Source organism: Acipenser ruthenus, chromosome 15, assembly GCF_902713425.1.
Source record: "Acipenser ruthenus chromosome 15, fAciRut3.2 maternal haplotype, whole genome shotgun sequence".
Taxonomy (NCBI): domain Eukaryota; kingdom Metazoa; phylum Chordata; class Actinopteri; order Acipenseriformes; family Acipenseridae; genus Acipenser; species Acipenser ruthenus.
The window spans coordinates 7,228,375-7,372,553 of NC_081203.1; the positions used below are offsets into that span (position 1 = coordinate 7,228,375).

A 144,179-nucleotide genomic window follows, 5' to 3' on the forward strand; every position below is an offset into this window, starting at 1 on the left:
CTTAAAATCAAACTTACAGTACAGTATCCGACTGGTGGGACCAGAGTAAGGGCGGATATGTAAAAAGTCAGAAGAATATACACAGCTGCAACAATTTCTAAATTCATACAATTATTGTTTTATATTCAGCTTTTATTAGAGAGCTCCCCATGGATGTGTACATTCTCTGCTGAGTAACAGGAAGGTGATTGAGACGGAGGTTGAAGTTGATACAGCCCACAGACGAACAGGATTTATTTACATATCAACACACTGAACAGCTCACGTGACACTACCAGCAATGGGAGCACAATCTCTGAACTAATCTTCTCTGTTCAATAATAAACTAACGTTGCTGAAGAGCTCGATCATGGTGGATAAACGGTTAGGGCGGATATGCGACGGGTGGATACGTGACAGATTACTGTATGTACAACTTGTCAACAAAATATGCATTTACACAATTGTACATGTGTTTGGTCAATAAAGCCTATGCTGTAACAGGAATGGGAATTGATTTTAAAAAGAAAATAGAAAAAATGGCCTCAAACCCTGCTTGTGGCACAGCACCACCTGGTGGGTAAATATACTGCAAAGACCCCTGGGTGGTGTCCGTGTGCTATCTTTCCAGTGGGCCCTTCCTTTTGTGGTGGTTTTCTGACTTGAGTCTGGCTAATTGAAGCTTTCCCAAACTTACCTTAATAACAGAGTTATCGAAACGTATTATGACCACCTTCCTAGAACACTTTCCAGACAGAAAAATCCACATTAATTTAAAATCGTCTGTGTTTAGGATGCATTTGTCTCACAACAGATCAATACTGCTGGGTGAAAGGGTACTACCCTGGTTAGATACATAATTAAAGTAAAATGTAAATAGAAATAAAAAGCTAAATACATTTCATTCAGGGTCAGCCAAGATCTACATCTATTATTAAACACAGATTTATTTTAAATAGCAACATGAACATACTGTACAGTTAATATAAAAATGAATTAAGAAGTGTTTTAACTGCGGTGCAGATAGCAAGTGATTTCTACAACAGATGCTTAAGAGGCTAAAAATAAACTGCTAACAGCTTGAACCGGTAAGAACCAACAGCAGCTGATCTATTTAAGGTAAGCTTTCTATGAGGAGTTATTTACTACCATTGCACATTTTGCAGCTATGTAAAAATCCTAATTACTGAATTAACTTCAGAATGTTCAATACAAGCTTTGATTGATGGTAATTGTATTTATACCTGTGATTTTATGATGCTGAATGCCAGCTGTGTGTTTGTTTTTTGGCATCTGTAAGGAGCAGGGAAAGATGGCCATGAAACGATCCCCTTCAGCAAGTAACAAATCCATTGCGTACATGTAGCCTGGTTCCTGCTGACATTATAGGATTTCTCCTGAGCTCAGCCCGCTAGAAGGTGGAATTGTAGCATCCCAAGTGCGAAATAATAAGTGTTGGCAATTCTAAACCTGATGTGTTTTTCTCACGTATCTAAAAATACCATCATCTCAGCAGGATGTGCAGCGTGCAGGACAAGACAGCTAATGCAATAGTGATAGAATGTGTTGGGATTCAGTTGCAGGCTGCTCGCCACATTAGCAATCTGAGTGGAAGAGACACTGGTTATCAGTGCAGGTGTCCTGATGTCATTGGCCTGCTTGGCTGGCAATGGCGTCACCGTGAAAAAAATCATCTTGTCATCAGCTCCTCTCCGCAGGCTGAAATTAGACTGCTCCAAAATAGCGCAGGACTTACCTTACATTAAAAAATAAAAATATGTTGGCTTATTTACAACATACTGATTGATTGGCACTGGACTGAGTAGTCTTCTCCATTACAGATTTCTTGCTGATGTTACGGTGTGTGTATTTATACATAAAGATATACACTTAGTGACAGGACATATGAAATCATTGCTTATGCGAAGATCTGAAAATAAATGTTTAAATTGTGGTGACCCTCTGCTGCAATACAACATTCCTAGCTGTGTAACACATGATGCAGCACCTGCCCCAATAGTGACAGCCTAAACATTAGTCCTAATATATTGTCCCGTGACTATGCAGTGCATATGTAAGCAGGGAAATTCAGCAGCTTGGAGTAGTCAAAGCAGATGTTGTATTACATTTTCCCAGAACAAGATCTTGGCACCTTTTTTTATTATTGTAAAGAACTCTATCATTAATCAATTACCACTGACAGGATGGTACTGTATATGGAGTCATAGCTGTTGTACATTAAGGTCATTACAGATAAGCAAGTGTTTTGATGTACTGCAATTGTAAAATGTACAGTATATCACTGTGGTACCTGATAACACACACAAACCTCTAAATACTGTACATTTTGAAATGTGCAATTATATATTGTTTTCTTACAAAAACAAGTCAATGTAATTATTACAAAAAAACAAAGTAGGCAGAATGTGCAAAAATTAGAAGAAAAAAATTCTAATTCTAATCACATTAAGTCTAGCTTCTCTAATTGAAATATGAAAAGTCATCTCATTACAGAGAGAAATGTATCCTAATGATCAACATTAATGACACAAATCTGCATATGCTCCTGCTTCTTTTGAAAAGTGTTTTCAGAGAAAACATTTGCTGGTAATCTGTAATCCCTTCTGTCATTGAGTTCTGCAATAGTACTGTATTCAGGATTTCAAGAAGACAACACAAGATTGAAGAACCGACGTGTTTTAATTCATGCACAGCTAGTGTCAGCTTCTGTATGAAAAACACTGCAGAGCCCGAAGGTGTTCTGAGCCACCACACTAATCTGAGGGCTTGACATTTTGTGTTTTGCCTTGGCAACTGGCAGGAAAACCAATGGGAACTGCGGAGCAGAGAATGCGCTTTTGGTAAAAACTTTTTTTTTTTAAAACACAGCAGTAGTTACAAGTTAAACAACTGACCAACCAAATGCACTGTTCCCATCCCACCAAGGCATTGCTGTGTTTGTATGTTTGCACCCTTCCTTATCTCATCCAACAGCTCCCTAACCTTGTTTGTGTGGAGCCTCTGTGTCATCACGTGGCCATGCTTTAAATGCACTTAGAAGATGAAGCATGAAATGCATGGTCTACTTTTCCATAAGTTTGTATCATGTTCATTGCTAGGTAGCACTTTTGTAAGGTGAGGACATATTCACAGCACCTTTAACACTGTTATGAGTACTGTTTAATGCCCATTCTCTTTTAATTCTGTCCTGTCATCTGTTCATGTGTTTTTCAGTGTACTGTGCATTGCTGCTGTAACCCAGTAATACATAAATAAGTATATACAAAAATGTAGACAGCCATGACAGCATTTAGATACATCAGTTCCGTTTAACAAGAAAGGTGCCATTGTTTGTACAGTAAATCCTGCCAGGATGTCCAGTCTGTATGTAGAAACCCTGGCAGCCTAGTGATGTTAGCCTAACTTCTAGCTGGCTGGCTGGCTGGTTTCAGACAGTTAGATGGACACAGACACCTGCATAATTCCAGTTTATTTGGACTTCAATTCCTGCCAAGGAGGGCACAAGGAAGGCAGGATATGCATTGTATGCAGTAATGATTTCTGGATTGGTTGAGTACATAAATAACTTTGACAGACAAGACACCTAAACTAAACCAGTTTTGATAATCATAATCCCCCTCCTGTTTTCAGTCATTGGGGTGTTTTTAGATGTTGAGATAGTTTGAAATGTTAAGAATGGATTAAGCATTCAAATGATTAATAGTATCAAATAACAAGAGCTGTCACTCAAAACTCAAAAATGGATAGAATTATATTAATTGGCAGCTCTGTTGCGTCTGTCCTTTTTCCTTTATATTAATCTGCATCCATCTGTTGATGTGTATCTTAAACTGCATTTTAACATACACTGCGCCCCAAACACTACCTTTTAATTGTATGTGTTACAATAAAAGTCAGAATCTGGTAAATCTTAAATGTCTGGAATTATGAAGAAATACATGGCTTTTTGGACATTTCCCAAAGCTTACTGGTAAAGGAACTTGGTTATTCTTGATTTACCGGTAAATGTCCAAAGTAAAGCGTTATCATGTTTATTTTGGACATTTGCTCTTAATTGTATTAATACTTGTACTGTTATTCTTGAAATGTATTTTTGTTTACGACTGTAAGTCATCCTGGATATGGGCGTCTGCTAAGAAATTAATAAAGGTTAATAATACTAATAATTTACCACTTTACTTGGTAAATGTCAACATTTACCAGTAAATCCTAAATTTGCTAATCTTCACACTTTTATTGTAGCATAAAAAAAAAAAAAAAAAAAACTACCCCACACCCACATCATGGTTTTTAGAACCAAAATATAATCTTTCTGTCCAAAAAAATGTAGTAAGTCAAGTCTGATAGGAATGGGAATGCCTGTGGCTACACAATGAGTCATGTGATCCACTAGACCAGTATATGCTTTGTGAAAGCTGTGTGCAACCATTCTGAAATAATAATGGGAAAGCGGTGACTTTGCACGTGGCCTGATAGTGGAGGCCTGTGCAATCGTTTATCCCTCAACACAGAGGCTGCATTGACCAACGTGGCCATACAGACTAGAATGGCAATGTTTGCAGAGATCTGATGGATGGAGCCTGCAGGTGTGTGCAATGTATTGTGATCAGCAACAGGCATGCTACATTGGACCAAATCACAGAAAAGTTCAACACTGGACACCCCTGTTTCCACTCAAATAAGGCCCTGGGAGCTACAGGTACGGATTGTGGGCTACAGGTTGGCTCCCATCGTTTGGCTAGTATGTAGGTTTTAATAGTGTTGCATTAGTGAGTCAATAACAGACAATATATAAAAACACCAGCACGGCAGGAATTCTTTAACATTCTGCTTTTATTTTCTTGTTTTAAGAAAATGTTGACACTTTCAAGTGAATCAGCACTTTAAATGTTCAAGCATAAATTATGGCAGATAACAGTGACAAAGAGCAGATCGCCATTGTGATTTTCTACTATTAGTTTCATTACATAGAACTAGCAAACATGAATCTATTTAACCACTAAAAACTGCTTTTACTAAAGCGCATTTCAGTCACAAAACTTGCGTACAATCACCATTTCACATTTTCTACTTTTTTTTCAGAGTTAATTCAAGAGGACCCATCCTCTGTATAATTTTATAATAAGAGCAAGCCAGGTAAACCAGATCTGTCTTGTTGGTTTCACCAACATATACGTAAAACGAACTGAAAAATAATATTTACAGCAATAATGAATGCACCACTGCACAATGTATTGAGGTGTGAACATGAAAACTCCACTGTCGCAAACTTCAAAATAAAGTGTAAACACCAACAGGCTCAAAGGCCCAATCAATAATTCATACTTCATAAATACTGTTGTAAAAAGCTTGTTTATATATTTTTTATAAAATGGATGTAGCTCTTTTTTTCTACATTCATACATTCCACTAGTAAAGTGTACATTCAAAACAAGCTATGATCATATGCAAGTTACGCAGCAAGTGCTAAAGGCTTACTTCCGGTTCTTTCAAATAAACATTCCAACTCCAACACGTATCATTTGTATGCCTTTACCAGCCAGCCAGTTTTCTGTGCTGCAAGTCTTGGATAATATTTGAAGTTCAGAACTTAAATTATGAATGCTTAACCTAATCAGGAACAAGATAACATTTTATAACTTTATAATATTTATAAACGGACACAAACAGTACATTTCTGGCCCAAGTCTTTATTTTTAGCGATTAGGTTTTTAAAACTACAAAAAGGTTGAAGTGGAGAAATCCCACACCTCCTGTAATTTAACAGCAGTGCGATTGAAAAAGCACCTGCAGGATCCACAGCTCTTATTAAAACAAATCATCAAAATACCTCGAGATTCACCACCTCAGTCCTTAACTGTAAGGTGTGCAATCAGCAGTCACTGCAAAGCCCTTTGTGGCGTGGCAGACCAGCGTTTAATATATGTTGTAATGCACATATTCATGCATTTCAAATAATGGTTTGTATTGAAAACCTATAGACTAAGTTCAGAATACTGGGGAAGCAATTTGACCTAGCATTAGACAAACTTGCTATTCTTTCAATATCCATTTCCACATCTATGTATGTATGTATCTATCTATCTAGTCACTTCCTAATATATTTCTACTTGTTTGCATGCAAATAAGAACTAAACTGTTGTATACCTCAGCTGCATTACAGGGACACAGAAAAGTTAAACTCCTGGTTAATATCAGTGATCAGCTTTTCCACCTTGAACCCTGAGGGAAATATTGCTAAATCTGGATTTGTGCTTCAGTAGAAGTGATCCAATTCCATCTGGTTTGTTCTGGTGACACAGCACAATTTTAAAAATTGATAAATGTGTTTATTAAGGTGTGTGTTAAACCGTATATCGTTTTTCATATGCAAACAAATTAAACTGATCATATAAGAAAGCAATTGAGTTTCATAACTATCATTTTTTAAAAACCAATGTAATTGTATATATATTTTTTTATTTAACAGAAAGTGTGCACCTTTATTGCTGTTATTACTTATTGTCAAGCATGCTTATCTTATTTACAGTAAATCAAAATAACGTCCCTGGTTAATGCATTGTTTGAATCCTTCTCCACACAACTTAATGAAAATATACAGTCCTTTTATGGGACACCATTTAACACTAAGCAAATTAGATTTAAAAAAAAACAAGGACATCAAAAAAATTCAAATAATAGAAATAGCTTTGAAAAATAAAAGTTTTAAAACCAAACAAATGAGCATTTGTATCAGGGCTTTAGTAAATAAACATTTTATGCAAAATAAAACTGAATTTAGGGTTCATTTTCATATTCTATTTACAGACTAACATTTAAACAATATCAATAAAAAAATATCTATTTATATTTTAGAATGGTATATAATTAGACAATGAACATTTGTATGAAGTCACTTGTTAGCTTTTAAGTTTCCTGCAAAATCATTCTATTGTAAAATGAAGAAATGAAAACGTAACACAAAAACAAATTTGCAATTAATTATTGAATCCTTAAATGGACCAGTGAATAATTCAGCAGTTTTAAATGAAATGGTTTGGTTCCTCCAACAAACACCCCTTTCCCCTAAAACTAAAGCTTTAAGGACAAACTAATTTTATTAGGAAATGCATGTCATATTAGACTTGCATTATTAAATAACCTTGAACACAGATATTTATAACAAACACGGGATAGAATAATTGTATCACTTGAAAAAGCTGAGGCAGGGAGGGGAGTGTAGACCGCCTTGCAAAATGTAATTCAATAGTAAATACACAAATGCGTAGCTTTTAAAACAGTACAATACATGTGTACATCTAACTGTTTGTTTGTTTGTTTTTTGGGAGGGGGTTACGGTATGTATACATCCTTTCACTTCCATTTTAATGAACTAATAGCCGAAACAAAAAGTTAACTGACAGGGCTTGAAACTGATCCAGAAGAGTGGTTTAACACTCCACAATAACAATCTGACGTTATATAAAGAGGGTGCTGCATAACAAAGGATCTTCTATCTATTTTATCTTGCCTCTAATATTTACTTCCATTCCATCAACGTCCATCACTCTAATACAATTAAGAAGCAGTACAGTGTTATTCTTAGACTAAATCCTCACGACATGCTTCAGCTACAGGTCAATGGAAAGGCAGGGGTTTATATAGAGATTGCTTTAAAAGGCAGCATTCCAAACTAGGGGGTGGTCTACATTAATACACTTCTGTTCCTTTAAAATGTCAGGTCTCAAATTTTCTGAGCCATTTGAGCCATTACATGTTTTCCTATGAGCTTTAGTATTAAAGAGCATGTCTAATGAAGTGTGCAGTAAGACCTGGAATGGATCACACAGTCATGAGAACGAGTCTTTATTGTTTACATTCCAAGTCCTGTTTTAAGAAAACCATTCCTTGGTTGGTTAATGGCTTTCAGAGGAGCACAGATAATTGAATGTTGGGGTCCTGAGACGGATTTTAAAAGGAACAATAACATATTAAAACAAGCTGCTCTCGGACAGATCTGGCATTGACCCAGCTCAGTGGTAGAATGCTGCAGGCTTGGTTGACACACAGAAACAGAGCTTAATATCTTAATGTTACCTTTTTGATCCAACATCACCTTGCTGTAATATATTAGGTGAAGCAGTGAAGACTATTGCATCATATATTTGGGTTAAATATTCTCCATTTCAACACTGCTCTTTTTTACACCAATGACCTTTTTTCACGAGTATTGGCTCAAACTCAATGTCATACGTTATGCGTTTTTAATAAATGTGACTAATTTGGTCCAAATAGTGTGTGCTTAGTACTATAGTCATTTCAAGCTGGTCAGGAAAAGACATGGTATTGGCTAACCAATATCTACCATTATTATATCTAAATCCAATGTGTCTGTTTATATATTTTAAAAGCAGTGCTTTAATAAAACCAATTTTCAATTCCTATTGTTGAATGAGGAGATGTAGAAATTTGAATATCTTTCGTTGCCGAGGTATTATTAGCCAACATTGTACATGATCATACACTGTTCAAGTAAAAAACAAAGCATTTGGTAATTATAGTTGTTCATGGTACAAAGCTACATGTTTTAAACACTTGTTTTCAGCAGTTTGCAGTGTTCCAATTTAATAAATGTATTTTAAAACCGAAAACAAATGAATACTTTTGTCAGAATGAATCACTTCAGCATTTGTTTGGAAAAGCAGTTAAAAACAAGGTATCTGTTTGGCGTGTCAATAGATGGAAGACTCAAATAGAATGCATTAATAGGACAATAAGCAAACTGTAAAACCATTTTCAGAAAATAAGATTGTTTAAATCTAGGTTGAACTGCTAACATAAGGTATTAAGAAAATAAGACAACTTGAACAACGTTCTTTATTCAGAATCCTCGTCTCTGCAAAATACCAATGGCTTGAATTAAAAGAATCTTTGTCTGAGGATATTGCAGTAATGGATTTTGCATATTAAGTTGGGTGTAACGTTATGCTTCAAAATGACTTGTTTCCTCAAACAGTATTAGCAATAAATCTAATTCTACCCAAAAGCAGCTTCCATGTCATAAATTAGGTTTTCCGGTGTATTGGGGAGGGGGGAGCTAGATAAAATATATCTTTGTAATACATTTGTGTGTCAATTCAAGTCTTGTATACTACTGTGTATAACTGCAGCAGCACTGCACTGTAATGAAGAATTGCACATTTATGAGGAAAGATTACAATGATGTATTCAGAGTCTGCACAGTTGGTAACATTACACATTTGTCACCAAGCTTGTCAGGATGCTACTATTTTGTATTCTATCATAAGGGTACAAACTCATAATGCTCAAGATCCAAGAACTACAACTCTATGAAACTGGCTTATTTAAGGATACATGTATTTTGGGAAGCATAGGTATCTAATACTGTATATAAAAGCATGTCATGTAGCCAATTTATTTTGTACAAAACACTGAAACAAGCCTGCATTTATAAAATATTAAACCTAGATGAATGTGTCGTGCAAGCGTCACATATAAATCCAAAGAGGTGCTTACTGATGGTATATGTGCTTTTTCGTGGTGGAGGAACTCAATGTTCTGGCAAAATGTTCCCTTAATTGTGCATTTACATAGCCCCCGTGTACCAATAAAATACAGCAAGTACAACCTGGGGGTGTTGTGCTCAATACATTTTTAAAAAGAGCTACAGTATGAATTTCAAGGCTCAGTGTAGCAGAGAAATAAAATACATTCATAAATAAAAAAACAACCATTGATTTATGAGAAAATGGTTTCAAATGTATTTGTTTTTTAATCTCTGCATTTTTTTAATGAAAAAAGTAATGTCCCTTGTGTTGATGTAATATTAATAATCTCTTCAGCTAGAGTAGAAACTGAACATTCTGTATTATACATTTCTTGTACAGTGTATATGGGTTATTGCATTCATTTATTTGTTTCATGGCGTATTAAAATGGTTTTAAAAGTCTGCAGCAAAAGCGATCCCCTTAATGTATGGGTACATATAGATTGCGGCACTGAAGTGGTTAATCCGGACAAAAAATATATTTCTATATACACATACTAGGCAACATACAATCCAAGTTAAATAGTGCTCTATCAGACTTTGAATTCAAAACATTCACATGGTTTCAAGTAAGCTTTAGCTAAAATTCAAGAGTATTGCTATATAACAAAGAGAGTTCAGCATTAAGTTAAGCTGGAAGTCAAATTAAGTATTGCTTTACCTTTTTGTATGGGAGATATACATTATGGAAATGCTAAAATATAGCTGTTGTCTACATTTGTGCCAGTTTAATGACCTGAAGGAGTTATGTTTGTTTGTGTTTCGTTTAGGTCAGGACTGGTAAGACAAGTGAATAAAGACTTGGTTCTGAGACACACAACCTGATGGTTCTAGAAGTCAGAGAAGAAATCTTGAGGACCCAAGTGAATAATAAAAGGTGCGATGGTCCGAGGCTGGTAAAAGGGATTGTCAATGAAAAAACCACCTACAGTGAGGAAAAGAGCAGAGAAGCAGAAACTGGGGGTTAATGTTTAGACTTTGGTGAGGCTCATACTCCATTTATATATCTCTGCTCTTTCAGCTGTATGTGGAATTTTCATTGCAAAGGGGCATCTCTGGTTAATAAAGACATCAAAAAAACTGAAGTTGCACAGTTACCACTGCTGACAAACTTTGAGCTCATTCGAAATAAAGCAGAGAAATGTAAAAAAAAAAAAAAAATGCAGCAACTCGGAAAGTTTATAGACAATGTGGTTAGTAACTCTGAACAGACACAAATTAAAAGTGACTTTGGAGAAATCGTATTATACAATGGCTGCCATCATGCTGTGAAAAGACTGTGCTGATTTACTGTGGTTCAGTTTATAAGAAAATGGGGCCATATCAGAAGAAAGACTATGCTGTCGGCTCTCCTTCAGGGCAAACTAAAGAAAATGTTCATCCTGCAAAATCACGGCAAGCTTTCTCCCAAAATGGTACAGATAAAAAAACAGAATAAATCTGTATGGAACCATAGTGCAAAGCTGTATGATAAATATTTAATAAATTACACAAATAGCTAAATCAGCAGTGCTTTTTCACATCACTGATGGCTCTGCTTCAGCTACGGGCCAGCAACAGCATGTCCTAATGATAAATGAATTGAAGAGCAAGCCCCTTCCCTGGTCTGTAATAGGAATACAGTACCTGTATTTACAACCACTTTACAAGGATTCCGACTATGGCAGGTTCACCTTTATATAAAGGGCACCCATGAAAACAAGATAGTCCATCTCAAGGGATCTGTTTCCAGTCAAACACTCCTGACAATCCAAACAATAGTTCATGAAGCCACTTAAAATAGCAATCAGTATATTCACTACAGGATTGTAAACCCCCAAAATGATTTACTGTGCTTTTAAACTACATTTAGAAAATTGGTAAATTATTCAGGCAGACCAGAATAAAATGCCATTAACTGGTGTTGGTGAATTATTCAATATGGGCAGCACAAAATGTAGCAGTATTCTATAGTTTTTTGCATTATACTTTTTCGCTGTAAAACATAAACCTATGCTGGCCCGTGGATGAGAAGGGAGGTCACATTTCACAGTAGCACTCAACAAAAAATTGGGACAATTAGGTTGCAACTATCCATGGGGACCTTGTTGCTGCTTTAGATTTTCCATTTTGTAGATGTAGAAAAATCACTATTTGTTCAAAGCTAGTATTACTGACACCCTATATATATATATATATATATATATATATATATATATATATATATATATATATATATATATATATATATATATATATATATATATATATACACACACATCAGCAAAGTGTCTTTTGTTGAGAAAATACACAGGAAGGCCACAAGAACCAAGTGTACGATCAGTACCAGAACCTCGAACTGGAAGTGGTGCAACCACAATGCTATTTTATCTCGCAGGGAGCCTTTACCCTTTTTGCTAATGATATTTAAAAATAGTGCAGTGGGAAAGCCTGTGCTTACACAAAGGCTAACATATGTACTGTTGTCCAAATGTTTCATTCACTTAAAATTTAGATCATTGGATTTGTTTTATAATTTCCTATGATTCCAGTTACTTCTCCAAAGGAAAAGTGTTGATGTTTCACAATTAGAAGCAAACCATCTGAATGATGCATTTTGCACCCACGTTGTTTACTAGTTGTGCAACATGAACATGTCCAAATAATATTGGATCTGGATGGATCCTAATCAGATTATAAAACAGGCAAAAACATACTCTGGTTCTTTAAGATAAAACATTTTATTGGTAAATCAGTGGTTTATACTCTGTACATTCTTCACATACCCTTTGATTCGTTTTACAGAAGTTGTAATATTTTGAGGCTTCCGTTTAATTCTCCTCTATAACAAAAGGTTGGTATACGTTATATTGTGAGAATAAGGTAACATTTCACAGTACGTATCCTTCAAGTTTTAATAGAACTTAACCTGCAGTTTCTTCTGTTAAAATTAATAGAAGCAAGAAGAAAAAAAAATAAAGATGTACTTTACGAATGGTTTTGCTAATGTACATGTTCAAGAATTTTTTTTTTTTTTTTTTTTTTAACTTTTTGAAAGATAGTAGTTTTTTTTTTTTTTTTTTTTTACAGTGTTGTTAACTTGGATAAAACTTTTTTTGGAGACTGTACTAAAAGAATGAGTAGTGTGGTACAGGATATGTTGGGAATTTCATAACTGGTAACAGAAGCATTCTCTTGGGTAAACCTACAGAGAGAAGAAACGAAAAGGACTCCAAATAAGTTCAGCGGTCCAATAAAATCGGGTCCAAAACCTACAGGTTTGTTACCATTCATCTTTCCAGCTAAGTCAATCAATACTGTTTTCAAGAACAGTACATCACCCAAGAGACAGAGTCGACATACTATGAATATAAAACAGAGCCGCCATCACAGCTAGTCACTGCCTTCCAGCTTTGAAGACATACTCAGCGTTTTACCTAAAAATGAAACTTGAGGTAAACGTATGTTGTATTTTAATATTAGTTTAAGGATCACAGTGTATTCAAATTGATACATACTGTATGTATAAGAACCAAGTCGGAATTATCCAATGTAAAAGGAAAGATATTTATTTGCCAAAAGACAATAAAGGCAATTGTACTACTTTCTATTCTTAGGCTTTTCATAAGAATCTTTTTTCACATTACTAAGGAAATGTGCCCTTTAAAATCGTATCAGTATTCTTGAAGGAATAAGGAGGCACTGGACAGTACGGTGTATTTGAAAGACACACCTGGAAAGATGGATTTTAAAGTTTCCTGTTTTGTTTTGTTGTTCAGTCTGTCTAAGTTCTTGTGGCCTCTAGATTATACCTGTTCTTCCGTTCTGTTTTTCTTACATTCCCATTTAGAAATCACAAAGCAGCAACAGTAGGTATTATTATTTAACAGCATTAGATGACTGTAGTGGGAATTACTAGCATGCAACAGCTTTTAGAAGCAATGCTCTTACAGCCAAATACTAGACTTTGCACCACATTAAGACACTGAATAAAGTCTTTATGTGAGAAATGGTGACATTATTGTGAAGGCCTCTTTCAAATTGCTTTCCACAGATTAATTATGAATGAAAAGTGGCTCAATAAAAATGATCCACTTGCACATTCATTCAACACCCTCATGCCCCACACAAGAATCATTTTAACAAGAACCACATCTCTATATTGCTATACTGTGGCTCAACTCCGTCACCACTTGCACATGAGGCTCATTCAAAGCAACCAAAATACAAAACGGGTAGTCATTCGTTTTCCTATGCCACAGAAAAATAGGGGAACGTTTTGTAAATGTTGGGACAAAAATGTAAGCCGTTAATGACAACTGAAGTGTTCAGCATCCTCGTACTGTAAAGCGAGCATATGTGCTAATTTTATTATATAGATATAGATATCATGGCAGAGTAGGGGGAGATGTGGGCAGGGCAGAGGCACACTCATAAATGTTTGTGGCTGCCCATGCACAGCCACAGGTGAATGTAACTGTTTAATTGAACTGTGATTGTTTTATTGAAAAGTGTGGAATGTGGCCAGGTGGTAATTTAATGGTTGATTGTCAATTACCTCTGGTCACACCCGATAAAAAGAACAAAGGATGAATGTTTGGTGTGGGCTATGTAAGACTAGGTGGAACTGAGAAGGAGTGTAACAGTGAGAAGGGTACTGCGAGAGCTGTGCTTGGGTGCTGTTTGTTTGAAGAGTTGTGTGTGTAGTGTTTTTGTTCAAGCTGTTATGTTCCTGTGTGTTTGGATTTAATTTGTAAATAATACAAGTGCGCAAAAGTGCAAAAAGTTATTGTGTCTAATTATATATATATATATATATACACACACACACACACACTATATATATATATATATATATATATATATATATACACACACACACACACACATTATATATATATATATATATATATATATATATATATATATATATATATATATATATATTATATATACACACACACACACACACACAGACACACACACACACCTCTGTTTTGTTTTAAATCAAGATTTAAGTGTTATATAAAGCAGGTATAAGGAGGCAGCAAATGTACTGATTGTGTGACGAGCACGGTTACATACCTTTATTTGAAAGTTACCGTTCTATTAAATACATGGCATTGGCTTCATACCCCTGAGTCTGTCTGATACATAGGTTTGCTTTGAATAGAGCCCATATTGGCTGTAAGCGCTTAGACTACATTTAAGAAAATGTCCAGAATCATAATGGAAGGGAACAGACAGTTTAACGAGCAGTCCTCTGACAGTCAGGCAAAGCTTAGCAAGGCTTGCTCCAACCACCGGAAGAACCAAAAGGTCATGGTTTATTGTTTTCAAATTCTAAAATTTGGCTTTTTTTCTTTATTTTTGAAAATGGACTGCCATTTGTATTACTGTTTTAGGGAACTTTGCATACTACACCTTTTAATAAAAGAACTGTGCATATTCACGTCTGCTATAATATCAAGTGATGCACATACCGTAAGCAGGAGCGGCAGCTGCTGCACTGTATCCATAGGGTGTCCCGTAACCTACAAAGAAGGGTTATTAATATTAAACAGAAGAAACTTACAACGCCACAAGAACATGTGCTTTTCTCTACTAGATTTACAGTGTGACAATTATGCAAAACACCATTTTGTTGGCATTTATATCAAGCTTCAGTATGGAATTCTGAATTTCACATTAGAATACCTGGGGTCACATATCCCGGAGCAGCAGCAGCACTGACAAAGGCTCCCCTGGGCAGAGCCACTCTCCCTCTCCCCCTTGCAACCTGAGCAGCTACAGATGCTGCTGTGGCTACAGCCCCTTTAGTCTAGCAATGATAAAAGAATACAATTACCATTTACAACTACTGTGACAGCACAAAAAAAGAAATCATGTTAATATTTGATATCCGAAATGCCTTGCAAATATTCTGTTAAACCTCCTTATTTAGTTATAATATTCATAATCAATTCCCATGCTGATCTTCATTACCATTCTAAGCCTTTATGGGTTAGGGTTCTACTATATAGGGCTGTTACAGTATAAAATATCCTCCTGATAAAAGTGTACATGCCAGTGAATTAGCAGGTTTCTTTCAGATCAATGTTTTTTTTTCCCCCTTTTTAAAGAACACAGAACAAGCTTTGATATGAATTAACAAATTGGTTATCTTTATAAATAATGCGCAAAGGCTGCAGTTCACATTGAAAGTAACAGAAGGTATGACCTGTGGAATAATCTTCTTTTTCTTAATGCCTGCTGCATTCGGTCCGGAAAAGAGTTTGTCAAGGGCAGCCAGAGCCGCGCTGGCCTTCGCAACTTTCTTGTTAGGCCCTGCTCCTTTGAATTTCTGTCCATCAACTTCCACCTTTACAAAACAGGGGGGGAAATATTATGCATAAAACTTACACTTGCGAGTTCTTATGAGTGACTGGACATAATAAACATGAGTTGTTACTTTGAGCTGCTGATCTCCACGGCTTCACTTTCTGATGAGACCCCTGAAATTTGTCTAAGTTTTAAAACAGAAAAGAAGCCAAAAGAGCTTTCTCAACAAGCGTCCTCCAACAGCTTTACATTGCTTATAGGGTTGGGGGCGCTACAATTTTCACTTTTTCTACAATATTCCCAGGGCACAGAAAAGTCAGATGTAGAAATGTATGCATTACTTTGATTTAAAATATATTACATACCTCCATTACAAACCGTTTGTCGTGACTCCCACCGGACTCTGATATAAGCTCATATTTTAAACCCCTTCTTTTTTCATTCAGTTCCATGACTGGGTTTTTGCCACTGGCAGTAAGGATAGGACCCTGAGTTCGTACCTGTCCAAAAAACATTTGTTAAACAGAAGAGCCATGAAGCTTCTCAGTTGAGAAAGTAAGACTATAATAGGCATACCCCTGCATTACTGCATATGAAGAAATTAGCAAGCCAGACAAAGATTAATTCAGTTGGGAAACATAAGTGGATAAACCCTTTTCATTCACACTGCAGAGACAGGTTATTAAATCAGCTGACATCTGCAGAACTCTGAGTTTGCTAACTAATACAGTTTTAACACAATATATGTGACAGGCGAAATTATAAAGCGGGTCGAAAGTGGAGAATTTTGTATACGCTATCCACATTTTAAAACAGACCTTGAAGCAGCATGTATGTATTTTTAATGAGAATTAATCATTTATGCCAAAAGGAAAGTAATTTCAGACCTTTCAAACCACAGCAGCACAAAATGTCTACGTACTACTGTGAAACGTGTAAAATGGAAGGGGGTGTTTTGATAGAAGCCAACTACAGTACTTGTTAAATGTTTGCGTAACCAAGTTCAACAACACAAAGATCAGTCATAAAAACAACCAGGGGTTTTAGTGAAAGGTTTAACTTCACAAAATGCTTAACCAGTTTAGTAGATGTTTATACAATCTGTTCTTATCCATCATGGTGCTGTGGTAAAGTCCTTATCAGCCAGAACAACAGAATTAATGTCTGATTCCTAATGGAGTTTTAATTCAACATCAATCCACTTCTTTAATGTTTGTAGAGGAAAAAAGAATAGATTTACTGTTTTAAGCAGGATCGGTAGCAGTGGGTAACCAGACACAGCTTTGAAAGCAATGCAAAATAAAGCATGGCTATTTTCATACTGTGTGGTCCAGTGGTTAAAGAAAAGGGCTTGTAACTAGGAGGTCCCTGGTTCAAATCCCACCTCAGCCACTGTCTCATTGTGTGACCCTGTGCAAGTCACTTAACCTCCTTGTCTTTTGGGTGAGATGTAGTTGTAAGTGACTCTGCAGCTGATGCATAGTTCACACACCCTAGTCTCTGCAAGTCACCTTGGATAAAGGCATCCGCTAAATAAACAAATAATAATAATAATAATAATAATAATAATAATAATAATAATAATAATAATAATAATAATAATAAACTGCTTAATGCATTCCCGGATTAAAATCAATTTTAGGTTACAGCATAATCTGTTAAAACTAAATAACTGCTTGAACACCTGAAATCAGACTGAATCCTCTTAATAAAATCTCTATATTCAGTAACATAACCCTTTTTATTTTTATGAACTCCTTCAAACAGTGTAGATATGTATAAAGGTCTTGGAAAGATGCCTTCACTCTAAACTGCAGACCGATCCAATAGTATAGGAACGACAATATACATCTGTGTCCATTTTTCTATTAATTATTTAAAGTATAAAAATGGAAACTCATGGATCAGTTATCCAGTAGTCTTGCTGTAAAGTTACTTAGTACTGAAAGATGCTCGAATGATAGCAGGCTTGGTGTTTCAGTACAAATCAGACTATGACCTCATATACTTGTGATGTAATACCTCCAGTGTATTGGAGCTGTCTGTTGTGGAGTTTGCTGTATTATTGTTCGAGTTTGTAGGCACAGTCTCATTTTTTCCTTCACCGTCTGATTTTTCATCTGCGCTCATACTGTCCATATCTGTGTCAAAACCAGTTGGGTAACCCATTGCCTGCAAAACCTGCAGAATAAAAAAAATAAAAAAACACATCTATTTAGAGAATATATGAAAACATGGTTTAGTGGATGCCATTAGCATAGAAACAACTGCAATTGCTTTTTAAAAAACGAAATTCTTGCAGGCGAAGTAACATTTTATTTTTTTGTTGTAGTACACAATTTATACTGCCCTTTCCCAGTTTAGTATACCTTACTTGAATAGAGTATTATAATGAAATGCTCTGCATAAACATGTAAATGTTTTATCTAACTGAAAGTTTATACTCCAGACTGGTAGCATTCGGGCTACTATAGGCAAAATGGTTATTACCTTTACTGCTACATGAAGTTTGGCGGTTTTCTTGGATGGCCCTGAGGCTTCGTATATTGTTCCATCCACATCTACAGACATTGTGAAGACAGGTGCATGAACGGGACCAGACTGTGATAAGAGCTTGTACTGAAGTCCAGGTCGGATTTGGTTCAGCCTCATTAGAGCGTTCATTGGCTGGTTGGTATCTATTGCTTTGCTGTCAAGAACTGTGAACAAGAAATGGAGAGAACACAAAGGAATGTCATACACATTGTACAGTGGTTTAAAAACGTTCCGAGTGGTGTAACTGCCAACTTCTTAGAAAGACTTGTTTAAAAAGCATTTAACAACCGCTGTATCATACGGTAATGGAACTTATTATTATTATTATGTATTTCTTAGCAGACCCCCTTATCCAGGGTGACTTAACAGTCGTAAACAAAAATACATTTCAAGAATTACAGTACAAGTATTAATACAATTAAGAGCAAGATAAACTACAATGACTTTGGTTCTAGCAAGTACAAGTATACGACAAAATACGATTCAATAACAGGGCAGTTAAGTGTCAGTGATAGTTACATCAGGATATAATTAAATACAAAATACTACAGATTAAATGACACGACAGATTACAGTACTCTAAAGTACAGCATTAAATGCAGTAAAATAGGGAGCAGATAAGAACTAATAAAATCAAATATTAAGATAATAAAAAGATGCCGTCTCCATACAACAGAAAACTCTATACAGTGGCTCTCAAAAGTATTCACCCCTCTTGACTTTTCCACATTTTATTGTGTTACAACACGGAATCAAAATGGATTTAATTAGGAGTTTTTGCCACTGATCAACAGAAAAAAAGTCCATAATGTCAAAGTGAAAAATAAAATCTACAAATTGTTCTAAATTAATTACAAATACAAAACAGAAAATAATTGATTGCATAAGTATTCACCCCCTTGAGTCAATATTTGGATTAAGTCTCTACCAGCTGTGCACATCTGGACACTGCAATTTTTGCCCATTCTTCTTTGCAAAATTGCTCAAGCTCCATCAAGTTGGATGGGGACCTTTGGTGAACAGCAATTTTCAACTCTTTCCACATATTCTCAATTGGATTGAGGTCCGAGCTTTGACTGGGCCACTCCAGGACATTGACCTTTTTGTTTTTAAGCCACTTCAGTGTGGCTTTGGCTGTATGTTTGGGGTCATTGTCCTGCTGGAAGATGAATCTTCTCCCATGTCCCAGGTCTCTTGCAGACTTCAGCAGGTTTTCCTCCAGGATTTCTCTGCACTTTGCTGCATCTTTTTTGCCCTCTACCTTCACAAGCTTTCCAGGCCCTGACGCAGAGAAGCATCCCCATAGCATGATGCTGCCACCACCATGCTTCACGGTAGGGATGGTGTTCTCAGGATGATGTGCGGTGCTAGGCTTGCGCCAAACATAGTGCTTAGCGTTGAGGCCAAAAAGCTCTATTTTGGTCTCATCAGACCATAGAATCTTCTCCACTTGGTCTCAGAGTCTCCCACATGCCTTCTGGCAAACTCTAGCCAAGATTCGGTGTGTTTTTTTCAACTATGGCTTTCTTTTTGCCACTCTCCCATAAAGGCCAGTTTTGTGAAGCACCTGGGCTATTGTTGCCATATGCACAGTGTCTCCCAGCTCAGCCGTGGAAGACTGTAACTCCTTTAGAGTTGCCATAGACCTCTTGGTGGCCTCCCCAACTAGTGCCCTTCTCGCCCGGATACAGGACGGCCTGTTCTAGACAGATTCACAGTTGTACCATATTCTCTCCATTTCTTAATAATGGACTTTACTGTGCTCCAGGGGATATTCAATGCCTTAGAAATGTTATTATATCCTACCCCTGATTGGTGCTTTTAAAGAACCTTATTCTGGATTTGCTTTGAATGTTCCTTTGTCTTCATGATGTAGTTTTTGTTAGGAAATGTACTAACCAACTGTGGGACCTCCCAAAGACAGGTGTATTTAACCTGAAATCATGTGAAACACCTTAATTGCACACAGGTGGACTCCATTCAACTAATTATGTGACTTCTAAAAGACAATTGGTTGCACCAGAACTTATTTAGGGTGTCATAGCAAAGGGGGTGAATACTTATGCAATCAATTATTTTCTGTTTTATATTTGTAATTAATTTAGAACAATTTGTAGATTTTATTTTTCACTTTGACATTATGGACTTTTTTGTGTTGATCAGTGGCAAAAACTCCTAATTAAATCCATTTTGATTCCATGTTGTAACACAATAAAATGTGGAAAGTCCAAGGGGGGTGAATACTTTTGAGAGCCACTGTATGGCAACAAATATGAAGTCACTAGAGATACGAGGCTCTGACAATATGGTGACGGCAGCTTTGTAAAATAACTCTCATAAAAGGGTTTGGTCTTGCTTGTACGATACCCTCAATCGAACCTGACCGGGAGAAAGGGTGTATCTGCAATGCACATTCAAGACTATGTGTTTGACAGCTCATACTGTATATACTCATCTAATTCCAGATTGACATTTCTTAATGCAAATGTATACAGTGTGGTTGAATTCTATCGAATTCAGAATCCAATCCCAAGTGCACCATTTGTGGGATTAAAAACTGTGAAATCACTGTGAAATTGCTTTTCTTTGAAACAAAATTGTTGTTCTTGGTATCAACACCTCCTCTATAAACAGGATTCCTAGCTATGCATGTTTGAGTAATACAATAAATGACTGGACTATTACTTCTGTCTTTTTGTTCTGCTTTTGCCTAAATTACCCATCATCTAGCCTGCAGAATAGATACACTTCCTTGAAAATCAAAGCCAGGCTGTCTGTTTTAAGTATGGATAATTGCTGGTGATAAGATCTCCGATACGACTCTGTAGTGTCCCATATGGTTTTACATACAGTGGCTTATTCCAACCAAGAAAAATTCTTAATAGAGGGAGGCCTTACTTATGAAAAATGTCACAAACATACACACTGCAAAGAATGCCTTTGAGGTAAAAGCATCGTTCTTGCCTTGCAGGTATACGGGAACAGTGTCATTGTGTCGGCACATTAAAACATAAACGTGAATGCTTCGTATGACAACTCCAGCAGCTTTCACTGTTGCAGTTTAGAAACACACATGATTTAATTCCTTAAGTAGGGAGTGTGAGACAAAGCAGAGGTTATTACTGTTGACTTTGCATACTTTGTATTGCTTGTGTTTTGTGGTGGTTGTGTTGGAGGTGCAAAATCACATATCAAAATAAAGAGTGATCAATGTACATTCTTGTGTTATGCTACCCACTGCTCTTCAGTATACTCTATCTACACTTGTAGCCATTAGATAAGAGTTTGGATTGTTAACCTGTTTTACTTTACTCTCAAGTCATCTCAATTAATTTCACAGTCGTTTCCGCGTTTAGGAACACCTCCTAAGAGAACGCTTCGGGTAAGAGAACAACCTTCTGTATTCTGATTTCAAGGATAGTTAAACTGCTACAAATGGCATGTAAACAAATGCCGAAATGCGCCGCTGTTTCTCTTGCTACAAAAAATTGGAATTTGTTCGAGCTCTTGAAAAAAACCTGAAATCAGACAAGTCGACGAGCAATCTGGTGTTTCCCTTTCTGTTAATTAACTTTGTGCATGTCTTAAATATTTCTCCTGTACACATGTATTCATAATGAACCTAGAGCTGTGGCTGCATTTTTTAACATGTGTAGGGGTGCTGTGTTAATTTAGTTTGACAGTTAGTTTGTCTGTTGCTTTATTATTAGTTTATTAACATATACTTGACTGTTGCTTTTCTCTTATTCTGTTCATTTCATATGTTTATGCATGTGAGTCATGTAATAAATATTTATTGATTGATTCAGATTGTGTATGGTAGTCAACTCTGTCTTAGAGAACACTTCGCTTGCTTCCTGAGGGGTGTTCTCTTAGCTGAAGTCTACTGTAGTTGCTTTGTTATTGGGACTCACTATGAAGTGGAGTCCCTCCACTCTGACCATCAAAGGGACTGATCAGTTCCAATACAGGGAGATCTCAGGATCTTTTTCTATTCCCTCACGAGGAGGAGTTTGTTATATTTTGGCTTGAGGACTTCGAAATAGAGGTAATCAATTAATCAGTGCTGCAAAGTCAGCTACAGTATCACATAACACACCAAATGGATTCAATGCACCTTACTTTAATAGCAGTAGATTTTAAAATGAATATTTATTTAACAGCTCTTTAAGGTATTTTTCCTACAAAATAACATCTCTTACTGTAGTAACTTATTTCAACATCTCTGCTTCTATAAACGTTATGGTTACCCAATGTAATCTTGTGAGATTACAACAAGTTCGAAGATTACAGCCATAGTGACAGCTACATTTGTAATAGATTCCAGAAAGCACTTATGCTAAGCTGAGCTCATTGCAACAAGCAACATGTTTTCAGCAGCCTATAATACATGTATTTATCACAGAAGCCTTGATATGGCCAAGGTAAAAGTTGTTTGCCAACATTGGGGGACCTTTTCCCTTTATGGTTCCCATGTTTATAGAAAAACATTGTTCTCAAAAGGTCTTCCTTAGATTAAAACCCAACCTAAGTATATAAAATAAACCAATTACCATCAATTTAGCTACCTGTAGTCAGTAATTGTTAAAGTGGAGATCTACTGAACCAAAACATCCACAAGTGCATTTCAGATAGATTCATCTTCACCAGGGCACCATTTCATCTTGTTATTCTAGTAACCCATGCTATTTGTGGACATACTGTAGGAGCAAAACCAGTCTGCATGCACATCCACATGCAAGGATGATGAAGCTGCATTTGCCTTGATCTCCCATCAATCTCCACTGAGCAGCAGGCATCATTACAACTGTGTGAGCCAGGAGGGCTCCACGTTTGTAACTGCTGGGAGTCGTTTGCACAGCCATGACTACAACTTGGAACAAGACATTCCACTCTATTGATGGTGCTCTGCATTATGCAAGATGTCTGAGAGGCAGTCAACATGGGCTCATGATTTAAACTTTACCCCAGAGTTAAGGGAAAGCCGTGGAAACAATTAGACGATGAGTGACATTACCATTGTTGTTAAAGCCTTTTAAAAGTAATCGCAATGCTTGTGTCATGAACTGAAAATAAATTCCTCAGCTCAGTGCTGTACCTCAAATGAAAAGCCTGATAATGTGTGCATTACTGGAAGGCCCACTATCCTACTACTGTCCGCTAAATTCAATTCTATATTGAAACTAACCTATAAAACACTACTTACTCTAAATGAGAAGTAAATAATCCCTCCATGTGATACGACAAAGTTACATCTCACTAGACCAGCGTGATCAGGGTCATCGCTTCACTCGGCAAACTACAATTCTAATCATTCAGAACAGGTTTCAGGAATAGCAAACTTGACTTTATTGCTAACAATGTACTTTCTAACTCATGATGTAGAGCATAAGATTAAGAAAAAAAGATTCAGGATATGTTTCTAATTGGAACTGGCCCCTATTGATGCATCCATACTACAAACTACACCAGTACTGCTAAATCAGAACTAACATTTTTTTAACTTGTATAGCAATTCCAAACGGCAGCATGTGTTTACATATTACCAATAAAAGCTATTATATAATCTCAGATTTGTAAGGTAAATAGCAAATAGGATTAGAGATGCAGGTTTTGTTTGTTGTAATGCTGTACTGTGTGTTGGGTTGCAGAAGGTTCGGGGGTGCAGGTTTTGTTTGTTGTAATGCTGCACTGTGTGTTGGGTTGCAGAAGGTTTGGAGGTGCAGGTTATGTTTGTTGTAATGCTGTACTGTGTGTTGGGTTGCAGAAGGTTTGGAGGTGCAGGTTTTGTTTGTTGTAATGCTGTACTGTGTGTTGGGTTGCAGAAGGTTTGGAGGTGCAGGTTTTGTTTGTTGTAATGCTGCACTGTGTGTTGGGTTGCAGAAGGTTTGGAGGTGCAGGTTTTGTTTGTTGTAATGCTGTACTGTGTGTTGGGTTGCAGAAGGTTTGGAGGTGCAGGTTTTGTTTGTTGTAATGCTGCACTGTGTGTTGGGTTGCAGAAGGTTTGGGGGTGCAGGTTTTGTTTGTTGTAATGCTGTACTGTGTGTTGGGTTGCAGAAGGTTTGGGGGTGCAGGTTTTGTTTGTTGTAATGCTGTACTGTGTGTTGGGTTGCAGAAGGTTTGGGGGTGCAGGTTTTGTTTGTTGTAATGCTGTATTGTGTGTTGGGTTGCAGAAGGTTTGGAGGTGCAGGTTTTGTATGTTGTAATGCTGTATTGTGTTTGGATGTGCAGGTTTTGTTTGTTGTAATGCTGCACTGTGTGTTGGGTTGCAGAAGGTTTGGAGGTGCAGGTTTTGTTTGTTGTAATGCTGTACTGTGTGTTGGGTTGCAGAAGGTTTGGGGGTGCAGGTTTTGTTTGTTGTAATGCTGTACTGTGTGTTGGGTTGCAGAAGGTTCGGGGGTGCAGGTTTTGTTTGTTGTAATGCTGCACTGTGTGTTGGGTTGCAGAAGGTTCGGGGGTGCAGGTTTTGTTTGTTGTAATGCTGTATTGTGTTTGGATGTGCAGGTTTTGTTTGTTGTAATGCTGTACTGTGTGTTGGGTTGCAGAAGGTTTGGGGGTGCAGGTTTTGTTTGTTGTAATGCTGTACTGTGTGTTGGGTTGCAGAAGGTTTGGGGGTGCAGGTTTTGTTTGTTGTAATGCTGTACTGTGTGTTGGGTTGCAGAAGGTTTGGGGGTGCAGGTTTTGTTTGTTGTAATGCTGTATTGTGTGTGGGGTTGCAGAAGGTTTGGAGGTGCAGGTTTTGTTTGTTGTAATGCTGTATTGTGTGTTGGGTTGCAGAAGGTTTGGGGGTGCAGGTTTTGTTTGTTGTAATGCTGTACTGTGTGTTGGGTTGCAGAAGGTTTGGAGGTGCAGGTTTTGTTTGTTGTAATGCTGTATTGTGTGTTGGGTTGCAGAAGGTTTGGAGGTGCAGGTTTTGTTTGTTGTAATGCTGTACTGTGTGTTGGGTTGCAGGTTTGGAGGTGCAGGTTTTGTTTGTTGTAATGCTGTACTGTGTGTTGGGCTGCAGAAGGTTTGGAGGTGCAGGTTTTGTTTGTTGTAATGCTGTACTGTGTGTTGGGTTGCAGAAGGTTCGGGGGTGCAGGTTTTGTTTGTTGTAATGCTGCACTGTGTGTTGGGTTGCAGAAGGTTCAGGGGTGCAGGTTTTGTTTGTTGTAATGCTGTATTGTGTTTGGATGTGCAGGTTTTGTTTGTTGTAATGCTGTACTGTGTGTTGGGTTGCAGAAGGTTTGGGGGTGCAGGTTTTGTTTGTTGTAATGCTGTATTGTGTGTTGGGTTGCAGAAGGTTTGGGGGTGCAGGTTTTGTTTGTTGTAATGCTGTATTGTGTGTTGGGTTGCAGAAGGTTTGGAGGTGCAGGTTTTGTTTGTTGTAATGCTGTACTGTGTGTTGGGTTGCAGGTTTGGAGGTGCAGGTTTTGTTTGTTGTAATGCTGTACTGTGTGTTGGGCTGCAGAAGGTTTGGAGGTGCAGGTTTTGTTTGTTGTAATGCTGTACTGTGTGTTGGGTTGCAGAAGGTTCGGGGGTGCAGGTTTTGTTTGTTGTAATGCTGCACTGTGTGTTGGGTTGCAGAAGGTTCGGGGGTGCAGGTTTTGTTTGTTGTAATGCTGCACTGTGTGTTGGGTTGCAGAAGGTTTGGAGGTGCAGGTTTTGTTTGTTATAATGCTGTACTGTGTGTGGGGTTGCAGGTGGTTTGGAGGTGCAGGTTTTGTTTGCTGTAATGCTGCACTGTGTGTTGGGTTGCAGAAGGTTCGGGGGTGCAGGTTTTGTTTGTTGTAATGCTGTATTGTGTTTGGATGTGCAGGTTTTGTTTGTTGTAATGCTGCACTGTGTGTTGGGTTGCAGAAGGTTTGGAGGTGCAGGTTTTGTTTGTTGTAATGCTGTACTGTGTGTTGGGTTGCAGAAGGTTTGGGGGTGCAGGTTTTGTTTGTTGTAATGCTGTACTGTGTGTTGGGTTGCAGAAGGTTCGGGGGTGCAGGTTTTGTTTGTTGTAATGCTGCACTGTGTGTTGGGTTGCAGAAGGTTCGGGGGTGCAGGTTTTGTTTGTTGTAATGCTGTATTGTGTTTGGATGTGCAGGTTTTGTTTGTTGTAATGCTGTACTGTGTGTTGGGTTGCAGAAGGTTTGGGGGTGCAGGTTTTGTTTGTTGTAATGCTGTACTGTGTGTTGGGTTGCAGAAGGTTTGGGGGTGCAGGTTTTGTTTGTTGTAATGCTGTACTGTGTGTTGGGTTGCAGAAGGTTTGGGGGTGCAGGTTTTGTTTGTTGTAATGCTGTATTGTGTGTGGGGTTGCAGAAGGTTTGGAGGTGCAGGTTTTGTTTGTTGTAATGCTGTATTGTGTGTTGGGTTGCAGAAGGTTTGGGGGTGCAGGTTTTGTTTGTTGTAATGCTGTACTGTGTGTTGGGTTGCAGAAGGTTTGGAGGTGCAGGTTTTGTTTGTTGTAATGCTGTATTGTGTGTTGGGTTGCAGAAGGTTTGGAGGTGCAGGTTTTGTTTGTTGTAATGCTGTACTGTGTGTTGGGTTGCAGGTTTGGAGGTGCAGGTTTTGTTTGTTGTAATGCTGTACTGTGTGTTGGGCTGCAGAAGGTTTGGAGGTGCAGGTTTTGTTTGTTGTAATGCTGTACTGTGTGTTGGGTTGCAGAAGGTTCGGGGGTGCAGGTTTTGTTTGTTGTAATGCTGCACTGTGTGTTGGGTTGCAGAAGGTTCAGGGGTGCAGGTTTTGTTTGTTGTAATGCTGTATTGTGTTTGGATGTGCAGGTTTTGTTTGTTGTAATGCTGTACTGTGTGTTGGGTTGCAGAAGGTTTGGGGGTGCAGGTTTTGTTTGTTGTAATGCTGTATTGTGTGTTGGGTTGCAGAAGGTTTGGGGGTGCAGGTTTTGTTTGTTGTAATGCTGTATTGTGTGTTGGGTTGCAGAAGGTTTGGAGGTGCAGGTTTTGTTTGTTGTAATGCTGTACTGTGTGTTGGGTTGCAGGTTTGGAGGTGCAGGTTTTGTTTGTTGTAATGCTGTACTGTGTGTTGGGCTGCAGAAGGTTTGGAGGTGCAGGTTTTGTTTGTTGTAATGCTGTACTGTGTGTTGGGTTGCAGAAGGTTCGGGGGTGCAGGTTTTGTTTGTTGTAATGCTGCACTGTGTGTTGGGTTGCAGAAGGTTCGGGGGTGCAGGTTTTGTTTGTTGTAATGCTGCACTGTGTGTTGGGTTGCAGAAGGTTTGGAGGTGCAGGTTTTGTTTGTTATAATGCTGTACTGTGTGTGGGGTTGCAGGTGGTTTGGAGGTGCAGGTTTTGTTTGCTGTAATGCTGCACTGTGTGTTGGGTTGCAGAAGGTTCGGGGGTGCAGGTTTTGTTTGTTGTAATGCTGTATTGTGTTTGGATGTGCAGGTTTTGTTTGTTGTAATGCTGCACTGTGTGTTGGGTTGCAGAAGGTTTGGAGGTGCAGGTTTTGTTTGTTGTAATGCTGTACTGTGTGTTGGGTTGCAGAAGGTTTGGGGGTGCAGGTTTTGTTTGTTGTAATGCTGTACTGTGTGTTGGGTTGCAGAAGGTTCGGGGGTGCAGGTTTTGTTTGTTGTAATGCTGTATTGTGTTTGGATGTGCAGGTTTTGTTTGTTGTAATGCTGCACTGTGTGTTGGGTTGCAGAAGGTTTGGGGGTGCAGGTTTTGTTTGTTGTAATGCTGTACTGTGTGTTGGGTTGCAGAAGGTTCGGGGGTGCAGGTTTTGTTTGTTGTAATGCTGCACTGTGTGTGGGGTTGCAGAAGGTTTGGAGGTGCAGGTTTTGTTTGTTGTAATGCTGTACTGTGTGTTGGGTTGCAGAAGGTTCGGGGGTGCAGGTTTTGTTTGTTGTAATGCTGCACTGTGTGTTGGGTTGCAGAAGGTTCGGGGGTGCAGGTTTTGTTTGTTGTAATGCTGTATTGTGTTTGGGGGTGCAGGTTTTGTTTGTTATAATGCTGTATTGTGTGTGGGGTTGCAGAAGGTTCGGGGGTGTGGTGTATGGTGAAATACTGGGGGTAATTCAAGGACTCCCTGCTCAAGTAGACGCCAGACCACCAGTTCAGAACAAGTGAACTACAATAACCTGCACTGACTTAAAAGCTTGCAGTTACTTTAGTAATGACAGTATAAATGGCAGCTGGATGCTTGTGTCATGCAAATCACACAGTATAAACTTACTTTTTCTTATGTTACGCTTCATCTTTTTAATAAGATCTTTGTCATCCCCAGATCCATCTTCGTAAGGTCTCTTAAGGGCTGTACCTGAAACACATACATGCAGGTCTGTTTAAACACTTTGAAATTTAAACTAAGTAAATACATACATACACACACACATACATAAATGCATACCTTCTCTGTCTGCCCAAGAATACTTCTGGGAAGGTTTATTTGTAGGCAGAGGATCCATTTCTAGTACCTTATAAATCTGCCCAAAGGCCAACAGCCTTAACGCATGCTGCAAAATAAAACGAAGAATCAGAAACTGTAGTTTTGTAAGAATGTCAAATTAGCAAACATGTAACACTCTTATACGGGAACCATAAATTCATTAGTTTTAATTAACCACCCTGCAGATTCGGGTGAAGCTAGGGCAGTAAAAATAATGAATACATAGAACCACATACTACAGTTTATATTTTAATGAATCCAATTTGCTGTATTTTATTACTTTAAAAGTACTGTGGTGTACAAAAAGCCATTTTAGGATTTAGTGATCTATATAGTGACACATTGCATGAGCTGGCACATGTGGTATGTTTAGATCAACTGAATTGACCTCTTTATTTGAAAACACAGCAGAGCCTGGTACAGGGTTGTAATAAGGCCACTCTTCCCCTTACTTACTGCTGCTGTTTTTAATGTGGCTACAGCAACAAAAGAATTCCAACAGACTCATACCTGTAGTGCACTCCCATGATCTAACTCCTGCTAGTTTCTAAGAAACACATTTTGTAGCTATGATATCTGGAACTACACTAGGTTATTAAAGAAAGGTCTCAGTTTGCATGCCTTACTTTCAGGAAGTCTGTTAGTGTCATCAGGGTCAAGGCATGTTACTGGCTGCAAAGCATGTCAGTCAGGTAAGATCCAGAGAATTACTTTGTTAGCTACAGCCACCTTAATATTGCCTTCATGACAGAAGCCCTCCTTAAGATGAATGGTGGCCAATAGCATCATTCCAATTCAGCTAGCAGCTATCCAAAAACACCTAACCCAATCTAGCCTGTGCAACAGTGGAGGTTTTCATTGTTTTTCTTATTAAAAAAAAAAAAAAAAAAATTCTGGCATTGGGATGTGCCAAAGTGACCACTGCTGTGGGAAATGCACAAGCAACTTAACACATTTAGAATATGGATGCTCATTCAAAGCCAGTGAAACAGCAGGAAATAGGGCAGAAAAGGTTTGTTCAAAACCTGAAGCTACCAAAAGTGTTTTTTATTGCTTATTTTTTCCAGGGATCTATAACTCTATCCATATTTGGCCAAGTGGCTATATACAAGTAATTTGGCAAAAAAACAAATGTTTTATTCATTTGGTAAATACCTGTCATGACAGAATGCCTTGTAACATACATACATACATACATTTAAAGTTAAAAATGTACTTACAGTAATTGTACAGTGGTCATGATTTATAGATGTATAGTAATATTTGAGAAACACATGTAAAGCAAGTATGACTTAGTATTCTGTTATGTACTGTAAGGATTTACTGTCTTCTGTTGGCTTACCGTGCAAATCACACTAGTAGTAAAAATTAAAATGGCATTTCTACTGTAAAACAGCCATGGCTTTCTCATTACAGTCTGACTAATGGAAAGCATAAAATGTCAATATACTGTACAGTAGAGAATACTGATGTACTATTATGTAAAATTGCACTGACTGAACAAAGATTAAAAAATAATCTGTCAGGCAGCTAATATTGCACTATAACACTACACTATCATTACATAAAACATAGTAATACTGTCTGCACATTACTGTACAATACATTTAAAAATCAATTTTGCATTAATACTAGGTTTAATCTATCTGTGAAGCAGTACACGTTTTTTTCTTCGTGAAGTAACTCAAGTGTGTTCATTCACTATAGTGGGTCTAATTAGCCTACAAGCCACATCTGCTACAAAACACCAAGTGAAACACTAAGGCCATATTCAGAAACAATCCTGGAGTGTTACAGTAAGTGAGCATTATCCGTCAAGCATCCCCGATATGGAGCTGAGAGAGATTCCTGCAGTATTAAAAGAAGCACTACAGCAGTCAAAGCCATAAAGCACAAACTTCGAGGTCCCAGCTGGGGCCAGTGGACTCTCATCCTTTCATCCTTCCTATCTCAGAAAAGCTTTGCATGACCCTTGATAATATCTGCTTAAATTTCAGTCACATTTCAGTGTCTATAAAGGAATGCATCACTCATTGTGTCTAGATGCACAGGACCTGTACTTTTTCACTTGTAAACCTTTAATTTCACTTACTGTAGTTCAAAATGGTATCCTCTCTGTTGGGCATCTTTACAGATTTGAAAAACAGTTAAGCTTTTTGCTACATCCCATCATTTAGTCACAGAAAAATGTGTTTATAGATGATTTGTATGTATGTGTTTTTTTTTTTTTTTTGCATGGTAATCTTAACATTAAATACATTTGCATGCAGCATGTAAAGATAAATATCCTATTTTTTTGCATGGAAAGCATTAAGCCTATCTCATAAATTTAAGCAGTTAATAAGCATGTTAAACTAATAAAAACTCTTAAGTGCCTGGCACATGCACTGTACTGGAACAGAGGTATGGATACTGCATTTTAAAACAGTTCCCATGTCAGCAACTGTTTGATGTTAATCAGTAGATTAGATCAGCCCTGCCTTTCTGGAAATGCTGTAGCAGCAGAAGTGAAGCTCTTGCTAATACCTGAGCACTTTGTGTAATATCTTCTCCCTGCTGTGCTGTCATTTTGGACAGGGTATCCGTTAGTTCTTTTTCACATGGATCATGTAATCCAGGCCCACCTAAATAAATAGAAGCAGTTAGCACAGTACAATAGTGAACACAGCAAGGAGTTTGGGTCCTTATTTCTGCTAATTTCAACAAGCAATATAAGTTGTTGGTTATTGGTTGCACAAACAATTTACAAAACTATATGGTACAAATGAATAGTGATGGGAACAGTTGGTAATGTATATTTTGGAACAAACATCATTGACGTGACAGACTGCAGCCATCATGAAATTGTTAACTATTCACACTCCCATTTAAAAGGTACAGTGTATGTGCTGCACGATTGATGGGGCTCAATTAAAACATTTGGTGTTGACAATAGCAGGACTTGTCCCATGAAACGCGACCTGCACATGTAACCGATATGTACCTCCTGAAATTGCACGAGTGACTGGACTACGTCTGCTTTATAGCTGATTATAGAAAAATACCAAGCCCTACTAGATATCTTAGCAAATAGAGGATTGCACTTGCTTTTTCCTTGACAGAGACAACCTGAAGCCATTGTGAAGATAAAAACTACAAAACTAGAGAGAAACAATTTGCAGGAACTAGCTGAAGATTAGGGCCCAAAGTGCGCCTCAAAGGGGACGTGTTTTTTTTTTAAGACAATTTCTTATACAGCTACGGTACTCATCCTGCCACAATCTTAACTCCCTCTACTCATCATTAAATAACTCTTACCAGGAAGAAGAATGCCAGAGGCTATACACTCCATGACACGACGCAGGGCTTCACCAGCTCCAAGCGGTCTATTACAAGTAGCTAAGGCCTTTTCACAAATGAGCTCAAGGGGCTGGAAAATCACAAGAGACAGGGAAACAAGTTAGAGGAAATAAGTGGTTTTAGTTTCAGACTAGAACATGTGATTTAAAAGGAATCTATCAGAAATGTATATTAAGATTTCCCTTTGAGGTCAAAGTGGGGAAGGTACATTTTAATAATCTTAGAATATATTGACAAATTACATACTTAAAAATCAATGAACTATAAAAGACATGTTGAGTTAGTCACACTTTCTAATCTAATATAGAACTGATCTGAACAAAATATCACACACGTTAATTGTCAAGGTTTAAACATTAAAACTCACCCATCCTTTTAATGGCTCCCATGTGGGCAGTCTGTTGCACAAATCACGCAGAATACGGAGTACTATTACGCATGATTTTAATCCATTAACTCTTGCCTAAAAAGAACAAAATGATGGCAATACGGTGCTGAAATCAATTGTGGATTGTTGCATAGATTCATAAGCAAAAGGTTTGCTCATTAACTTAGTAATTTATTAAAAGGTGCTCAATGATTAATTCATGCAAACAAAAGGGAACACAACTAAAATAAAGCAAATTATTTTCTCTTTAGGAAAGCAGGTTTAAAGTAAAAGCAAACAAGCAAAATGTGTAACAATTGCTTTTGTAGCCTTATGATAAAACTATAAATCAATTTAACTACTACCAGTACACAGAATAAGAAAATGAATAAAGACACAAATATAAAATACGGAATACTTAGAATTAAATGAAAATGTTCATTTGAACCTTCATAAGGCTACAACAACAATAAGGTAAGAACAAATAGCCAACCTGAAACCATTTGGCATGTCGCAGAGACGCCAAGGCGCTCAGGCATTTCTGCCTGTCCAATAAGTCCGCAGGATCTTTCAGCGCAACATTTTCTACAGGTAAAAACGGGATCAAAAAAAAAAAAAAAAAAAAAAAGACAGATACGGTTTGACCAAGGGGTTTCTGTCACAGTACAAGGGAATGGCAGCATTCTAATGGGCAGATAAGGCTCCCAGGGTGTTTGTTTTTGTGTTTGTTTTTTTTAGCAATGATTTATCATGTGCACAGTGGTTACCATTTTAACAGCCATTAAAAAAGTAATGTGAACATGTGCAACTAAAGCAAAAAGCATCCATTCGATATACAAATCAATGACCACAGCTAAGTCTGATCTGGATTATTAAAATGTGTTTTACAGTTCACAGGATGTAAAATAGGTGCATAGCACTTCATCGTCTGAATGTAATGGAATACAGCACTGTAGGGCTAGCCAAAGGCACGCTGAGCAATTGAATTGCAGTGCTTTTCTTTGCTCTTTAACACTCAAACCTGCAACAATCTTTAAACCGGCTGACAAATAGATCATTTGAGAAATAAAGCTGGGTTTCCTTTTTGAAAAATAAATAGATCTCATTGTTAACCCTTTAAAGCTGATGCAACTCGAAGCTGTTGGCGTCGAAACTATTTTTCTTGGTATGTCAATCCACTAACAAAGCAAAGCAGTTTTTAGATCATTGCAGGTAAGGGTTAAGACGGTTTTGCCATTTTTTTTTTACCAGAAGGGCTTAACAGATCTTTAAAGCGTTATGCTCTCATTTTGTGGTCTGATTTTATAGCAGATATTTAATGTTGTTCATTACCCTTTTAAACAGGAATTCAAAAAAGTCATCATCGTATATAATCTATTGCAACACTATTCAGATAAATGGCCCTGCAATGAAGAGATTAATACCAGCTTTCAAAACATGGACTTAATTAGTGATAATCAGAATCAACCCAACATAAACATCTGCTATAGAGTACACCATATTTTATATAAGGGAAATAGATATACTGTTGCAAATGAGTGGTTAAGAGCTTTTAAAAAACTCTAGGTTAGACAATGGACAAGGTGACAGACTGCAAAACTTAAACCTTACTGGGTACAAAAAAACCTGTGCAACTTTTAAAAGCTCTTTCTAAAAGTGGAATTAGCATGAACCATGTCTCAAATAAGCATGATGATCTGTAGGAGGTATTTTATGCTACGGTTTCACATTTTAGTCTAGCTTTATCAAATTGATGTTGGTTTTGTACTGAAGTTTCAATCGCTCAGGTTTTAAAGTGTGTTTCTTAATACTGAGCACTAAATATTGAAATGCACTTTGTACCTCAGTTCAGCGTCAAGGCTTTCAACACAAAATTACATCTTGCTGAAACCAAACACTTTCCAACTACGTTCTAGTGTAACGTGTGTAACTGTTTTGCAGTCAGTCATCGATTTGTGCAAGTTCTACAAATAAAAAAATAAAAATGAGGAGACAGAAGGATCAGGCAGTGAATAGGGTAGACTTGCACCAGATTCCCTCATAATTGCATCAGACAATAGGATGGCCTTCATGCTCTGCACCAGTTTAAGGGTTCAAAAACTGATTTTTACACACCGATTTCCAGCGCTTCACATACTTCACTTGAACAGGCCCACCAAGCTTTTCTTTATTTGTTTTAAAAGGCTTTACATCCTTTACCAGCAATAGAGATAGACATCAAATGATTTACCCTGGGTTGTGTGTGGACTCTATTTACTGTCATTTTACTTCATTCATTTATCTGTACTTCACCATCACTGTGTATTTGAACATACTTTTAATTTATTTAAAATGGTTGGAAATTGGAAACGGTAAGGCTAAATTGCTGTACAAGCATGTTGTCACTTTTATATTTGCAGTGTACTTGAGTCAACACTTATTTAAGGAAATGTATTTGTTTACTTTGTTGTCTAGAGTTGTTTTTTCTACATCATTGTTATGATTATTTCTGACTACATCCAATAATCCGTTACCCACTAGAACTACGAGTGCGTGGCCAAGCAAACAAATGCTTTTGCCTACAGACATGCTGGCATGCTTGAAAGCGAAAAGTATTAAGAATTTGATTAAATCAATGTGTGGCCTACCGGACTGTTTAACCAACGTGTTTCTTTCTCTCAGATCTTTGTGTATGTAGTCAGGCATTCAGCTAAAAGCAGGGCATGAAGGTACAAACACCACTCATATCTGAGAAATGTACAATGATAAATAACACCACTGAAAGCTACCTTATATAACTGGTTTTAGGCTTGATTAGTGACCAAAAAACACCAAGTGTACTTCATGAAATTATGGCATGTCACTTTTGAGCAACTATGTAATAATTGTGTTTAAAAACTACCAAATGGCAACAACAAAAAGATGACAACATATGAATGTATTCATCCGTATTCAGATTTTTTTTTTTTTTTTTTTTTTACATTCCCGACAGCCAGATTGGGGCTATTGCTCGAATACAGCATCCACCAAAATTTCAAGGAGTACAGTAAATAAAAGGAAAAAAATAGCCAAGGGACTTGTAGCATATCTAAGAATGGGAGAACAGCAACAGGGAGTCCCGTCCAGCCCAGGTGGGCCCAGCTGCCTCAGTTCCCATGACAGAGAGGGGCCAGTTGGTCAAAGGTCTGACATAGTCCAGTAATGCTTGGCAAGCTACCAGGGACTGGCTTTGGAGGCTGAAGCAACAAAATGACTGGTAAGTAAACAAAATTAAGAAAGAAATATTAGTTTTTTTATGGTTTTTTTTTTTTTTTCTGAACGGCTTTTTTGTTGTTGTGTGGTTTGTTCCGTTTTGGTTTTATTCAACACTGGTGCCACCATTTTTTTTTATGAAAATAGAACTACTCTATCAACATGGTGCTTCAGTAATGGATTGACGGAAATAACTAAGAATCCAGTTGCACAGATGCTTCAGCCATTACAGGTATTACCACGAGTGTAATATAGCGCACCGCAGAGGCCATATGATTAGGGGATCTATTTTATGATCTAATCAGGTACAAGGATACTGCTTCCCATATTAATTACACAAAATAAAGACAAAGACAGTGACAGAGCCGGTGTATGAGTTTTATGGCAGCATTAAGACCTGGAACTGTTTAGATCGTTAAAATAGACTCCTATATGGGTCGAGTTAAGCTTACCGTAAAACATGGAATGTCTCTTACAGGTTATCTTATTTCCTTTCATATGACTTTTTATTTATGTAATTTTAACTTACCTGATTTTTGAAAAACACAAACCTTCAGTGCAAGCAAATCGGTCTATAATTGTGGTCAGCTATCTAATTACGTCCAGAAAAATTAGCACTGAAACTGGAAGAGTCAAATCCAACCCTCCCATATATTCAAAACCAAAGCATTTGATTCCCCATTGGAGCAGCCAGCAAAGTCCAAATAAATACATTGTCCTTTTATTTGGACTTTCTTCAATAAATCCCCACTTAATCATTTCATTAACACCCAGCAAGTTTGTTTTAAACATCCATGGGCTGTGTGCCACCAGTCCCACACTGCAGAGCTGCACACAGACAAAAGGAATTGTTTTAAATCAGATTTTATACCTTCTTCTTTGTTGTCCATGTCTTCTCTCAAGCACGGTGACGTTAGAATCACTTTCAGTGTTAATTTAGGATCTTTTGTATTGCAGACCATGATAGCAGCCTCGTTTAAACATTTTTCCACTTCGTATTTATCTTCTGTAAGTTTCTAAAAACAAGTACATTAGGTTAGTTAGGGAAAGCGAATACACATTTTGTAAATGTAGTATGGAAACTAAAGTGAACAGAATGTGTGGCAATGTATGTCACTAGTCCCACTGAAACAGCAGACCTAAGAATGACGCTGAAACTCAAATACTACTGGGATACATTTATAATTATGAATGTTGTAGCAAAAAGCTTCTGTGTTATAGAAAGCAATTAACCAATACCGTATGAGATTAGACACTTCGCCGAACACGATTCCATTAACTTTAAATACATAGATCACACAAACAGTGATAAAGATGCTATATGCAAAAATCAGAACCCCCAGGCAACACACACGGCTGTCTCTAATTAGAGAATCTCGAGAACATTTAAGATTGATCATCCTGTATTTTTAGAAACTACTTCTCACAACATTTTTCCAACATTAACATGATAGATGCTGTGTGCATTTACTGTATGTTATGTTACTGTGGTTTACACTTGATTATGTCAAGTTGCATCCTAAGATAGAAAAAAAGAAAAAAAAATTATATAGATAGATAGATAGATAGATAGATAGATAGATAGATAGATAGACAGATAGATAGACACCGTAAAACTTCAATTAAACGGCCCCAGCATTATTATTTGAGACCGACATTTATATTGGATCACTAGCTTCACATGGTCATTGAGAAGCCTCTAACACACAACCTTGTAGCAACATTGTAACTCAATTTAAACACTCCAGCAACTTTGTTAAAAGGTTGTGTGTCAGTGGGAACTAAGTAACAGTTTTGTTTTATAACAAAATTACATTGTATTGTGCACCCTCAAGTATAAAGCAAAATTATTATTATGGTCTTTTTATATGCAATGGTTAACAAGGATACAGTATGCAAAACGTTGCAAAATGAACAAGCAGAAGTACAAATTTGTATTTAACAACGGAATCAGATCTACCATTGTTAATAACAGTAACATCCACTAAAAGACAGCCCTGTAGATATCAGAACACAGGTGTGTAGGCTACACTTACAACACAATAATAATAATAATAATAATAATAATTACAAACTTCTAAAATGTTTTAAAAAATGAACAATAAAAGCAATTACTATCATTTTCAAAAATAATGTATTGTTTAATCTCAAACTTGTACATTGTTAATACATCAAAACACATTAAAATACACCAAGAGGTTTGTATCTGGCCTACTTTGAGCACGCTTAAAATTATCAAAACTTTTAATAACGTAATAACTGCATTAAAAAAATATGCATTACATGTAGGCGTACCTTAAACTTACGTTTTCTATGATGTTATTTATTAATTCTGAGAGTCACTTTCATCGCTGTCACTTATTAGTAGTTAATTACGCTCAAGCTCCTCCTCATCAGCTTCAATGGCAATGACACAGACCCAGCGTTTCTTTACAATATTTGCCAGCAGACCCAGCGTGTATTATATATATATATATATATATATATATATATATATATATATATATATATATATATATAGACAGAGGCAATGAATCACTCTGACAACAGCGTAAGAACTCACCTGGATTTGTACAGGAAGATTGTCGCAGACTGTGCATAACAAGGTCTCTGTGGGTTTCTCCCTGCACATGAGAACCAGCTCCAGGTCCATATCAGCCTTTATCAGCAGACCCTTAGCAACCAGGCCAATTCTCAACACACCACACAACGTTCCACAGCTCTGTTCACTACAAGAGGCAAACACAAGGAAGCAAAGACTGAACATAGCATTGGCTTCAAATAACAAAACTCTATTCTCATAATATATATATATTTTTTAACGTCTATACACGTGTTGTATTATCTGCAGTATTAAGAGCAGTGTATACATGGATAACTAAATGAAGTGCACTTTCCACTCATATTAATCAAGAAGCAACTGCCACAGCACATACTGCTGACTGTGATAAATCTCTTCAACAAATATTGGTCAAGGGACATCAATATTAGGACACGCATAGAACAGCATGTCCTTTATTAAGGAGGGGAAGAAATCCATTTATCATACTTCAGGAAAAACAGCAGACAACTTACTTTGTGTTGCTCTCAGCAGAGTCCTCGTTCTTGGTCTCCTTCTCCTCATCAGCACCCTCTCGTTGAAGTGGTGTCTTGTTGATCTCATCCATCCAGTCTGAAACATTTTTCAATGCGCACTCAACAGTGGAGACCAGGTTCTGGACGGCTTCAAGCTCTTCTGATGAGGGGTAAATTGTGGAGTGCTTAGCCATAACATGGCGGTCATCATTCCCAAATGATCGGATTGATCTCTGTTAGAAAAAGAAAGATTAAGAATATCACCCAACAAAGGATAAAAGGAGTACCCAGAACTGCTGTGGTATGACCTACTTGAATGGTAAGTTCAACCTGAAGGATACATTCTGTGATTGTGTAGCTGAAGCATGAACAAGTGACAACAATTACATGCAAAACGTTGGTAAAAAAAAAAACATACCATGTAGGAAACAACATTTACATTTACCTATACGTAAAAGTGCACTATATACTGTGGGTATGAAAAACAAGATACATTATTGATGTTCTAGCAAAATACTTGCAAATACCAACATACCTATTTAACCCACTGGATATGTTGTACAAGTCGATTTTCTAGGCATTTTTGCTGGGCCTTTAACCCTTTGAGTAGCGGGTTCTAAAATGCACTGCCAGTCCTACGGGAGTGAGGTTTTTTTTGTGTGTTCTGCATGCGCTTGATTATTAAGAGTACAGAGTACAATCAAGCTGAAAGGTATATGTTTCTACTGCAGCTGTGGTAGAAGTGCCAGGCGCAGAATCCACTTAACATTTAAAGCAATACGCTTTATGTTGTTTGTTAACTATATCCATTATTTATTGCACAACATGCCAATTGATGCTAACAATTCATTCCAGTTCTGTGCGGTGGAGCTCTGTTGTTCCTGGGACACAAGAATTAGAAAGAAAATGCTACTACTACTACAACAACAACAACAACAACAACAACAACAACAACAGGCTGCAGCCGTTCTTCCTTCTATTGAAGAACCTCTTGTTGCAGTTCTGGCTGCATTTCTCCCCCACCCTCCTCATGCTCGGGCACCCTGTTCGTGGCTCCACCAGGAAGAGAGACCTCCTCGTAAATCTGCTCCTGGCTCTTGCTAAACTAGCCATTTACAAGACCAGGAAGCGTAAGATGATCGGGGAGGGTCTCTTTGACTGTGGGGCCATGTTCAGGGCCCTTCTCCGTTCTAGGGTTAAGTTAGAGTACGCCCATGCGGAGTCCGCTGGTGACATGATTTCTTTTGTCAACCAGTGGGCTCTAGGGGGTGTGCTCTGTACCACCTCCCCTTTTGTACTTAATATTTAATTTACAGTCCGTGTTAGCGGTGTTTCCTTTAACATTAGTTAAGGCTCATTCTTGCTAGCACCCTCAAAGGTGCTAAGTAGAATTTTTTTCCAGCTGTCCTTTGACAGCTGGTGTAGATCCCAATTAATGGGCCACTACTACTACTACTACTACTACTACTGAGAGGCCACACTTTCTGTGAGCTCCTCACTTCCCCCATCAAAAACAATTAAAAACGGTTATTTAAACTTTTTATTTTTCAATTCTTTTTATAATTTAAGTTATCTAAAGTAGTAGTGCACCTTTTCAGTTAAAAACATTCTGGTGAAGTTGTTTTATTTTTAAATAAAACACTTATTTAGTTTGTCCTTTTCTCTCCCTGCACTTGCCTGCATAAGCAAGTGCAGGAGAGATTTTTCTTTCTTTGAATTTTCCTTCTTTTTAAAAACACTCTTTTATTAATTCATTAATTTTACTTGAAAGCTTTTATTTTTGTCTTTTTAGGAAAATTATTTTTATGTAAATAGCTGTTTTAGTTTTTTAGTTAAAAATCGTTTTGTTTTGAAAAAATCCCCCATCTCTGCTGGGTGCAGAGTGGGGGAAGGGCAGGCAGGGAGCACAGGCCGTGTGCTCCTTTGTTTGCCCTTGGTTTGATTTTTGATTTTGATTTTCTTTTTAGTTTAAAACTATTTTTTAGTTTTAGACTTTGGTTTATTTTTGAATTTTCTTTGTGCCCCTGCACTATTGTAGTGCAGGGGTGGGTGAATTTGTATTTGTTTGTTTGTTTTAAAAATAAACAAATACGTTTGTTTGTATTAAAAAAAAAAAAAAAAAAAAAAAAAAATCCCTTTGTTTTTGATTGTTTTATTTTTATTTTTTGTTGTGTGTGTGCCCCTGCACTATTGAAGTGCAGGGGTGTGTGTGTAAATTTTTATTTTTTGTTGTTTTAAAATAAATTAATATTTTCTGTTTGTTTGTTTAATTTTTTACTTTGCTACTCCTGCATTATTGGAGTGCAGGGGTAGCTATTTTTCGTTTATTTAATTAAAAAAAAAAAAAAAAAAAAATTTACTAATTTTGTTTTGATTTAAAACTTTTCTGTTCTGTGCGCCCCTGCACTATTGGAGTGCAGGGGGGTGCAATTTGTGTTTGTTTTATTTTTTGAACTATTGTTTGTTTCTTGTTTGATTAATAAATAAATAAATAAATAAATAAATAAATAAATAAATAAATAATACAAATAAAAAGTAAACAATGAGCGGGCAGACACCACAGCCCCCCAGACAATGGGCAAAGGCGGCCGCGAGCAACGCGCCCCCCCCATTTAAAAACATCACCAGGAGGCACGGGGTCAGGTGCCTCCTGCGAGACTCCCTCTCGATCGAGGGCTTCGTCAAAGCTATGGCGAAGGCGGTGGGACCAGCAGCGATCGTGGCGGCCTCCAAAATGTACGGGAAAGCCGTCTTTTTCCTGAGATCGGAGGCCGCCGCGAACACCGCGATCGAGAGGGGTCTCAGCGTGGGGGGCATGTTTGTCCCCATCGAGCCCCTCGCGGGGCTGGGCAGCAGGGTCATCCTGTCCAACGTGCCACCGTTTATTCAGGATGCCCTGCTCATGCCCCATCTGCAAGCCCTGGGGGAGGTCAAGACGGCCATCCACCCCATCCCCCTGGGCTGCAGAGACCAGGCCTTCCGCCACATCCTGTCCTTCCGCCGTCAGGTGACCGTCCACCTGGCGGGGAGGGACACCGCGGAGGGCAGCTTTGTGGTCCCCTTCGAGGGGACCAACTATGTGATCTTTTATTCCTCGGAGGAGGTGCGGTGCTTTCACTGCAAGGAGCTGGGGCACCAGAAAAAGAGGTGCCCCAAGCTCCAGAAAAGCGCAAAGGCACCCGCGCAGGCACCGCACCCGTCCGAGTCCACCTCGCCCCCGGGGCCCTCCAAGAGGCCCGCAGAGAAGGGGGGCAAAAAAGTACCCGCCCCCATCCCAGTAACACCCGGGGGGGGAAAGGGAGAGAGGGCCCCCGAGGCGGCCGGACCCTCCGCGCCTCCCGAAAGCGCGCGGGGGGAGAAGGCCGCCGAGTGGACCTTGGTCGCCCGCCGCAAGAAGAAGGTGGCGGCCAGGTCCACCGGGGAGGCCAAGCGGGGGGAAACGAAGCCCGCCGCCGCACCATCTGGCGGTGGGTCAGGGGGAGTTCCAGAGAAAGGGACTCCCTCGACGGCACCCCCCGCGAGGCAGGGCGGAAAAGCCGCCCGCAAAACCAAGCACCTCATCCCCGGGTACGATGACAGAAGCGCTGCCGGAGGCGTGCTCCCCGTCGCCGTGGCAGGGCAGGGGACAGACTCCGGCAGCATCAGGGGGAAGAGGAAGGCGCAAGCACGTCTTCCCACGTGTGCACGCAAGTGCACACGTCTCGGCCTCTTGCTGAGGGTCCCCGGGGGGGCGATAGAGGGCCCCCAAAAAAGAAAGAGACCGCCTCGGCGTCCCCCCTCTACCGGCGACGAGGGCTCCGGCCCTCGTGCTGCCACGGAGGGGGAGAAGGAACCACCCCCCGAGGCGGTCCGGGGCTCCGCAAAGGCAGCGGAGCCCATGGAAGAGGCCCCCGCCGAGAGGCCAAAGGGGAGGGAGGAACCCGCGAGGGCAAAAGGAGCCCTTCGGGTAGATCCCCTCCCCGTCACACCACAGACCTCGGAAGCCGGCCCCGACTCTACCATCGGGGGGCCGGCCGCAGCGCAGGTCGCCGAGGGGGCGCAGGAGGGGCCCCCGAAAGAACAGCTGCCTCGGGCACCGCCTTCCTCCGACGGCGACGCGGGTCACGAAACCTGTGTTGCCGAGGAGGGGGCGGCGGAACCAGCTCCCGAGGCAGGCGTGGGCTCCGTGGACAAAGCGGAGCCCATGCAGGCGACCCCCGCCGAGGGGCCGGAGGGGGAGGAAGAATTGCCCCCCCAGGAACAACAGCTGCCTCGGGCTCCCGAGGCAAGCGTGCGCTCCGCAGGTGATGCGGAGCCCATGCAGGAGACCCCGGCCGAGGGGCTGGAGGGGGGGGACAAACCACCCCTCCCTGAACAAGAACTGCCTCGGGCTCCCGCCGCCGTGGAGGAGGCGGATTCGGCTCCCGAGGCAAGCGTGGGCTCCGCAGACAACGCGGAGCCCATGCAGGAGACCCCGGCCGAGGGGCCGGAGGGGGGGGACAAACCACCCCTCCCTGAACAAGAATTGCCTCTGGCTCCCGTCTCCGGAGAGGAGGCGGATTCGGCTCCCGAGGCAAGCGTGGGCTCCGCAGACAACGCGGAGCCCATGCAAGCGACCTCTGCCGAGGGGTCGGAGGGGGGAACTGAGCCCCCCCAAACACATAAACAAGAGCTGCCTCAGACTTCCCTCTCCTGCGGCGACGGGGGTTCCGGCCCTCGTGCCGCCGCAGAGGGGGAGGAGAAAACACCCCCTGAGGCAGAGGCGGGCTCTGAAGAGCCCGCGTTTACATTGGTCTCCGGAGCGCGGAAGGGAGGGGAAGAACTGGAGAGGGCAGAAGGTGGTGCCCTGGCGGTAGATCCCCTCCCCGAAGTGCAACGGGGCCAAGAACCCGGTCCCCGACCCAGCATCGGGGGACCGGTTCCAGTCACCGAGGCGGCGCGGGAGGAGCCCCTGGAACAACGACCGGTGACTGATGCGGAGGAAGGGGAAGGACCCGAAAGGGTGTATCCCCTTTCTCTAGGGGAGGGAGGGGAAGGACCCGAGAGGGTGGATCCCCTTCCTTCGAGGGAAGAGGACGGGCCTGAGACCGTGCCTCGGACCTCAAAGGAGGGACCCAGAGCGGGGACGACGAGACCGTCCGGCTCGGCGGTGTACGTCGAGCGACCGTCTGCGCCCCCGAAATCGAGGGTTCAGACGGTCCCCAGGGTCCCTCCGCCGATCTCTCCCGCCGCGTCCCCTGGGGGGGGGGCGCTGGGAGAGTCGGTCAAGATCAAAATCAGACGCAACGCGCTCACCCACCAACGTGAGTGCGTTGTGCTTCTCCACCGCGAGGGGGGCGGTGGAGAACCGGAGGAGCGGGAGGAGGACTCCGAGTCCGCGTGCAGCGTGGGCTCGGAGAGTCTGTCCGCCCCTTCTCCGGACATCCCTGCGGCGGAGCTCCTGGAGTTCCTGGAGGCCACCATCCACCGCAGGGACAAGGTCCAGCTGGCCCTGGACAAATGGGGGGATTTCCAGAGGATCCTCAACTCTGTGAGATCCTTCCTCAGGGCCAGCCACGCCAGCAAAACTTCGGGCACGTGCGTGCACATACGTGCCCGAAAGTTTCACGACCAGTTGGTGAACTTCGGGAGATCTCAGGATCTCCCGTGAGTGTCGCCAACTACACCTGACAGAGGACCATGTATCGCATCGGGACCGTGAACGTCAACGGATGCAAGGACCATTTCCGCAGGGCCCAGGTAATCTCCTTTCTGAAAAAGGGGGGTTACTCTGTGTGCTTCCTGCAGGAAACCCACTCCACCCCGCAGGCCGAGGCCAACTGGCTGCTGGAGTGGGGGGGGAGAGTGTCCTTCAGCCACCTCACCGAGTCATCTTGTGGGGTGGCGACGCTCTTCTCCGGGTCCTTTGTTCCCACGGTGCTCGATGTGGTCAACGTCGTGCCGGGCCGTCTGTTGCACCACCGGATCCGGGACGGGGACGCTACCGTTCACCTGGTGAACGCGTACGCTCCGTCCTCGGGTCCGGCGAGGGTCCAGTTTTTCCGCCGGATGTCGAACCATCTGAACACCATCGGCGCCGACGAGCTCGTGGTCCTCGGGGGTGACTTCAACTGCACCCTCGAGGCCGCGGACCGGGTGGGGCGCGAGCCCTACCCGCTCTCGTCGGCCGCCCTGAGAGAGCTGATCGCTCGGCTCTCTCTGGTCGACATCTGGCGGTGGCAGCACCCGGACGCCTCGGCCTTCACCTTCACCAGGGTGAGGGAGGGGCGGGTGTCTCAGTCCCGGATTGACAGGTTCTACGTGTCGCGGAACCACGCTCATTGCGTTCGCGCCTCCGACATCAGGCCGGCGCCGTTCACGGACCACAACCTGGTGGCCGTGACGGTGGCCGTGGTGCCAGCTAGGCATTTCTCTGCCTACTGGCACTTCAACAACAGCCTGTTGGAGGACGAGCGCTTTGAGCGGTCTTTCCGGGACTTTTGGACGGTCTGGCACGGCAGGCGATCTCGCTTCCCCACCTGGCGTCAGTGGTGGGACGTGGGGAAAGCGCAGATCAAGGTCCTCTGTCGGGAGTACACGAGGGGCGCGAGCAGGCGGAGGGACTCGCGGATCGAGCGGCTGGAAAGGGAGCTGCTCGGTCTGGAGAGCCGCCTGGCTCGCGGGGACCAACTCGAGCAGAGCGCGTACGAGGAGAAGAAGTGCACCCTGCGGGACCTGCAGCTCCAGCGGTCCCGGGGGGCGTTTGTGCGCTCGCGGGTCCAGTTCCTCCGGGAGATGGACCGCGGCACACACTTCTTCTACGCGTTGGAGAAAAAGAAGGGAGACCGCAAGAACATCACCTGCCTCCTGGCGGACGACGGCTCCCTTCTGACGGATCCGGAGAGCGTGAACGAGAGGGCCAGGGCCTTCTACTCGGCCCTCTTCTCTCCGGATCCCGTCGACTCCGACGCGTGCAGGGTTCTGTGGGATGGGCTTCCCACGGTCGGCGAGGGCGTCCGGGACGAGTTCGAGGGCCAGCTGACCCTGGCCGAGCTCTCCGACGCCCTCAGTCAGATGCCCTATAACAAATCGCCGGGCATCGACGGGCTGACCGTGGAGTTCTACAAGAAGTTTTGGGACTTGCTGGGGCCCGCCTTTGCGCGGGTCCTGGCGGAAGCCTACGAGACCGGGGAGATGCCCCTTTCGATGAGGCGGGCGGTCATCACGCTCCTGCCCAAGAAGGGGGATCTCCGCTGCCTGAAGAACTGGCGCCCGGTCTCGCTGCTATGCACGGACTATAAAATCGTGGCCAAGGCCGCCTCCCTGAGGCTCAAGTCCGTGCTGGCAGACGTGATCCACCCCGACCAGTCCTACACGGTCCCGAACCGGACGATTTTCGATAACATCTTTCTGGTTCGGGACCTCCTGCACCACTGCAGGAGGACCGGTCGGTCGGTCGCCTTCCTGTCGCTGGATCAGGAGAAGGCGTTCGACCGGGTGGATCACGAGTATCTCTTCGGAACCCTGCGAGCATTCGGATTCGGGCCGCGCTTTGTCGGCCTGTTCCGGATGCTGTACGCCTCTGCCGAGTGCCTCGTAAAGGTTAACTGGTCCCTGACCGCGCCCCTCGCGTTCAGGAGAGGAGTGCGTCAGGGCTGCCCTCTGTCCGGACAACTGTACGCGCTGTGCATCGAGCCCTTCCTCTGCCTCCTTCGCAGGAGGCTCACGGGGTTGGCGCTCGGCGCGCCGGACACGAGGGTGGTCCTGTCGGCCTACGCCGACGACGTGCTCCTGGTGGCCTCCGACCCGGTCGACCTGGAGAGGATGCGGAGCTGCCAGAGCGTCTACTCTGCCGCTTCCTCTGCCAGGATCAACTGGGACAAGTGCTCCGGGTTACTGGTGGGTCCCTGGCGGGTGGACTCCCTCCCTGTCGCGCTCCAGCAGTTCAAGTGGAGCGCGGACAGTTTTAAATATCTGGGAGTCCACCTGAGCCCCGCGGAGACCTCGGTCGCAGCCAACTGGGTGGAGTTGGAGGACAAGGTGGCTGCTCGGCTGAGGTCGTGGTCGGGTCTGCTGAGACTGCTTTCCTTCAGGGGACGGGCTTTAGTGATTAACCAACTGGTGGCGTCGATGCTTTGGCATCGACTCACCGTCCTGAGCCCGCCCCCTGAGTTTGTGTCCAGGGTCCAGAGGAAGCTGACGGACTTCTTCTGGGCCGGAAAGCACTGGGTCTCTGCGGCGGTTCTGAGCCTCCCTCTGGCCGAGGGAGGCCAAGGGTTGGTGTGCATCAAGAGCCAGGTGCACACCTTCCGCCTCCAGACGCTGCAGAGATTCCTCTACGCAGACCCGGCCCCGCAGTGGTGCACGCTGGCGTCGCTTTTGTTGCGCCAGCTGCACGACCTGGGCTACGACCGGCAGCTCCTTTGGATCGACCTCCGGGGAATCCGTCTCCCCGAGCTGCCGGTCTTTTACCAGGACCTGCTCAGGACCCGGAGCATGTTTTCTGTCGGCCGAGACGCCGTTCCGACCGAGGGCGAGGAACTCCTGCTGGAGCCCCTGCTGCACAACCCCCACCTGGGTGCGCAGGCGTTGGAGTCCCCCTCGGTGCGGCGCGCGCTGATCTCGGCCAAGGTGACCAGAGTCTGGGATCTCCTGGATCGCGAGCGGTCAGAGTGGCTGACCCCCGAGTCGCTCGTCGCCAGGGCGGCTCGGGCGACCGTCAGGACGGCCGGCCGCGCGATCCGGGAGTGCAAAGCAGCGTTGCACCCAGACTCTGTCAGGTATCTCGAGGGAGTTCTCAGGACCGGGGAGCCATCTTCCATCCCCCCCCCTACCCCCGGCTCTCCGGTCCTGCTGATCGAACCCAAGGCCCGAGCCCCCCCTCGGCCTCCCCTCGAGAACAACCTGAGCAGGATCTCGCGGTTCTCCTCGACGCCCCTCCGATCGGCGTCGAGGAGGACCCTGTACGCGATGACGCTCCACACCCTCCACTTCCTCGCCCTCGTCTCCCGCCGAGACACCGCTTGGCGGGAGACCCTCCGACCACCGGAGGGCGTCGGTCCCCAGTGGGAGGCCCTGTACTCCCCGCTGGTCTCCAGGGGAGCTGGGGACTTGGGGTGGAGGGTCCTGCACGGAGCGCTCGCGTCAGGAGAGATCCTGCGTCACTTTACCGACTCGGACGCCGCATGCCCTTTCTGCGGTCAGTCCGAGTCGGTAAGCCACATTTATTTTCTGTGCGCCAGGCTGCAGCCGTTTTTCCTTTTATTGAAAAACCTTTTGCTGCAGTTCTGGCTGCACTTCTCCCCAACCCTCCTCATATTCGGGCACCCTGTCCGTGGCTCCACCAGGAAAAGAGACCTCCTCGTGAATCTGCTCCTGGCTCTTGCTAAACTGGCAATTTACAAGACCAGGAAGCGTAAGATGATCGGGGAGGGTCTCTTTGACTGTGGGGCCATGTTCAGGGCCCTTCTCCGTTCAAGGGTTAAGTTAGAGCACGCCCACGCGGAGTCCGCTGGCAACATGGACACTTTTGTCGACCAGTGGGCTCTGGGGGGCGTGCTCTGTACCACCTCCCCTTTTGTTATAAAGATTTAATTTACAGTCCTTTTTTGACCGGTTTTTCTGTTTGTTAGTTATTGCCCAGTCTTGTTAGCACCCCTTTATAGAGGTGCTAAATTGAATTTTTTCTCCGGCCGCCTTTGGGCGTCCGGTGCACCGGCTGCCACTGGGCAGTCGGTGTAGTCCGCCCTCTGGGCAATAAATAGGACTACTACTACTACTGCTAAAAGTTCAGTTAGTTGTGCTTAACAACATGCATTTATACAAATATACAAGGCTATACGAGAGGTTTACATTTGCAGCGTCTTTTGCGTTCTTTGTCTTGTGTTCTTGTCTGTGTGTGTGCGTGTGTGTGTATGTGGTTTGGTACGGTAGTTGACTCCCTTCCTATAAAAACTCACTAAAAATCTATTACAGTAAATTATCTATTACATTTTTACAGTAACATCTTGGTAATTGTGTCCTTTTTTTCAGAACACTCTGTGGAACATTATAAAGTACTTCAGAAACCATACAAACTTTTCGCTTCTTTTTCCAACAATATTTCAGGGGTTTTTTTTGTTTGTTTTTTTTGTATTTTTTATTATGTATTCTGCTTAGAGATACATGTATAAAAACGTGTTTTTCTATGACCAGAGGGACCTTAAAATACTTTGTGAAAGTTTTGTTGAAAAATATTGATTTTGGGCAAATTACAAGACATTGGATTCACCTGAGAGATTGTAATGTAATAATATGTGTTTATTCTCAGGGTCTTTATAAGCAATAATGGACACCACTCTCAATTTATTTCCTCAAAATAAATATTTATAAATAAAATAAATTATTCATTCCATTATTAAATCAGTAATAAGAAAAAAAACCCGCACCCGATACATTTAGCTCATGAAATAATATATGCTTATATCCACTTGTTTTTTGATATGTATAAATGTTGTAAAAACATATTTATTAAAAACACATGAGACAGAATAAATGTTCTAATATAAGAAGTCAGATACATCAGATTTACAGTGTTTCCCCTTTTTTTTTTTTTATTTGCTCTAAACAAGTTCCTGTGATGTTTTGTTTCTGCTTTTGTCTCTGCGGGCTGCTGTAAACTGTCGCTGCCTTTTAGACACTAAATGCCCCTCTCAGTGACGTTGCACGAAAAAAAAAAAAGTACAGTCATTTTATTTTGAAAAATACTGTATGTGTGCGCTGTCCTATAGACTTTATTCTGCATTCTTTACCTATACACACTGTACAATAGAGTTCAGTTTAATGTGCATACATTAATGTAGATTTATTTTCCTAATCGATTGTTTTTTGAGATTCATATTATGTGCGTAGGCACATTTTGGTTTAGCTTAATTGTTTTATTGTTAATTACCCCCTGCATCTGGTAGTTATTGTAAATTAGAACCAGGTGCAGGGTATTTAAGAGTGCAGTCAATCTGCACAGGGCTGCTGTGTGAAGAGCCCGCTTGCGAGTGCGTGCAGGCGAACAAAGAAAAGGTAGCGTGTTAGTTATTGGTCAGAAAAGAGCTAGGTGTTTATTTTGTGTTTTATTTGTTTGTTTATTAAAAATAGCGCGTCAGCGCAGTTAAAAATCTATTTCTTGTGTCTGGGTCAGTGTTTTAAAAGGGTCAACGAACGACCGTGAGTGCTGGCTCGTTTACAATATTATATATATATTCATTCATTCATCTCACATATTACACACAGCTATTTTTCATTTGCAAAATTTTTAAACTGTCGTGTAAATTCTGGTGAGACGGTAAATAAGTGCAAGGCATTTTTGTCATGTGTAGCGAATATGAACATCTGATTTTTGTTTCCGAATACATGTCAAAAAATATTTGTTGGAATATTTGGATATTTGTCCCAGCACTAGTATATAATAGTATAACAGTTATACTTTTAAATATGTCACATACATTTTAAAAGGTTTGTAATGATATTCTGTTAAATGTGCACACTGTTCTATTATTAAAGTACTATTCATATGGTAAAATTTGTAAGTCTTATTCTTACGTTATATAATATTTATTATATTGCTTAAAAATGTGCAGAGTAAAATACTTCTGGCCCACCTACTCCTAATTTTTTTTCCCCCCCAATCTGGCCCCCTTAAAAAAACTAATTGCCCTATACCAATAAAAATCAGTTAACACCAATGTTTTCATGAAGCAGCAACAGAGAGGCTAAAAAGTAGGCTAGCCTATAGCATACAGAGAAGAGTGTTTGCTTTAAAAACAGACATGTATATAGGATTAAGACAATACTGAAAACTGCCTAGATGTCAGCCTAATTCTGTTTCAGGTCATCTAACAATTTGTGCAGCTTAAAGTCCCTGATGACTTTATAGATGCAAACTGCAAAAATCTATAACTACTGCATGCTGGTTGCCTTGGCCCTGGCACTCTCAATATGCATGGAACATGCTTGCAGAGGCAATCAATCTAAACTCAATGACAAGCTGTCCTTTTCCTGCAGTGTCCTTGCACCCTGACTCAAAATCATACAAATGCAGTTATACCATCCGCTCACAGGAAGCACAAATAAAAAAGCTTATCTCAGCTAAAGTTTAAATTCAATAGGACAATAACACTCGTTCACCTCTTACATGCATTATTTATTTATTTTTAAAGCTACTTCCTCAATTGGCAGAATACACAGAGAGCTACCAGGTAACTGACAATGTATTGTTTTTACCTCCTTGGTGTCATTCGAACAAAGCAAAGTCAAACCAACCCAGAGGCTCCTGTGCACCATGAAAAGACGAGTTAAATAAACCATTACCTTGCTGGCTTTTCTTCTGTGTCATAATGATCACAGTGGTACAATAATTGAAGATCACTGACCAAAGATGCACTTTAAACTTGAATGCAAAGGAAGCTAGAACTCAAACAGCCAGGGGAGACATGCTTTGCAGCATATGCTTTTAAACCTTACCATCTTCCCCAAAGCAAGGTTACTGTGGAACAAATGCGTTTCAAATTGTCACACAATCAAATAAGTTACCACAATTCCAGTGCCTTGTTTGATTGGAGCAGTATTAGAGTATAAACCAATTTTAGTATTACTTTAATAAAATAAAAAAAATTGTATTCCACATATGCCCTTGTGTGTCTACAGTACTTATTACACCTATGGGATAGTGCACTGAAATTTTTACATTAAAAACTGAAAGCCCTGTTTAAAGCTCTGAATGTAGTCTCATGTTTAATTAAAAACAAGACAAAGTCACATTACTGTATGTAACAATGCAGATAACTGAACTATGCCAGTGTGTTGTTGTGCACCGAAACAGGGGTCACTCCATCAACAATCGTATTGCTAGCAAAATAAAATTACAGTGCACATAAAAAAAATAATAAAAACCCCCTAGCTGTCACCTTTTTAGTTATTGACCATCATCTGCTTTTTTCTTGGCTCCGACTAGTCCGGTACCACAGTCCTGACCTGAACACCCCCCTACCCATTCAGTCCTGGGTCTCTGCCAATCTAGCTAGATCAGCGGTGGCCAATACGTGGATTGCGATCCACGGGTGGGTCGCAAAAGATTTTCGGTGGATCTCGGGACAAATCAGAACAAGCACTAGCATATGAGCATACAACAGTTTTTGTTTGGCTGATGGGCAGAGCCTTCTGTGTCGTCCAGTAGCACAGATGAAAATATGCCTACAGTTTCTGCATATGAGACCAACAAAATGCTTGTGTGAACGTACATTTGAATTTAGGCACATGTATGCGACTAGAAATTCCTAAAGTTTGACTATAAACAATAAACGTGATTTATTTTTTCAACTGAAAAGCTGAAAAAAAAAACACCTCACAGTCAGATCTAAACTCATAGCTCAATCGTAATGTATACTGGGAATGTAGTTTATTGGTGTCCACTGCCCACTGTTAATCACACATTAAAAACTACAACTCCCATACCCTGCCAATTTCACTGATTTATCAGTGCGATGGCTACTAATTTCCAGGCAGTTTGTCAAACCAAGATGAGGAAAATAACAAATTCATATATGTCGGCGTCTTTACAAGAAATGAGCAATGCAGGTATGTCAGAAGATGAAAGCGAACAGGGAACTTGGAGTTAGTTGCAGCATATTCACTGTTGTAAAATACAAGTTCAACCAATAGTGGCTAAAAGATTTCCCCTGCTTAAGTTTGACAATGTTAAAAAAATCCATGTTTTGCATGTTTTATCAGAATGCAGGGGAACTGATGTCAGGCAAGACTGCATTTAACAGGGAGCCAGAAGTTCAAACACGACAATTATTAAAAATATTAAACACAGTGCTTCAAAACAGCACGCAATGTGCGGAGATGCAGACCATCCCGCTACCATAAACAGGCAAGCAGCACATTCTGAGGAACATGCGACCAGGCAGCTAAAAAAAAAAAAAAAAAAAAAAGTTGCCATTTTAATTTAGTTGATGCAAAAGTATTGAACTGCACAAGTGTTATGTAAGAAAGGGAGGAAAAAAAGATCTGTAGATATTTCAACAATACATTTCAGCAAAAATTGTATTATTATTTGTGTGTGTGTTTTTTTTTTTTTTAAACCTAGGCGCGCATGTGCATAAAAAAGTTAGCGTAAAGCGTTTGTTACGTTTTTGTTGTTGTGGTTGTTTTGTTTTATTATTGCTATTACGTATTGAACACTATTATATTAAATCCCGCTAATAATTGTTGGTCATAGCTTACTGGTGGATCGTGGAGCCCGTTGAGAGCCACCAAAATGGATCGCAGTGTTTGGTGTACTGGCCACCACCAAGCTAGATTGTGTGCTGGTTTTGTGGACTAATGTCAGCTACATGTAGGTGGAGACCACCAAACTTGTTTCACCTGTGACCAAAGCTGGGTTAGAGCCCAGGCCTCCAGAGGTACAAAGCAAGACAAGCTTCCATAGTGAATTCTCTCATCTGCTCTGTAATCTCAAAACTGCAAAGAGACAGAGGCCAATTGTTTCAAGCCTGCACTTGACTGCTGAAAGTCAGCACACACGCACTTCAAAAGCAGTTTGTTTAGAGTGCTCCTGTCACTTTTAATTTGATATCAAAAGCTCAGATCCTGAGGTTCAGCAGACGCTTAAGACTCCAGACATACAGTACAGAACTGAGTCCACATGGCTGTCGACTTTATTAATGGCTAATATAGGCTTGTGTCCATTTGTGCCGGACTGAGTGACTCCATAAAAAGAAAAGTAATGCAGCTATGCAGAGGTTATAAACCACATTCAAAGACAGTGGAGATTAATATGTTTACGGAAAAAGCCGATTTGAAATGCAATAAGGGAAACAAAAACAATTTCATTCAGGAATCCAACAGAGTGAAGTGAATCTTATTTTACCATTTTTCATTAGAACAACCGAAATGAAGTACACTTTCATACAATTACTGAAATCCCCAATGTGCATTACAACAATGCTCTTTATAAAGACATCTGCATTTTATATAGAATGTGCTACATTTTTTTAAAGTTAATTTTTTCCCCTAAACCATTGGGCAGGTATACTGTACTTTCTTTTTGTTTCTCAGGAGGGTGACTTTTATAAAATCCTGCAAAATAATGAACCTCTGACCCACATTTCCACCACTGTTGTTACTGTTTTAATTCCACACCTAGGTTTATTTGTTACTTTCCTAAATGGCTTCTATTTTAACGATTGTCACTGGCTGTTCATCTGGACAGCTGAAGCTTTGACAAAGCAGATGCGAGTACACCATTTACCTTACTGGGACTGCATTCAAATCATTACTATCCACTGGCAATGTTTAATAATATTCCGGAATTCATTTTCTGATTTAAATATATAGTAGTAGTACAAAAACGTCACACGTATCTTTAAACAAAAACTAAATAATAAAATACACTTTCCTGTTTTTCTTACAAAAGACCTTTTATATTCCCGTTGTTTTAGGTTGGTAATGTGCAGCAAAGCAGACAAAAATGCCTTTATAAGCGCAAATCAGCAAGTCTTACAATATAATGAATCCTGGTTCAGAATTCAGTGACAAGAAACATCTATCCATCCCTTTAAACTTCCATCTGCAGCCCAAAGACATCCATCAGAATGTCCTTATTCTCTCTCAGAAATGCTAATGATTGTACCTTTAAAAAGAAGCTGGCAGCGGCAGCAACAGCGGTACAGTTAAAAATGTTCGTAATGTGATCTGAGCCCAAGGTCACCCAGCAGTTTATGACAGCACGTTAGCGCTGCTTTCATTAGAGAATGTTATTTATGAACATCCTCTTCTTTGCCTTTAATAATTCATGTGCTGCAGACTCAGGAGGCTCCATTCTGTGGTTTTAAGGTGAAGGCAATAAATCAAAATCTGCTTTGTCTTTATTACTGTTGTGATGCCCACCACAGTTAATCAACCTATACTGTACAATGAATTGGTTCTCTTAATTCTTACTATTCTTTCTTTCTTACTCATCATTTCAATTTCTGCACTGTACAAGGTAATCTGACAAGGTCATACACAAAGGCAGAGCAGGGAGTGTACCATGGTTACTGCTGGCTATTTCAGCTTCCCCTTCTCCTCCTTTATGGGTCTTGCTCAGTCGTCTTCACAAGGCACTGTTTTCCTCATAAGCTCCTCCAAAATCCCTGGACAACTCGGGTATCAAAATAGCAAAGGAGTCTTGGCAAGAGGTTTCCGGTATCACACCTGAGGGAAGAAAAAAAAAGGAAAAACAATGAAATACTTAAACCACAGACAACAGCTATAAGAAACACACAATTACTGCTCAGGACTCAAAGCAGTTAATACAGGACTATCCACAATATTCTAGTAAAATCTGTTTTTAAAAATCTGTTTAAATGGCACTGACTACTGGAAGCTATAGTGAAAAAAAAAAAAAAAAAAGAAAGTCTATTCTAACGTCTTAGAAACTGTCACATCGTTAAAGGCTAAACAGAAAGCAGGGATCCCTGGGGAAATCTGCTTTCTCAAACACATCTAACTGAACTCCTTACTTCACATTACCGGTCCTTTGAACAAGTTAGCAATGCCAACCAGAAATATACTTATTTACCCAAGGTATTCTTAGTTAGTTTGTTTTAAAAACCCCATTTCTGTATTCATGATGGGCTATAGATGATATAACTAAAACAGGCGTGCACACAGAGCTGTACGTAACCTTGTACATACTGTATATTTTTTAAAATGTAAATACATGTTGGCTTCTTTTCAAACTCTGTCTACATAGTGAATGGAAGTGCAGCAGGAAGCAGGAATATGTACAGAATAATTTCATTAGCTGCAAGATTTTCATAATATAATTTGCTGGGAGAAATCAATTTCGGTAAACTGGATTATTACCCTATAAATGGTTTAGTCGGCTGAGCACAGCAAGCAAGATGAAAGAGGCAATTGTGCAAGGGTGCACCAAAGCAATACTGAGCTCCGATTTACTCATCCAATACACTGTATCTAATAGCCTATATTACAGCATGACACTAGTAGAGATATTTTTCTCTATCAACTGAACTCATTTAAACAAGTGCTGGCAGAAATCCTGTGTAACGGTGTGTATAAAGCACGAACAAAGTAGGAGCTGTTCATTTTAAACAGCATTTTATTTTTATATATTTTTTTACACTTAGCAAGCATTTGAAATAAATGCAAGTGGTATTCAAGAGTATCAATACTCTGTAGCAGTTATGAAATGAATATGCTGAAAGTGAAAAGGCTGATTTGAAATGCAATAAGAGAAACAAAAACAATTTCATTCAGGAATCCAACAGGGAAGTGAATCTTATTTTACCATTTTTCATTAAAACAACCGAAATGAAGGACACTTTCATACAATTACTGAAATCTCCAATGTGTATTACAACAATACATTTTATAAAGACCTCTGCATTTTATATAGAATGTGCTACATGTTGTGTATTCTGAAAGTGACTCCGAATTTAAGACATAAATACTTTCCTGTGCAGTGAGTAGACCGACTCTGCATATTAATAAGCAGTGTGATTTACACCCCACAGGAACTTGACAAAGACTACCATGTGTTTACTTACAGCATGTTGGAATACTCCAGATGTTAGTGAAGTACCTACCTGTAATGTGTTTTATTTTTTATACAATTATGCTTACTTAAAACAACTAGCACTGAAAGCTCAAACACTGATGCACAGTGGCGCAGAAATTCCCTGAAGCCAAAGACATGAACAGTACAGTGCATACAGAGTATATTTCATATATTTAATATTCTGTATTTATTCAGTCTATTCCATATACACTTTAGTGTTGTACGCACTTTATTTAAACCTTAATGGAGTTACCAACAAAACTTGCACCCCTAATCCTGTGAATCTTGCACTGTGTTCAGGGTTATACAGCGGCCTCACTACCTGGATGTAGTGTTGGGGTGTATTGTACTGATGGGTATCAGACTTTACTGAATGAATAATGCTTGGTTAAATCGTTCATATTCTGGAGCAGTTCTTCAAAGTGAATGTTACAGATTCAATAGTTCTGCCCTCATAGTTTTTTTCAGACAGTTTCCTTAAGCATGCATTTAAACTTAGACAATGCTTACAAATCAGTCACATCCCTGAAGCAACAATTAATAAACAATCACCAACTATCATTTTAAATAGGGTGGTTTAATTCAACTTAAATGTAAAATGTTACAGTTGAAAATAACCAATGATTAGTTTATTGCAGATAATTTAATGTTAAACCAAATAACAAATGTATTCATTTATCATTATGTGCAAAAGCATATCGATTAATAATTATTTTCAGATATCCTAAAACTCTCCATTTGCGGTATTCCTCTACTAAATAAATATTGTTTACATTTACAGCAAACTAACAGCTCCCTGCAGGATAATACTCAAACCCATACGACTGACTACATCCAGTGCACACACAGTGTACTTGTAGCTGTATAAAACAGGCTTTTTGTAACATTAGGTTTATAACCTAATTAAATCCAAAAGGTCTACAGGAGGCTATGAGTCTATGACAGGTTTGAGGAAGATTCAAGGCAGTTGACATGTACACCTGTAGAAGGATGGCACATACAGTAACTGCAACGCATGTGAAATAAATTCAAATATCTTCCATTAGAATGTGAATAAATACATTTGATATATTCAACAAGAAAACCCTGTCTGCATGCATATTCAACACCCTAAAATATGCAATGTGAATTTGAAAGGGATATTCACAAAACCACAAAAGACCAAACTTTTAGTGTTTCAAAATACTTCTTAAAGCGGCATTTCACAGTGAGATACGAGATGCTGAAGAGTCTTCCTGACAAGTTCCCACTTGATCTCCAGAAAATGGCAACTGCTTTTATTTCTCACTCATGCTTGTATTTTAGGGTTACTGACACCCCTGGTTTGATGGTCCTTTCTCTACTGTCACACATGGTTTACATGTCCATGCCGAATGCTCCTTTGGAAGGAGTGGTTAATTCAGGGATCAGTACCCACATGGCTGTGCTGGTCTGAACAGATGGACGGCTTATTCTCCTGTGCCGTGTTTCACCTGCTGAATGCACTGAAATCCATCATCAAAATTAAAAAAGCATGTAAACAACATCGAATTCCAGTGCCACTTTATCATCGGCTGGCAACATTGCTTGAACAACATAAACTAATTAACAGAACTGAAAGCTCTCACTCTATTATTATAGAAGTCAATTAATATATCCAGTGCAGTCTATGTATATGATTTACATTAATTCATTTTTAAATATGAAATTACTGTATGAAAGTCATTAGAAACTAACAAATAAACTTAACTAAAAAGCGCATTACCATACATGTATTTCTTGTTTGATGCACACTAATTTATTGCTGAAATTCCCAATTGATTATCTACTAGATCAAGACACAATAGTGAGCCCTGTTCTTGACTGCCTGAAGGATGCTGTCTGAATAGAAATCTGAATATAAAAGATTTCCAAGAGATATCATTTAAACAGGATGTCACAGTAGTTCAGGTCTATGCTGAGACAGCCACCAAACAAACAACTGAAGTCAGTCTTTTACATCAGACAGCTCCAACCATGCAACCGAATGTTACTGTCCCAGTAAATAAATACTGCAGTGTACAGGTTTGTTTATCCAAACGTGCCATGTTATCAGGAGAGCAGGACTTGAAATGCCAATGAACAGGAACAGCTGAGCAATTCTGTATCATTTGTTAATGTAATTTTATATGGTTCCATGTGCTGTACGTATTTACCCCAGTATAGCCCAGCTAGGAAGCTGTGTAACATCTTTAATTAGCAGGACAGGTTCCACTTGTGCATTTCCATTCAGCACACATGAAGATGCAAAAGCCTGTGATGCTGTTTCAATCTAAATCAGGCAATGCAGTGCATCCCTTCCATGGGTCACGTGACCTACAAGTTCCTTTCTCTGTTCCTGTAAAGGAACTTTCACTGCAATGTCATGTTAATGGATAAGAAACAGTCAAAATTAACGCATCAGGTCTATACAGTAGCTTAATTTTTTTGTGAGAACTTCCCCCATTTTAGGACTATTCTTTCCAAACATATTAGGCTACATACAAAAATACATGATTGTTTTTTATAATCCAATAAACCTTAACTATCACATGCTGATTAATGAACAACTGACAAAGCCAATTGTTTTTAATATTTGTAGATACATGACTGATAAGAGTAGTCTTATCTGGAACCATTTTGTTTCTCATGCACCTAAACTAACCTTACATTTTTTTGACAAGCTGGTAGATTAAAACAAGAGGGTGTAAAAGTTATGCCTGTAACCATTTCTAGAAAGAAAAGAGGAAGCAGCTGCTACTGGCACATGAGTGACATTTCACTGAACTGCTGTGAAGGTAAAAAACGCAACAGGACACCTTGCAATGAGTAAGAACATATTTGAAATACAAACACTACTGCAACAGGGTGACATTAAAGGGAATGAATAGAGCGATTTACGTGGTTATTCTCCATTAATCTGTAGATTAGTTTTAATCAAATAATCCAAATTATTTTTCCAAATGGCAGGGTTTTAAGGAGTAATTGTTGTTAATGTAATGTACAGTCCATCCTCGTTATAAGCAGCCCGTCTCTAATTGCACCCTCTTTACGCTAGGACAATGGTTGGCTATTTCCAAACGGCTTGTTTTAACACATCATAACAAAAACATTCAGAGACTATAATCTCATGGTCTTTGCTTGGGTCTTCTGTATAACAGTTATTGCTATGGCTGTATCTTTGGTGTATATTTACAGTAGTAACTGGATCTGTCGTGTTACACCCTGTACATTTCAATACCTAAAGGGTGTGTGCGTGTTACTCATGCAATACATGTTGCCTATGTCCCACTTCAAAAAACAAGCCAGGTTTTAACGAGTGTAGAACCAATAAAGATACACATACAGCCTCTATAAAAACAAATGTTGTAAAATCAGAAATCCAAAGACATTATTTAAATGTGATTCATTTAAAGTGATTGTTGCTAACAAAATAATTCTATGAATGTTTTCTGTTGTGGACTTTCATTTGTTTTATACTGTAGGTCTCCAATGATAATTTTAAGGTACTGACCAGCAGGAAAAAAAAAAAAATTATAGGAATATTGAATCCAGCATCAAAAATGTAAGTATAAGAAGTTAACAATATGTTGTGATCTACATCTATAATCATTCAGACTGAAGCACCACGCCTGATGGTCCTATAACTTGCTGGCCATCTTAGGCTCAGGGTTACTATGTTAGAGTGCTGCAGTACTTATCTTCAGCACCACCTGAAACTGACAGTTTAATTCATTTGCAGCCTCGCCAGATATCAAACAGCATGGTAACCTTTTTCAGGATAAGGTTCAAACATTCCTTTTTGATGCATGGAGCCACTAATACAGCAGCCCTCCATCCAATTAAGCATGCTGCGCTTCTTATAAATGTATGTGTCAGTAAGTAAAATGGAGAGACTTTAGGAGAGACTATACGTCCTTAGATCACAAGATAAGCAATCCATTAATTAGCTAAGCACTGGGGAGACAGTAAGGGACAGGCTACTTAGTATCAAGGCTAGCAACAGAGAGAGGGGAAAAAGGTCATTCCAAAGAAACCATCTTAAAACTGCAGCTTTTCATGCGGTGCGAACTGAACTGTAATTGGAAAACAGCAGCTTGTGATTATATTTTAGCAACGGCGGATTTTAGATTTAAATATATGTCAGTGCTTGGAGCAGACAGATAAACATAGGCACTAGGAGGTTGTTAGAGACATGAGATGAAGCAGATTCATGGTTTCAGTGTGTAGAAATGGAAAACAAAATTGGGAATAACTGAGACCACAGCTTTGGAAACTTTGCTTTATAGGTACCAGGTGATTAGAATATCATGACCAAACTAACAAGTATGTCAGTAACATATATTTCCAATAGTATAGATCAAGAAATGCCAATGAATAATTTGATTGAAAATTAGATAAGTGATATTTAAGATCTTGATGTCATTACGTAAGCAAACAAGTGGTTTGTATTATGGTATATTATAATGATCGATTTACAGTATGTGGAATAACTTGTGTTCTTAAGATACTTGTACTGTATGTACACACACACACACGACTGTATGGACAGACAGACATCACCAGGTATATCCAAAATGTGATACTCTCAATAACTTATGCTAAGCAGTTTTCCAGGTATATGAAAAGCTGTGTAACATACAGTACATACAATCGCCTCCACATATACTACACTATATCTACGACTGCACCCCATGCTGGGGATAATAACCTACTCTCAATGGGATAAATGCCAATGTTGACATACTGCACACTACATGCACTTCAATGATATTCAGATCCAGACGTTTTTATTTAGTACACTGTACTTGAATTAGGGGTGTTATTCATTTAGAGTTTAAACATTTAAAAGTTTGCAAAATGTCAAAAACGCATTTAATTTTGCTTAAAATCGTTAAACGTCAAATGTGCAGGTCAAATATTAAGAACAAGAGGGTGTCTGCAAATAACGGCTTCAAGAGGTTGTTTTTTTTTCGTTGTCTACTTCCTCCCTTTGTCACGTGGCATCATTGTCCCTGGATATTCACCTCCCAATCGCCAGCATGCTTTTGCTCACGTGACTATCAAGGTCATCTTCGGGAGCGCGAATTAAGCAAAGCCTTGTCTGGGCATATTGTGATTACAGTGGCAGTACATGAACAATGTTAAAGCACATGAAAATAAAGCATCCTGTACATACGATGTCTGTTTCTACTACTGGTGCTGGATCTAGCACGGATTGGGGCCCAGACAAACAACAATGCAAGTGTATTGCTGGTAGTGCTCGGAAATGTGATAAAACTCAGGCTGAAAACAAAGCACATTGATTTATTGGAGAAGATCTCAACTGACCTGCAACCAATTTCAATTGTGGAGGATACTGGATTCAACAAGTTCATGTATTTTGTTGAGCCAGATTACAGAATGACAATTTTATTTTTTATTTTTTGCACCCTATACCGAGGGAGATGTCGGTTTGGTTTGCAACTGCTATTCTGGGACTGAGACTCGAGCGATGTTTAATACATGTTAGCTTTTTTTTTTTTTTTTTTTTAAAGAGAGAAGATTGCTTATGTTATGTTTATTTTTTGGTCTTTTTTTCCTACTGCTGCCAGTCAGACAAGTACAAACTATTGCTATTAGTAAATTGTTAGAATAATTAAACTGCATAACATTTCTGTAATAATGCAATTAACTCACCCTGTATCAAAACAGACCATTATATATGTTATATAAATATATGTTATTTATATATAGGGCTTAGTTTTTTGGGGTTTTTTGCTTTCTGTCAAACAACTTAATGGGCTTTTAAATAGGTCAAGCCTTAATTTTTCATTTACAAGCAGAATGTACAAACCAGATCGCAACATGTTGACAAGTGACTAATCTTTAATAAAGCTACAATGAAAAATAAAGTATTTTGCTGGACACATTTTTACAATCTGTATTTATTTTAATAAAGATGAGTCGCATCTGCATTTAAATGAAAGACTAAGAATTAAAAGCACATTTAAAAAATACATTATAATATTAACGCGTTTCTCAGCTGTGATTGAGACACACGAATGGCTTAACAGGTCCATCAACTGCATTTTTTAAGGGGAGTAGAAAAGCTGAGGTAAAACGCCGAAAATCAGAAGACCTATTTATAGGCATATATATTCATCGAGTAATTTATAGAAACCTACTTATTTAAAAACCTCTCAAAATGTTTAACTATATATATTTTAAAACTATAAACTTTTAAAAATGTAATAAATTAAAACGGAATCAAGAACTTGAATCCTTCTCAGAGGCCAGAGCAGACACTGACCAGACTGATGAAAGCATGGAAATTCCTTTTGCCTGGTATTTTAGCCATTTTGCTGATTTTATCTGACATATACATCAACTTCAATAGCATTGTCCCAAATCCCAACTTGGAAACTGCATCAGGAGCAAGCCTAAAATAAATGTTCTGTTTATGTAAAGCTGTTCAACAGACAGGAATGGAAAGCAGCCTAGTCTTCTTACTTACACTAATTTGTCCAGTTGCATATTTTAAATAGGAGCTCTGGAAAATGAACTGTATAAATACCAGCCACAGCAGGAGGGTCACAGTTCTTTAGATCATCTTTCCTATGATTTTAACAGCAATCATCTCAAGCAGAGCTCAATCCACACTAACCCTCTTCCCCATCTCACTCTAGATTAAATCAGGGAATCGCAGGCGGATACACTACATTTGATTGTGTCTTTTTGGTCAATGACATCAGGTATCTATAAAACATAAAATCTTTTTGCGAGAACACTGCTCTTTCCATTTGCTGACAGATTGCATTTCAGAAAATGGCTCAACAGGTCAAAGATGTGGCAGAGATGTCACACCGACCGGATCACATCAGCCCATTTTAAACAAAATGCACCTTTTCTTTATTTCGCTGTTTTATGTTTTAACAATGACACTTAACAGCATCAGAAATGTACTATCCATGTCTAAATTAAGAACTGCTGAATTGCACAACTGAGGCCACAACTGAGCAGCCTTCCAACTTTAAGCCTCCCATTCAGGATAATAGCAAGTCATCAATTCTTTAATCTAGCAGCATTCTACGATTTTGGACAGCTCTTAAAATAAACACAATGTAATGATTCAGCAGGAGCTCAGTACTTGGTATGTAAACTGACCCCCCCCTCCCCCCCCTCTCCCTTTTGGATAGGCCCTTCCGGATGCTGATGAGATGGGCGAGTGCAGACTTGCAGTCACGCACAGCTCAGCAGGAACTACTTAAAACAACATCATCATACTCCACACAGTCAGAAGGCAATAATAAAGCAACACAATGAAAAGGTACAGGGACAAAGCTGTCCCCTGAAAGTCTTTTCTGCTGTATGCTGAATTCAAATCAAAAGCCAAGAACAAACTGAAAATGTTACCTGGCTGGAGTCTGAACAAGTCTGTCTGGAGTCTGGAGGACATTTTGAATGTCAGGTTATTGGGTTGGAGTTTATACCGTCCATCACTTACTTACGTTAACACAAAAACATGCCTGTTCTAAGCGGTGGCGACTGTACCACAATAGCTTCAAAGCAGCTGGATGGACTTCCTTGAATTGTTAGTGAGCGATTAGCCTCTGTATAAAAAGATGAGACTGTTTGTTGAGGGTCAATTTTTTTTTTTTTAACCAGCTAAATATTACAAATTTCAACCGCACTTGCAAAAATAGATTTGCAAAAACAAAGTACATATTGTGCAAGCACTGTGTAAGTAACAAAGACACCACCACAGGCATTCCCCCAAAGACACCGCTACAGGCACTCCCCAATCTGAAATTCCTACTCAGATGTATGCTTTTAATAATAAATTTGTGATTAGAAATTCTAAAGATCCCAGCTTGAGTTCCCTTGTAATGACGGCACACCGCAGTTTCTACAGCTGTTGCTAGTCAGTCATGAAACAATTTCCGGATGCATGGCACTGGCGGACTTTAAATTTGTAAACAAAATAAAATAATGTATATAGCAAGTGCTAAAAGAAGGAAGCCAAACTTGGGTAGCATTGAAATTAGAAAGCCAATGTAACTTTGATGAATATAAACACATACTGAATGATAAGCAGAACAACGCAATGAATAAGAACAAGCAAGATACTTGGAAAGGAGTTATTTTATTCTGAATACAGCACAAATGATTATTTGGTACTCTGTTTTGTACTGTTCTGCAGCTTTGATTGGAAGAGATATACGCTGTGACGTTGCTGCTGAACTGCGTCTTGGTACAAGTTTCATTGAGTTCTGTATTAACCCTTTCCTGCCTAAACAGAATAACCATATACAGGCATGAATATGACCACTGGGTGTCTTAGCGCTTGCAGTTTGGCAACCTTAAATCAGCAATGAAAACCCAATATATCCACAGAAAGGCCTTACCAATGATAATGTATTTTTCTTTGTATTAAAAAAAGAAATTATATAAGCTGCAAAAAAATCATAATAAAATGTAAAACCCATCTTAAAAGTAAAGCCCTTTTTTTTTTTAAAGGATTAAAGACTTTATTAATACATTAATGGACGTGTTCCACAGTTTAATGCATTACTACAATTAAAAAAATCCCCCCCCCCCCCCCCCCCCCAAGAAAGTATTATGTCCCATAAGTGCAAAACTGGGTATTTTATTAACGATTCTAGCATTTCAGCTTAGGTTTGCATTTTTGGTCTACGTTTCTCACCTGCTAATCAATAGAAAAATAATCACCAGCTCTCTTCATATTCAAGCGCTTCTAAAAGGCTGCATAGTCATCACAACTGTACGTTAACTTTTTTTTATGCAATTATTATCAAGCCATTCACCAACATTGTAAAGGCATTTGGGTATTGACCAGATACTGTAGGAGCATACACTGCAAACATCAATATACAATACTGGTTAACTTCACTTTTAAATTCATTCCAATAGGTTCTGTTTATAATCAACATTTCATATTCAGACAATGAATAAAAGTTATTGTATTTCTTGCTCTTATTGTATTACTTGTATTGTAACACTTGAAATGTATTTGCTTACGATTGTAAGTCGCCCTGGATAAGGGCGTCTGCTAAGAAATAAATAATAATAATAATAATAATAATAATAATAATAATAATAATAATAATAACAATAATAAAGTTCCAAGTAAAAGGGTGATCGTTATTTTATTTAGGAGAGTACAGTCAGTGGGGATTTAGAATATTGAAACTGCATTAAGCAAAAACAATTATGAGTTACAACATGAAAACCACCTTCACATTTCGCATTGGGACACCATAGCTAATAATACAGCACTAGGGAAGTATAGCTCAACACAATGCACCTTAGCTGCACTGTACATTATAAGGAGCTAAAATTGAACACTTCCATCACAACATTCCTACAGCATGTAAATACAGTAAATTAAAACAAGGGTAGGATCTGTACATTTGTTTATCTGGGGGATATAGGCCTATACATCTCTGTTGTATTCAGCCATTGACCAATGAAGCACAGCACTGCACCAGTCTGCCCAACTGAAGAAATATTTTGTAGATTTGAAACATACAATAAAAATAGGGTTGTTTTTTTTTTAAATTATTTTACTGATAAATTCCCACTTTTTTTTTTTTTTTTTTTAAACATCATCACTGATTTTAACTTGCTTAATCTTGGTCCTCCAGATGCAGTCACTTAAAACCACTAGCAGTGCAATTCATTTTGATGCGTAGTGTGTAGACAATGCACTTGTCAGGTTTGCTCAGTCATGGCAGGTTTAGTTTAGTATACATTACCTTCAACCATTTACAGTCAACAGGAAATTTATATGTAAAAAAAAAAAAAAAAGCTGTATTCATTGACTGTCTGCAAGTATGTTGTGGCTAAAACATTATTCGCACCTTATCATGGTTATATATTTTATTTATGTATTTATTTTATAAGATGCTTTAGGTGAACATATTTAAGTTATGCGGCTGGTTTGTGTTTGTTTAAAAATGACCTGCTCTCAAAGTGTTTTAGCCCCATGTACCAGTGTATTTTGCCAAGTTTTGGATTTTATTAGCGCAACACTGTAGAAATAACACAACTCTGTTTCAAAATAACATAATGTGAGATAGCAATACTAAGTGTGCTTAAATGTTGAACTTCATTGATACGCTTAAATAATGCTAGACACGTATGGTGCCTTTTATTTGTATTTTGACAAGGTACAGTACACACATTGTTGAGAATTATAAATATAGATTAATTCCCCAAACATCACTGACCTGATTTTTTCCCACCAAAATAAAAAATGGAAAAGTGAAGAACCCTAAAAATACCAATTAATTCCAATACAGGAAAAAAATATCAAATGGAGTTGAGCAGAGAAATATTATAAAACATAAATGTTTTTCAGGCAGACAAAACAAAGAAATGACTTCATCTAAAGCACTTCGTCTATGTACAGCTATGGCCAAAAGTTTTGCATCATCGTTTAATGGATTGAGACCATATAAAAAATAAACACTATATGAACATCATTTTAAATATTAGAACAGTATTTCATGTTCGATTTCAAAATGTCACATTTTTCAAATGTCAGTTTTTTGTTAAGTGTATGTCAAACTACAAAGCAGTACAACCATGATATATATCAACAGTATGTACAGAACAGTATAGTACAGAATAAGTAATCAGATGTTTAATCACATTTGTGAATCTCTAAACATATGCAAAATAAGACATACAGATAGAAGGATAGATGAAGGGACATATCCCCAGAATAATACTTTAAACGTTAAAAAAATGTTTCATGAAACAGGATAAGTGGTTCTGCAGACGTACAGTATGCAAAAATGTAAGTGTGACATACTGATGTACGGACAGTATGCATTGCACATTTAAAAAAAAACTAAAGAAGAGCAATGAAAAAGGGACCAGTAAAGTAGAAGAAAAAAACACTTCACAGCAAGAAGAGCTTTTTGGATTCACTTTACAAACAAATGTAGTATAATCTTAATGATATCTGTGTCTGGATTAGTAGATTAGCCATTATTGACAGTACTGTTGCCACATTATGCATCGCTGCACTCTTCTGTACTTTAGCTTGTCTAAATATGGATTAGACAAACTTTAATAAGATTCGAAAGAACTGGCGCTGTACACCAATACAATTAACTTTGGACCAGTAAGTCATCTTATTAAAGCAGAGATCATTTGCATGCAAAATTGCTACTTGCAGTTTCCATATACAACATCAACCTTGCAGAGCAGTTATGAAAGACCTTGCTACACCATCTGTTACAGTCCCGTGCCGTACATGACATGCAAGAAATGCATCATCATGTTCTCTTTGCATCTTAGCACCGCTATAAGTGAGTATCCAGTATTAATGATACAGCCAGTCCCCTAAATATCCTCTACATAGAGTTCACTTAAAACCTGATGCAACCTTACTGCCCAGTGCCAAGACAAATAAGCAGTCAATTAACAAGGTCAATATGTTATTTTAAGAGTTTCATTACCAGAAATAACTCAAGTCAAATAGTGACTAGATCATTTGTCATTTGTATGTAACTGAATGAGTGGGTTTGTGTGCAGTCTTCCAGGAAATTTCTTTAAAAATTGACACCAGGATCAAACTGATCAAAAGAATAAAAAACAGTAAAGAAAAGGAGGGTAGGACATAGGTGTGTGAAACTTTCATCATCCTACGAAGAAACCATATTACAGGTAATCTTCGTCGTCTTACCTCGTCTGATGAGCTCCACACAGAGTGAACCACACCAAAGCATTTAAAGACAAGAGGGTGGTTGGAAAAAGTTAGTAGAGGAAGACACAGAAATCAAGACACATTCAAGTTGTAGCGCTAACAAAAGGTCTCAGAGGAGGCCCAGGTAGCATGGTGACAGTATTATATTAGGTAGATTTTAGTTTTGCCCCTATATTAACCAGACTTTACCCTGTGGGTTTTGATGGATCCTGAAGATGGTTTCCTTCCAACAGAACTTAAGTGGTAGCCCCACCAAACACTCTAGCCACCCCATGGAAATTGCAGCAATGTGAACGTTGATGGAGAGTAGGTAGAACCCTTAAAACAGGTGGCTGAGGTATGATAATAGGGATCTCAGAAATCTAAACCTTAAGGCCCAGTGAGGAGCTAAGAACAAGATTGGCTCCCTCTCAGTTTACTATCCAAATATTGTTGGCCTATTGTCAGGGACAAGTATGCCTACAAATGTCAGTCAACAAAGAAATGGGTTGGATTTTGTGCCATGGCTGCTCCCCGCTGAAAACAGGAGCAATTAAAGTGGTAGCTGGTGTTCTCCTGTTGTGTGAAAAAAATGGCTACTCTTGTAAACTAGTAGCTGAATACGCTCCCTGTAGCACATGTGATGGATTTGTTACTCGTGGGGTACCCTTTGCCGAGTATATCCCGGATGCTACTGGTAAGTCCAGCAAGTAGGTTGTCTGGATTGTGATGTCCTTTGTCTTACTGACTGAAGTATGCCCTTGTTTTAAGTGGGCAAAGGGTTTTCAGCGCACAGCAGATTGCTGAAAGTCGTGATGATTTCAGTGAAGGTGATAGTTGTCACCTTGTGGTTCCTGTTGTAGCTTCCAAAGGCTTGAAGCAGAGGGAAAATGGGATGATAGTTAAAAGAAAAAAACGAGGACACCCCTATGCGTGTCGCCTGTAGTTTTGCTTCTCTTACCAAGGAGATTACTGCTGCTAGTGCCCAGAAACTGCTGAAATAACTGCTGTTGGCCTGGCCCCTATCTAGCAGGCTTGACAGCTGATGGTTTGTGACCATCCTCTCCTATGTGAGATACACTCTAGTATACACTCTTCCTGCAAGTGTATATAATTGGGATCCTAGAAATGCAGATAGTATGCTGTAGAGAGAGGTCATATTTCCCTGTAGACGAGTTTTCTTACTGTGCTCCAGGGTTTACCGTCGTCTTTTTTTTTTTTTTTTTGAGAGAGAGAGAGAGAGAGAGAGAGAGAGAGAGAGAGAGAGAGAGAGAGAGAGAGAGAGAGAGAGAGAGAGCGCAGAGGTATTGCTGCAGTCTTTATGTAAGTGGAGATGGCTCTCCTACAGATCTATTGGAAACTGTCAGTCTCCTGGGAGGACTGCCTTGATGACAGTAGTGCTGGTGGTGCCATCCTGACAAATGTAGTGTTCAAACCCAAACTCTAATAAAACACAACAGATACCTGAAAGAACAATAGTATGGCTTGAATCTTTTGTAAAACTCTCTAGCGTAACCAGTTCTCAGTGTGTGGATATATCCGTCGCTGGTGTTACACTGTTCTCAATGTTGTTGGCTATTTATCCTGTGGGGTAGCTGGGTCAATTTCATTTCCAGGACCAGAGGGAGTGAATGCATATTTTGCCAGCTTGCCAGAAAGTGGGGTAGAGGTAGAAATATCAGGAAATAAAGCTTGCCTATTTCCTTATTCTGGCCATAGAAAAGATCAGCATCCCTGTCCCATTGGAAGTGGCTTCCCTTTCCAAAGGATACTAGAATCACTGCCTGAAAAGTCGCCACTTTTGAAGGTATTCCGAGGTGAAAAACGATACATATCAGAAAGTCACTGTGTGATTAAACATTCTGTGCTTGGCTTCTAATCTCCACTCGTTCCTAGCACATGCCATCACTGTTTAAAAGCAACGTCAATAAATTCACCTGGCAAATTCAGTGTAAAACTAGCTGCTAAAGTCTCAAATCAAAACTTGCCTACCGTCAAACAGGCAGATATCAGACATATGACAGAAAGACTGATTGATAGCAAAAATAAATGAATGAATGAATGAATGAATGAATGAATGAATGAATAAATAAATAAATAAATAAATAAAACAAACAAAATAAACTTAGTAACACTACATTTACCGAAACGAAAATAATTTATTATGGACAATGTTGATGACAATGGACATTACAGCAACATTACCCATCTCATCAGGTATGCTGGCCACCTCCCACCTCCCTAGATGGAATTATTTTCCTGTAACTCACTGAAGCCCATCTATTATTCTATATGTGTGTGTGTATATATATATATATATATATATATATATATATATATATATATATATATATATATATATATATATATATATATATATATATATATTTCAGTTTTTTATTTTTCTTAAAAATATTTCCCAACATAAAACCAATGTCACCTTACAATAATTGATTTTGAGTTTCAGTGTTTTAAAATAAAATATCAAACACAACAAAATTTCAATGTACCATTTGTAATTCAGTAATATGAGAGAATTGGTCAGGGGTCTGAATACTTTTGCAAGGCACTGTATGTTCCTTATACTAGACATGGGTTCTGTAATAAATGTGGTCCTATATACCTCCCATCCACTACCTTCCCCTGTACTTTATTACAAAATATATATATAAATAATAGATGGGCTTCAGTGAGTTACAGGAAAATAATTTCATCTAGGGTTTCTGTGACATCATAAATTATGAGACCGAAGGTCAAGTAATTTATAAACTGTCAAAGAAACCCGTGATGGAATTGTTTTCCTGTAACTCACTGAAGAGGCCCATCTATTATTTTTTATAATACATGGCTACCCTTTTGATGCTCATATTAAAGAAGACGAGGTTCAGCAGTACAGTTTTTATTTTATTTTTTTTAATTTATTTATTTTTTTAAACGTAGTATTTCAGTGCTGTACAGACATTCTATGTCGTTATCTGTTACTGCTTCAGCTTCATTTGGATGATTATTTACTTTGTTTTAAATTTCCCGTTCCTCTCCAGTTTTTCTGAGATACGAATGTACCGGCTTTACATCATTTTTTTTTTCATATTTTTTTTTTTAAACTTATTCTCATTTTGTTGATCATTAATGAACATTTCTGTACTGTGGTTGCTGTCGAGTGATTGAAAACGAGACATTTTGTGTTTGCTTTGAAAAAGTGATGGTCTCGAGGAGTCTAATGGGCCAAAGTTCAAGTATATTTTCCTCTAGCGGAATTATCACTTTTTGACGTCACTACTGTGGCATTATGCCTTTTTTTCCCAAATGACTCAGGATGCAAATATAGCAAAATATATATTATTTATTTACACTTTGATAAAACAAACAATAAAAACACCTATACTTCCTCCGTACCAAAGCAAATGCAGGAGAAATTTTGACAATGATTGGTTATGTCGTGGGCTTTTATGGAGGAAGTGACATGGGCATTGGCACCGAAAAGAATTACATCAATGATCTCTGGGGAAAAGATCAGCTTGTTTCCTCCTGACCAGGCAATACGGAGACCAGGAGTTCAGACAAGGTCTTTTTTTTTTTTAAATAATGAATCTCTAAATTTTGTGTTTACAGCCCAGCAAAGAATGTAGAGTATGTTACCAACATAGTTTCTAAATCAATCATTATCACACAAAAGAAATGAGACTGCTCTGGAAACGCACTGTAAATTTGGCACTGCGCTGATCAAAGTCTCCATTAGGGTCTGCAGCAGTAGGGGGTCTGTGGGGGCCAGCTGACACACGCACACTCACGAACATGCAAGCTTGGCAGTAAAAGACGACATAGGAAAGAAAAAAAAAAGGCGGCAGGATGAAATTCAGCCTAAGTCAGCAAACAGTAGGCGATACGCATCTCTAATAATACTGCATTGTGCATCCCCCACATCAACACATTTTAAGAATCAGTCAGCAGGGACTAGGTTATTAAGGCTGCATCAAAGAATAAAAATGACTTCAGGTACACAGGCTGGGTTTCAAGTGGATCATCTTCAGCAAGCACGACAGGAGAAAATTAACAACAAGAATGAAGAGATTTATGGGAAGGAGGATTCCTAGAACTGATGGCCATTTTTTCTTTTAACAATGTGTATTACCGTGTGCTAAGCAGGTACAACTCTACCTGCAAAAAAACATATAAATAATGTTGCTACAGAAATTCTCTCAACATTGAGTTTAACAATATGCAACACTGACTTTACTCCTGAGTCTGACAAGATATTAAACTCTTATCCCTTAATGCACACTTTGGTTGAGGTAGTAGCTGTTTTTTATTTCCACTCACTAGATTAATTATACTATGTAAATTGTGATCTGATTACGAACACATTTTTAGCAATAATGCTCAACACAGGAAATATCCAGATTGTGGACTGTTTTTTTTGGGGGGGCACAAATGAGCCTGAGTTCAGTAATACAGTCAATTCTCGCAAAGACAAATTTCATGGGACCAGTACATACATACATACATAGTCTTTGATAACGTACTATTTTGATTCTACGGCATAAACAGCACCCACTGAACAAATATTTACACAAAACGGGAAGACATATCTGTTATTTTTAGTTTCGAAGCATTAGAATTCTGCTGGCAGAAAAGCAGTTTCTTAAAAAAAAAAAAAGTTTCTGATTTACAGGAGGCCATTCAGCCCATCAATGCTCGTCGGATTCTGGTGATTAAGTCTCAAAACAGGTTATCAGTTATTTATGCTTGCAGGTTTTCCAGCTATTCACTTACAATCACGAACAACATGATCAACTGTGTGACTGACTCAAGTCCAAATAACACAAAAACAAACAAAAAAAACCCACCAATGCCACTTTTACATACAGTGTGTTTATCGCATGAAGGAAATAAATAATCAACACAGCATGAAATGTGAATCCCAGCGTTTACTTTGATTAAGTCATTTGTGGACAATTTAAATATAAATCCTGTTTTGATACCATATGCAAGGAGCCTTGGAAGCATTTCAGGGAACACATCTGTTTTGTGGTTTCAGGCGATGATGTATTAATTACACCGTTACATATTCATTCATTCACACTCTGGGATTTTACAGAGAAACCGTTACTGCTGCTTATGAAACAGAGTGGGGAGATGGACACCAGTAATAAGGAAAAAAACAACAAGTTTGGAGCGTTGAGGTTTCAAACCAATTTCTGAACACAATTAAAACATTGGTTGTCTAAATATGATGTTCATTTCCTTTAGGTGGAAATAAGGAATATGCACCCTGAGACTGTAACAGTGATACCTACATGAAGCACCCCTTTGAGCCAGGATGCTGTTGTGATTAAAGCAAGGCTTTGTTTCATGCACTTTCACAATCTGACTTACATCAAGCTGGGTACATAAAGCATGAAGGAGTTATACAGTAAATAAGGCCCTCAGCCAGCTGCAGACTCAAAGACCCAATTACCACGGCTCTATGTCTTGAACAGACATGCAATTATCATTAAGTCACTATTTTGCCACTATTGCAATTTGTTCTGGATATATTGCTATTCTGTGACATTGAGTTTTCATTCAGGTTGCATACAATTACAGTACAGTAGATGCCGCTCATTAACAACATCTTGGTTCCCATTAACCAAAAGTTGCCAATAAGCGAAAAGCCAGTTTAAGTGTATTTATATGGAACAACGATATAGGCCTATACTGTGGTTGTACACATATGGCACTGAAATACATGTTTTAAATGTTAGTGTTAAAATTAACGAGAAACACGAAATACCCAAATCGTGCATGTGTAAAACAAACAAATAAAAAACAACAACGTATTACAATTGTCCTTACAATGAGTAAAGCAAACATAAAATATATGTGGTGAACTTACAATCAATTCTACAGAACAATTTTACAATAAGAAATTGTCCAACGTTGTCTGCTTTTTACAATGTACCACCTCCCACTGTAAATCCATCTCAATTTTTGCGTGCAGCTTCGTAGCAAGTTTCAATGCCACAATTCTGCCTCAGTCCGCCAGAAATATGCAGTTGCTCGGTCAGTGTGTTATAAAAGCTGCATGAAGTATGCGCATAAATCATGCAAGTTCGCTCTTTAGCACTGGCAACGAGTAATACAGCTGTCAATAAGCGGCGTGCAGTTGCTAATATCAGATTTCCATTAACATTAAAGTCTATGGGACGGGATTGGTTCCTGGGAAAATGTTGTTAACTTAAAGTTGTCTTTATCAGGGTTGCTAATAACCGGTTCTATTGTATATAGGCATATTAATGACTCTGTCTAATGTCCAATCCAATGTTAATACAACTTTGTTACTATAAAAGTAGTGAATCCAAAAGACTCCCACTGCATATAAAATGTATTTTACTGTATAAATGAGCAGATAGAATTGCACAGGAAAACAGCAAATACTGTACTAATGTGCACATGCGCCTATTTCTGCAATCTTATAAATACTTTAGGCTTGTTTAATGGTAGCCATGCAGGCAGTTTTGTATGCCATTTAAAGGAATAGGGCAAGCTAAGAGAGACAGACACTTCTGGCAACGTGTCTGAGCTTGCAATTTCAAAACAGCTTGAAAACCTAACGCCAGCTTTAAAAATCAATAGAACTTATTATTTGAGAAAACACCAGACCCACTCAGAGCAAACATCATAACAAGGTAACATCTATCCCAAACTGCAGCTGTGAACACAAAATCAGAGTGGTCAGCTCCCTAAATATATATTCTGATAGTGAAGAACTTGTGGTATTGGATGAGCAGGTCTCTATGTAAAAACTGATCCCCATAAGTGGTTAACAGACAAGTTCATACACTTGCTAATGTACAATACATTTCCCCACCACAAATCTGAACAAGACATCACGAAAATGCACAGCTTACAGAAAGTCCTGTATTTATTTTATTACAGAACAGCATGACAATTAATTTCCACATGCACTGTATGACAGCAGTGCACTACAGTACCTTCTGGTCTAACACAGTAGAGCTTGGGTGGTATGTGTCTAATCAGAGCACAGTAATCCAGGAAATACATTTCCCATACCAGTTGTAAATCAAGACAAAGGCTAATAACTCACTCACCACCTGCCTAAAAAATAACATTATTACATTTTAGACATATTTCTAGCCATTGCAGCTACTGTGTAGTGCCTGTTATGCATTACTTGTCTGATCCCCTTCCAAATAGAGCAACATTTTGAAACGTTAAGCAGCAAATCGCTATACTAATCCTGGAACATAATACCACAATAGAGCCCAGACAGTTTGCCATGCAGGAATTCATTGGTAATGTGTTGGATTAGTCCATTAGATCTGGATCCTGACCGGAACAGCTGTGCAGCGATACGAACTCTGAAAGCAGACAGTCAATGCAAACGGTGCACTACAAGGTGTCTGCACTGGCTGTCCTTAATGTAATCTGTTACATATATAATTCACACACTTCAGTGTCGCCTCAAGATATCTATAAATTGGAGGGAATGAAGAATGTGCAGATTGTACAGTTGCCTGATGGACTACAGTACTAGCCACTTTACCTTGAAATCTGCAAGCACAGGCAGACAAAATCATTGGTTTTCACGGGCACTGCAGTGAATAAAAACCAACACTGGAATATTGTGCAGTAGCTTGCTCCATGTCATCATGCTGCCGAGACATCTGGGAGTAACCATACAGCCAAGATCATACAATGACTTTAAACCTGCTCCTAATGTCTTCTGATATTTTTAGCATCACCTCCATCAGAGAAAATGCAGCATCAATACTTTTTTGGCACTCAAGACAATTGCTACTGCAGATATTAAAATATGAGAAAACAGCCAAGTATATTTAGTCCAATTAAAATATTGCTTTGTCAGGAACATTTGATCTCTGTACTTTACATTCAACTAGCTAGAATAGCTAGTAACATATTAATTAGAATAGCTTGTTCAATCCAGAAGGCTTAGAGAAAGCAGATTTATGCTGTTTAAAAACATGTATGGTTAGCTCAACACACCATTTTATAAAACATTGAATACAATACAAAAGCAATATTACTGTTCTGAAACACTAAAATCAATTCTGCCATTTTTAAACCTCAGCACAATAAAATACTTTAAAACATATAGTCTGTTTGGAAAATGAATAAACCCCTACTTACCATGTTGCTGTCTTTAGAATAATCCTAAAATGTTAATGCAGATAAACCTTCTACGCTTTATAATACATTTGAGAAGTATATCAATTTAAAATGCAATAGACAGGAGGTAAAGCCAGACCAAGGCTGCTGATGTGTAATGAAATCGAATAAGGCACAACTCCAGGGACATCCTTGCTTTTTCCATTTAGATCGCATCAGCAACCACCTTCTTGTTTGTTCTTTCCTTTCACTGACAAAAATCAATTAAAATGCACAGATGTTCAATTAAACTTTCAGTCCTTTCTCAGGGACCTCAAAAGTGCTCCGATTTCAACAAAGAGAACACTTCTGCCCGAACACAAATCATCGGAGATCTCAGTGATGCAAAAAGCAATGTCTGCAGATTACTTAAAGCCAACTTAAAATAACTCTGAACAGTAAATCAGCATATCAAGCATCAGAACTAAGTAGGGCTGTGTTCAATGGTTCGTTCGCTAGCCAGGAATTCAAAAGGTAGTTCTAAGCCTTCGAAGGTTCGTAAGGCAGCATTCACGCACTGTATGTTTTTTCTTTTCTGTTAACAGAAACCGTTTGGCAATATGTGACTACAGTCAGCACTCGAATATCCGTTACCCAGATACACGGCAGTCGCGTTTTACCGCCCTTGTATGAAGAATAAAATCAATCCCCATTATATATATATGTAACAAACTTATGCACTTACCCGTCACACGCGATTTCTGACGTCACCAGTTTTCTGATACAAATTAATTCAGAATTTTTTTTTGCTAAATTGCATTGCCTTTTAATTTTTTCTGTGCATGGGTAACATTTTGATTTCATTTTGCCGTTGGGTAGTTAATGGGGAATTTTACATACTGCTACAATACGTACCTGATTTAAAATTATGTACTGTATTACAATCCACGTGTCCACCATTCTCTCTTTTGGCAAGTGATATTTTCAGAATAATAAAAAATTAAAATACTTCTGTTAAATATATTGTACCAACAAAACCAACTACAGTACAACTAAATGAATGCCTACTTATTTTAAAACACAGTCCTTTCAGCTATATATTTTTGACATTGTATCTCTGACATGTTCCCTGAAAAAACAGACAAGGGTCTTCTTCGTCTTGCCCTTCTCCTCCGAACGTGTTCCTGCCTGTCCTCAACCAATCTCCAGGGTCACTTGACAAGCATAAGTTCATATTATTATTATTAGTAGTCAGCTGCAGTTCTTTTAATTGGCTGCAATAAGGTGCTGCTGCAATGCAAGCTTACTGTACATAACGCAAGCAGCATCAATTACTTGTACGTAAACAGCATGTATTTTTATTGAATTTATAATGATTGTTTTATTCCATTTATATGGATTACCTGGAAGAACAGGATTTTCAATCAAATATAAACAAGTAGCTGTGGTGACGTCACCAGTAAATTATGCAAATTAGTACCATTGAAGGTTCGAACCTTCGTACGGTAATGTGTTCCAAACCTTCGAAGGTTAAAATGTACCCTTTGTTATAGCCCTAGAAACAAGTTAGTTATTCAGAAACACCTCTAAGCATGAGATGTGAACACTGCAGAAATAGAATGACTTGTTACTAAGCCGAATTACATTTCGTCACTAAAGGAGCCATCTAGGGGCCTTTCTGCATATACCGGCTCAAGCTACTGAAAGGAAAAAACTCACTTTAGGAAGTAAAACACTGAAAAGCTTCACAACTGGATAGGTAACTAAAACGGTTCAATGCTGTTATAATACTGTACAAATTTTAGGCCTGCAGATCACATACAGTGCAATATGAACTTTGTGGTACAAATTGGTTAATAATATGAGAACAGAATGGTGTAAAAGTGAAAAGTCTATACAACCACAGAAGTGAATGTAATATACAGAAAGTACAATTGTGCCACCGAATACATTTCAGGCCGTGTTTGTCCCAGCACTAACTATTCTAATCCAGCAACAGTACAGTGTGTAAGCAACTCAAGCATTCCATTTATAGAATTAATTCTGCTAAGGTGTGGTGGGGTGGTCATGTTTATTGGGCGGAGTGTGTGGACTCTGCGATTTTAAAGAGTCATCACTAGATGTCTGGCTCAGTAAAGGCATATGAACTCCTAGAGCAATCCTGGTTCAAATTCTTCCCCCGCTAGCCAAAAATCCACAAGCACATCAAACCCTAGCATGAGAGAATATATTAACAAGCCGTCTGACCAGCTCTGACCTATTTGCGGAAGTAAACCGTTGCCTTTCTTGCACTATGAAACCACAGAGCTTAATAACACAATGAATCCATGAGTCAGGGAGAGAGGAGACATGACCCTGACCCTGACCCTGAGGGTAATCATGCTGTACTGCATTGTACTGAATGAGTAAAGCACTGCATGGATACAGATACAAACATGGAAATAATATACACTACAAGCTCTATGCAAGCGTTACGAAGTGCTAACCCAGTCAAAAATGTGAATACTTTGAAAAGCACAGCAGTGACAAGAGCAACTTATCTAAAATAGTCTCAAATGCAAAAGTATGTGGAAGGATGAAATATCTTAACCCTTTGCCAGCATCCATTTAGTCAGCACGTCAGGTCCAATTTATTTTCACACGCGCAGTTTATTTTAGACGCGCTGTTTAAAAGTATTTTTTTTCACAGTAAAACAGGTTTAAAAGGCACTGCATATCAACAGGACACTCAGTACTGCATCTCCAGCCCCGCCCTACCCCTTGTTCGCTGTTTTTTTCACATACCTCTTGATAGTAGTGCATACCGATAAATCGTCTCCTGGTCACTCGTTCTATCACCAAACTCCTCAATAATGCGATCCAAGTCATTATTTTATTACTATAACATATAAAAAAAGCTCTGCAAATGTCTGTGATATTCTTTGAGCGCTGGATGCAGAAGCAGCTATCTTGTTTGTTTATGTCCGTGTTATCTATGTAATGCAGGGGCTAGCTGTATTCATGAGATACGCCCCCTTATTTTTTTTTTCAGCTTCTCTCGGCTCCTATCGATCTCATCTCGGCCATTGAATGGTTTTCTCGGCTTTTTCCGGAGAGAAAACGACTAGAGAGCTGTTTTTTGCGTCTTTTTGATGATGTCGGACAGGGTCTGACATTGGACCGGAAAGGGAAAATTGCAATGTCGGACCAGGTCCGACATAGGACCGCAAAGGGTTAACCGACATCTCAGAGTGAGGCAGAGACGCAGCAACAGTTTGAATGGAAGTGCAAGGTATAAGGTGAAAGAATCAATGTCTCAAGAGTTTATCAAATAACCATGCAATCCGAAACATCTATAGGAGGCTAGGAATGTATGATAAAAATGTGGTGAACACTGGGTACAAAATCAAGGCAGTTACCATGTTTACCATGTTTACCATGGAGTGTGTGACAGACATCATCAGCGCATAAGGATCCCCCTTTTTTTGTTGAAAAACACAAAACAAAAAACAGATGGCATTATAAAAATTAGTTATACCATCTGAAAGTATTTTTCTCTTGATTACAAGCTTGAAACGGAGAATCTCAAAATGCAACAAGAAATAGGATTTCTCAATGTTTTTCACACTAACAAAAAAAGTATGAAAGAAGCAAAGCAGATTTGAATATATGTGCTCAATTTAAAATTCCAGGATGTATAACAGACACTTGCCCAATCCCCTAAAGTGGTCGTTACCAGAAATGAACAACCAGTTTGGTATCTAATGGCCCAGAGAGAAACCAAGGGCTCCTAACTGCTGTGCAGACAGAGTTGCTCCGTACAGTATCATGAACCATTAGTTTATCCCTGCCTGCTTCAGATGAGGAACTGAACAGCATCCATTTCCACAATCTTTTACATTCACCAAGACCCTGTCAGCTTATCTCAGAGACAGTCATGCTCAGACACCTATAACCAAAACCTGACTACTGTAAGCTACAAGTACACAGTGTTCGCAGGACACATAACCCTAGCTTCTATCTCTACTGTGTGACATTTACAAGTGAACTCTACACTGGTGCATTTATTACATACAGAAGAAACTTCAATCATCCATTACCTTTACTTTACATTTGTTACTGTCACTTAAAAAAAAAAAAAACATAGCATTAAAAAGGTGTGTCACTGACTAGAAAAGAGCTGCGATACAAGAAAAATACTAGCTTTTAAACTATTTGAGTTAGAAGGTTTTCACTGCCAGTAACAAAATAAATTCATGCGATTGTAGTCATTAACCCATGTATACCAGTTGTTCCTTTTAATATGTATGTTCATAGTTTGGTGCATATTGTTTCAATTCTTTACTTGTTCCCCACAGAACTGACCCTTGTCTTTTAAATGGATTGTTTCTGCATGTGCATGTAGCTTTATAAACTGCCTACTCGCTGTTCTTTTTTCAACCCAGTCCTACAGTGATAAATCTGCAGTCAATGTCTTTAGTGGCTACCTTATCCACCTTACCTTTCTTTTCTGTTTCTGTCCTTCCAGATCCTTCACGTTCATCGGGTTTTTAAGGCCCCGAAAATAGACTGAACTTGCGAGCTAAAGGAAAAGAAACCAAAAGTATTAATACGTTTCCTTAAAATCGCAAAATACACATGTTTTAATAATTACATTATACAATTAGTTGTACCTAAAACAGAGCTTACAAGTACAGTTTTGTATTAAGGAGCTTTGTGTTGCATTGCTTTCAGGTATTTCACAGACATGTGCTTTCCCTCAGGTAACTTGCTACAGGAAATGTAGGCCTACTACTGTTTCTACTTCATAAAGATGAAAAACTATTGGTCACTATATAGGCATGTGCTGGTGGAGGTAGCTGTGCTTGACCTGCAGTATCATTACAGGGGGATTTACTACAAAATCAGTTAAATCCTGCAGTACATGTAGAACAACTAACCTACAAAATCTAACTGGGGTTTCGATAAGAATAACTCTTTGCACATACCAGAAATGACTTCAAACATCTCACAGCTTTTACAGTGCAAACTAGCAATGTACCGTACAGGTATTGGTGATAAAAGGATGTCCAAATTATCACTTTATTTTTTCATGACAAATAAGTTTTAGGGGGAATTTAGTTTCCTCACACGTTTTAAAATGCATATAAGTATTTACAAAACTATCTGTTCCCAGATGTAATTAATTAAACAGATTCAGGAGCTACCACAGAGGTAGACAGCAGAGTTCCATTGTTTGTGGGCAGGAAGTAGTTGAAATTGTTACTTCAAAAAGACAGCTGTCAGGCTAAACCCATACTGTTCTTATTGAGATCTTTAGGACACGGTTTTATACTTCCACATTAAATCACCCTACCCCATGACAATACTGTACATTTTGGAATGCTAGTCAAGGCTCAGCTGAAATTATTGTTGCGTGTTAGCAAATCTATTTCAACAAGCTCTTTCATTGAGCAATTATTTTACAGCAGAAAGCATGTCATGTTAATCTGGTGTTTGGAGTAATAATTCTTTTTTTTATTTATTTATTTTTTATTTAGTAGTCGCCAGTTGTTTTTTTTCTCATTTTCTCTCCCAATTTAGAATAGCCAATTATTTTTAGGCTCAGCTCACCGCTAACACCCCTGCGCTGACTCGGGAGCGGCGAAGACGAACACACGATAATTCATTTTAAAGATTTTAAACACTGTGTGGTTTTAGCCTTGCACTACACAAAAGAGGAAAAAAGCATGTCTAGCCTACTGAGAGAGCTATATATATAAACCTGCAGCAACATTAATCCATTTACCCTGTGTGTGTCTTTTTGTCTAAAGGATGTATGGCATCTGAGTTTAAGTTTCTCACATAAATCCACTCTACTGTGTCAGATCTGAGTGGGAAGACATGGGGGAAATTACATTTTTTTGTCATTTATGCACGTCCTTGTAACTTATCACATTCTATTTCCAAAACCAGTAGCATTATCTAAAATTCTACAATTATATTTTAGTGCAGAATGCACTATATGCATATTCAAAATGCTTTTATTGGTAGTGAATAGGAGTAGAACAATTCATCTTTACACAATACACCGTATCAACTCCCCAGTAGGAACCAACTCCCCTGTAATGTAGTTGAAGCCGACACCCTGGGATCCTTCAAGAAGTTGCTTGATGAAATTCTGGGATCAATAAGCTACTAACAACCAAACTAGCAAAATGGGCTGAATGGCCTCCTCTCGTTTGTACACTTTCTTATGTTCTTATAAGATGTATGTATCATTTGTATTGCGATACAAGACCAAAAGCACAACAAAGCTCACTGTAATTTACCAAATGGTTCTTCAAATGAATAAAGTTTATTAGATGGTATAAATACCTACAGTACATACCTACTGCAATGGATGTGAAATGTGATTTATTTCATTTCTTGTGTCATTTTTGTCATGATTTTTATACATTTAATTTACTGACCTTTTTGTGTGATTTATAAAGTCTGCTTTAAAGTTTAAATCATTTGGTGTTGTCCCTTTAAATCGCCCAAAAGGTTTGAGTCTCCATAGAAACTGCAATGCTAATTTTTAATTGGTTCAGGTGTATAAAAAGACATGTAGGTTAAACAAAGTAGAGCTACCGGGTTTCTGAATTGTGAGCGGAGAGCACCGGTCGGTGAACTGCCGTTTGGTAAGATTGTTTGCTGAAACTTTATTGCTTGCATGCGCTGGAAATAGGCTGGGGCGCTAGGTGTCAGAGTTAAACGTTTGCTATTCATATTGAATAGTTTGGTCCACTCTAGGCTATATTACAGTGGTTTGGTAAATGAACCCTCATGCTCTCAAACTGTGGTAGCTGTTTTGTATAGGTCAACTCTAAACAAAAGGAAACTGGTCTTCTTAACTTTGAAAGAAATATCGTAATCCCTTCTCTTTGACTATTGCCGTTTCCAGTTAAAGTTCTATTTACACCTTGGTAGTTTGTTTGGATCTACGTGTGATCTCCCCTCAAGTAGGAGTACTGTGTAATAAATCCCCCTTGTGTATTAGCGGCTGTTTCAAAGCTGCAGAACCAGCGTCGTTTTTATTATTGATTTGTGTGCTTGTTGTCTATCTATAATATATTTATTATTATTATTATTATTATTATTATTATTATTATTATTATTATTATTATTTATTTCTTAGCAGACGCCCTTATCCAGGGCGACTTACAATTGTTACAAGATATCACATTATTTTTACATACAATTACCCATTTATACAGTTGGGTTTTTACTGGAGCAATCTAGGTAAAGTACCTTGCTCAAGGGTACAGCAGCAGTGTCCCCTACCAGGGATTGAACCCACAACCCTCCGGTCAAGAGTCCAGAGCCCTAACCACTACGCCACACTACACTAGTAGATATAGCTATTGTATACTAAACTCGAATTGCAAACTCGTATTTTAGCAACGTTTATACTAATGAAACCGTGTTTACAGTTCAGTATCTAAAAGTTTATATGGTGCTTTGTCTGTCGTTTTTATTCACTGCTTGCTGTTATTTTGAAGTGTGTACTTGAAGTTACATGGTGCTTTATTGATGTCTGTATTGTTTCTATGCTACACTACAGTATCTAATTTAGTGATCATTTGATCTTTTTATGCATCATACAAATAGTCCATCAGGGCCATCACATGTATCTAGATACACATCCCTCTATATTATATGCCTCGTTTTAGGTTACTTATCCCAAATACCAGCCACCTATATGCACCGTGCTCATTTTGAAAAAAAAGTCGTGCAAGTTTTCAAGAGGCTCACGGGCCCTAAAACAATCGCAATGGCGCCTGACAGAATTCCTGTCTCTTCCTCCTGACTGTACACTCGTCTAAACCGGTCTGCACCTCACACAGAGCGGCTTTTTGTGTGCCTCGCATCTTAATCACACAAATAATGTACACCAATGTCAGCAAGGTCAGGCGCCTGCTGGGGCCAAGTTAAGACTTTTCTGCACCAATGTGAAAAGACATTACATTACTGTGCTTTCACCAGAGGGGGGAAAAAAAAATGTATTTTATGTATTTAAATATTACTTTAATCCAAAGTCACTTTCTAATGACACCTATATTTCAGACTGCTGTGAATAATCCGTGCTCTGTCACAACACAAACAGGGATTTGCCAAAAAGGCCACCCAAGGCCTACAAACCACAGTTAGGACCACTTAATTGTGAATTTTAAATTTGCATATCGTAAATGAATTATGACAGAATACTAGAGCCCTTTTTAAGGATCCATCTATCATTTGTTAAGTTGGCTTGAATATTTCAAAGGTTTATTCTGTGCAAAAGGTTATAAATCGTGATGTTTAGCACAGTCCCGCTTTGAAGTGATGTACAGTGGCTGGTTCAGCTGCTGGAATTATCCATCATCTCTCTCTTCAGCTTCCCTCTAACAGCTTATGTACAGCTATATAAGGATTCATGCATTTTTCTGACAGGCACCTACTCCCTGTATTTGTTGACTATAGGAGGACTACAAATTCCATTCAAGGCAATGAAGATAGGAAGTCTGGCAAAGATCCCTGGCCTCTAATACAACATTAGTCTTCTGTGCTGTAAGATAATCATTTATGGCTTTGTTAGCCTTTGTTAGGCTTGGACTGAACTGTGTTATAGGATTCCGAATAGACAGACAGCTGTAATGCAGCTAAGAAAACAAAACTGCAGAATTATCATTTATTATACGTTGGACATTGGTCTACCTACAGTCAATGGGAATCCGGTTACTTCTCAGTAATGTAACAGAAAATAATGCAGGGCTGTGATGCGACACTCATTAATCAAATCTTTGATAAAAAAAAAGGTCTTCCTTAAAGCAGCCTCTTGGGTCTACAGAAGTAACATGAATATTTAGAAAAGTATCAGAAAAGAACAACAGGTAATGGCAAGGCAGATCACTGGTTGTCCGCAGCACAAAATGTAAAAATGTACATATATAACTGTAGATATAAACTGAACTAACATGCAAATGTACAGTATTATACTACATTACGTAGTGTTTAAAAGTTTGTTTCTAAAGAACAGCACTGCAGACCACACAGCTTGCATAGCTTAAGGTGACAGGCCCTTTAAACTCGGGATCCACCGAATGTGTTTTTTGGGGATGATTCTGATTACTGATATTCCACATTAATAAATGGCAGATACAGATTCTGATACTGATTTTTTTTTTCATTAATAACACAATTGTAAATCATCACTTGAAATTGTAATTTGACACTAAGCTACAGTAAAACCTAGGCTACATTTTATAAATCTGTGGTTTCAAGCTTGACATTTTTACAAATTTAAATTTCATTTACATTGCACTCCTGTTTAACATTTCACAACATGAAACACAGTGTTTACCATGAAAAACTAGCATACTACTACAAATATTAAAAGACAAGCAAAACCTTTTTTATTTTTAAATATTTGGAGTACATAAATAGTACAAAAAGACTACAAAGAAACAGCAATGTGCATCAAACATGTTCGTGTCAGACAATGCCTAACAGAAAACACAAACACAACTTGTTAACTATTCTGAATAATTATTTCCCCCAACATCTTTGTGGATTTTTGTTAAATCTGCAGTTCAAAATGTAAAAGCCTGTAGGCAACTATAATGTATGTATGCAGGCCTATATTACTACCGGTACTGTACCTGAAACAAAGGTCCAAGAAACGGGTCTGGGGCAACGAAACGTGTACAGAAAATATTTGTATTCACTTGACTTTCAGGAACACCAAATACATATAAAGCATGCAGACCTATTACCATGCATCCCTCAACGACGAACTCAAACTCTAGATGTACAGGTCGCCTGCAGGACGCAGATCTACATCCCATAATAGCACTGCGCTCGGCTGACTGAAACTGCAATGTCATTGGCAAGACACAAAAAGTCTGTTGCTATGTACATTGCAGAAGTGGTGTTCGCTGGTTCCCTGCGGAAGGAGCAGGAGCTTGGTCAAGTGGTTTCAAGAAGTTGTGAGTATTATAGCAGTTAGAATCTGTTTACTTCTTAAGTGAATTGTGAAATAAAATCTTTAGTATTCTTTGAAAAAGTCCATTGGCATTTACCACATATTTCATGACACTTCTATCTTGTTTATTTTAAGGGTGTGTATTATTTGAAAGGGGTTTCCCTCCTTTGTTATTCAGGGTTGAAATACACAAATAATTTCCTTTTTTATTTTGTTTTGCCATTCTATGTTCTCGTACACAAAATAAATATTGCAACTGCAGTACAACCGATTAAATATTATTCAAATTTTAAGAGTAACGCAAAAAACACATCTTCGCTAGTTCTATACAGTCATTGAATTATAATTTTTTAATTGAAAAGTGAGGGTTCCGTTGGGATTCGGGATTATTACTAAATATGTGTTACGTTGTTATTTAGAAGTATTATCCCCCCCTCCCCCCACTTTCCTTTATATAAGTGTTGCACGGAGCGAGTTTGTCTTAAATATAATAAAACACTAAATATTTTATTTGTCTGACTTGTTTTGAAGTAATAACAAAAACAATAATAAAAGGGCAAATACAAGTCTTTTTCATGAGATTAAGGCTCTTCAATTTATAATGACGAATGCCTGTAGATTTTGTTGACCCCCCCACCAGATTGAAGTTGGTGGTGGTAAGGCATTTCTGCCACCTGCGCTGTGATCTTTAGCTACTAATACTGTGTAGGTGCCAGCACACACCAAACAGGAAGCATGAGCTTTCATTACACAAAGTATTATTAAAATATATTTATGAAACACTTGTCTTACGGACCACTGAATGCGTTGGAAGCACTCGTCTGTCCAAATGGACTGTCCCGGGCAAACGGACAAGCCTTAAAATCAAACCCTGACATTGTCTGTTTTATAGTGAAGGATACATCCGGGTTACTATACTGATGACACATACTGCAAGCAAGAGTATATTTTTAAGCCTTTGCAATTTTTATTTAAGAATTTAATTTCAGGTGACTCAACACCCTCTATTAGGAGCCGCATTCCCCTCATTATCCTTCTTCGCATAATAAATATTCAATGGCCCGTGCAGTTGCTGTAACGGAGTGGTATCTAAATTTTGCTCTGCTGCTTCTTCTCAAGGTCCCCCCTGCTCACTTATTTAGGTTATAATGTCTCAATTGCCTAAGGGTTTACTTGGAATGCTGCAAATTCATTTGTTTCAGTCAACACAAAGCCATTCAACCAGATGAGCCAGTTGAGCCTGCTTACCAAGCCTGGTGTTTTGCAAGTGATATTTCTTGAACTGGTTGAACCACACAACTGTGGTAACATGCTTCCTGTAGCATGGCGGTTGGGTTGTTTATGTTTTCTATCTAGGATGTGTGATATCTTTACTACAAATGACTCAGATACAGATGTTTTAAAATAAAGAATGAAGATAAGGAAGCTGTACACCTCTGGATTAACGTACATCAGGACTTCCTTATGTTCTCACGGTTTTGGATGGTTTTGACTAAAAACAAGCAAATCTAAACACTGTCAAGACGAGGGAATGTAAAAGCAAGGTGTTGCTCAGCAGGCATTGCGACGACACAAAAATAGGAGGAGTGGCAAACACTGTTGCAGCAGCAAAGGTCATTCAAAATGATCTAGACAGCATTCAGAACTGGGCAGACCCATGGCAAATTACATTTAATAGAGAAAAGTGTAAGGTACTGCACACAGGCAATAAAAATGTGCATTATAAATATCATATGGGAGATACTGAAATTGAAGAAGGAATCTATGAAAAAGACCTAGGCGTTTATTTTGACTCAGAAATGTCTTCATCTAGACAATGTGGGGAAGCTATAAAAAAGGCCAACAAGATGCTTGGATATATTGTGAGAAGTTTTGAATTTAAAATCAAGGGAAGTAATGTTAAAACTTTACAATGCATTAGTAAGACCTCATCTAGAATACTGTGTTCAGTTCTGGTCACCTCGTTAAAAAAAAAAAAAGATATTGCTGCTCTAGAAAGAGTGCAAAGAAGAGCGACCAGAATTATCCCGGGTTTAAAAGGCATGTCGTATGCAGACAGGCTCAAATAATTGAATCTGTTCAGTCTTGAACAAAGAAGACTACGCGGTGACATGATGCAAGCATTCAAAATTCTAAAAGGTATAGACAATGTCGACCCAGGGGACTTTTTCGACCTGAAAAATTAAACAAGGACCAGGGGTCACAAATGGAGATTAGATAAAGGGGCATTCAGAACAGAAAATAGAAGGCCCTTTTTTACACAGAGAATTGTGAGGGGCTGGAACCAACTCCCCAGTAATGTTGTTGAAGCCGACACCGTGGGATCCTTCAAGAAGCTGCTTGATGAGATTCTGGGATCAATAAACTACTAACAACCAAACGAGCAAGATGGGCCAATTGCCTCCTCTCGTTTGTAAACTTTATGTTCTTAAAAGACAATAATAAAATCTGAAATTCCTGCTCAGTTTAGAGATTACTATTGTTATTGGGAATTTCTAGACATTATCTTTTTGTAATTACAGAATTACCTCAAATTTGTCTTCGCTTATTAGGGGCAGATTAATGACCTGAAAAATGCCTTGACTTGAACATCAAGAGCTAAAACAAAAACACCGATTTCAATTAAACTAGTTATCATTATCACAGAAGAGAAGCAACACAGTGGAATACCAGTCTCCTGCTGTAACTGGATTACTGCAACAAGTTACAAATCAAGATAAAAACATGCCTTAACATACAGGAAACCAAGCTTGGCTGCGAAGGCTGGAGTAATCTGTCTAAAACGTGTTAATAATTCGTTTTTACTTGAGTATGCTGTCGTATAGTGCTAACGTAGCACAGTACATGTGGGAAAAATTGCAGCTTTTGTATAATGTACAACATGTTGGCTGGCTGCCAGCTCATTTGAATGCTATGGTTAGAATTTGACTGTACTGTATCTTGTACTGTCAATCAGAATGGTTAATGAATTCACAAGCACAACATGCAAATACCAAAATACACAATATTTTGTTCAACAAAGAAAACACCCAGCAGACCTGTGTTGTAGGTATATTTGAATGCAACATCTGAACGTTGAAGATCACAAAACAATGACATCAGCAATATGTGTCCTGAAGGATACAGTTTTCAACACACTGCTTCCTACCGTGCAAAAGTATTCTTCCTGATCTGAAATACATATACAGTAAAGGAAATCTGCTGATGCATAATGTATCGTTCTCATGCTAGGGGTTTCACTGCAAGCCTCTCTTTACGAGTTGAAATGGCATCGCAGTCTGTCAGACCACTTTCAGAGCAATTTCAGACTGTAAAACCTGACTTTTACCAATTTGCTTTAGTGCTTATTAAAACCAAGATATGTTTAAATACATAGAAACTGTGCGCCTGGGCTTGTTTAACCCTTTGCGGTCCATTGTCGGACTGGGTCCGACATTGCAATTATTCCTCACAGGTCCTTTGTCGGACCGACATCATTATAGCAACGCAATAAACGGGTGTTTAGTCGTTTTTTCTCCGGAAAAAGCCGAGAAAACCATTCAATTGCCGAGTGGGAGCGACAGGAGCCGAGACAAGTCGGAAAAAAAAAAGGCGTATCTCATGAATAGTCATACATGGTATCAGGTATCAGATAACGGGGGCGGTCTGAAGTAAACAAGTTGGCTGTCTGAATCAGCGCACAGAAAACACGGACATTTGCAGAGCTTTTTTGAGATGTTATAGTAATAAAATAATGACTTGGATCGCATTATTGAGGAGTTTGGTGATAAAACGAGTGATCCGGAGATGATCGATCGGTATATACGACTATTATTATTACTATTATTTATTTCTTACATAGGTGAACGCTATAGCAAACGAAAGGGTGGGGAGGGGCTGGAGATGCCTAGTGAGTGCTTTGTTGATATGCAGGGCCATTTAAACCCATTTGACTATGAAAAAAAATACTTTTAAACAACGCGTCTAAAATTAACTGCTCGTGTGAACATTAATTAGACCTGGCGTGCCTGACGCGCAATTAATAAATGGACCGCAAAGGGTTAAATCATTACATAAACAGTCGGTGCTTCGATTTAGAATCCCTCCAAACCCAGCACAGCTGATGGTTGCCAGTGTTTTTTTTTTTTTGTATAAATCCAAAAGAAAAAATGGAATACATGAAAAAATAGAAAACAACACACAGCTTATGGCTTACCTTTTCTGTATTCAAATGTACTACCAATCAAGACTGCTTCTTAACTTAAGTCTTTAATTTAGAAATTTTTCTCTCCTGTCTCACTTGGTATTATGGTATCTACATAATGTGTTTTTGTGCCTGAAATGGGTCATTTCCATACCAACTCAACCAGAGCCGTTGCCCGACCGTCTCAGATTTTGCTAGAAAAATTCACCTGGGGTTTTCAGGCCCGCTGAGTTCAGAAACGCTAATCTATTTTTTAAATTTATTTTTATTTTTATTTCCCCTTCAAGCTGTGACCTGGAAAGGTCAACCTGAAGTGAAAAAAAATGATCCTGACAAGAAAATTCACCCCAGGCTCAACTTAGACGCTACCACCATGTGTAGCACCTCGTTCTACTCGTAATGAATAGGGCTTTCGAGAAGCAGGAGCACCTAACTCACTTTTGGCAAGTTGCCAGAAGAGCGGTAAGTGACGAGTTTTATTTGAACTTCAGCCCAACCCTTTACCCTGTAGGGAATGCAGGTCCTAAAATGTTAGTAAAGCTGTTGTAAGAACCTTAGGGACCACTCTTCCAAATTTTGTGAAACACTTTTGGTTTCAAGTCTTCCACACTCGTCATTAACCCCCTCTAAAATTAGAATTTTCTGTATTTCTACCAAGTTTAGATCGAAATAACTCAAGGGGGGGGCGGAGGCTCCAAAAATCACCCAAAGATATTTTTGGATAGATGTTGATGAGATCTACAAGAATCAAGCAAATACACGGATTTTGGATTTTTGGATAGATTTTTTATATTATATATATATATATGAGTGTATGTGATTTTATACAGCACTGTATACAATACATTTTGCATTGATAAAACACCACTGGAATCTGGATAAAGGAAATTATTATGTAATACAGTTCACGTTCAGTCACAGTTTTGGCAAGTAGCATTTTCAAAACCATACCATTATGTGCAGTGTTAAAATATGTTAAAAAATAAACAAATCCACAAAACCAACAAAATACATTTTGTATATTTGACATCTGTGTAACACGGGCCATCGTTTAACCTTGAAAAAAATTAAATACAGTACCTGAAGCAGATATACGTGTTTATCATAACAACAACTTTGTGTGTTGTAAAAATAAAGCATAAATTGTTTTGAAAACTGTCCAAAATATTTATTTAGTACCACTTGCCAATCTATTGCAAACTTTTGTCATGTAATCAAAGTTTAATCGCTAACACCTATGCTGTGACAGAGCGTTCAGTACACACGATTAATTTACATATTAAATATGTAGGCCTACATTTTAAATAAGCCCTGTTGTTTCAATGTCATATAAACAGTTGGGCAGTCTGTCTTTGGGATACAAAAAAATACATTTTTTAAAAAACTAAAAGCCTAGTCTTTAACTCATTTTATTTCCTGTGTTTTGCGTTCGTGCCTGCAAATCGATATTTATTTTTTTCAGTGACTAGATTAAAGTTTTTTGTAACTTAAGTGCGATTGGTTAATTTCAAAATACAGAATGTATGGCCAATCAGAAACCGAAGTATTGCCATGCGGTCTAATTTGACAAGCTGTTATGTCTGGTGTGAGAGTAAGAGTTTTCAGCTTTCAATCCAGTGAAAAAATATGGATTGTTGGCTCAGTACTAGGACACTACTCGTAATGAGGTCAATTGTATCCATCACACACTCCAAGGCATGTGCGTTTTGTTGTATCATGTTATTGTACAGATTTTTTTTCTGTTTTCATTTTATTATGACTAATCTCAGATGGGGGTACGCAGTGGACTACATTTTTTGGAAAGGGGTACACATATTAAGATTGAAAACCCCTGTTCTAATACGATTTGGTACAATGAATATCCTCTACTCAGTGATACACTGTGACACATTTCCCAGTATTTTCCCCAAAAGTGACCGTGAGTATTGTAGAGACACCTTGGTTTTGTTCTGAAACAAAAGGTCAGTAAACTGTTGGCATATTTAAAACAAACAAAAATAAGATATGGTGGTTGGTTCTGAATCAAACATATTGACCCCCTCACTGAAGAAAATGTCCCTCTAAAATTGAGAGGGGGCCACACTGACCCTCAGTCTGCAAGTCCTGGAGCAAACACTGCTTTGTTGAGGCTAAAAGTACCACATAGTCCTAACCGAACTGCCGTTATTCTTCAATATTGCATCGTCTTGGGTTAGATCTAGAGTAAAAAGTGACAGGGTGTGTTCCAGTAGTAGTAGCTTGGAGCCAAGGGGTTATGAACTTCCAGGTGGAACTTAGATTTATTTGTTACAGTGACACATTTGAAACTACCAAAACCTCACTTAGATGCATTTCAAAAACTACAAACTGATAGAAAACACAAAAATATGATTATCTTTCTGTCCTCACTTTTGTCTGTTTGTAATAAATTATTGCAAAACCAAACAGTTTGCTTAAATTTCTGGACTTTGAAATTTACTGTGTGCTAAGACAAGTTTGTGGTTTTAAATTATAATATAAATACATAATTTTGCAATTACTTTTGATAGACACATATAACTTTTATTTGCTCTTTAAATCTGGACACCTAAAATCATAAAAGAAAAAGAACAAAGTTATACAATAATATAGAATTTTGGGGCCCTATTAAGGCACATATTTAGACCCCAGCAAAACCCTGAAAATCATTTTTTGGTGTCCTGCTCTGGGGGAGGGCCCCCCTGCCCCCCTGCCCCCTGCCTTCTACTTGGAATTAATAGCCTCCTACTTTAAATGAAAATGAAAAGACTGCTACTGGATAAGTGATTGTAGCACCCTATCACTGCTTAATCATATAATCACCACTTTTGTATAATTCAATTTAAAAAACAATTCCAGGGAAATGTTATCAAGAGATAATGTCTCATTCAAGAAGTTCAGAGGCACTCATCTGAGGCAAGTGCCTGATAATGCCACTGTCCCCAGGGCAAGGTTATCTCCTGATAAACCATTCTGTCAGGCTTTACTACCTAACAAAGCAGTAAACAGGTTCCAACAAGCACATAAGTCACATACAGTATCAAGATCAATGGATCTCGGCTGCTTTTGACCTACAGTTGTAAACTCAAGTTTAACATCAAGACAACTACCCCAGTCTAAATAAAAGCATAAGTGTCATATGCAGTCATTTGATGGTAAGAATATCAAAACAGGCTGTAAACATTGGTCAGTTCTCGCTATGAACACAAAGTCAAATACATGAAGGACTGACACGAGTCACAGAATACCAGGCAAATCCTGTTTTTGACAGTAAAAGCAATGATCCAAGAGATAACAGCTTGAATTAATAAGCAGGACATGTTCCATTGTGTTTTAGGGAAATCTGTGAAACTGAAATCAGGTTGTGAAAAAGCCCGAATGAAAACTAGAAATGGATACTGTATTCATTTTAAAAAGGGTTCATATGCAATATTTTCATAGCTTCGAAACACTCTACTTAATGCGGTTGCAAATAGGCCAGTGTTAGAAATGAAAATAGTAAAAAATAGATTAAAATGTGACATATTAACTTTCTAAGCATACATATCAGCACCAGGGTCCCCACCCCCACCATTCATCATAAACACTTGCATAGTTTGCTCCAAATAGATAAGACTTTAAAAGTAACCTCCAAGTACTGTATATTTAACCATATTCAGGCATCTCAGCTTCATTCTGAAGAGTAACAAAGTCTTGTGCCCCACTTCTTTAAACACGTTCCACAGTAAATGTCAATGTGTATACAGTACCTTGAGAGAAACAGCAGGGGCATGTCATGGATGCAATTGTTATGAGACAGAGATTCTGTACAGTATCAAGAGCAGATGCAAGCACCACAACAGGCTTGCACTTGCACATACAGAACAAACATGTGTGCTGCTTTACCAGTTGTATAGTATATGCAGAAATACTTATGTAAGCACAGACAGCTCAACAGCTCCAGGTTCATTCACAATCAGCTTTGCCCAAAAAAGAATTTATAGTGTTAAAAAAAAAATTAAGAAAGAGACATAATGCAAAGGGGCCCAACCTGCTACTGTAGAACTCAGGGTATCAGATTGCATCTTTTAAGTGGCAGCAAACTAGCTCTGATTGTGTCTTTCAGTGGCGTTTTTCAAATTGATCAGAAAATGCAACAGGGTTGTGTGGCAGTGCAAAAGCCCTGCTGGTGTAAATAGTGTGTGTGGCAATGTAAGGTTGGCAGGTTGGCAGGGATAGGGTTAAATCTGCCCCTGCCAGCAATCACAGGTGTGGCCATTCCCCAGTTAAGTAATTGATGCTAATTGGGGAATGGCCACATGTATAAAAGGAAGCAAAAACGTTTGCTTGACAGAAGAGTTTTCGGGGGAGAGTGGTAGTATTTGTACGGAGATCTTTGTACTGATTTGCAACTTTTTGTATTTGGTTTATTTTATTTTTGTTTAATGATGTGTGCAATCATGCTTTAAAACTGCAGCTTTCTGTCTCTGGGTCTAATTCCTGCAGGTAACCAGCCTGGGCTGTGACGCTACCCTGTCACAAGGGTCATTTTCACATTGATTACATTTTGGGATCTTACCCACCTCAGCATCTCTCAGATTCTTTACATATTGCATATGTAAGTACCCTGAAGGATTTTAGGAAGAAGGAAGAATGCTAAAATATTAGCTCTCAACACATTTAAGTTATGGGCTACAATGTGGGAGTGCCCGTGACACATGAAAACAAGCGCCGAAATGGGGCATGTTTCAGAGGTCAGGTCTTGGGTAGGGTTAGGGTATTCAAGATAGTAATGTGTCACCATATTACCTATTGATGACCATAGATGTTAATGCGATGGAGCCAAATGTATAAGTGCAATGACACGAATAAAATGCAGCATTGTACTTCTGAGAACTCCTGAACCACTGTAGTTATCACCTTCTCTGTAGTTTTTCTAACAATACCAGACTACATAGGCAATGTCAGTGTCACAGGGTGATTGGTTACGAAGTCACAAGCCCCCAAAGACAGGTCCAGGCCACAAACAGAATTCCTTCAGCCCCCCAGAAAGTCCTGTTCAACAAGATCTTACCAGGAGAAAACTGATGTTCACTTCACTGGAAGCGACAGGGTAAAAAGCTATAATTAGTTGGACAGAACAGTAAAAAAAAAATACAAAAAAAAGTAACATGTTTTCATTGATATTGATTTACCACATTTTAAGCTCCTGTTAAAAGGACATCAATTTTCTTTCTGCTTCCAATTCACCTGATAAAACAGCAGGGAAATGTGACTGCTTGCAAATGTAATTTCAAGTTAAGCAAATTTAACCATCATGATCTATACATCAACTCTTTTTTAACTCCATCCCAACAACAAAGAGATCATTCAGCATTGACTTTGTATTGCGATCAGTGGACCCAAATCAAGTCTCTGAGAAGACTGATCCCTTTTTATCGTTGAGTGTGAAGGGTCTTGTATACAGAGAGTACTTTGTTGCCCCATGAAATCTTAAAAACCCTGTACTGACCTCTAAAGCTGGCCTCACCTCTTCCACTAACTATACCACACTGTGTACAATCTAATACATTCTCTCACCACCACCGACCAAAATATTTACTTTAAATCTTTCCACTTTCCATCTGCTAGCGTATTTGGAAAATCCTAAAGTGTAGACAGTTGACCCACACAAAAATATATATAAAAATATAAAATATATATATAAATAACCAAGACCACTCTGCAGTGCTTATCCAGATTAGGGCACTCCAGACAGGAAGGTATTATGTGGACCACAGATGGTTGTTTTAAAAACAATTGTGGGGCTCCCGAGTGGTGCATCCAGTAAAAGCACTCGCTAGAGTGCAGGATGCGCTCTATAGCCTAGACGTAGGGAGTTCGTGTCCAGGCTATTCCACAGCCAACCATGGGTGGGAGCTCCCAGGGGGCGGTGCTCAATTGGCCAAGCGTCGCCCCGGGGGGAGGGAGGGGTTAGGTCGGCCAGGGTGTCCTTGGCTCACCGCGCACCAGCGACCCCTGTAGTCTGGTCGGGCGCCTGCGGGCTTGCCTGTAAACTGCCCAGAGCTGCGTTGTCCTCCGACGCTATAGCTCAGAGGCGGCTGCATGGTGAGTCTGCAGAGTGTAAAGAAGCGGGCGGCTGACGGCACACGCTTCGGAGGACAGCGTGTGCTCATCTTCGCCCCTCCCGAGTCAGCGCAGGGGTGGTAGCGGTGAGCTAAGCCTAAAAATAATTGGGCATTTCAAATTGGGGAGAAAATAATAAAAACTAATTGGCAACAACTAAATTAAAAAAAAAAAATAAAAAAAAAGAAACAAAACACAATTGTGGATGATTAAAAAAAATATATAATAATAATAATAATAATAATAATAATAATAATAATAATAATAATAATAATAATAAATGTACAAATGGATTTTTAGCAAGAATAAAAACAGCTGCTTGAACCTCAAACAATTTAGACACTTCTCATTATGATCTTTTACGGTAGTTCTGTTACCACGACTACCAGTTATTCCGGTAGGTATAATTCTAATGCAGCCCTTGTCACCAGTGTTTAGCATGCTTTGTCTATTGTATTCTACTGTGTGTGTGCGATTAATTGATGGCCAACTCCGATACACTAAGCAATTCATTAAAAAAAGAAAAAAAGTTAACTAAGAACATTAGTGATCATTTGTAGAGAGTGTACCGTAACATAGCCGACAACGAGGAAATAAATAAAAATCTGTAATTCTTACAAGAAGTTCTGCATACATTACTGAATGTAAATGGCAACTGTTCAGGCTGTTGACATGGAGTTGTTCAGCCCAATCCAACAGGTAGATTTTGTAAAAATCTGATGACACCTCAAAATGTATACCTTTACCATCTTTACTCTTTAATAAGTAAAAGTCCCAATCATAGAATTTACTGCAGCCAAAATCCATCAGTTTATATAAAGTTGTGACAGTGGGAAAAACTTATTTTCCACATAACTGCAAGATCTGTCTTTACAGTAGGGCAACTTAGAAAACAGTAATAAACCCTTCATTTGGATAAGTAAGCATTACTTAAAGCAGAACTTAGAAATACTAAAAGAAACCTACAATGGCAAACATTTCATTTGACACTGAAATAGACTTCAAGTCGAAACACTTGTCCTTGAATTTAGGTTTATTTTAGTATTTCTAAATTCAGCACTATTGATTGTTTAATAGTTATGGATGATAAACAGCAAACATGGGTAACCCATTGGGAGCTCATTTCCATTTTGCACACAGAGCTAGACAGCCAAACTGACAGGATAACTGAATTCCAGAACATTTTTGTTCCCCATAAAACAAGACTGTAAATAATGTCAAACTGAATCTCAAGATCAGTATCCTCTTGTAACAGTATTTATGAGCGTATTAAAGGATTGGTTTCTAGGTGAAAATAAAAAGGTGTTTTTTTTTTGTTTTTTTAATGTATTTCTAGGTCATCTCGACCCACAAGATAAGCTGTCAAAGACTATAATTCATAAGAACTCCAATGAGAACGATGCCCTGACTGCATGTACAGAGACATTCCTCACCTTGGACAAAAATACACTCGGGCTGACTGCTCCACAGATCAGGCAAGAAATACTGAGCATTTTCTTTTGTTAATTAATGGATATAATGGATAGAATTTCAAATCGGGATATTTAAAGTCACAGAACATTTTTTGTAAGCACCTGCTACTGATATTTTCTACAAAGAGCCAAGTTCTGAAATAAGCGCCGAGAACCTGATATGTAGGTAATCCAGTCGAGAAAAGGAAAGGAGGGGTTTAATATGCAACTGCTGATTGCAATACAAAAAGGTGTGATTTGTTTAATTCATTTCATCACAATCTTCTCACTAAACGCAAAAATTACTAAATCACAAGGCAATGAAACCACAGACAGATATGTCCATACAGTGTACTATCAATGCCAGATAATCAGTTAAAACAAAATGAACTACTGCAGGTAGCCAACAAACACAGCACTTCAGAAACTAACCAAGTCATCCTGAACAACGATTCACAATACTTGCTCTATACCCCACAAGTCTTGGTCACAAAAATCTCAAGATGCTGTTATAAGAGCAACCACACCCCTCTTAGTTTTAATTATAGAAGCAGCTATACTGTAGTGTAGCTGTGTCAGGTTTGTTGTGCGTGTAATAGCTCTCTACAAACCTCACCTAAGGCCACTCATTAAAAAATCATCTTCACTTAATGGGATTGGGAAAATGATATTAAGCTTGCAACTCTATGCAGGAGATATTTAAATAATGTGCTCATGAATATTATTCAAGCTCATAGATTAAGGACATTTGCATTAGATTTAGAACCAGAGCATTTTTATATATTTCCTCCAAGTTATTTTCCAAAAGGTTCTTCTGAAAAAAAAAAAAAAGAAAAGAAAAGAAAAGAAAAGCAGCCTACTGAATCTCGCAGTCTCCCGTTTTAATACTACACCAGGTTCTGTCAACTATGAGAGCCGGCCAAGGTCTTGAATCTGCCACTAGCAAGCTGGCATCAGGCCAGTATACAATGTTGCCAGGGAAATTGACAACTGCTGATAAATAGTGGCCAACGACAGGATCGTTCTCATTCATCCTTGAGACAGCTCATCATTTTCACAGTGGACTAGCATTCTCAACTAGCAGAGGAAAGACCTGCTTTAAATTAGCGTTAAAGTAAACAGTGGGCCAACACGCTTTATTAGCCTAGATGCTGGCATTTTCTGCCCTTTACCTCTGGAACTGCTTATTTCTGATACCTCCCTTGTGTATCAAGAAGTGTCTGCTGCAGATTAGTCCTACAATAAACCAAAGAACAGTAAATTCAAAGTGTCAGTTTGCACAAAGGCAGATTAATTACATTGTATTGTTGTTTGGTCCCGAAACGTTAACATCACAACTGGTTGGATGGGCAAAAGGGTTAATTAGTGATGTGCTGAAAATAAACAAAGTATCAGCAAGAAGGAATTGCGACCCTGAACTGCCCCTAAAAAAATAAATAACCGAACCAAATCTCTACTGAGAGTGGCCTGCTGTTTCAGTTTCCTGATCTCACCTGCTATGCATGCATTTACCTTGGCCTAAAAACAGCCTTTAAAAAAAAGGACATTCTGCCCCAGCAGGACAGATCATGCATATTCTAACATTAGTTCTGTGTGTTATTAGAGGAAGCTGGTGAACAGCCTTCTCATATATCATCCATAACAAGGTTTTACACCATGCGCACCCCGCAGCCCATGTGTTAAAGGCATTAGCTTTCTATTTAATAAGCGTGACATGAATTATAGACTTTAAATTTCGCACCTCCTGAACAGGACGGTAACTCCAAACATAGAGAGAATAGAAATATGGTAGTCTGGCTCTGAACTTGGGTGAGATGTACGTTATAATTAAGAAAACAAGTGGGCCAAACAATAGCAGTCAATTATCTTGGGAATAAAAGAAAACAGGAAGGCATCACATCTGACCTGAATAGTAGTATGAAAATACATTTGTGAGAACAGATAACTTAAAGTAATATTACATATTAACATACTGTAAGCTGCCCAGTGTAGTTTTAGCCAACTTGTACAGTTTTATACAAGTCAATTACATTACTGTTCATATAGCGGTTAGTGTAGAATTGTATTAGTTAATGCTTCCTGGCAGAACTGAAAGAAACCTGCTATTAATGTAAGGTGCTGCTGCTACAGTGCAGAAACAATTTAGGCATACATTAAATTTTTGAAGTAGGCAGTGTTTGTATATGAAACCCTGCTTTCTAATGGGATATAAATCTATACTGTAGAAGCAGCAACATAGGCAGTTTTATTTATTACTGCATACACACAATTCCACATACTCTGAGTTTATTACTTAGACATGCTGATTACAGGGTCCTTTTCTGAATGTTCATTTATGTTGTTAAACATGATTCAATAGTCTCTTTCCTAAATATATTTAATATAATTTACATACCCCTTATTCTTTAACAGTGAAATCAATAGTACTACAAGAAACTGCTGTTTACAATGGGACCTGGAGAAATGTTCGTTATATCAGGGTGTTCACTATAATAGGGTTTGGCATTTTTCTGTATCAGAATTTAAACGCTATTGTGACAAGGTACTTGTGTCACATGTGTGGGTAACCGCACTGCAAGACAGAGAGACATGGGAGTTGGAGTTGAAACGCCAGCACAGGCGCGCAGGATTTATTAAACACAAAACAGAAAGTAAACAAAACAGGTCATGTGATGCTACCAATGATGGTAATGCACAGAGGAAACACACAGAAGACAGGCAGGCAGCAAGTCTCAATCGAGCACCCATCTGTAAACAATCATTTGATGAAACATAACTACAAAAAGCACACAAAACAAACCTGTTTCCACATATAAATTACACCAACACTAATTTGGTGCTTTCTTTGAATTAGTCAACCATGGTCTTTGTTTTCACTGAGAGAATAACACACTTGACACTGGAGAAAGTTCAGTGTCAGTCAGTACTGAGATCGTTGTATCTGGGTGGATCCTATACATGATCATTCTAATAAGGCTAATTTGCATTGAAAAAAATCAGTTCTTGCTGATGGAATCATTAAAATACGGGTGTTCGTTATAGAAGGGTTTGTTATAGTGAAGTTAGCCCATATATAAAAACAAAAATAACTTCTTGTGTGGAATATGACTGCCACTTTGTAATTTCTGAAATGCAACCAATGGCTGAAACAAATAAAACAAAACCCACCATAGGGTTCGAAAGAATGGGCCTTCTTTAGTTTTGGAAGGTTATGAAGTACTGAGTTTACTTCCAAGACATTTATTTATTGCAATACTTTGCTATATTAACTATCATAACATGTAAACTTCCCTTTGTTAAACAAAACACAATGCACAAAATACATCATTGCCAAATAAATACCAAGAGCTGCAATTCTTTAGTTTATAATGTATATCAAATAAACAGAGTAAGGGCACTGCTGTATTTCAAGTCCAAATTACAGAATGTTCTACAAGAGCACCAACATTATTTTTACAATTTTCAGAAGGTTGTTTAAGCCTATGTTGAAAAAATGAAGCTACAGGGATTTCCAGTAAAGAGTTATGAATTTTATTAGATCCTGCCTCGAAACAAATGTACTCTAAACAATAAGAAAGCACTGCCTGACGACAGGTGCCCTGCTTCAATATTTGTATGACTAGGAGGGGGTTTGGCCCAAGGCAAAGCCAAGTGCTGTTAAACAGCCTACAGAAGGCTTGTGGATTTTAGACCATATCAGAACATTCTGCAGTGTGTTACTGCACTTATAGAAAAGGGCTTGTAACCAGGAGATCCCCGGTTCAAATCCCTCCTCAACCACTGACTCATTGTGTGACCCTGAGCAAGTCACTTAACCTCCTTGTGCTCCGTCTTTCTGGTGGGACGTAATTGTAAGTGACTCTGCAGCTGATGCATAGTTCACACACCCTAGTCTCTGTAAGTCGCCTTGGATAAAGGCGTCTGCTAAATAAACTAATAATAAATAATAATTATAAAAATGACACTCCCACTAGTCTTGCCTTTTTATACTAGGTAACAGAATGCACATAATGCTAAATTATGAAAGAATGTAGTGAAGAGATACCAAATGTAAAATCAGTGTTCGAATACTGAACTTGCTTTAAGCTGGCCTAAAGCATTTACAAATCATAACTGCTGGAGACAGTTACAGTAGATACTAGATTAGAGCAGTCTGGAGTGCTGGAGAAAAGAGGAGTGAATTAAGATACGTATGCTAAAATCAAGTCATATGGATTTTAAGACCAAGCATAAAACACTTTACACACTGCATCGCTACATACATACACCAAGTACCATTTAAAAAGTACACAAGGCTGGTTTCAAATGGGCTGTGCATGAAAAAGCTTGCTTTACATGTACTGCAGCTTACTGATTACTTTGGAGATTTGCAGGGTGATCTGGTTACTGCTGAACAGACAGCAGATTCTCTGAAGGAAATTTGAGAATTGCTGAATAAGAGTTCTTTCAAGATAAGATGAGACCGTCTGAACAAATCTGTTTGTGAAAGTTCCTAAGGGGACTGAGTTTCAATGCCCACACACACACACAGATAAAAAATCAACAGAAATAAAATCCACAGGATAACTTCACCTCTGAAAACAATACAAACTATTTTTATCCTCCACAAGCAAGTCCAATTCAAATCGGGCACAAAAGTCTGATCTTCATAGAGTTTGATAAAAAGATTATTTTTGAAAGGTTTCATCTGGCAGTGAACTGACCCAAGACGTGCGCGCGCACACACACACACACACACACACACACACACACACACACACCTTTAAAAGGCAATCTTCCAAACTTTCAGACTTATTTGGGCTAGTTTATAAATTAAATTCACTACTGTGGTACTCAACTATGTTAAAAGTGCAATTTAGTTCAGAACATCACTTTCTTGTTAAAGTCAGTGTTAGTGGAATCATATGCAGCATTACATTATATTACTATAGATAATGTCACATTTTCAGCACCATGAAGTCACCATGAAACTTGAAATTATATATCTTTGGGTCCGTTTGCCTTACTATTGGTGGTAAATAGGTAAACAGTAAAATAGGTCAATGCATCCATCAGCCACTTGAAATGAAGAATTGTTTATATTAAATCTGTAATAGGCTTGTTTTAAAAAAACAGTAAAGTCACTATTAATACACAAATAAGAGGTTTGTGCAATTTACCATCTCATTTAATTAGAACATAAGCTAGAAGATAAATATTTTGGGTTACGAGTGCAGAGCAAAAACTGGTCAATGGCCAGGTACACTGTACATCACAGAAATGCAACAATGTACAGAGGTTGAGTTAACGCAAAATGTTGCGGCCCATACGTATATTAAATCCAATGGACAGGAAAATATTTTGTCTTACATTTCACAGGACGCAGACAAAAAAAGAATGAACATTCATAGTACATTGATGTACTTTGACTGTTTTAAAGGATTTTGCTCACATTTTTTTTCCCTATTACATGCACCATTGTTGCTAAGAAAGAAGAACAATGCAGCTAATCTGTTCTATACACACTCCTCATTAAGAATACAATTGTGATATTTTGTGAAAGCTACCAGATAGGATTTTCTTCGTTGACTCAAGAGAACATTTCTAATTAAGAAATACAGGACGCAGTGACAAACGTTCCACGATCAGACCCTCAAGAGAGCTTGGCGAGTGTTTTTTACAGTTTTGTGTTGTAATAATTTTCTTGCATATTAAGTTTATTTGGTTAGAAATCTAAACACATCTGCCAATATGTATATAGCGGTATTAGCCTATATTCGTTAGGCTTGCTGTTTGTACAAAACTGATTAATACTGAAAGGCAAATTCTGATGGATGGGACGTACAACTTTGGACAAGTGCGCTTCAGGAACGTATGAACAAAAAAGCTAATGCAACCTCTGAATGTATCAATTAATCGACTACTGATCACTGTGGCTTTTAGTTTGTAAGCCTTAACTAAACATTCATTGATCAATTAATCAACCTGATGCCCTATTTGGAGCCTCACATTTCTGTTCTTGCTTTAATAAAAAGTTTACACAATGCATGTATTTATATTATATAATAATGTTTCAATGTGTATTATGCTTCTTACTTTTGATTAATAAAGTTCTTAATGCATCTCAATGATTGTTACTACCTGTCCTATATTCGATTGCACCTCTAATATAACTAGTGTAGCATCAATGTTTATTATCTTGTAATCTTCCTTATTTCTTACAAACATATCTTCCACTACTGGAATGGATGTTTATAGAAACCCAGGCCTGTAACTGCTCTCTCAAGGGCTCAGTAACACTGGAAAAATACCAACAAGACAGGCGACTCATTTCTTTCAACATATTACAGTATTGGTTTTATACTTTCATAAAGCTCCTTTCAATTAAGCAAACCACAAACATACTGTTGCTTCACATTTTAGGAAGCAGTACATAAGAGTATTTTAAAATTAGGTGTTAAATAAATAAATGTAGTGGCTGATGCATCAAGACTAGTTGTCATGAACTCAAATGAAACTACCATGAGATATCACATTAATTCCTGTTTTTAGGCAGCATTTTTAGTCTGCCGTAAAACGAATCTTTCTCTTCTATGCAGTTTTGTTATTATGCAGTTCAAATCACACTGTACTGAAAGCAATTCACAAAAAAATAATATATCCTGTCACCTGTTCGTAGTATCCAAAAACAAATGTCTGCAGAGGTTAAGTTTACTAATCCTGCTGTGAGCACTACGTATGGATCCTGCTTATCCCGTTACCAATCTCTAGGAGCTTGATACACAATACCCTCCTATTCTGAAACCCTTTTTGACAATACAGAATTACATTATAGGACTTAATGCACCTATATATTTGACTATAGCTGTGCTTAAATGTTGGTACACAAATGCCACTGACATAAACAACAATTTAGCAGAACATACAGCTATTAAAATTAATGGTTTTACAAATTGTCCCTCCCCCACAACGAAATTGTGAAATTCTAAACAAAAATGTCATTAAGTTTATCTTGTGTTTTGCTTCACGAATTATAACCAAAGCTGGCATACTGCTTCTAAAGTGATAAGCGGATGACAAAAGGTAAAGGCAGTTACACTGTGAAACAAACCAAATTAAATATATACAATAAAAAAAACACACTTTGATTTGACCAAAAAAAAAAAATATCTTCTTTTCGTGTCCTTGGCACCTTTTTTTTTTTTTTTTTTTTAGTGATCTTAACAGTAATGGTATGCACTACCGATAAGACCCATTGAACAGACCCATCCTAATCGGTTATCTTTTTCAAATACTGTGTATGAATACAATCACTTACATCTGGGGTTTTTTAACCACACAAGAACAGCTTTACTAAAGTAAACTATGTTTTTTCACTCCACATATCTCAGTAAACTTAGAGCAAGAAAGCGAGGTCCCAATACAGCGAGCTGTACAGGAGCAACCCGAGTGCAGCACCGGGAGAGGGAGAGGGAGAGAGACGAGAAACATCACCATGGCTATGATAATGGAGAAACAATACCACAATTTAATTCTTGAGGAGAGGAAACAATTTAGAAATAGAAAAATTAGACTTGGAAAAAAAAAGCTACACATGGAAATAGCAATAAGCATAAGGTCATATTATTATTAGTAGTATTATTAATATTTTTAGTAGTAGTAAAATGTGACTGATAACCTGCTTGGAATGATGACTGTTAAATAAAGCTTTGTCCGCTGCAGTTGGTGCAATCCTTACTGTATATATCGCAAGCAGGCTCAATTACGTATAAATAAATAATGTGTATTTTTATTTAAATTATAAAAACATGATTATCGTTCTAATAAAACGTATTTTTAAACTACATGTGAATGTTTTATTCCATTAAAATGGAATGCCTGTAAAACACGATTTTCAATCAAATATAAACAAGTAGTATGGTGACGTCACCAATAAATTAAGCAAATGAGTACCATCAAAGGTTTGAACCTTCGTTCGGTAATGTGTTCCGAACCTTCGAAGGTCAAAATGTACCCTTTGTTGCAGCCCTAACATGAATAATAGAATGTACTGTATTGTAGGGATGGGACGGTATACCGGTTTTTCGGTTTACCGCGGTTTAGGTACATTACGGTATTAATACCGTTCCTTTTATTCTACACCACAATTATCGTAATTCCTTTATACACCGGTTAACGCATTTTTTCAACTGCAAACACGCTTCTTCTAAATCAAGCGATGGTACTTGCAGCCTTAGCAAAGTGTCTGAGGAAGGTCTTTTTCTGAACGGATACTGTATTTTGATAATGGTTTTGAAGGAAACTGTCAAAACGACACAGAATACACGTTTCAATTGCTGCGTTCTGTTACCCAGAGCATGCTGTGCCGGCTGCTCTTGACTGGTGTTTTTCTGACGTCACACGCAGCTTTTAGAGAAACGCCTTCTCCAAAGCTTGCAGCGCAGCACACATTTTCAACGTGCTATATTTTGTCTGGATTATCAACAGTCAGTTTAATGTAATTGATTAATGGCAGCAGTAGTTTTAGTGGTTATTTGCATTACGATGAACAGGTCACTCATGATCTCTGCATCGTCCCTTTGGTTCACAGCCACAGCCAGCCTCCCTTTATTTATCCGGTTGAAACTATAAACAACTAATCTCTGCTCTTAAATAATAACCTGTGGTACATGTTTGTGTTTTAAGCAATAAGACCGATCATTTCCAATTCTATTTACCATCAGCTAAACAAAGTATTTATTTATTTATTTATTTTATTTAATTTTATACGTTAAAATGATTTAACAAACTACAGCACCACGTCATTTTGAGCATTTAAGATCTTAATACTGTTGTAGTATAACAGAGAGTGTACAACTTTAATTCTGATTGTCTTTATAAAAAAGAAACATACCAAGTTATTTGGCATAGTAGAATACTAAATACCAAATGTTTAAATCATTCCATGATAGGAAGTGTGATTTGGTTTTATTTTTGTGAATTACAGTAATTTAAGTGATTTACATTAGTCTGTCTTCATTTTTTAGCCTTATTTTATAACTTGCATGATGTACTGTATACCGTGATATTAAGGTTACCACCGTGTTTTATTTAACGGTTATCATACCATGCAAATTTTATACCGTCCCATCCCTACTGTATTGCATTGAAAAAAGTAAGTAACATTTTATTTTCCACAATATTTATTATAATTAGTTATTTATACTTATTGCAGTATCTGTACAAATAGTTAACTAAAGACAAACTACACATTTAAATGTGATTACACCTGTCACAATGGGAGAATTAACATGAACACACATTTGCTCTTACCTTGCAATGTTATGCAGGACTACAGCAGCACAGCTGATGTTACAGACTCACTCAGGCACCATCCTCAATTCTCCATGTAGGCAGTGGAACCTTCTCTTTAGCACACCAAAACACTCTCTATCACATTTCTTGATTTTGTGTGTTATAGCGAGTATGGGCTTCATTTGTTGGGTTGATGAATGGTGTAAGTAACCAAGGTTTCAGCTGATATCCGAGCAGTACTCCAAGTTTTGCGCCACCTTCAAAAGCTTCATGTATAACTGACTGCCTCAGGATGCAGGAATCATGGGTTGAGCCAGGCCAGCGTGCAACACAGTTGATAATTTTCAGGTTAGCATCACATATCATTTGCACATTTATGCTGTGGTATTCTTTCCTGTTCACATACAGGTGTTCATCAGCTGAAGGCACTTCCATCTACTGTCCCATCAACTGCTCCCACAACAATTGGAAATCCAGCAATAGAAAATAAGTCACTTTTCAATCTGTTCAGAACAGCTGACGCTAAAGGAAACACTGGCAGTCTTGCTGCAAGTTCCTTTGACACTCTGTAGATTGAGGCGGTGGATTTATGCAACCCCATGAAATCACCCACAGAATTTAAAAAAAAAAAAACATTGTATAAAATCTAAGTGCCCAGCAAACCTGTAACACCTCAGGGACACTGGTTTCTGTCTGTGGCAGGCTTCAATTTATCTTTTAGATCTTCTGCTAATGTTAGAATGGTTTGCCTTGGTAAACAGAGCCTTTCAATTACCTCAGTATCAGAGTACATTTCGAGTGGATTGTTTCTGTCTTTAAACACTCTCTCTCTCTCTCTCTCTCTCTCTCTCTCTCTCTCTCTCTCTCTCTCTCTCTCTCCTCAGACAGTGTTCATACAGCCAGAGATTACGGTGGGAGGCCATTATTTCTCTCACAGTTAATGGTTTCCATGGAAACATAGACCTAAATTCTAAGTTAGCCTGGGGGTGAGGAGGCTAACTTTTTAGGCTAAGACTTAGTCTTAATTTTTTATACTGGTTAACTTGCATTAGACTAGTCTAAGTGACAAAACTAAGACCGGTCTAGTTGTTTAGACTAGACTAATGTAGTTTTATGCAACCGGCCCCTGCTGTTTTACACAAATTACAGTAAATGCTTGTGATATCAGTAAGTATTTCAGATATACCATCCATAATTTATGTTTTATTATGTGGAATAGTTTTACAAGCAAAAATATGTCGGGTTCCTTTATTATATTCTCATAAATAAATAAATAAATGTAGCCAGAATACAGTTACTAAACGGAAAGCCACAGAGTGCGCAAGACATGTATCTTTTTAGCTATTACCTAAGCTTCAATTTACACAACACAATTTCCAGAAGTTGAGAGAGGTGCACAGTAGGTCTGTTACGACTAGGGCTGTAATGAAGGGTACATTTTGACCTCTGAAGGTTCGGAACATTACTGAGGAAGGTTCGAATCTTCGATGGTACTCATTTGCATAATTTACTGGCGACATCACCATTGCTACTAGTTTATATTTGATTGAAATTCCTATTATCATATAGGTAATCCATATAAATGGAATAAGAGATTGGTTGTGCCTCCATGACACAAGTCGCTTGCTCAGTTTGCATTCAACTTTTTTTCGTTGTATGGACATTTAACAATAATCCCAAACAGCAGAGGGTTTGAGACATTTCTATCAATACAGCTTACACTACACAATGCTTTGCTGTCGAGATGGCACATGAAGAAATTAAAGTTCTGCCTCTGGATAACACGAAGGGGGGGTTGCTCAGTTTTCGAAATTAAAATTATTAGTGTTAGTGTTCCATACTTATTCTACCACAGCACTTCTCTTACAATGTCTTGTACACTAGGTATTCAGTAGACTGCATATTTTACAAGCAATACAATCACATTAGGTACCGTCCCCCCAGTGCTTTGGCATAATATACCCTGCTCCAATGCACGGCAGCGGCACCATATAGAGTTGCTACGTATAACAATTTGGTAGTGGATTTTAATACAACAACTTTTGTTTTAGTAATATGCATTATACAAATCAAAAGATTGAATTTTGCATGCAAGTGACATTTAATGTGTGCTTTATAGTATTCACACATTGTCAAATGACACATGCCGCCTGACAAACCTTCAACGGCTTAGAACAACCTTTGAACACAGCCCTAGTCACGGCCACTATAAACTTCCTGCACAATCAAGGAAAAGTTTAGCTAATGTTTCCTGGAACACACAGCCAAGCATATTACTGACTGGTACTTTAGTAAGTCATCCATCTGTTATTTCAAAACTCGCAAGGAACAAAAAGCAATCTGAGAAAACAATCCCATTCTTTTAAAATGCATTGTGTTCAGTTGTGCTTTACAATTACCCGGTGCAGTACCTGAGAACAAAGGTATTGGAGTCCTCTAGAAACCAATGTAAAACTAGCTGCTTATAACAAATGCTATCAGATACTGCATACAAAATATATCTGTTGGAGCTGACAAAAGGTAAAGTTTCAGACAGTCATGTACATTTTGCAATCTATAAGATTTCTCTCCTCCTAACCAGCAATTCTTGTATGTATAAAGAATGGATTTTGAATGACTATGTGTGTGCAGTTCAGAAATCCTGTCCTGTAAATGAAGATCAAACTTAAACCTTCAAATTAACCACCACATCTAAAGCCTAATGATGGTGACTGCATGTTTTAAAGCTGCTTTAAATTTGATATTGAGACTTCTGGTTGCCACTTTCCAGGACAGTTCTGCTTTAGCCATAAAGTGTGTGGCCCCCAGCACGAACTTTTATTTATTTACATTACCATAAACTGCCATAGCATAGCTTAATATGTATAGAAAAAGCTACCTGTGTTGAAACCCCTCTTTTTTCGCTATCCCATCCCCCTTACATTTGTTTTCAAGTCAGAGCTGGGGGTCTGAACACAAAATGGGAAGGTGCTAACAGGTCAGGCTTCATAACAAAAAGCTATTTTGGAAGGAGGGTGGTATATTGGAAAAAATTACACAACAGCCGGTAAATATACAGTATTGACACAAAATATCAACTAGATGTTTGAGCTTGTCCCTGCCACCTACGTTTTAAAACAATAGGAAACAAAGTCAAGCAGACAAATGTTTCAGCTACAGCCTTCTTCAGTGTGGCTACTAGTTTATTAATAATGAGTGTTAACACAGCTTGAAGTTTACTGAACAAACTGGACAATGCACTCAGCACGGTGCCAAGCCAAGAGTCTTCATAATCAACAGCAAACGCCAAACAGCAATCAACATTCATACTGGCAGTTTGCTCACTGGGGGTTGAAGAAGTCACTGTATGCTGAGAAACTGGTATGTGCTAAATGGAAAAGGTATTGAACTAAAGAAAACTTCAACATTACATTACTCCAGCAGCACTGCTCAAAAGAATTTCTGGACAAAACATCCAACCATGCCAATGTAATCTTTTAAACTGTTTCATTGGAGATTTTAAAAGTGCAGTAATGTAGCACTCAATTGCCATCAAGTCATATTTTGAATGGTTTGCTCCATAAAAATGCCTTTTCAGTTTTCATTATAAAAATACTGACAAGCAAAGCTGCTCAGATAGTTTGAAGTATGTTTTTGTTTAATTTTTTGCATTCAGCAGGGCAGTATTTGACTGCACAGTGCACACGGGACAACTGCTTTAGTTTGCTAATGCATGCAAATAGTATAGGCTCCCTATCCATTATAGTTTGTGTACAATATGTTAAAGTATGTTTTAGATACAGACAGAAATGTTACTGCTTCCCATCTATAAACACCACAGTCGTTTATTATTGTATAACGTAGCCTAGTGTTATAAAGATGTAATTAGCAGTTAAAAATGAAAGTGTATGTCAGCATAATCTACAGGGTGCTACAAGTTCAAGGACAATGCGCCAAAATGACATAGAAGTATCACTATATTTAAAGAGTGTGTAGTTTTACAACAGCGTCAGACAGTTTATATTTACTCACATGCTGTAACATGCCTGAAAAAGCACCTGCTGTCGGAGTGCCAAAACAGAGCAAACACGACAGGCAATAACATACCATTCCGCATACACCTGTATAAATGAAAAGGGTACTTCCTCCAAGCTATCTCTCTGTAACTATTAAACGCTGGATTCTAAAACGTCGTTATCTGAGTCGTTTCGTAATAAAAAATAAACAAATACAAAAATAATAAGGCCCACACATAGAGGTAAATCGAAACAAGTGCATTATAGAAATTAAGAGAGAGGACGCCACCTGCTCAGCGATGTAGTGTTTAAATTTAAAAAAAGGGGAGTTGGCTGCTGATTTCAACAAAACGAAAAGTTAACAGAAGCGTTTAGGTTTTGTTTTTTTTAATCAAAGTCCCGCAACAATCTCTAATTTAATATGGAGGGATGGGAAAGGGACATTTAAAAGGGCAAATGACAACAAAATAATTTAAAGCACGGAATATCAGACGAACAATCTTAATTTAAGAGACCAATTGTGTGGGCGATTTAAACAAATACAGCCTGAGTCTCACCTGACAAGTGACAGCGACTATAAACTTAATTGTGAAAAGATTCATTTCTTAGCTCATATTCTTAAGTAAAGCCGCAGTACAAGCTTAATATTAAAATGCAATAACATTTCTTCGACCTACCAAGAAGAAAATAATTCCTCTGCTGACCGTACCGTGTTGAACAAATTACTCACTTTGCAACTCTTGAGAAACAGGATATACACACCAGTAATGCCTGGCTTTTCCGATAAACTATTCAAAACACACCCCACTTCACATATTAAAATATCCGACCTGTCAACAGCACCTTTTTAATAAGCACGACTTGCAGCGCTAAAAGCCGTTTAGTTTTTTAATGTGGCAAACTATATCCGAGCGACGCCAGCTCTCTGACCGGCTACTGTAGAAAACGTGCTGTTCTAGCAGTTTGGAATTTAACAAAACCATTTAAACATTATCCGTTCATTAAAAAAAGACTTACTCGTACTTACATACGATGTGTTCCAATTCCAAATCTATTGTGTGAAATAAAAGTTGTATTTCGATTCGCCAAACTGCTCCACTCTCTTGTTGCTCCTTAATACAACGCGAGTCGCCTGCTGGTCTTTTGCGGACACCATCTGGCAGGAAACCTGTCTGAAGACAATGTGCGCAAGCGTGCACACCACCTAGCAATATTCACAGTGTGGGAGCACTATTTGGCAGCAGGGACTGGAGCCCAAACAGAGCAACATGCGGACGGGGTCTGCACCGCATACAAGAAGAATGACAACTAGCAAACAGACAAAGGTTACTTTCTGCAGCACGTTGCATTTTGCAAACTTGGCATTTCACAATTGCTTTAAATGCATGCTAACACTGGCACAACCTGTTTGTTTTCTTTCATAGAAAAATAAATTGAAGGTTTACGTTGAAAAAGTTTATTACAAGTACATTTAATACAATACTTGCAGAAGCATCCGTGTCATCTGAGACGTCTACCGAAAGGAACGAGTGCAGCTTTAATGTTTTGACATTTCTTGCAGTCAGCCTCTTATAAATAATTCAAGTAGCCCGCAAACGCAATCTATTTCAACCTCAAAACGCAAAACAGTTACACACAATGAAACCGAAACTCACACTTTCACAAATATAAATATTTAAAAAGGGAGATTCCAGCTGCTGTGGTGAGCAATAAGTAAGAAATGCACCACTGTCACTCGGGTTGCATGTTACATACTCCCAAAACAGACCAACAGTGTCCTCTAATACTGTGTCTATAGACAGATTACCATAGCATCTTTAAAAAAAATGCTGACGTATTTGCATTTTTTTAAAAACAACGCAGCATTTAATTTCCCATTTTACCGTATTTACCAATTAAAAGTAATATTTAATTTACCTACCCGAATTTCCCTGTTTGCTACCTCCCAAGTCAGCCCCTTTCTCGTTCTCTCCCTCTACTCCGACTGGTTTGACAGTAGATCTATACACGTGACAATGTGAACTTTCACTATTGGAGGAACTCAAGAGACGATAAGACACAGCCCACTCCCCCCTTTCTCTGCACCTGAATGTGAAAAAGGCTGACTGATCAACAAACCCTGTGATTATATACTGTTAGTTGCTGTGGGATATCTGTGGTCTCCAGTATTATAGCACTCAGGGGCAGCGTATTGCAGAGCTAACTGACTGGACCAATAAAATACTACAGTGCATAACCTCGCAGATGTTGCTACTGACGGAAACAAATATAGCTTTAAAAAAAAATCTCCCCAATGATCGAATGCGGTAAAACAGAAGAACGTTTCTATTTATGCATTTGAACAATGTTTTAGATTTTGTTTATACTTGTATTCTTATGCAGAAAGTGCACATTTTACTAATATTCACACAGTATACAGTAATGCATTTCTAAATTTTGTGTTTGATTGAGTGTGTATTCCTTAACCTTGGGAATAGTTAGTGGTGGATTCGTTCTTGCAGTCCAGCAGAACTAAGGGATAGGGTATCGGAAAGCCTGGGTATTTCAATTCCTGTTCATTCCAATTTGGAAATGGAGGCTGTTCGTAAGTCTGAACTGTAAAGCTGAAAATCAGTTTTAACAAATGTGCACACCTGCTTTATACACCTTCTATCTGGCGCATAATACAGCGATACCGCACAGACATGCAATAATCGTAGTGTTGTGGTTGTAAAGTCTTCGAAACATACTATATATACATGTGAAAAGGTTCAATTTAAGTTATCATTGAAATGGTAGCTGTAGCAAAAAAACACCAATTTAAAATCCAGGAAAACGTGAGTTAACGTAGGCCAAGTGCTTGTTCTTAAATAAAATAGATTAATGCAGCTTGATCAGTCAGCCTCCTTTGGGTAAAAAAAAAAAAAAAACAACTGATTTTGTTCAAATTAAAATGTCCCCAGTAAAATTGACAGTGCTTGTTAGGCGGCTTCTCCCATAGTCAGTTAATTATACCCTTGGTAACCACAATCTTTCTGTTTTTTTTTTGTTTGTTTTTTTTTAATTGTCTTGATTGTGCAAAGAGACAAAATAAAACTAGCTCCATAGAAAGACCAGTTCACCATAAAACCCCCTCCCTGTCAGCCTCTTTCAGTCTGGACTTGGAGACAATTGGAACACCCTTGGTTAATGTAACTGGTGCAGTTGTAATGGTCTCAGTTGTATAGCCCCTTTCATTGTACAACACCGTTTAATAACAAGTCATAAGAGCATAAAAGCAGAAGATTAAAAATAATAACTATGTGCAAAACATTAAATATGCATGCCTCCTGCACATCCTTTTCATTCCATTCTGTTCAGAAGGCACAGCAAGTTAATCTTGCTGAGATCCCAATTTAAATTTTTGGGCGTGAGCGACATATCCTTTTAATATCCTGACCCTTTAGAGGGACAGTTCAGAGATGGTCCTATATCGGCACAGCATAGAAATCAAATCAAGCACACCTGTGTTGGACAATTCATGTATACCTGTATCAGGTAATGCATCAGAGTGCCTGGTGTGTGAAATGCCTGGTGTGTGGCTCCCGCCAAAAGATAATGGGGACTATTTAATTTATTTAAATATTTCATGATTAAATAGTGGCTGATGTAAAAACTTACCATGGCATTTTATTTACAGTCAAATTCTCTTAATAGCCCTCCTGGTAATTTCATCCTCCGTGTATTATCATTACATTGACATTTCTCAGCCACAATATAATGGGAGTCAATAGGGACAAGCTGCTGATAATATCACTTTGGTTATTCACACACTCACATTTATGAGTCATACAAGTGATTTCCACCCACTTAATATCACTTAATAAAAGCATAAGATTTGTAGCACAAGCATGCAGAACACTGCAACGTGTTTACAGAATTGTTTTAATTAAGAACATAAGAACATAAGAAAGTTTACAAACGAGAGGAGGCCATTCAGCCCATCTTGCTCGTTTGGTTGTTAGTAGCTTATTGATCCCAGAATCTCATCAAGCAGCTTCTTGAAGGATCCCAGGGTGTCAGCTTCAACAACATTACTGGGGAGTTGGTTCCATACCCTCACAATTCTCTGTGTAAAAAAGTGCCTCCTATTTTCTGTTCTGAATTTTCTGTTCTTCTTTTTTCAGGTCGAAAAAGTCCCCTGGGTCGACATTGTCAATACCTTTTAGAATTTTGAGTGCTTGAATCAGATCACCGTGTCTTCTTTGTTCAAGACTGAACAGATTCAATTCTTTGAGCCTGTCTGCATACGCCTTTTAAACCCGGGATAATTCTGGTCGTTCTTCTTTGCACTCTTTCTAGAGCAGCAATATCCTTTTTGTAATGATGTGACCAGAACTGAACACAATATTCTAGATGAGGTCTTACTAATGCATTGTAAAGTTTTAACATTACTTCCCTTGATTTAAATTCAACACTTCTCACAATATATCCGAGCATCTTGTTGGCCTTTTTTTATAGCTTCCCCACATTGTCTAGATGAAGACATTTCTGAGTCAACATAAACTCCTAGGTCTTTTTCATAGATCCCTTCTTCAATTTCAGTATCTCCCATATGATATTTATAATGCACATTTTAATTGCCTGCGTGCAATACTTTACACTTTTCTCTATTAAATGTAATTTACCATGAGTCTGCCCAGTTCTGAATGCTGTCTAGATCATTTTGAATGACCTTTGCTGCTGTAACAGTGTTTGCCACTCCTCCTATTTTTGTGTTGTCTGCAAATTTAACAAGTTTGCTTACTATACCAGAATCTAAATCATTAATGTAGATTAGGAATAGCAGAGGACCTAATACTGACCCCTGTGGTACACCACTGGTTACCTCACTCCATTTTGAGGTTTCTCCTCTAATCAGTACTTCCTGTTTTCAACGTTAACCACTCCCTAATCCATGTGCATGAATTTCCTTGAATCCCTACTGCGTTCAGTTTTAGAATTCATCTTTTATGCGGGACTTTGCCAAAAGCTTTCTGGAAATCTAAATAAACCATGTCGTATGCTTTGCAATTATCCATTGCCGATGTTGCATCCTCAAAGAAATCAAGCAGGTTAGACACGATCTCCCTTTCCTAAAACCATGCTGACTGTCTCCCAGGATATTGTTACCATATAGGTAATTTTCCATTTTGGATCTTATTATAGTTTCCATAAGTTTACATATAATAGAAGTCAGGCTTATTGGTCTGTAGTTACCTGGTTCGGTTTTGTCTCCCTTTTTGTGGATCGGTATTACATTTGCAATTTTCCAGTCTGTCGGTACAACCCCTGTGTCAAGAGACTGTTGCATGATCTTGGTTAGCAGTTTGTAAATAACTTCTTTCATTTCTTTGAGTACTACTGGGAGGATCTAATCCGGCCCAGGTATTACAAATGTTACAATGTGTTGTATATGGACAGTTTAATAGACTGTACATTGAAAATAAGTGTTACCAATGAACATTACTGTCATCAATGCAATATCTAGTATTATATTCCACACATTTGTTGTCTCAACACTTTTTCTGTGTTGTAATGCTTATTTAGCCAGGGTATTGGTGAACTCCACTGTGTTATAATGCTTATTTAGCCAGGGTATTGGTGAACTCCACTGTGTTATAATGCTTATTTAGCCAGGATATTGGTGAACTCCACTGTGTTATAATGCTTATTTAGCCAGGGTATTGGTGAACTCCACTGTGTTATAATGCTTATTTAGCCAGGGTATTGGTGAACTCCACTGTGTTATAATGCTTATTTAGCCAGGGTATTGGTGAACTCCACTGTGTTATAATGCTTATTTAGCCAGGGTATTGGTGAACTCCACTGTGTTATAATGCTTATTTAGCCAGGGTATTGGTGAACTCCACTGTGTTATAATGGTTATTTAGCCAGGGTATTGGTGAACTCCACTGTGTTATAATGCTTATTTAGCCAGGGTATTGGTGAACTCCACTGTGTTATAATGCTTATTTAGCCAGGGTATTGGTGAACTCCACTGTGTTATAATGCTTATTTAGCCAGGGTATTGATGAACTCCACTGTGTTATAATACTTATTTAGCCAGGGTATTGGTGAACTCCACTGTGTTATAATGCTTATTTAGCCAGGGTATTGGTGAACTCCACTGTGTTATAATGCTTATTTAGCCAGGGTATTGATGAACTCCACTGTGTTATAATACTTATTTAGCCAGGGTATTGATGAACTCCACTGTGTTATAATGCTTATTTAGCCAGGGTATTGGTGAACTCCACTGTGTTATAATGCTTATTTAGCCAGGGTATTGATGAACTCCACTGTGTTATAATACTTATTTAGCCAGGGTATTGGTGAACTCCACTGCGTTGTCACCATTTCTGCTCAATCCCTTTGAAGTGATATTAAAAGGGTTTTACTTAAAGACCAGCAACACAAAAAGACTGCTGGCCACAGTTTTCACAAAGGACCTTACTTTTAATGATACAACTGACAGCGATTTTTAGATCAATTGAATATTCCACTGTGTCTTCTTCTGGTGGAGCTAACCTGGGGATAGTTTTCCAAACAGTTAGACAAGCATACCTGGGTCATGTCATTTCACCCCTGAATCCACTATGTGGAATGGATGACCAGATGTATTTCTCATGAATATTTTACCATGGAGAACCCATTCAGATACAAGAGCGCCCATGCTTAATACAGCATTCTTAAATGGACAACAAAACATTTAGCAAAACTACGTGTCAAAGTAAGTCATTGAGAACCAAGAGACGTTGTGATGTCTCTGGCCAGCCACATTGTTTCCCGATTCTTCCCAGCTCTCTGCACAGTAGCAGTGGGTTATGTGTCTATCTGCACAATAGCAGTGGGTTATGTGTCTATCTGCACAGTAGCAGTGGGTTATGTGTCCATCGAGCTTGCCAGGACCCTTGTAAAATAGAATGTATTTGGTTGTAGTAAAAGCTGACAAGTAAATAATGAAAGCAGGCCACTTCTAGGCAATTGGCTGCACATGTGCAAATCAATCATATTACAAAGTAGTAAACTTAATTAAATCCATCAAAACAGTTTACCACAATAAATTAGCACAGTCATTTTGTAGTTTTCCCATACTTTTCCCATGATTATAGTATGCATTCATCAAAGTTTACCATGGTTTGCAATTTTAATATGCTTTACCGTACCTCTGGGTTTAAAATTCTTACCAATGCTTTACCATGCGTTCTCTATATGCTTTATTACACTTTGCTATGCTTTTACTATGGTCTTTTCCAAATGAGAAAGACTTCTTTTGACCATGCATTCCAGCTGTGGTTTGTCAATAGGCTGCAATTCTTACTGAGCTTACTGTTTGCAGCATCTGTATCTATTTTCTCCTTTGATGAAACAAGCAATCTCATTTTTGACAGGCATTCTAGATCCTTTGTGTCTTTTGTTATGAGCTGTTTCTTTCCCCTTACAGTCGAGTGTAAACTCTCAACTTGTGACCAGTTTCATATTAATATCAGTTCACCATTAAAGGAGTAATAACCACAGCTTTAACATATATTTTTCATACCTCTTATTAGCAGTAGTAACATTATTGCCTCATTTGCATGTGCTTAAGGTCTTTTGGTTCCTCTTTTCTAGGACATACTAGGGTAAACCAGGTTATTCAAACATGTGACCTACAGCAGAGGAAGTGACCAGGTACCGTATAAAGCAGAAGTTTAAACATGTAATTTATAAATCTACAAGCAAGTAAAAAGGACCACTATAAGGGGTTGACCAATATATAGCACACTATAAATGGATTCAGTGATATTGTTGCTACTGCTAATAGGGGTAATAAAATGTAAATAAACCTTTGTTATCATTCCTTTATTGATCTCCCTCCATTATAATCATTTATTGTGGTACCCCTTGGTAAAAGTGTACCATGGAATCACACTATAAAACAAAACAATTAAAAAAGCACAGTAAATGCACAGCATGGGAAAACAGTCATGATAAACATCAAAATTAACGTGCAAATGTACCATAGCAAGTTTTTATAAGGATGTCTCCAGCTTGTTCTTTGTTTTTTTTTGTTTTTTTTGTTGAGAGAGATTTTCCAAAGCATGTGCAATTACTGGTTCTTCATGTTTGGTTGCATATCAGAAGTACCTGATCTCTGGGAGTGCTGAAGGCACTTTGGCATGTCAGTTTAGGAGTGTAACCTGTACTTGCAAGCGTCGCTGATTATATCTTCACTGGAGGGCTTGCTCTTGGAGCCTTTTTGTGGGTGTTTTTCCCTTATTTGTACTTATGAAGATAGAGTCGTGTGTGTACATTTAAATACTGCATCCACTGAGGATTGTGCTGCTCTGTGTCACCTCTTGAATGTTGAAAAGCTGCAATGAATAAAGAGGATGCTGCTGTACTTCTATGAGCTGTAGTTCAATTGCATGGATGGGCAGCTCCGGTCCTGGCGGGCCATCTATTCCAGGTCTAACAGATAGAGGGATATAGCTGCCTGCTTTGAGAGCTGGATGAAACTTGAACTGGTTCAATTAAACAATTAAGAACACAGTTCATTGTGGCTCTGTCAGTGAGGTACACAAGCCCTGCCCAGTTCATTGTGGCTCTGTCAGTGAGGCACACAAGCCCTGCCCAGTTCATTGTGACTCTGCTAGTGAGGCACACAAGCCCTGCCCAGTTCATTGTGGCTCTGCCAATGAGGCACACAAGCCCTGCCCAGTTCATTGTGGCTCTGCCAATGAGGCACACAAGCCCTGCCCTGTTCATTGTGGCTCTATCCGTGAGGTTAAGATGTTTATTTAAGAAATGATCAGTGCAGCTGACAGCATGGTTTGAAATTAGTGTAATTGTTCTTACTTGGCCACTATACATATATTTGTATTAGATGGTGGACCTATTATTTAGTTCAGGGGCCTATTCCATATCAGGTTTGAAAGGTTATTGATTAAATAATTAACAGACTAATAGCTAATACCTTGTTCCCCACTCCTTTTCATTCATGTTGCTAGTAGTTCCTAAATGGGGATGGGGGTTTAGCCCCATTATATGTTCTCTTTTGTAGATATCACATATTTATATGGCAGATCCCTTTTGTCTAACTTGTCTGTTTTTGTCCAGGTGAAGTTTTTTTTGGTCACCTATATAAATCTTCATGAAACATTAATTTAACCTCCAATATGTTTTCCTTATCTGTCGCTTTTGCCCTCTGAGTATTTTTAATTCGTAATGAAGTAATTATACCAGAACTATCAAACACCACTATAATGTGAGTCCATGCAGAAACAAAAGTATGGAGTTACAGTATTTGATTGATCCGGATATAAAGAAACCTGCAGATTCCCCAAACTAAAAATGATGCATCACTTAGTTCCATGGACATCCACGTTAGACAACAATGGTATCTTTTGTGCAGGTCTGTTATACGATACTCAAAGTTACTTTTAAAAGAAAACCATACCAATGTTATATAAGAGCCACACAGGTACAGTCACTCTAAAGCTTTCAACAAAGGTTCCAGTACAATAAAAAAAAACAATAGTGACACAGATGGCCAGCCAACTAAACAGTGCCCTAAGACATAAAAGACATTTGATATCCCTCAATAGATCAATTATACCACCTTATGTACACAGGTACAGTACAGCACTGGCACAGTGATATTGATGGGAGTCTGAGTGTCTATTGTGTAATATTGAACAGGTGGAGATTAGTTCCATGTCATACTTATTCCAGTCAAGGGCATCATGATCAATACTGCCTTCCCGGCTCTATAGCTGATCTATATAAGAATAGATTGCAGTGACAGATTTTATATTTAAAAATACTGGAGTCTGTTCTCATGATCCAAACACGGGTGGATCTTAAAATTGCTGCTCCAAAACTCATTAAAAGGCTCTACCACAGACGACTTCTCGCTGTATTTTAAAGATGTTAATATCAGGTGCAGTAAATCACCCTGGGTGAATGTCAACTTGATTACTGTAGAGATAAAGTGCAGACGTATTTGAAGAGTGGCAGTATTTAAAATAGACATCACTGTATTTAAACAGGCACAAGATGTTTTTTAAAGGTATATGTGCTTTGTAAAGCACAGTGAAACACCATGGTAAATAAATGTTAAAGCATACTTGTGGTAAACCACACTTAGGTACGTCATTGTTAAAGAAAACAAAAAGAACAAGCTATTGTAAATGCACAGTAAAAGCATGAGAAAATATGTTCATTATTAATGCAACACTAAGAAAAAGTAGGTCTACTTGACTACTTTAACAGAGGATAGAACAGTTAAATGGCTCTATTAACTGGGACTGAGTTGAGAGTTAGCTGGGGCAGAGGGACCTCTGCTTATGAGAGTCTATATTGTAAGCTTGTCTTACCAGAAGATCTGTAATGTCAATACAGTGGCACTACAATGGGCACGAAATTGCAATGAAACGGTTCTGTACATTGGGGCAATTGTAACCTCAGGGCTTCTACAATGGTATGAACCATCAAAATAGTACTACATTTCATATCTTGAGCTACCAGTGATATCCGAATGGAAGGAACCAACACACACAACATCGCGGTACCATATCAAGATCACTGTAAAGTAAATTGCTAAGGTTCCATTTTCAAACTATTTTGTAAGGGGTGAAAATGAGCGGTAACATACGGGGCTCATTAGCTGTAAATACAAGGTGAGCCATCGCTTTCAATCACCCCAAATATATTAACCAGATACACCTCACGTGCACGCTGTTCTGGCTGTCTGACATGCTTACCAGCGTGTCGACGTGATGTTTGTGTCCATTCCAAACAGCGCTTCCAACAATTAATTTGCACCATCTCATTGTCATGTCTCATAGAAGTCGTTTACTGAGTAGAGCAATAATGAGTCATCAGGTTATTTATCAGCCCGAGTATTTGTATTCAGAATGTGTAATAACCACTTGCTAATCTGAGCACAGCTGAAACGCTTGTTTACTTGATCTACTGTGTCCATGACTATTAAACAGTGCTCAATAATGCTGAATTTAGAAATACTAAAAATACTTAATAAATTCAATGACAAACGTTTCCTCTAGAAATCTGTTTACTGGTGTATCTCCACACTTCTTCATTGCCTTTATCAAATAAGAAGTTCCAAAAAATAATAAACAGTGACCCAATTGCCCTGGGCCCCACTAAGCTAAGACCTAACTTAGCCTAGTGGGGGCCCTGGGCAATTGCCCTGGTTGCTAGCCCCTAAAGCCAGCTCTGAAACTGGCATTTTGAACTAAAGGGGCACTTTAAACACAATTAAGTGAGTGTTGAACATCCTGGACAATGGCACTGGCTATGGTCAGGCATACTGCCACGTGTCACAAGAGCTTCCTGTCACAGCTCTCACCCCAATCCTGACCTGAACACCCCCTGACATTCGAATCTGTGCCAAAGTGTGAGGTGGTTCTGTGATGGTTCCCTGAGGGCACATGTACAGACTGGCAGGGCGTGGTGTACCCTGTCAAATTATTAGTGTCCAATTTGGGTTTAGGTAGTACAGTCAGCACTCGGATATACTCAGATACATGTCAGTCACGTTACCATTCTTGTATTAAGAAACAAATCAATTCTCATTATATATATATATATATATATATATATATATATATATATATATATATATATATATATATATATGTAACAAATTATTGCACTTACCCGTCACACACAATTTCCGACTGTCACCAGTTTTCTGATACAAAACCCATCTCTTCAATGTTACAATTTATTTGATTATCTGTCACAGCCCATGTTTATTTATTTTATTTTTTTCTCGCATGCCAAATAAGTCTGTTTTTATTGTGCAGTTACACAGCTCTTCCTCCAGTTTCACATGATGAAAATGCAGCCAAAACAAAGAGAACGAGACAAGCTACGGTAATGTAAAACAGTTAATCATTAAACAGTTTTAGATGTATTTTTTTTTTTAAAATCTGTGATCTTTAGTTGCTTTTGTGCATTTTCATTTGCAAGTGAACTGTGATATTAGGGCCTTATCAAGCACTGTATTCCGCAATTTTGAATACTGAGTTTGGATACTGTTTTAATTCTGGAAACTTTTTTTTTGTTATCTTTTGCTAAATTGCATTACCTTTTACGTTTTAAGCATTTTGATTTGATTTTGTTGTTGGGTCGTTAATGGGGAATTTTACAGACTGCTACAATATGTACCAGATATAAAAGTAGGTACTGTATTACAGTCCACGCATTTTGGCAAGTGATATTTTCAGAATCATTCTGAATTAAAATACTTTTTCTTTGAAAATATAGTACTTTACCAACAAAGCCAACTACAGTACAGCCTACTTATTTTAAAACACAGTCCTTTCAGCTATGTATTTTTGACATTGTATCTTTTTTGTGCTCCCTGAAAAACGGACAAGGGTTGGAACGGGCCAAAATGAAATAATCACATCTGCGTCACACTCGTTTACCCTTCACTGAAGTCAACATTTTATAGGGTCGGATATGTGAGTGCTGACTGTAGTTTGGCAGGGATAGGTTTGACATTTCCTAACCCTGCATGAAAATGGTCTTTCTGGTCCTCTCTATTCTAGCCATGTGGGAATGTGACAAATAGAGGAAACCAGCACCCTGATTAGTTGGCCAATAAATACATATTCAATTTAGAAACAAACATATTGATTCACCTGTAAGGCAGGTAATCATAAAAGGCTGCAGTCAGCCTGGTGTGGATGAAAAGTGTCGACACACATGAGGAGTGTTTCTGGGTGCCTGAGATAAAAGGAACTGCCCCATGCTTTAACAACCTTCGATTTAAGTTTGTATTTCGTTTAACCATTTGTTTGTTCTAAATAAAAGTGCACAAGCGTGTTTATACACTTGATCATCAGCTGACATGTCACACAGACGCTATTCGATAAGACCTGCAAAATCTGAATTCAGTAGCCTCACCTTAACTATGAACAAATCAAACAGAGCTAGGAAACTTACAAACAGTAAGATATTTTCTTTTGATCTCTCTGATCAAAAAAGAAAATGACCCTAAAAGAGCGTTAGAAAAAGTAGGAACTAATACCAGCCCAAGCCACAGTGTAATTTAACCTTTGGCTAGTCCTTCTAAGGAGGACCTCAATTGAAAATGCTCTGTAGCAAAGTTGCTGAGGCAGCTGGATTACGTGCTGCTTCTGAACCAGCTATCGTATCTGTTCTCGGGGGGTAGGTCTTGGTCACGTGATCTCTCCACAAATGGATGGGATTCTGTAAGCCCTGAAATCATAGCTAATGTGATCAATACCAGGATAAATTAAACAGCCCTGTTACAGTTCTACTAGCAGGTGATTGATCTGTTTATTTGTTTACCTTGCCCTTGATATACAGCTATTTCTGAGCCCAAGGATGTACACTGTATGAAGCTACATGAGTGTTCCTGTGATTCTGCAGCTCATTAATCTCCTACTAGAATCCTGTCATGAGGGCTACAGCAATGCTCAATACTAGCCTCAGCTGAAGGACTACATGTCTTTAAGGTCAAATAACCCAGGCTCTTATCTCCTTCCGAGTAGCACAGGTTTATACATTTGCTCTAAATAGCTTCATTTTACAGACAGAAAAACCACAATGCTACAGTTTAAAGATTAAAGCCTTTCTTCAGCTATGGTTAATAAATAAGACTTTGAAATGTGTTTTCTACATTTAAAATGGTTCTAATTTCTTGAATCAGACTCTTGATCAAGTCTCTACCAAATATTTTTTTCACTGCAAACTGTAAACAATAGCATCTCCTATTTTAAATCTGTTAAACTGTACTACTTTTCTTGAGATTTCCCATAGAGATCAAACAGTGATCGAAAATAAAGTGATCTTATAATGTGCCTCAGATCCTAATCTTCACTGATTATACACAGCTAAAAGCATTTTCAGACTTTCCTGGAAATGTTTATTTTTACAAATGAATACCATAAGAAAATTGGTGGGAACAATCTTACTAATAACTGGGAGAAAAAAAATCTCACCATGATGTATTAATATTCAAAGAACATATTGGTTTGGGTGTAAATTATCTTGACTAATGTACTCCTGTTATTTAGATTCACAGAACTCATAAGCAGTGTGGAGTAGTGGTTAGGGCTCTGGACTCTTGACCGGAGGGTTGTGGGTTCAATCCCCAGTGGGGGACACTGCTGTTGTACCCTTGAGCAAGGTACTTTACCTAGATTGCTCCAGTAATAACCCATCTGTATAAATGGGTAATTGTATGTAAAAATAATGTGATATCTGTGAAATAATGTATAATGTGATATGTTGTAACAATTGTAAGTCGCCCTGGATAAGGGCGTCTGCTAAGAAATAAATAATAATAATAATAATAATAATTTTCTGTCTCGGTCTTTGTGACAGAGATCGAATGGTGCTTGGTGTTAGATCTCCCTCTCGACCTGTGAGGGCACTGTGTCCTGGGAACCCTTAACTAAATGGCACGACAATTTATTCCGTAGGGTAGGTGGAAGTTGGTCATTTAGGAAAGGGGCGCAGCTACGGTATTCAAACTCAATGGCCCAGACGGTAAACAGTGTGGCATCTGAGGATTGGAGGAGCGGATGCGCTCATTAACCTAGGGGTCATGAGCGAGGATATAAATAGGGGTCATAGCGTACGTGATCTGTTCCTTGGTAAATGGTTAGTGTTGAAAACCTACAAGGAGTCTGTGTGCTGTTTCGTGAACTGTGAGTTTCCAGAGCTGTAGCGAAAGCCAGCATAACCCCGGACATCACTTTCACCCCTGCATTTTACAGAGAACTGTATTATACCACTTGCACGTATTCACTATCACTAAGAACTGTGTTTGTGTTTTGTGTTTAGTGTTGGTGTGTAAAACTGGACTTTTGGTTACGGGTCAAACCCGAGGGATTACAGATACCGAGTGATACACGCCGCTGAATCAGTCCAACATTATTATTTACAGGTGTTCGCCATAAGGCTCTGGACAATTAAATCAATAAACACCCTTGCACCTGGAAATCATTGTCTGTCTGTTTTGTATCCGCTCTACACTGCATTCACCTGTATTCACTCACCACTTTTCCACAGTCTTATATTAGCTTCAAATGCCTTTTTTTTCTTTTTTGGTTCACTTGTTCCTTCACTGTTATAATGTTTGCAAACCATCGAAGCGGTTCTTTGTGTAGTTATTGGTTTCTTTTTTGATAAGCCTGTGGTAAGGTGCTTCCTCAGGGTTCAGGAGCTACTCTTCAGTTCTAGTTGCATGGCATAGAAAGCAGGGCTAGATCAGGCAAAGTGGTTTATATTGGGATGTGCCAGTACCAATATAATAGTAAAGGATAATTGAAAGTTTGTGGTGGAACTACAATGAGGAGCATATGATTATACGTGAAAACTGTAGTTAAATTGTCATTGTGTGAGATAATCTTAACAACGGTTGTTTAAATAAAACAAGTAACAGACCACCACTAAAACATATGAATGTATATTGAATATATATATATATATATATATATATATATATATATATATATATATATATATATATATAATGTATGTGTATACAGTGTATATATATATATATATATATATATATATATATATATATATATATATATATATATATATATATATACCTATATATATATATATATACACACAGTAAAAAAAGCCTTATACTTGCTCCCTTCTCTGATCTATATGCCTATTTTCTAGAAATTAAAAATGAACTACAATTGCATGCGCCAGATTAGAAGGACTACATTTGAAAGATCGAAACAAGGAAGACCCTATGGGTTAGGCACTGGGCCCCCCAGCTCCAGATTTCCGCTTTATCCACTGGTCCACATCATAAAAGAAACAATTAAATAACGAGGAGAACTGTGAACTAGAAATGTGATTGGCTAATCAATACCATGAAGAATATGGGACATGCCAAGGAGAGACTGGCTTGAAGTGGCTTTACACATCTTGATGGCGAGTTATACACGGAGTTACAACTCAATAATACAAAATACTTTTACATTTTACAGCCATTATATTTTGACTTGTCAAAGACTGAAAGGTAATATTTTTTTAAACTGCATGCTGCCCTTTCATTGCTAGAACTAATCAAGACGAAAGCTATGAAGTCTGTTGGACAGGAAATATTGGCAAGGCACTAGAAAACACATTTCCTTTGTTTTATTTTCGAATTGTATTTCTGTCTATATATTTAAATAGATGTGGCAAAATCTTACTCTAATTCAGATTTTACAACTTCAAGCCCAGTCACTGAAAAGATATTTTACATCTTTAGGCCTTCTAAAGCATTGTCTACATATTCACTTGGTATGATTGCCTACTATTCACAAAGCTTGAGTTATTTAAATGGTTTGAATGGATTGAATAAATGTTGATATACATGAAATGTATTAAAACTGTTGTCTTTTTTTTAAAAACAGCCTAGAACAGCTGCATTTGCACCCACTCTTAAAAAGCCACGATTAATCACCAGCGAAGACCACCGACTTTATATGGCCAGGACGCAAACCTGTGCTGACTGTGTGCCTCACCCTGCATCATGTGGACATGCTTTTACCAGGTAAGCCCCTCGAGGACCCTCATACTAGCCAGCTTCTTACCCAGGTCAAAGGTGAGAATGATCAAAAATATTTTTCACAAATGGGCTCAATGTGTAACGGATCTGCTCCTAGCGGCTGATGAGTTAATAATACTGACATTGGCATAAGACACACACTTGCTCTTCAACTACAGAGCTTGCTTTTTACTTGAATGGTAAGACGTTCTTCGTATGGTTTGTACTTTGCATCCAGCCCTTGCCTTCCCATTCAATTGGTTTGAAATGCCAGTTCGTTCCAAAGGGTGAAGTGGATGATATCCTGTTTTGGCTGCATCAAACAACTTTCTAATAATTATCTTATCAGTTGCATTATAGACAACGCATGGCTCATAATATTTGAAAATGTGGCAGTTCTTCTCTTTGCATGCTCACACAACAGCCTTTCACAGAGGTAATGAAAAGCAAACTGACACCATCCTGAAGAAATCTAAAAGCAGCCTCCCACAGCCTTGCAGACTCACACAAGCTCAGCTCCTCAGCATCAGATTGAGCTGCCATGTCTTTGGAGCCCTTCAAAAATCAGTGACATAAAATATAATTAATTCTGTTTTAGATAACAACAGACCATATGGAATGACTGCTTCGAACACTTTGATTGGCGTTCTAAATATTTTGTTGTTATTAAAATCTGTTCTAGAAAATCAACCGTCTTTTAATAAACTGTTATTTTTCTCACTCTTCTGAAAGCAGCAGATTTTAACTGCCAGTCAGGAAATCTGTGAAAAAAAAAACACCACAAGGTTTAAAACAGGCTTCCAACCAATTTAATCAGCCAGCGATCTTTAACAGAAACTTCTTGTTTTCGCAAGTCTAAGCTTTAATTTGCCTTTTAAATAAGGTCACAAATGTCTTCTTGAGTGTAAGGTCAATCGTGTATTGTAGCTAAATCTTCCTTAGGCTATTGAAGTGCTGCAGAAACAGAAGACTCCAAAGCAATGCTAAAGAAGGAGAGGAAGAAAAAAATACAGGGGATGAAAGAAACCATTTGGAAACCTTTTTAATATGAGGCACATTCTTTTGTACATTAGCATAATTCAGGAAGAGGGATAGCTCCATGTCACAAAGACGGCCGGAGTGGGTGGCGTCAGACCAGAAACAGGAACACAAACAGACAGAGACTTGGAGTTTGGTGGAGCTGAGCGAATGGTTTCGCTCAGCATTTAATAAAACAGCACAGAAAATAAAAGGTTTGAAACACAAAAACGCTGGACACGGCACTACACGCCAAAATAAAAAGACAAACCAAACAGACTACACAGTAAACAGACAGTGCACAGACAGACAAACGAAACACGGTGAGTGAGACAGTTAATCACTTTTATATTTACGTTCTTTCTTATTATTTAATTTCTCCTTCTCCACACTCGTTCTCCACTCACCGAACACCTAACCCCCGAGTGACTAAACGTGCATCTATATATACTGTTGTGCTGGGATTCAATTACTAATTAATTATTCACTTGAATCCCAGCACGTGAATTAATTCTGTGCAACCCCGTGCTCGCATATTATATTTTAAATGCACGTGCGTGATGTGCAATCCCGTGCCTAAATACAAATATACAATTTAAACACACGTGAAACACAGACCCGTTTATATCCCGTGTACCAATCTATACACCAACATTAACATACGCACGCAACATACATACACAGAACACACAAATGCACACAGGGGCGGGGCACTTTGCCACATATACCCCCCCTTGTGCGCAGCACACATGGCCTCAACGGCCACCTCCCCCCTTAAAAATCCAGCAGTCCAGGACAAAGTCTCGGGCTGGGAAGGGAGGCTCCAGTGGGCCCATGGCTGGCCATGCTGTCAGCACCCCTGCCGGTAGTGGCACGGCTGACAGCCTGTTGGTCCTGTCCTGCAGCGAAAAAGCTGCGGGGGCAGGTGGTCCCCCGACCTCCCCCTTCTTCGTAGCCGGCAGCTATCTCCTGTGGGGCTCCGGCCACAAGAACTCCTGCAGCGAAACTGCTGCTGGGGAAAGTGGTCTTCAGACCTCGTCCCCCTTCGTGGCCGGCAGCTCCCCTTTCTGGGGCTCCGGCCACCGTACTCCCTGCGGAGGTACGGGCAGCAGAGGCAGCTCCTGCTCCTCTGCTCCGGGCGGTGGCGGAGGCAGAGGCAGCTCCAGCTCCTCTGCTCCTGGCGGTGGTGGAGGCAGAGGCAGCTCCAGCTCCTCTGCTCCTTGCGGTGGTGGTGGCGGAGGCAGAGGCAGCTCCTGCTCCTCTGCTCCTTGCGGTGGTGGAGGCAGAGGCAGCTCCTGCTCCTCTGCTCCTTGCGGTGGTGGTGGCGGAGGCAGAGGCAGCTCCTGCTCCTCTGCTCCTGGAGGTGGTGGAGGCAGAGGCAGCTCCAGCTCCTCTGCTCCTGGCGGTGGTGGAGGCAGAGGCAGCTCCAGCTCCTCTGCTCCTGGCGGTGGTGGAACCAGCAGGTATTCACCCTCTGCTGGTGGAGGTGGGAGGGGCCAGCAGTCCTCCCACTGCGGTGAAGGTGGAACCAGCAGGTATTCACCCTCTGCTGGTGGAGGTGGGAGGGGCAAGCAGCCCTCCCACTGCGGTGGAGGTGGCGGAGGTAGAGGCGATGGGGCTGATGCTGGCCACTCAGAGGGAGGCTGTGGCGGTGCTGGCTCCCTCTGCTGTGGCGGCTGGGCATGTGCGCGCCGTGCTGCCTTCAGCAGCATAGCTAGAGGCTGCTGGGGGACACCAGCATCCTGCCCTTCTCCCCCCCAAAAATTTTCAGGGGGTTGAGCCTGTAACTCCTCCCCTTCTGGCTCTTGGGACGGCACCAGCAGGTATTCACCCTCTGCTGGTGGAGGTGGGACCAGCAGGCATTCTCCCTCTGCTGGCAGCTTGGGTCCTACGGCTGTGGAAGCCCCGACTTCCCTCTTTTTGGGCTGTGGACGCACCGACTCCTCCCTTTTGGGCTGTGGACGCACCGACTCCTCCCTTTTGGGCTGTGGACGCACCGACTCCTCCCTTTTGGGCTGTGGACGCACCGACTCCTCCCTTTTGGGCTGTGGACGTTCGGGCTCCCCCCACTCAGGCGTAGGATGTTCGGGCTCCTCCCACTCAGGCGTAGGACGTTCGGGCTCCTCCCACTCAGGCGTAGGACGTTCGGGCTCCTCCCATTTGGGCTGTGGACGCTCAGGCTCCTCCCGCTTGGGCTGTGGACGCTCAGGCTCCTCCCGCTTGGGCTGTGGACGCTCAGGCTCCTCCCGCTTGGGCTGTGGACGCTCAGGCTCCTCCCCATAACTGCGGAAGGGACAGTGGGCAAACAGGTGATCCTGGTCGCAGAGGAGGCACCCCGACGATGGCTTGTTACATCGCCGTGGATGCCTGGCCCTTAGGCGGCACTCCTCCTCCCTGTCCTTCACCTCTTTATCCGTCTCTGCCTCCCGCTTGGGCTGTGAAGGCAAAACCAGCAGGCATTCACCCTCTGCTGGTGGAGATGGGGACAGCAGGTACTCACCCTCTGCTGGTGGAGATGGGGACAGCAGGTACTCACCCTCTGCTGGTGGAGATGGGGACAGCAGGTACTCCTCTGCTGGTGGTCCTGCTACCTGGGCTGCTGTTCCATTTATGGTTGCCTCCAGGTAGCTGAGGACAAACTCCACACCTTCCTCCAAGGTGTTTGTGGTGTGTTCCTCTTGATAGGCCTCCCATCTCTCACTGTCCATCATCCAGGAACTGGACGACTACTGGGATAGACTGGGCCTCCAGCCCAGCATTTTCCAGCATCCAGTCCCGCATTTTGATGGCGTCTTCTGCCATTTTTTTTTTTTTTTAAATCCAAACTGCGGTTCCTGCTCTGGCCTGAGTCCTGGAGGCGCTGTCGATCCCACGCAGGACACCACGTGTCACAAAGACGGCCGGAGTGGGTGGCGTCAGACCAGAAACAGGAACACAAACAGACAGAGACTTGGAGTTTGGTGGAGCTGAGCGAATGGTTTCGCTCAGCATTTAATAAAACAGCACAGAAAATAAAAGGTTTGAAACACAAAAACGCTGGACACGGCACTACACGCCAAAATAAAAAGACAAACCAAACAGACTACACAGTAAACAGACAGTGCACAGACAGACAAACGAAACACGGTGAGTGAGACAGTTAATCACTTTTATATTTACGTTCTTTCTTATTATTTAATTTCTCCTTCTCCACACTCGTTCTCCACTCACCGAACACCTAACCCCCGAGTGACTAAACGTGCATCTATATATACTGTTGTGCTGGGATTCAATTACTAATTAATTATTCACTTGAATCCCAGCACGTGAATTAATTCTGTGCAACCCCGTGCTCGCATATTATATTTTAAATGCACGTGCGTGATGTGCAATCCCGTGCCTAAATACAAATATACAATTTAAACACACGTGAAACACAGACCCGTTTATATCCCGTGTACCAATCTATACACCAACATTAACATACGCACGCAACATACATACACAGAACACACAAATGCACACAGGGGCGGGGCACTTTGCCACACTCCACCACTACCTCACTCTTATTACTGTATAAAATCCTCATTTACAGTCAGTCCATCATGCTTGTACTAGCATCATCCTCCCTTCACCACCTCCTCCTCGACACCTTTACAGATTCCTGTAGACTTACATGAGGGTCTCCGATCTTAATAAAAATATCTATTGAGCAGTAGAACAGTAGATCAGTCACATGATATAGGGATGATTGTAGCTCTCAGTTCTCCTGTGTCAAAGACAACACAAATGGATAACACTTTGTCTCTAATTACTGTTTTTTAAGATGCAAAGTCGTACCGTTACTACATTTTTCATAAAGGCAGCAAGGGTGCTCACGCTTGCAAGATCAAGCGTATTATGTGGCTGTGATCCATACCTGCCTAACCTCAGGATTTTCCCCTGTCTCAGGGTTTCCGGGCTCTGTTAATGATCTCCAGGTAACTGAAATGATTGTCACTGACCATAATTCAATTCCAGTCCCCATATTTCACTTAAGACTAGAGGGTTACAATTTAACTACAGTCCCTGCCTGCTAGTGCTATCATTGACTGCTTCAAGTTTTTATTAAAAAATGGAGATTGATAGGTGGAACCACTCCAGTTCATAACATCAATAATTTTCTTGTAATGGGCACTTAAAACAACACATGATAGCAGGGATTTCTATTGAGCTGTCGATTCAGTGAAGAGGGATGCAGTTACCGGGAGTGGCATTGTGGAAGCTCACTAACGCTTCGCTTCCCAAACTGAGCGCGGGTGAGAGGAGGTGTCAATGTTTGAAAGCTGTTACATTATTACTTAAAATAATATATTTCCCCCCTCAGTTATATCCCGATATAAATACTGCTGTGTCGTCAAGCTAACCTGTTCAACAACACTAATAAAGTGATAGGGTTTTTGCTTTTGAATTCCAGGGTGGTCTCTGACACTGCCATTCTAATTGTTTGAGGAGGTGGAGCTAGACAGCGAATAGATGATGACCCCTAATTCTGGTGCATACCAAACCATTTCTACTGGTACTCACGTGAGAACCTAATGATACAAGTGATGTGAACTCCTGCTTATACTGTACTTCACTAATGCTATGTATTGATTAAACTTTCTGAGGAAACTGTATGATGCAGACAATTAAACAATAAACACATGCTGTTCACTATAGAAACAAACAATTAATTAAACATTTCCATGAATAGGTTGTTTACAGTTAGTTAAATCAATCAATTGTGCATACAGCTATGACCCTGACTGACACATTTATTGCATTTAATTAACTCATTCTAAATGTCATCTCATTTACAAGGAGGCCCCCTCACTATAGTTTCATCTTTTACAAACTTTTTTTTTTTCATCAGTGTGACATACTTGGGACTTCTGTTTGTCGGTGTTTATTTACTGGCTTTTTGTAGATGGCCAAAAATCTGTGTTTATCAGGGCTTTTATTTTTATACTGTAAATATACCAGATCTTTCTCTCCACTACAGAGCTGGCTCTTCGGTTGAATGGTAACACGCTTGTCTTTGACCCGTATGGTTTGTGGTTCGAGTCCAGCCTTTGCCTTTCCATTCAATTCAATGGACTGACATGCCAGTTCATTACAGTGGCGCCCTATGGAAAATAATCCTGCCCCCTGTGGTTGAACAGTTAATAAAATATCCATGTGTGTTACATTATAGCTATAACCTGTATGCTGGCATACGAGACTGTGACAGAGAAAGAATGATTCTTGGTATTAGATCTCCCTCCCGTCTTGTGAGGGCGCTGTGTAAAGGGAAGGAGTGCCCTGGACTGGATGGCCCGACAATTCATTCCCAGGGTTTGGAAGAAGTCGGTCATCTAGAAAGGGGGCGGAGTTACGATACACTAAGTAGTGATGTGATCTGTTCCTTTGTATGGTTACGTTAAACCCGGAAGGACCGTGAGTGTTTTGTTTGTTTGTTCAGTCTGTCTAAAACCTGTTTGTTTGTTTGTTTAAGACTAGATGCCTAACACGTTCCGGAGCTGTCGCTTAGGGCCAGCACAAAAACCTGGACATCACTGCACCATTGTGTCATGTAATAAACGGTACTTCACCACAAGCACTGCAGCACTGCAGTGTGTGTGTCTAATTGTGTTTAGCACTGTGTTTATTATTTGTGGGACTGCAACCCTTTATTATTACTGAGCAATACACATTGCTGTGTATTGTCAGCCATCTATTATTTACTGCTTGGTCATCAGACCATTGGATTATAAATAAAAGAAACCATTTCACCCGTACTTTGTTGTCTGTCTGTATCATAGGGCAGCAGTGTGGAGTAGTGGTTAGGGCTCTGGACTCTTGACCGGAGGGTCGTGGGTTCAATCCCAGGTGGGAGACACTGCTGCTGTACCCTTGAGCAAGGTACTTTACCTAGATTGCTCCAATAAAAACCCAACTGTATAAATGGGTAATTGTATGTAAAAATAATGTGTAAAAAATAATGTAATTGTATGTAAAAATAATGTGATATCTTGTAACAATTGTAAGTCGCCCTGGATAAGGGCGTCTGCTAAGAAATAAATAATGTAATGTAATGTGATATCATTGGATTACTGCACCTGCACTGCACCTGCTGTACACCTGCGCACTAACTAGCACTTTGCCACAGAGACGCACGGTTGTTTAAAGTTGCTTTGGATCCTGGGAGACAGTGGTTTTGAGACAGATGGTGAAACTCCATGAATGCACTTGTATTTACAATTGAAGCTTTCATAAGCAGGGGGGAATGTAATGGATCTTCTCCTAGCGGATGTTGTTACTAATACTGACATCAGCAAAAAACACACACTTACCTCCTTTCCATTCAGTGCAATGGGCTGGGATTCCAGTTCATTACTCAAATCGAATAACAGCACAGATCAGACTTACATTGCTTGCTGTACCTCTATTGCAACAGCAATGAACAGAGGGGGAGTGAACACAAAATAAGTAGGAGGCTTCTGTGTTCTTTCTATGTTTACGGAATAAACATCTGCTTTGTTTTTTATGATGTTTTATCAGTACTTATCAGTTAAAACCTAGAACCAGAAACCCCAGACTTTCTGTTCCAAAAACAACAGCACGATTCAGGCACAAGAAACAGAAGCCGAATTCCAGGGTGGAGGAAGACAAAAAGCCTTTCTTAATTTACTTGAAAAACAACATTTTTGTTTCAAAGGAAGGGTTTCTGTCACTCCCTGTAAACAGTCTTACAGTTCAGGTACGAGTGTGTAAACTGTAACGTTCTTAAGGAAGCTCATGAGCATTATGAAGAACAGATACAGGTTTTTGCTACAAGATATGTTCTTGCATTATTTTGCAATGTTCATTGCACTATAACAAGCAAAGCAAAGTACTACACTTCAATTATTGTGTTACTGCATTACAAATAGTTCCATGAGGATATGTATTCTTAAATGCCTGGATTAAACATGGTATGGCTACTGAAATATGGTAAAATAATAACTACATAAATATAATGGAAAAGACACTGAAATCTTATGGAAATTGTATTTGAGTTTCTTCTTGAATTTTTTACATTTGTCATTTTCTTGTATTGAATATCTTTTGGTTACTAATTCAGGCTATACAGATTTAATGCTATAATGTAGATCGAAACACTTCCTGTGTGGTGGGTTTGCATGCAGCCAGACTGAGCTGCAACACAGGAAGTTACTTTTTTGTACCAGGAAGTAGCAGAAACTTCTATAGCATTTTATACTTTTGTGGGATTATCTTTGAAATGTTTGCCTATTCCAAACTGAAGTTAAAAAACATGAGGTTATACAATGTTACAATTACTTAATGCGTAAACAAAAATGTTCAGTTGCACTGATTAATTAGCAACATATTTATAAAGGCTTTACAATTTCTAACAATGTCAAAATCGTACACTTGGGATTTCCTACCACAGTGGAATGTCACCTTTAGTAAACAGGCTCATTAACATAATATACTGGTAAAGATATAGCCAGGTAGTGTGCTGGGTGATTCCTACAGTCAGGGGAGTGCTGGCTCATGTCCTGCTTGTTTGAAATTGCCAGTCTTCGATGGGGATTCTGCAGGGAGCGTTGCATTGGCTCTGACCCTTGAGCTGCTTATGTACGCAAAATCGTCAGAGGCTGTTTCTCCTCATCACGCTACAGCGGACCCTACTGGCAAGGTCAGTGCAAACCTGCAGGACTGGCCTTTGTCCTCCAGTGGTTGATACCTTGCCAACATCTATTCCTGGTAATTGCCTTGGTCGTGAGTTCAAAGGACGCCCACTGACTTTCAGTTCTCCTGAGCTGTTGTGGGGAATTGCTGCAGTGAGGGAACATTATTGGATATTCTACACTGGGGTCAAATAATATGTATTCTTAATTAAATAAGTGCATATTTAATTTTTCATTTAGCACAACACAATTCCCAATTGAGTATTAAGAACTCAGTTTTTCAATAATTATTATTATTATTATTATTATTATTATTTATTTCTTAGCAGACGCCCTTATCCAGGGCGACTTACAATCGTAAGCAAAAACATTTCAAGCGTTACAAATTGTTACAAATGTATTCCTAATGAAATAATATAGGCTTGATAAAGTTCTCCCTATTTTCTTACCTTGTATTAGCATTTGCAACATCATCACTGGCCCTCTTATTGTTATCTGGAAGATAATTTAGTTGCTTTTTTAACTTTATGGAGATATGCAGATTGCAGTTTTTCCCTGGGCATCATATTATTATTATTATTACTTAGCAGACAACCTATTATACAGAAAGAACCCCTCCGAAAGTATGGAGTCGATATGTGATACTGTGTGCATTGCATTCCCACGGATATGGGTACTGTATGCAGTTCCGTGCAGATGAAATCTGAATGATTGATTTTTTAAAGATAAAACAGCAATGTTTGTGTTGACAGCTTTGAGTGGTGCCTCTTGCTAATTGAGACGGATAGGAAGGCTTAGGAAACACTGGGGTTTATTCAATATTAGCTGTAGTCTGGGTCAATACACTTACCCCCCTCCCTTGTAAATGTTTCCAGTCCAAAAATAAACGTGCTTAAAAGCTTATTAGCACCATGAAGAAGAAATACTGTTTAATATATCTTGTTGCAAGATATATTATTGCATTATTTCGCAATGATTATTTATCAACTACAAGCAAAAATGATACTATTCCACAAGAATAATTTTGTTACTGTATTTCAAAATAGTTTGCGTCCATACCAGAGCTATATTCTAGAATAAATAATATCAATAAAAACAAAAACAGTATTATGGTTCCTGGATTCTGCTATGTGATGATGATTAATTAAACGGTGTAGTATGTTTTATTACATGATGGAGAATACAACTATGGCTCAAACAAAAAGTCATATATTTAATGTGCCAATATCACAATAAACTGCATTTGCAATAATTATGTTTGCCTTTTTTTGCACGAAAACAGATTCTAGGTCATTTGTACTTTTGAGAAAAGCACTCACAGTTAGAAGATCCAACGTGTAATAAACAGTACAGTACAAAAGACCTGATTGCCCAAGTGTTTATCTTAGGGCTCAATACCAGTGGGAATTCTTATAAACATCGAACTACTACAGGATTGATTTGATCAACCTATATCCTGGCAGGGCAAGCCACAACTGCATTTATTTGAGAAGTTTACAGCACAGGGAATGAACCACCTACCTGTGGTTATTCTCCTACAGAATGATGGTTTCACTGGTGCTGAAAAATGCTAAAAGAAATGCAGCTGTGGCTGTCCTGCCACACCCCTAAAGCACAACTGGCTCAGATGGGAGCCTAAATGAACATAATGTTTTCTACACCAGTAGGTTATTTTCCCTTGTTATTTGTACTGATAAGTTACTTTTCCTTTTTTTTATTGTTGGTGCTTGTGATTTATTGCTCATGGAAACTGAGGGACAATGTCACTGGCTGCAAGTCAAGGACATTGCTGACAGGCGCCAGGAGAGCTTCCCATATCAGCTCTGAAAGCAAACCTGAATCCTGCCCTGCACACTCATTCACCTGAGCCGCATTGTAACCCTGGCCTCCGTGGTGAAGAGAACCAGAGACCAGTGAATGAAGGGCCACTGTAGAAGGGTTGCAGGATCGGCTGGTGAAGATGGTACGGGACAGCAGTATTTGAAATGCAGCTCAGATGCCCACACAGATATTTGAATACATGTAACAAGCTGTAACTTCAACATAAGGAATGCGTATGTGGTGCTACTAATGGTAAACACAATGTTCTAAGGCTTCATACACACTTTCACAAAACAGACTTTCACAAAAAAACAACAAAATGAAGGTTGCCCGAGTGGCTCCCCTGGTAAAAGTACGGCTGCGTGGTGGACAAAGTGAGTCATAACATAAGGAGGGGGGCAGGTTTGCGTCCTGGCTGTGTGAAGTCACTGGTCTTCACTGAAGGGAGCGTCGTGTTGGCTGTGGCGCTCCCGTGAGTTGGGGAGGCAAAATCAGCTTGAACTGTTTCTCCTGATCGCATTACAGCAGACCCTACACTCCCTAGCTAGTTTTCTATCAAATACAACATAGAGCCATGTAGTTTAATTTTAAACAAATATTAATATTTAGCATACAGTGCCGTGAAAAAGTATTTGCCCCTGTCTGATTTTCTGCATTGTTGCATATTTTTGATACTGAATGTTATCAAATCTTCAACCAAAACCTAATATTAGATAAAAGGGACCCTGAATGAACAAATAACACAAAAATTTGATACATATTTCATTTATTTATTAAAGAAAGTTATGCCCCCGTGTGAAAAAGTAATCGCCCCCTTAGACTCAATAACTGGTTACGCCACCTTTAGCAGCAATAACTGCAACCAAACGATTCCTGTAGTTATTGATTAGTCTCTCACAGCGCCGTGGAGGAATTTTGGCCCACTCCTCCATGCAGAACTGCTTCAACTCAGTGACATTTGTGGGTTTTCGAGCATGAATTGCTCATTTCAGGTCCTGCCACAACATCTCAATGGGGTTTAGGTCTGGACTTTAACTTTTTCACACCTGAAGATTGCATGTTTGATTACCTTGCACACCAAACAAATTAAAGCAGCACCAAACTTAGGTGTCATTTTTTCTCTCAGACTCCCTCTACATACAACTACAACAGCCCACAAAAAAACTGACCAAATACAATGTGAAAAATGTGCAAAAATGCAGAAAATCAGACAGGGGAGAAGTACTTTTTCATGGTACTGTATATTCGAGTGGAAAATAGGACTGTAAACAAAAGTTGGAGTTATTATAGGCTACAAGATTTTTTCCCATGCTAAAAATCTGAAGCACTACACAGTCTTTTTCCATAAGAAGCATGGGTGGGCAAGGTTAGCTGATACAGCAGTAAATAAAAAAGATTCACTCAGCTTTTGTTTCAAATTAAGAACTGCAAGTGAGTTTTTTGCTGCATGAGAAAGAACCAGTTTGTGACAGACAGGAGTAAAAGAGGAAGCATATGTTGCCTCTGTTTTTGAAAAAAGGAAACAAGTAACACAATTGATTTAACATTTATAGACCCAGACACATACATAAAGATGTCATGAAAGATGATTGTGGAAGCATACTCCCCATGCCATTTCCATATCAAATAAAGAAATATGGCTCTCATTTCTTATTGAATCGATACAACTAGTTTACAATTACGACTAGTGGTGGCGTTACAGATGGTCCTTCTGAAAGTGTGTACAGTTTGACCAAATTCTATCCCTAAATTAATAGCAAGTTTAGGTGATTTTCATGCAGATCATTACAACTTCAAAATATGCTAGCTTTATTTTAAAGTGCAACGTTAGCTCGAAAAATAAAGCAAGCCAGGAGCTTATCTGTACCCTACCGCAGTTAAGCTGCTTAGGGTTTTTCAAAATTCAGAAAGAATGGGGACAGGTGTGTAATTGCAATACATTCTGGTACTTGTAGTCCTGTAGGAAAAAGGTACCTGAATGCTTTAGGATGTGAGTTATAAAAACCTGAACTATCACCATTTTAAACAAAGGCAAGTTTTTCACCAAAGTTTAGAAAGTCCAGTTACATCCCCTCAGCACATAAATCTCCATAACAACTTAGGATAACTGAAGGTCAGTGGATGTCCTTTGATCTAACTATAATAACAATTACCTCTTGCTCTACAGAGGATGTAGACAAGCACCTGGCTAATAGGGTCAGGAGTAGCACTGTGAGGAGCACTGGTGTAGTTGAGCCAGAATGTGCAGAACCTTGACTTAAGAATTAACTTAAGAATCTTTATCGATTTGGTATAAAAATGCATGTATAGCACCCGTCCGCTCTAACTTGGCACCTTTGAAGCAATCTCTTTTCTGTGGGGAATTAAAATGAGTCTTTCTGCACAATGACATTGAATAAGCACTAGGAACAAAAAAATCAGCGTCCGATTCCCTATGTGCCACTTCTGATGGTACATGAATCAGTCGTCATAACCGACTTGCATTTTAAATGTTTGCAGAGTCAAGAGTCACACACATCTCTCGATTCCTGCACAACTGTTGGATTCAGTCATCCTTGTGATGCAATGAAGATAACATTAGGAACTTCTATTACAAACTAAAGTACTAAAGTTTAAGAAGTCTAAAACTTTTTTTTTTTTAGTAAAAATGCTGACGAAGAAGACTGCAAAAGTGCATCAATATTTTAATTGGCGTTCCGGTACTTTCAGATTTAGTACTACACCACTGATGAGGAGAAACAGTCCCTGGCAATTTTGCAACAATCCCTCAGGAATTCCCAGTGAAGACTGTGCTCCCTTGACAGAATGTTAAAACTGGGAAACTAACAAACTGAGAGACTTTCAGGTCTATTTTACTGATATAATACCACTGCCTAGAACTGCGCTTTTGCTGACCTCATGTATTTTTTATAAGTAGTGCATTAACCTTTGTGGAAAAGATTAATATGTACAGACTGTAAATACATTTCACGTTTCCCCAGGTAACAGTAAAAATTGACATTTTAATGTTTCCAGGAAAGTAATAAAAACATGTAAGTGCAGATCACTCAAAGTACAAAGGTCTGTCATGCAAATACCGCTTGCGGTCCATCCTCCCATTTTAAACAGGGACTCTGGTATACATACAGATTAAATAAATAAAAAGATAAAATAAAGCCAAAAATAACCTCTAACACCTGGTGCTTCTGGCACCAAAGTGACTCCCAGTGTATCCTACATCCCCACAGTCAGCCACGCTGTACCTCAAAGAAGTCCACAGTGGCACAGTTAATTAGTGCTATACGGTAACATTGCAAGGTGATAGAGTATGGGGCATCATTGCAGACAATTGCCCATGCTGTCATCTTGTCAATAAGCCATGGCTGAATCATTGCTGTTAGTAAATATTTGGAATCTCCCTGAATGTTTGTTAAAGAGAGCAGAAGCAACAGTAACCATTTGAACAGTATTTGATGTATTTATTCACACATACAGAGGAGGTCAATGCTTAGCGCCTGTTAATTGCAAATTCCAAATGATTCACAATCAGTTCAAGAATTGCAGTCATTTTTTTAAAAAAAACAAATCATTTCTAAAATTAGGTAAAGATTTTTGTTTTTCTCTTTCCTTGGGCCTTTTTTGCAGAACAAATAAATTGCTCACTTTCATAATTTTTAATGGCATCATTTACCATTTTGATTATGTCAGCAAAGCCCATTATTGTCATTATAGTAATCCCTATCCCCTCCGGTAATGAAGTGAAACTTGAACATTCTTTGACACACAGAAATGTCCCTTCAGCGTAAAAACATGTCAAACCTTCCTGACTGACCCTAACTGATACTAATGCACTTCACAATAAAACATTAAACCAACATCATGGTCATTATGGAACCCATTGAAGTGCTTTACAATTAAATTAAATTTAAAAAAACTAAAATAAAACCCATGAGCTGCATAGTGCACCATAAGAAAGCACCAACACCTTAAAAGCAACACAGAATGTTGTCACAGACGGTTCTGGCACGTCTCTTTTATGCTATAAGTCATTAGATCCTTTTGCATGGAAAGCCTCGGTTGCAAGGGTGTGCGGTTCTTTGATGGACCCAGATTCAGTTGAAATTTGTTTGCCCACTGAAGATGAGAATGAGGATGTAGAGATGGGAGCCCAGCTAACAAGATTTAAGTTTTTGCAGGTATTATTCTTTTAAAGACTGTCACCGCTACTGGAAGCAGGACGATCTTTGGGATATAAATTGAACATTTGTGAAACTGCAACAAATATTGTAATGACTGTAATGTGTTTTAAAGAAGATAAAACTAGCAGAAAATATTATTAGCAGATCTGTGTAAGGCCTGTGTGAAGAGGTTCATTGCACTGAAGGTCAGGCTGGCCTGCTGAAAGTTCCAAACCTCCCTTATCAGGCAAAAGCATCTTTTTTAATTAGACTCAGAACCTTAAAACATTCTGATACAGCGAGAGCAGAATGGCAAACTCAATGGAACAGAGTTAATATGCCAGAAGCAATCGAACTAGGATAGGTATGTGGGTCGATTACAGTAAGAAAAAACAAAAGTATTTAAATAAATAAGAAACCTAATATAATAACATTAAGTAAATGTATGAGCAGTCCTAAATTTTAATATGCAAGGTTACATTTGCTGCCAAGCAGGTGCCTAATTAAAATTAACCTTTTGCCTTCTGTGTATACCAATGAAGTAAAATAAAATTACAATTTATAAAAGAGATTGCTATATTGAAGTATTTGAATTAATACATGAAAAAATACATGTTATAAAATCATTTAATGTTAAACTGTTGAAAGAACATATTAAAAGTCTATTATAACAGAAGAGTTGATCTGCTTGACATTGACTGATGTTGTAAACAAATTGTTAAGACAATTTGAGATAATGTTAAATATACCGAATTACTTCAATTTGGTGCCGCAGAGTTTATTTAAAATTGATCAAAATGACTGCTGCCCTTAAACGAGTGTACGAGGGTGGCCTTTATTAATAATACTATGCTTTACAAACGCTGCAATATTTTATTAAATGATTTAAGGCATTTTAGAAACAGTGCCATGAGAGGCTCCGATCTGCAGCACTTTACTCTTGTGTGTTTTTGGGGCTTGAACACAGTACATTTACTGACAGTTAATGAGAGCCTATTAGGTGGGAGTTGAGAAGTCAGGGGAGTATTGTACCGGCGAATCAGGAGTGTGTATTGGTTGCTATGGAATGGGACAAGAAGAGGAGAGAGAACGGTAGTTGAGTGTGATGCTAATATTTTTCTTAACGAAAAATATTACCTCTGAATATCGGTTTGATATCTGTTAAAACTAAAACATTTACTACTTGGTTATTTTTTTTTCTCACTGTAATTTACCTGCTTGTTTGTAATTTCTCTGTAACAGAAACCAAAACTAAATCTTCTCATAGATAGTAAGCAAGTATATATATATATATTTATATGTATATATATTGTGAGCCAGCTCACAAGTTTAACACCAGGAGTTAACGGGCCAACAGGCTGCAGGTGTGGTTAGGTAGGCAATTTTGGCTTGACTATTGTTAGACTATCATTGGCCTTAATTGGCCCACACCTGTAGCCTGTAACAGCCAAATGCCTGGCTGGTAAAAGGGAGCATGTGCCGGCAGTCTGGTGGGCTGTTTGTTTTGTTTTCCTGCCTGAGAACCTCTGGGGCTTATCTACCACAAGACTGGAATAGAAGAACAGGAATCAGTGCCGGATAACGTTGTGGTCCTTTGCCTCTGCAATTCCCTGTTCTCTACAGGGGCTACGGGGAACGGCCGGTCCGCTGCTGGGATCCATGAAAGACTGGACTGCAGAGTACGGGTAGAAGAAGCCCAAACCCCCGGTGGAATGACCTATTCACCAACTGGACGTGGTTATTGGTCCAGTTGGTTTACGTCGGCATTTTTGTTTTGGTGGTTTTGTTTTGTTTGAACTCTTGTTTGAACTGTTTACTTTTGTTATGGACACGGCTCGATAACGCAGCCGACATTGCAGTATAGGAGGAAGCCTTAT

General features: G+C 39.1%; 1 protein-coding gene across 6 annotated transcripts; it reads right to left on the bottom strand.

Moving 5' to 3' along the window:
• Nucleotides 1-4,815: 4,815 nt before the first annotated feature.
• Nucleotides 4,816-113,155, bottom strand: LOC117421912 (spermatid perinuclear RNA-binding protein-like). Of its 6 annotated transcripts, none has more exons than XM_058987084.1 (19): nt 113,010-113,155; nt 80,601-80,681; nt 54,783-54,947; nt 38,760-38,992; nt 38,248-38,413; nt 36,556-36,700; nt 32,947-33,038; nt 32,454-32,549; nt 32,045-32,156; nt 31,274-31,371; nt 28,709-28,814; nt 28,535-28,618; nt 18,338-18,546; nt 17,870-18,028; nt 16,213-16,347; nt 15,747-15,887; nt 15,224-15,347; nt 15,010-15,060; nt 4,816-10,472 (listed from the first exon to the last, which is right to left on the bottom strand). In XM_058987084.1, the coding sequence occupies exons 3-19, from the start codon at nt 54,783-54,785 to the stop codon at nt 10,378-10,380; spliced, it is 2,049 nt and encodes a 682-aa protein (XP_058843067.1). In that variant the 5' UTR covers nt 54,786-54,947; nt 80,601-80,681; nt 113,010-113,155; the 3' UTR covers nt 4,816-10,377. The 6 variants fall into 6 exon arrangements, with proteins under 6 accessions (XP_058843067.1, XP_058843068.1, XP_058843069.1 ...); XM_058987085.1 differs by lacking the exon at nt 113,010-113,155 and adding an exon at nt 112,116-112,321; XM_058987086.1 differs by lacking the exon at nt 113,010-113,155 and adding an exon at nt 112,106-112,321.
• Between the last annotated feature and the right edge of the window lie 31,024 nt (nt 113,156-144,179).

Bases quoted from the DNA above. Each gene is read 5' to 3' on its own strand.
- LOC117421912 (XM_058987088.1), bottom strand. The intron at 15,061-15,223 runs GTATTCTAATGT...CCTTCTTTGTAG, and splicing joins TCCGGGATATGTGACCCCAG to GTTACGGGACACCCTATGGA. The intron at 10,473-15,009 runs GTATGTGCATCA...TCCTCACTGTAG, and splicing joins AGCTGCCGCTCCTGCTTACG to GTGGTTTTTTCATTGACAAT.